At 40.8% G+C, this 144,179-nt stretch overlaps 2 protein-coding genes across 3 annotated transcripts; one reads left to right on the top strand and one right to left on the bottom strand.

Moving 5' to 3' along the window:
* Positions 1-50,033: 50,033 nt before the first annotated feature.
* LOC126162727 (pre-mRNA-splicing regulator WTAP) lies at positions 50,034-97,353 on the bottom strand. Of its 2 annotated transcripts, XM_049919387.1 has the most exons (6): positions 97,154-97,353; positions 96,824-97,017; positions 81,539-81,663; positions 62,617-62,795; positions 60,380-60,534; positions 50,034-51,206 (listed from the first exon to the last, which is right to left on the bottom strand). In XM_049919387.1, exons 2-6 carry the CDS (start codon positions 97,005-97,007, stop codon positions 50,224-50,226), a joined length of 1,626 nt encoding a protein of 541 aa, XP_049775344.1. In that variant the 5' UTR covers positions 97,008-97,017; positions 97,154-97,353; the 3' UTR covers positions 50,034-50,223. The 2 variants fall into 2 exon arrangements, with proteins under 2 accessions (XP_049775344.1, XP_049775345.1); XM_049919388.1 differs by lacking the exons at positions 96,824-97,017; positions 97,154-97,353 and adding an exon at positions 83,022-87,075.
* A 226-nt stretch (positions 97,354-97,579) lies between these two features.
* Positions 97,580-143,313, top strand: LOC126162728 (superoxide dismutase [Mn], mitochondrial). The gene is made up of 5 exons (XM_049919389.1): positions 97,580-97,764; positions 129,376-129,566; positions 129,646-129,759; positions 142,396-142,575; positions 142,891-143,313. Exons 1-5 carry the CDS (start codon positions 97,727-97,729, stop codon positions 143,037-143,039), a joined length of 672 nt encoding a protein of 223 aa, XP_049775346.1. The 5' UTR covers positions 97,580-97,726; the 3' UTR covers positions 143,040-143,313.
* Positions 143,314-144,179: the final 866 nt, after the last annotated feature.

The raw sequence follows: 144,179 nt of genomic DNA, 5'->3' as shown, positions 1-144,179 counted from the left end.
ATAAGGGTACTTTGAGCAGGGGGCAAGACAATGATATCAATACAAGATGAATAAATTTTTATTCTTATAATGTGTAAAACAGCACATTAATTATTTAACATGTGTGTGTGTGTGTTTTACTCAATAGTATTTATTGCGAGGATAATTGTTTTGGTTGATCCACATTGCATGCTTCAGCAATGTTTTGGCTTAATGGAGGCAGCATTTGTTGAAGGCCTTGTTTCTTCACTATATTCTGCAAGAAGTTCATCAGGCAAATAATTAGGGAGTTTTTGCGGGATGGCCTTCAGGTGCTACAGCCTCAGCAGGGGCAGTTTCTGAATGGTCTGTGATAAGAGCAAAGTCTGTGGTTTTCCCACAGAAAAATCGTGCTCATTAAACAAAAGGGGATCATAAGCTTCAATCCTATGTTCTTTGAACCCTTGACCTCATTACTTGGTGGAGCTGCTTTGAAATAAGCACTGCCCAGTAGATGGCAAAGTCATCAGCTTGCCCCAGTCAGCTATAATAAAAGTTTTTGATATTTGGAGTACGATTAACAAGAATAAGACATGATTAAATTGTGATTGGGACATACATACTCTCTGTTTAGTCATCTGTAGTAAATATAACCAAATAGGTTACCATTTAAGCTTATGTTAAATGTCTAGTGATTATAACTCATTATGAAAAGTATACAGCAGTTGTTTCACATCAGACTAAAGTGGCGGTAGTGGCCTCAACTTGCAAGTTTTTAGTTCCTCTCTGAATGAAGCATTAGTAGTAACTATACGATGGCACTACCTAGAAGTATGAACTTTCCGAGTAAGTACATGTACTGTCTTTTCACATCTGATGATTGTGCATAAAAACAAGTCATGTGTTAATCAACATACCGTTCAAGATAGAAATAAATTTTAGTGGTATTAACACTTGCCTCACCCCAGTGAGGATCCATACCATTTTAGATTTCATAACATTTTAGCAGTGATTTTACTATCAATCAGAGAGTAGCTGTAGAACTAGATGACAGTCTATGTGTAGTAATGGTGAAAATGAAAGTTTTGTGAGATAAACTTTTGGACATAGGACTGAGTACTGGCCTGTCTGACCAGTTAGCCTCTTAGTTTTCAATAAATAACGCACAAACAATAACTCCTTTGCTGGAATGACAACGACTTTATTCGTTCATAGATCAAGTTATACAGAATGTCATTCAGATGCAGCATACGCCTAAACAAACTTGAGAGATGATGAATAACACTCTTGTTGACTCGTTGCTAAAGGCTACGCACAATCACAGAACTCATCATAGAATATGAACATATAAATTGGTATAAACTCAGAGTATGCAGCATGGAGTTTATAGACAAAATACAGTCCTACTGACAGCTGGTGCAGAACTAATTTGACAGCGCAAAATTGAACACTCATGCCCCAACACACGAACGAAATACCCACGCAGTACACTGTACAGAACTGCTGCCCATGCTTGCTACAAGCTTGAGCATTATCAGATATTGAGTAGGACAGATCATGATCTTGGTGGTATCACTAAACAGGTGACAGAAGTCTACAGTTGATCCAAACATGACAAAAGTTTATTGAAAGACACGGTTAGTTCCATTGTAACTTGAAAACATAGAAAATAAAGTGATATTACAAATTTAAGACAGATTATATACAGCTTATAAAAAACTTCGTTACAAATTACCTTAGCAAGAATAACAACATTTCATTGGAACATCTGTGTTAGTTACCTGTTCATACACGCACAAAATTCTACACATTCTTATCACTGAAAATCAGATACAAAGGGACTACCTTTCACAGATTCTCAGGAAGTAATGAGGAGTGTGATGTGGATCTGACAACATATTTGAAAAGTTTGTTATAAGCTGATTTCAGAAAAAGGTTTGACTCTACTATATATTCTTCAGCTTGTTGTGTTCAATGTAAGTTCTCTGTTTGCACAATGTTTTATTTTGACTTTACTGTGCATCAGCTGAATGAGTAGATGAATGACTTCTGCACACTGACTTTAAGGAGTAGACATGTGACTTCTGCACATTGGCTTTACTTGACTCCAGTTGTAAATAGATTCACATATTATACAGGATAAGCTCAACTGACATTCAGTTGAATAAAACATCTTATGTAACACAGTTAACAACATGACATATTCTTATAGTAAGTGTTTAATACAAAAGGATTTTTGAAGATGTGGTCATATACTGCAAATTAATTTCAGTGTGGTTTTACTTGCAGTTAAATGAAATTTTTCTAAGCTCATTAAAAAGAATCGAAATGTGCTGTCATTAGGAAATTATTGAATAGTGTGCAATTAGAGACTTGTGGGAATGCCATGAGAGACGAACCTTTCTGACCATCAACTGCATCTTCACTAAGAAGGTTTTTGGAAGATGGATTTAGTTCACTCTGTGTCTGTCAAGAAATGTGACATGTTTTGTATAAACACTGTATCAAAACTAAAGTGTGTTATGACCAGCATTGTGTAGCTATTGTCACCCTTATCTTAGAGTGTCATGAATGATGCATGACAACTGCATATGGATAATTTTTGGACTCCTACATCAACAAAGCAGCCATTTTGCAACTGCTGTACATCACAGTTCTGATGGTAGGACAGTGATTTCAGTATGTAAACGTACAGAGTTTTACAGCTGACTCCACAGCAATGCATATTCATCAAAAAAATAAACATGACCTTCATCAGTGCAGTGCTACAGGAATGGACAATGATACTGAATAATGGATTCCTACAGACAATTTACGAGGCGATTTCATTCTGGACTCTACTCCACACACAGGCCCTACAAATACTGAGCATCAGCTGATGCAATGGCCACATTTATGAATGTTCACCACTGTTTATGTTTCCGGCACACGATGTTCATTCCTTTTCATCCCATTTGTGCTGCACCATATGGCCCAGCCTGCCAACAATTTTCAGATGTGCTCACTGCACCTCCAACTGTGCCAAGCACTCATCCATTTTGAGTCTCCCTATTTTGTCTTGCTCATCGATATGACCATTCACCGATAACACCACCACACTTTGTAGGGTTCAACCAGATCCACCCACTATCTGGTTTGCAACTGTCAAGAGCATGCTCATTACATATGGTAGATCAAGTGACAGTGCTAAATTCATTTTGTTACTAAGCCACATCATTGACATCATTATTTCACCCACATCTGATAATAAATATCTTGCTATGACTCCACTATTCTCCAATGCCTCTCCCAGATGTTAGAGTAACAGTTGCAACAAGTTATGTATGATGAACAACTGGGGGATGGGACACATTTGCAGCTTTGGCACTGGTTACATATATTACTGGATGTCAGTCTGATGACAGACCACATGCTCTGTACCCTGTCAGTTGCCGAAGTCCAGTCTCAAGTTTAACTTGCAATGATTTTGTATGAACATGAATCATCAGATTGTAAGCTAAAATTGGCAGACAGAATCTTTACAATTTTACGGCATCAATACTGTATACATACTGTAGACAAAAATGCCTCCAAACATAGCTCACAACAGCCTTGCTCTGCCCGATGCATTGCTACAGCTGAGTCAGATCAAGTTCACCTGACTGCCGCCAAACATGATGTCATCTCTGCTGCATGGGACAATGACCTTCACACAACCACAAGAAACATCTCAACTTGCTGCCACACCCTGCATGCTGACACACCACTACAGGGTCAGTTTTACTGGTTCCATTCACAGTTTGACAACACTGCACAGAGCTGCTGACAGCTATACTAGTATCCAAAAGTGACATCCACAATAGATGCACAGGGCTGCAAATGCCATTCAAGTTTCCTTACTTTACATTGCATCAGTGAAATGCCTTCCACATCGCTGTCACCAAATGGTAGCAGACTCTGCATCTTTAACCACATCAGTCAACAATATTTCTCATCAACAAGGGTTCTGATTTGAGTAACTAGCCTTCTGCATTGAGTGCTGTTTGCACCAAACAGCTTTGAGCAGTGAATATCTCTTCTATCACCATCCATGGGGACAAATATCACAACCTATATCTCAGTCTTGCGGAACTCTTTACATGGAACCTCCTGAATTAAGATGTCAGTGATCAAGTGTTCAGCACCAACTTCTTTCATCATTTTACCAGACCTCACCTGTGGTACTCATCGTGACAGCAGCTGCCCCATTACTGGCATCATCAGTTGTGCCTCCCCACTGCCATGCCATGCTTCTGCCACCTCCCTACCAGACAACGTGACGATCAATTACTTTCAATCGAGAATGTTGGCATTACCAGAGACAATCTCATAGCCGACACCACGTGATCGACTGTGGCGCCCTCTGTACTGCCTATATAATCAGCGCTTCGTTGAGTTCTCTTCGCAGTTCGCCGCTTTACCTCCGAGGATGTCTCCCGCAGTCAGAGACGAAACGTCAGGAGAGAGTTTTTTACTTCAACCACGGCCTATCAGCGGAAGTGTTAAGTGAAAACAATCAGTGTCATGGCCTGACTGCCACACATCAGTAATACCTACAAGAATGTATCGCATTACTCATCGAACTGTACCAGCTTCAACTGCATTATCTCAACATGAGACTCAATTCATTACATCTACCATACAAAAGCTACGCTATACCTCGTGCAATCCACCAGGTGTGAGAGGAACTCAGAACAAAGGGAAATTACCTAAATGGGTCTCAGATGTGACATTACCTCACATCTGTTCCAGAGGACTCATCCATACCATCTCCAGTCGATCTCAGCACAATAATAGCGTCCCCTGCAGCAGTATCCATGTCCACACAGCCTCCACACCTGCCCAAGATCGGTAAAGCACTTCTTGTGCTCCTGCTGCTCACTGAAATTTCGACTGTTCCTTCGTGCAACCCTTGGGGTTATTTATGCAATGTGCTGTTTGCAGCAGAACATTTCACAAAATTACCATCACCCCAGGCCCCCCAATCCACTGCAGGCCATGCAGATTATCACTGGAGAAGCTCCATGCCACCAAAGTTGCAGTCAATGAACTTTTACAGGCTAGGATCATGATACCTCCCAACAATTTGTAGGCTTCACATGCAAGTCATGACATTGACAGACCCATATCCACATGCTGAACTCACGATTGCTTGCGGTGTGAGTGACTTTGTTAGTGGAGTAACAAGAAGTGGCAGACAAAAAGCAACTGCTCCAACAGTTTAGAGCTGATGTGGTAAGCAAACCTCTTGTCATCTACACCGACCATCGACATTTGCCAGACGTGAAGGATACATGCCCTCGATGATCTCGCCATCTTGATTATACAGCACAGTTCGCAACCAAAGTTAAACATCCGCAAGGTGCAGAAAACATTGTTGTGGACTATCTGCCATGCATGTACACCCTCTGTGCACAGATCAGTTGTGGCAAATTTGAAGAGGCAGAGCTAAAAGATCAACAATTCATGGATTTACTCCATAATACCATGACCACATTTCAGCTGGAGTGATGCCAAGCTCTGAGCACAGATAAACACCTCTCATGTGATGTTTCACAAAATACCATTTGCCCATTTGTACCCAAGTCACTGTGGGAGTCTATCTTTGAACAACTTTCACTTAACTTGTGCACACTGGCATCCAGCTGACAACATGACTCATCATGGATCACTTTGTGTGGCTTAATATAAGAAAGCATTCCAGAGAATGAATATATATATGTGTGTGTGTGTGTGTGTGTGTGTGTGTGTGTGTGTGTGTGTGGAGGGGGGGGGAGGGAGGAGAGGGTTATCAACAAAGCAAAGTCGGATAGCATGCACAGCAGCCACTTTCTCGGTTTGAGATACTGAAAGAATGATACACCTCAACTTGGTGGGGACACTACCTGACTCTGAATGCTACTGATACATAATCTTGGTCATTGACTACATCACGTGGTGAGTGGAGATCATACCCCTTAGAGACATCACAGCAGAATTGATGGCCAGGGCTTTCATCAATACTTGGATCTCCTGTTTCAGTTGCCCAACCTCCATAACACCAATCAATGTCGGCTGTTTGAATTAGCATTGTTCAATGAACTTTATAAACTCTGCAGAATTTGTCAGTACTGCACCACCACAAACAAAACATAAAATAATAGTCTCATCAAATGCAAGGACTGAACTTTGAAAACTGCCTTCCTGTGTCACAAGGGTGAGTGGACCATGGCCCTCCTGTGGGTACTGTCGGGCATTCGTTCTGCACACTAGGACAATCTTGGTATCTTCCTTGTAGAGGTCTTGTATTGTGAAGGACTCACTCTACTGGCAGACTTCATGCTCCAGGCATCGTCGATATTAGCTACAGTCATTACAGTCATGTCTACCCACACTGCACGTATCAGACAGCACGTAGGATACGGTACCTTTGGATGCCCCCTCCACAGCCACATAGCATCTGAAAACCTTCATCCACAAGGTGCTGGCTGACTGTGATTTTGTCAAGCTCTGCAATGATACCAATTGGCTGGCACTCCAGCCATTGTGTACAGGGCCTCAAAACATTCTCAAACATGGGGGCCACACACTTGACATCTTGTTTCATGGCAAGCCTATTACAGTCATGATCAATCGGCTCAGCCAGTATGGACCTTATGTGACAATACTTTGAACGACAATGCACCACGTGCTTCAACCCGTGCAGTCACACCTGGACACAGCTGGATGCCATGGCTGCCAATACCTTCACATCTGATGCCTTGATGTCCAACACTTTCTGCCAGATGATCTACACATCAATCTAGTTGATAACTTCCTGCTGGTTGTGGGGTGTCATGCCAAATGACAAACTAAGAATAGATTCATTACCCATCAATTCTCACCACTTACAACCTACCTAATGATGTGGACCCATCTGCCATCAAGTCACACTTACCACCCAAAGAGTTCCCTACTATAACAGCCTATAGGAAACCATGTGAGATCACCTCTACTCAGATGAATCCTGATGCCTCCACTTCATTGAGGGCTCATATCAGCCCCAGTCTAACACTCGATGTCTATGGTAATTACCTTTACGGCCACTCTTCTCACTCCTCACCCTGCCTCCTGGACTACCACCTCTCTCACATGACATGGGGAAGGAATCCTCACGACTGATCACAGCACCTTCCCCTCAGGTGCTCTGCACTAACAGGAATGGGGGGGGGGGGGAGGGGGGGGTCTGTGGGGATGCCATGAGAGAGGAACATCTCTGACGATTGACTGTGTTCTCACTAAGGAGATCTCTGGAAGTTGGACTTACTTTGTTCTTTGGATGCTATACAGCATGAAGTGCTTTTTATGTGTGCCTAATCAAAACAAAAGTATATTATAACCATTATTAGTGGTCACCCTTATCTTATCCTGAGATGAGATTATATGGACTAGAGGCTTAAACCTAACTTTAGCCTCAATGAACATCTTTGCATTGAACTGCAATGTTGGTCGTCTGTAAGACCAATTTCCCTGTCATGTTGGTAACAACATTATACCATGATTCAGTACGAACAGAACCAAAGCATGCCATGTCATTAAACCATATAGTAGAGCTGCCTATCATCAGGAACTGACCACATGCACCTTTACTGTATGGCTTAGTGATGATTCCATCCTCTTAAGGAAAATATTCTAAAAATAAAATAATACCAGTTTGGATCTCCAGGTGAGGGTTTCTCAGGAGGATGTTAGCAGGAAAGACAAATCTTATGGAAACGAAATGCATGCATGAAAGGAACAGCTTACAAAATCTTTACTTGACTGATTCCTGAGTACTCTTCATCTGTCTGCAGACACTTATCATGTTTGATTAACGGAAGCAAGAGAGAGAAGATTCAATTAACAGCACTGCACCTTTTTCTTTACGTAACCATTTAGTTGCTGTGAGAACATTATGGAGATGCTCAACAAATTACAGAAGTAGACATTACAAGAGAGGTATTGTGCATTACCAAGAGGTTTGCTGTGGAAAATCTGAGAGCATATACTGCAACAATAGTTGTCCAAAATACTTCTTTCTCTCACACACATCTCACAAAAGGGTCAAAATGAAAAAAGTCTGAGAAATTAGAGTTCATACAGTGATTTACTGATAGTCACTCCTCAGATGTAACATTTGTGAGTGGAACAAGGAAGGGGGAAAAGATAATGGTACCAAAACCGTCATACCATCCTGGAAGGCACCTTGCAGAGTGTAGGTGCAACAATGGCTTCTATCCAGCTGGGTATTGAGAACAACTGAGCTCGGATGATGATCTGGGTACATCATTCCATGTTGCTTCAGCTCTGTACTAGAAGTCAATAGTGGTACTGACTGGTGACTGGTGGCTTGCCAGTCTCTTGGCAACCCATGAACAGACATTTCCAGTGCATAGGAAGCCCAGGATTGCAGAAGTTTTCTTAAAACACGATTTCGGCATCGTTAGCTTGCTAAGTTTTTGTTTCTGGATCTTAGTCTAATATTCTACATGCTGCCTCCTGATCTGGCTATGTAGTTTAGATTTTACCATCACTTTAGTGAAAACTAAGATAGCTTCAGGTCCAACAAATGGAGTTGTTGCCCTGCCCTGGACAGCCTACTAGGTTCTTCATTACTGCTAATTCCTGTATGACAAGGGAACCACAGCAAGCTTACCCTTTGCTTCCTCTAGCCTCACAGTGGATTCATGGCACCCTGTGACTTTCTTTCATCTTGTTGTAGGGGCAGATACAGATTTCAGAGTACTTTGGCTGCCTGAATCAATGTAGATCCTTGTTGCACCTACATGCACACAATGAGTGTGAATATATCCACCTGGAATACCACAGTCAGCTATCCTACAGAGATTGTGCTCTCTATTGTAGGCTGTATCCAATATACCCTGTCCCCACCACCTTCATCTGTTTTTGATCTGCCAGTAAATGAGGCTACATCTTCTGAACAGTATTGTGCTACTTTCTTCCACTGCTCCCTTCTTGTCAGGCAGTAGTAGCCAACCGAGACACGCAGCAACAGGGAAGTAACCACTTTTGTGAATTTATGACTTCCTAACCGGGAGCGAATTTTATTATATCATCTGTGTGCTTTCATAGTTTAGTTTCTTGAGCTTCTGCGTGTAAATTTAATATCTAATAACCACACTTCCCGCATTTTCGTTTGCATCAGAAAGTAAACCGGTTTTGTGATGTATTACAAGTACCAAATTAGGGGCGAATTATTTAGTTTCACCTGAGTGCTTCGGTAGTTAGGTTTTTGAATATTTGCGTATTATTAGACACACTTCCTGCATTTTCATCAGGGTCTACAGTAGAGTTGCGCAGCACATGCTGATAGTCCGTTTATCTGCATAGTTTAGTTTTCCACGGTCTTTAGTATGGACAGGGACTGCGATTGTCGTGTGCAGATGCCAGCCGTGTTGATGACACTTCACTCTCAGTTTCAGGCTGTGATAGCTTTGGTTACACAGCTGGAGGCTGCAGCGGATGGGCACCACTGTTGTGGGCCAGCCGTGGAGATCCAACAGATGTCCAGCACGTCCTCCGATCGGTCCTCACTGGTGGCCAGCCAGTTACTGCTGACCCTTCACCTGTGGTCAACTGGGAGGTCACCCCGGGGTGAAGCAGGCAATGAAAGACTTGCCAGGTGGCCACATGAAAGGCCTCCCCGGACTGTCTGACACACAGGTTCCAGGTGCTGTCTGTGGCTTACACTGTCACTGAGCCAGATGCTGTCGCGTGTCCTGTTTCAGAGGAAACCACCCAGCCTGCAAGATCCAGGCAATCACAGAGGTTGGGATTATTGGTAGCTGGGAGCTCCAAAGTTAGGCGCATTATGGGGCCCCTTAGGGACTTAGCTGACAAGAAGGGAAAGAAAACCAATGTGCACTCCGTGTGCATACCAGGTGGAGTCATTCCAGATGTGGAAGGGGTCCTCCCGGATGCCATGAAGAGTGCAGGGTGCAGCTAACTGCAGGTGGTTGCTCACAAGAGATTCTCTCTGATTTCGGGCGGCTAACAGAAGTGGTAACGGCTGCCAGTCTTGCTTGCAAGATGAAAGCAGAGCTGACCATTTGCAGCATAGTTGACAGGACCGATTCCGTACCTCTGGTACAGAGCCGAGTGGAGGGTATGAATCAGAGGCTCAGACGGTTCTGCAACCGTGTAGGCTGTAGATTCCTCGACTTGCGCCAAAGGGTGGTTGGGTTTCGGGTTCTGCTGAATAGGTCAGGTGTCCACAATATGCAGGAGGCGGCTACATGGGTTGCAAGGGCTGTGTGGCGTGGACTGGGTGATTTTTTTAGGTTAGAGGGTCTCAGGAAAGAGCTTCAGTCACAAAGAGTGCAGGCTGAACACAGGAACAACGTAGATACAGGAACCATTGGTATAACAGTTGTAAATTGTCGTAGCTGTGTTGGGAAAGTACCAGAGCTCCAAGCGCTAATAGAAAGCACTGATGCTCATATCGTTATAGACACTGAAAGCTGGCTAAAGCCAGATATAAGCTCAGCCGAAATTTTTGCGGAGAACCTAATGGTGTTCCGAAAGGATAGGCTAAGCACGGTTGGCGGTGGCGTGTTTGTTGCTGTTAGAAGTAGTTTAACTTTTTGCGAAATTGAAGTAGATACTTCCTGTGAGATAGTAGGGTCAGAGGTCATTGTTGGCAACTGGAATAAAATAATAATTGGATCCTTTTACCGACCTCCCAATTCAGATGATACAGTTTCTGAAAGGTTCAAAGAAAACTTGAGTTTAATTTCAAACATGTACCCGACTCATACGATTATAGTTGGTGGTGACTTTAATTTAGCCTCGATATGTTGGTTAAAACACATGTTTAATTCTGGAGGTACGCATAAAACATCATCCGAAATTGTGCTAAACGCATTCTCTGAAAATTATTTCGAGCAGTTAGTTCATGAGCCCACGCGAATAGTAAACGGCTGTGAAAACACACTTGACCTCTTAGCAACAAATAATCCTGAGTTAATAACGAGTATCAAAACCGATTCAGGGATTAGTGAACACAGGGCTGTCGTAGCAATCCCCAAATCGTCGAAAAATAAGCGAAAAATATACCTATTCAAAAAAGCAGATAAAAATTCACTTGACGCCTTCCTGAGAGACAACCTCCACTCATTCCAAATTAATAATATAAGTGTAGACCAGATGTGGCTTGAATTAAAAGAAATAGTATTGGCAGCAATTAAGAGATTTATACCACATAAATTAACAAACGACGGGGCTGATCCTCCTTGGCATACAAAACGGGTTAGAACACTGTTGCAGAAACAACAAAACAAACATGTCACATTTAAACAGACGTAAAATCCCTCAAGATTGGCGATATTTTACAGAAGCTCGAAATTTAGCGCGGACTTCAGTGCGAGATGCTTATAGCAGTTTCCACAACGAAACTGTCTCGAAACCTGGCAGAAAATCCAAAGAGATTCTGGTCGTATGTGAGGTAAGATAGCGACAAGAAACAATCAATGCCTTCTCTGCGCGACAGCAATGGAGATAGTATCGAAGACAGTTCTGCCAAAGCAGAGTTACTAAACACAGCCTTCCGAAATGCCTTCACAAAAGAAGATGAAGTAAATATTCCTTAATTCGAATCGAGAACAGCTGCCAACATGAGTAACGTAGAAGTAAATATTCTCGGAGTAGTGAAGCAACTTTAATCACTTAACAAAAGCAAATCTTCTGGTCCAGACTGTATACTAATTACGAATGCTGATGCATTTAGCTCCATACTTAACAATCATATACAACCATTCGCTCGACGAAAGATTCGTACCCAAAGACTGGAAAGTTCCACAGGTCACACTAATATTCAAGAACGGTAGTAATCCACTAAATTACAGGCCGATGTAGTTAACGTCGATATGCAACAGAATTTAGGAACATATATTGTGTTCAAACATTATGAATTAAGCCTACCTCGAAGAAAACTGTATATTGACATCCAGTCAACATGGGTTTAGAAAACATCGTTCGTGTGAAACACAACTAGCTCTTTATTTACATGAAGTGTTGACTGCTATTGGCAGGGGATTTCAGATCGATTCCGTATTTCTGGATTTCCGAAAGTCTTTTGACACTATACCACGCAAGTGGCTGGTAGTGAAATTGCGTGTTTATGGAATATCGTCTCAGTTATGTGACTGGACCGGCCGGTGTGGCCGTGCGGTTCTAGGCGCTTCAGTTTGGAACCGCAGGTTCGAATCCTGCCTCGGGCATGGATGTGTGTGATGTCCTTAGGATCGTTAGGTTTAAGTAGTTCTAAGTTCTAGGGGCTGATGACCACAGATGTTAAGTCCCATAGTGCTCAGAGCCATTTGAACCATATGTAACTGGAATTGTGATTTCCTGTCAGAGAGGTCACAGTTCGTAGTAATCGACAGCTAGTCATCGAGTAAAACAGAAGTGATTTCTGGCGTTCCCCAAGGTAGTGTCACAGGACCTTTGCTGTTCCTTATCTGTATAAACGATTTGGGAGACAATCTGAGCAGTCATCTTAGGTTGTTTGCAGATGACGCTGTCGTTTATCGACTAATAAAGTCATCAGAAGATCAAAACAAATTGCAAAACGATTTAGAAAAGATATCTGAATGATGCGAAAATTGGCAGTTGACCCTAAATAACGAAAAGTGTGAGGTCATCCACATGCGTGCTAAAAGGAATGCATTAAACTCCAGTTACACCATAAATCAGTCTAATACAAAAGCCGTAAATTCAACTAAATATCTAGGTAATACAATTACGATCAACTTAGATTGGAAGGGACTCATAGAAAATGTTGTGGGAAAGGGTAACCAAAGACTGCGTTTTATTGGCACGACACATAGAAAATGTAACAGATCTACTAAGGAGACTGCCTACACTATGCTTGTCCGTCCTGTTTTAAAATACTGCTGCGTGGTGTGGGATCCTTACTAGATACGACTGATGGAGTACATTGAAAAAGTTCAAAGAAGGGCAGCACATTTTGTATTATCGCGAAATATGGGAGAGAGTGTCACAGAAATGATACAGGATTTGGGCTGGACATCATTAAAAGAAATGTGTTTTTTGTTGCGATGGAATCTTTTCACGAAATTCCAATCGCCAACTTTCTCCTCCAAATGCAAAAATATTTTGTTGACACCGACCTACATAGGCAGAAACGATCGCCAAGATAAAATAAGGGAAATCAGAGCTAATATGGAAAGATATAGGTGTTCGTTCTTTCCGCACACTATACGAGACTGGAATAATGAAGTATTGTAAAGGTGGTTGGATGAACCCTCTGTCAGGCACTTAAATGTGATTTGCAGAGTATCCATGTAGATGTAGATGCTGAAGGGTTTATTGAAGGAGCTGGGAGATAGTGTATAGTGTCAGAATTTCCCCAACCATTCCTATATTTACCACATTAATTATGTTAGTGTGGGATTCTGGAGGTCCTAAAGCTTTCTAGTTTTAATCAGTATGCCCTTGTCTCCACTGTAACCCAACAATGTAATGGGGGCGTGTCCAATATGGTCTCTATTCTAGCAGCGACTGGACTGCTAATTCTGCTTCTTATGGCTTAGCAGTCCAGTCTCTGCACTTTCGCATACAAATTAGCAGCCACTTCCTGTTCTACTTTATTCCAACTTACTGTCACCTTTTAAGTTATAACAGGTCTTATTAAAGATTCAATAATAATAATTTTGTGTTACTAAATGGCCTGATGTAACTTAGCACAGTAACTGGGAGAGAAAAAAAAAAAAAACACTTATAGCTTTAAGTAACCGTAAAATTACCAAAGTATTACAAGCACAAAAACTTTTAGTCACTTACTAAAATCACATCCTGCAGTGGAGATACAAAAACAATCGTGCCAAGGGCGTCGTCAGTAGTTAAAATATCACCTCCATTTGTACAGCATAATTATGAATAGAAGGTCGATTCGAACACGGCATATCATCAGTACCGGTACTTAGCCTGTGGACTAGCGTGAGGGAAGGAGGGTATGGAAGCCCTAGGGCACACAGTTTCACAGAAAGAGGGCACTTGTGGTAGGCGCGAGACACTCGCACACATTAAAACCCAGGGATACGTACTCATGCGCAACAATTTTAAAAATTGTGCTAACTCAAACCCTCTGTCTTAATAAATAAAACATATCAGAACCATTTAAGACACCTACATACAGTAGAAAATTGAAACCAATTTGCCTGTGTCCTAGTGTCAAGCATATGAAGCTCGCTCTAAGGAACACATCTACCGAGAGAGGGCACTAGTGTTACGCGCGAGAATCTAGTAGGATACCTACTACACTAGCGAAAATGAACAAAACGTGTAATAAATCGAAACCATCTGCCGTCGTGAATAAAAAAACATAAGGGCATCATTTAAACCACACATACACATCGAAAACCGCGAACAGCAAACATCAAAGATACGTAAAATCCCAACAAGATAGGAAAGAAGCATCTCACCAGTATCAACAGACAAGAAAACTAAATTCTAGTCAGCCAGACTATATTACGTTGGAGCAAGGAGGGGTTTGAAACTATCCAAAAAAATTTTGTTTCTAAACTGCACCTGTTCGTTAAGAATAAAACCATCTTTTTGGGACAGATTCTTGAAAATCTCTAATTCCTCGAACAGGTCCAGTCTGAAACCCTGACTCACTTCGTGTAGCAATTCGACGTCATCCAGTTTACGTGGTATTTGCTGTAAGAGCAATAGATGTTCAGCAAACGTGGAATTCTACACGTTCTCCTCATTTTTACCTAGCATGTATTCTTTATATCTTACTTTAATGGGTCTACCTGTCTGTCCAATGAAATAGTTGGGGCAGTCGTTACAAGTAATTTTGTAAACTCCGGATTTAGTGCCAAGTTCTTCCCGTGCCCCAATAGTATGAATCACTCTTTGTTTCAAGCTATTATTTACGGAAAAGGCAACTCTGTAACCGTATTGCTTCTATAGAAGTCTCCTTATCTTGTATGATACGTTCCCCAAAAATGGAATAGAAATAAAGTTATTACCCCCACTCTTTTTCGCCCTTTTGTCTCCTAAGTTTGAACATTTTACAACTGTTTTTTTCCTAACAATTTGGTCAATTAACTTAGGGTCATATCCATTGTTGTAGCTATAGATTTTACGAAAGATATTTCTTTTTCTAAACAATCCTGTTCTAAGGTGTGCTCACAGCACGATGAACTGCAGAATGAAAGAAGGCAATTTTGTGAGCTTTGTGGACGACAGGAATCTGCTGGGTAATATTATCAGAAAAAGTATTTTTACGAAAAATGTCAAAGCTAATAGTGTTGTCAGATAACTTAAGCTTTAAATCAAGAAAATTGAGTTCTCTCTCATCGTTTAAGCTCTCTTTTGTGAAATTCATTTTCTCGTGGAAACTGTTAAAAACATGAAACATTAGTTACAGATCTTGGTCACTCCCTTGAAATATTATGTCATCAACATAACGAGCATATAAAGAAATCATATTACCCAACACAGGATTATTTTTGAAAAAAAATTCTTCTAACGCATTCCCAAAGATGTCGGCTAAGATACCAACTAACGGGCAACCCATGGCTAAGCTGAATGGTTGTTCCTACATTTTGCCATTAAACTGAAAGTAATTATAATCGAATTTCCAAGCATTAGGAAGGACTCCTGCTGAACTGACTAAGCAGTATGCATAGTAATCAAGTTAGTCTATCTCCTGCTTGTTGCAATAGAGACATAAAGATTCCATCAGCATCAGGTGACTTGAATGGTTGAAACGTTCCCACTGCCAACTTGATTTTTCTTTGAAATCAGCACGTTCTTTGACAGGTTCCCAGTTCTGTCTTTGGTTACCTTTAAAGTAGGGGCTGACTCTTGATCTGTTTTATCTGCCAGAATGGACTGAGTGAAGCAAGTCTTGAGGAGCACATCCAGCACTCACACCATTGTCCTTCCCTAGTGTCAAGACTTCCTGGTCCTGCATCATTACTTTCTCAAACAGAGTCCTTGGAGCAACATCCTTAAGTAGTTTAGACCACTCTGATTAATACTCGTATCTTCATGGTCTTTAAGATTTTCTCTGTTGTCTTGACCACCAGCTTTGCTTCTGTCCACAGAGATATCTTAGGTACCATCTACTTCAGCCAATCTATTATTCCAGTTCCCCTCACAGACAAAGATTGCAGCACCTTTGTCCAGACCGACCTTCCTGAATGTGGGGCCTGGAAGTGGATCTTCCCCAGTCTTTTCAAAGCGAGTCATCTGAATTAGCTCGTCCTGCTGTGAGGTGACGTTGACAATTGGATATCCTTGTTGGATTACCACCATCCTAACAACTGATATGGCAGTATTATAGGACTGTTTCCCTGTTTCCTGCCTTGGCTTTATCTGAACCCAGTTATTCTGAGAAGTGGGAGTAACAACTCCTGCTTCATTCTCTTACTCCCTGTTTTGGAAGCGGGAGTGGTCAATTTCGTACAGTCTTTTTTTGGAGGTTGTAAGTTCAAGATCTTTTAATTGCCTTCATTTGTTCTTTGGAAGTCATTCTTTGCCTTACTTTTCTCTCTAATCTCTTAGAAGTTTCCTCCTCTGTGCCCAAGACAAGACTTTGATCGTAATCTAGTCCACCTTCTCAGTGAAATTTTGCTCATTTTGAACTGGTCTGTCACATGACGCAGCTGTGGAAATAGTTTCCACTGATTCAACACCTGATATTTGGTTTTATGTGGTTTCATCAGGTCCCTCCGTTTTTACACTGGTTTCTATATTCTCCAATTTTGTCCCACAATAATTGTGAAAATATTAGGTCGACAGCAGCATAGTCCTACACAGATGTAAGGCTAACTGCTCAGAGAGGGCGCCCAGTATCTCTGAGGCTCTGTTCATGACACATCTTCCCACGTGTCATGAGCCCCTCATCACAGTTTGCATCACACCTTGGGTTGTGCACCTAGGGTGTTGGGGAAAGGACTGTGGAAAAGAAGACATGGGGCATTGTGGGACACAGTTTGTCAGGTTCATCCACTGAGATTTGTCCAGCTTAAGAGACCCTGCCAATAGATATACCACCACTGGCATAGTCCTCTGTTTGACACAAACGCCCAAACTTCTCCACTTGTGCAGTCAGTGCTAGGATAAGACAGTGTCCCCTGGAGAGGGTCCATTTGGATACTTGTCATGCTACAAACAAGCCTTTCTCGTGATTCAAAGTATGTGACATGGTATGATTGTGTGTGGTCAAGTGAACAGCATATCTTGTTTTCTCTGACACTTGTCACTTGGTGCTAGTGAGGTCCTACAAGGCACTTAGTACGGCCTTCCTGTAGCCATCATTTTTGCAGTCATGACAGTCTGGAATCCTAGCCAATGCGAGCAGCAATAATGCAGAACGACAAACTGCACTCTTGATAGATCTTGGATCTGCCACCAACTAATTTGGGCATTTGCTGGTATATGTTTCTCCTCCTCACACAAATCATGGCACCATAGTCTGAGAAACAACTAACATTCAAAAGTGTTTTCTGAATGAGAAGCCCACAGTGTTCTTTTTCCTTACATACAGAATGTAGATGTCGTTACTCTTACATACTTGGCATGGTTGCACTGAAATGCTAATGCCTATCCAACCACGTAGTGTGTATCATACCACTCTGAAGGTTATTGTATGCTGCCTTCGTGGCATTAATACCAGTAGTGTACATAATAAATCAGAGTCATAAAAACTAAAATACATATGACAACAGTACAAAATATAGAAATAATTTTGTTATGGATCCTGTATCCCTATGGGGACAGGGTTTGGTTGGAGAGGGGTGGGAGGTAAAAGGGAGAAAAAGTGAATGCACAGCATTTAAATGGCAGTTCAGTATTATTTAATTATATTTGGCATGCTGAAGACATAATTTTTATTTGGTACAAGCTGTCAGCATATGTACAGACACAGACAATTTCACAGATTTTTGCACTAATGTTGCCACGTAATCATGACTTACGTGGCTTGGTAATTGAGAATAGGTCTTTCGCACAAATATGTCAGCTGAAATACTGGGGCAATTTTGCAACCTCATCATCGAGACATGGAAACTCTAAGCAACATAGACATCTTGGGCAGTTATAACATAAAAGGATTTGTCATTAAAATGGGAAATACCTTGCAGACCAATCAGATACATCTGCACACGCAGATGCTAAAGGGATTGAAAACAGCTCAAAAATACATGTAACACTGCCAATGTCCTCAAGATGTCTAGGGAACTATGCTTGTAATTTGTTCAAGCTCACAATGAATTCTTCAAACCTCACGTTTCTTTCAACCCCATTTTATGATGTTATTTTCTTTTTAAATGCATCCCCATCAAATCAGGAAGAATTTGTTTCTCGCCCTGCAATGTCTAACAGTGGACAGTGTGTAGTCAAGTCCACTTAAAATGTGAGGTCTGCAATCCATTCTTGATGTTCTAATTTCATTCCTACACTGTTTGTTGTTCATAAATTCAATAATAGTGAATTACAGATCAAAAAATCATTCCAGCCATGCCCCTTGAATTAACCAACACACTTTGCAGTAACATACACTCCTGGAAATTGAAATAAGAACACCGTGAATTCATTGTCCCAGGAAGGGGAAACTTTATTGACACATTCCTGGGGTCAGATACATCACATGATCACACTGACAGAACCACAGGCACATAGACACAGGCAACAGAGCATGCACAATGTCGGCACTAGTACAGTGTATATCCACCTTTCGCAGCAATGCAGGCTGCTATTCTCCCATGGAGACGATCGTAGAGATGCTGGATGTAGTCCTGTGGAATGGCTTGCCATGCCATTTCCACCTGGCGCCTCAGTTGGACCAGCGTTCGTGCTGGACGTGCAGACCGCGTGAGACGACACTTCATCCAGTCCCAAACATGCTCAATGGGGGACAGATCCGGAGATCTTGCTGGCCAGGGTAGTTGACTTACACCTTCTAGAGCACGTTGGGTGGCACGGGATACATGCGGACGTGCATTGTCCTGTTGGAACAGCAAGTTCCCTTGCCGGTCTAGGAATGGTAGAACGATGGGTTCGATGACGGTTGGATGTACCGTGCACTATTCAGTGTCCCCTCGACGATCACCAGTGGTGTACGGCCAGTGTAGGAGATCGCTCCCCACACCATGATGCCGGGTGTTGGCCCTGTGTGCCTCGGTCGTATGCAGTCCTGATTGTGGCGCTCACCTGCACGGCGCCAAACACGCATACGACCATCATTGGCACCAAGGCAGAAGCGACTCTCATCGCTGAAGACGACACGTCTCCATTCGTCCCTCCATTCACGCCTGTCGCGACACCACTGGAGGCGGGCTGCACGATGTTGGGGCGGGAGCGGAAGACGGCCTAACGGTGTGCGGGACCGTAGCCCAGCTTCATGGAGACGGTTGCGAATGGTCCTCGCCGATACCCCAGGAGCAACAGTGTCCCTAATTTGCTGGGAAGTGGCGGTGCGGTCCCCTACGGCACTGCGTAGGATCCTACGGTCTTGGCGTGCATCCGTGCGTCGCTGCGGTCCGGTCCCAGGTCGACGGGCACGTGCACCTTCCGCCGACCACTGGCGACAACATCGATGTACTGTGGAGACCTCACGCCCCACGTGTTGAGCAATTCGGCGGTACGTCCACCCGGCCTCCCGCATGCCCACTATACGCCCTCGCTCAAAGTCCGTCAACTGCACATACGGTTCACGTCCACGCTGTCGCGGCATGCTACCAGTGTTAAAGACTGCGATGGAGCTCCGTATGCCACGGCAAACTGGCTGACACTGACGGCGGCGGTGCACAAATGCTGCGCAGCTAGCGCCATTCGACGGCCAACACCGCGGTTCCTGGTGTGTCCGCTGTGCCGTGCATGTGATCATTGCTTGTACAGCCCTCTTGCAGTGTCCGGAGCAAGTATGGTGGGTCTGACACACCGGTGTCAATGTGTTCTTTTTTCCATTTCCAGGAGTGTATAAAAGTCTCCATACCCATCATTCAGTTCCATTGAAAACTGTTGCAACTGACAGTGGAATAATGCATGCAACTTCAGAAATGTTGTTACTCATACCACCAATTTCTTTACATGCTGCTTGTCTACAAATTTAGCACTTATTGATGCACAGAACAATGAATCCCATCTGTTGATCATTGTAACTTTTTGCTCTTTCATTTATCAATTAAATCTTTCAATTCTTTCAGTGCAGTATTGTAATATCATTTCATTGCAAATTTGCAGCACCCATAGCTTATACAATTTCATATATGCTGTCATTCCCATTCATTTGAAAGGCTTGTGAAAAATAGATCACTAGACTGCCTTTATTTGTGTAAACAGCCACTGGTGCTATAAACGTACTTCATACGAGAAAAAAAGAAAATAAATAAATAGGTAAGGGGAAACAGTGTTGACGCCATAATTCTATTGAACTGAAGAGAGTAGTGCTAACGAAAAAATCCCACACCACAATACTAAATTGCTGTTCGCACAATGTTAATGTTGTTTTAAAGTTGCACCACTGTTTTTCTTTTGGTTTGTGTTAACTACCGCTTTTTGGATGCCTTCCCCCCACTCCCCTCTTTCTTCTTTTTAAACCCCGTGTGCATTATTATCACCAATATTAAGGTTCCTTTCATGCATCAAACAAAATACACTACAAGAGTGGAATGTACCACCATCACTCTGCTTGTCATATCCTCCAAAAATTGATTGCAATGAATTTCACATGAGCATCTGCAACTGCTTGGAGTACGATTGAATATTGTGCCAAATGTTTCTGGACATTTTAGACAAATATGTTTCTATCAACAGCATTGACTGCATTTCAGAACTTCCATACATTATAGAAATCATTTGTAGTCTTTAGAAATTCCTAATCTAGCCTTTAGAAATTCCTAATCAGGAGGTAGTCTCTTATGGAGTGATTGGAGCAGTGACTGTAAATTCTAATTTGAATGTCGAAGCCATGTCTCAATTTCTCCAGTTGTTAGGAGTCTGTAAGAATGTACTATTAATTTTAAATGATAATATTGAGTAGTGGTAATAATATAAGTTTGTCATCATAACCTTCAATATTAATAATTAATTTTGTTAGAGTAAATATCTACAAATATGGCAAAAATTTTGTAGAAATTAAAAGACAGAGGTACAAGTGTCAGAGAACAACAGATAAGAGAGAGAGCATCATGTATTTACAAGAATGGTGGCAGCTCTATTAAGCTCAAAGCGGCCATCTTTCAACAGCCTTAACTTTTTGACAGTCAGTCCACACAACAAGGGAATGAAGACAACACAATTACATGGAACTTGCTGAGGCAATACTAGTTTGTATACAATATTTTTTGGAAGATTTAATCTTTTTCAGCAAATCCTTTTTCCCCCCTTTTATATAGTTATAAAGCTGCATGCAAGTCAGGCTGTAGTTAAATTGGCACTGTAAGATTGATTCCACAGTCATTGGCATCAGTCGAATTCTTTCATCAGTCTACTGGGCTGACATTAGAGAAAATACTCTTCCCACAATGGCATTTGGTGTGGGAATAGAAAACAAATACTCACAGTTTTAGTAGCTGGCATTTGAATCCAGGATTTTCAGCTTCCTTAAGAAAGTAAATCCACCTTTCTTCCACAGAGCGTTTAGACTTCCATTCTTCTGAGTCATGCTTTGTCTCTAGAAAGCTGTTCAGATACAAATACTCCCAAGTACAATAGTTGCTTGAAATCTTCACACCATTGTTAGTCAGGTAGATAATAGTGTTTTCAGTCATCTTCCAATCTGGAGTTTCAAATAGCATTATCCAAACAAATATTTAATACTTATTAAAAGAAACAGCCTATTTCTCTAAGTAATCAAATCCTATGGTATGGATATCAATTCTCTCTTCCTCAGATTTCAAAATTAAATCAATTATTTCTTGGTTAGATTGCTCATTCTTTAATTTGTTCATATTCATTTTGATTGCATGCCAATAAAATTGGGAGTCTCCCTCTCATTCAGATACCTTTGAGTGTCAATTAATACAGCTCTTATTTCAGGTACTGAGACTTTATTCTTCTCCACCATTTTTGATATTTTTTTTCCAAACACAGCCAAGTTTGACTGTAGAAACATGAAGTAACAATATTAGGAAAATGATAGTTGCTACTCAGCATATAGCGGAAATGCTGAGTCACAGATGGCACAACAAAAAAGCTGTTGGACTTTTTGTTGTCTGTAATATTGTTACATTCCATCCTGGTTTTTCCGTTGTTTGAAACATGAAGTAAATTTCACTGATTGCACTACTGAAAAAATCTGAAATTATTTAAGGTGGACTTTCTTCAACAACAAAAATTTGTTTTAATGGAATTCAAAACTTAAGAATTCTCTCAACTGCAAGCATTAATGACAACCATTTTGTTTTCGAGTGAGATAGGAGACTCTGATGATTTACATCAATGTATAAGCAGAACTCTTTCATATTCCCTGTCCTTACTGTATGTATTGAAAAATAATTAAATTTTTCAAGACGATTGTTACTATGTTGACAGGTAAGATGCCAACAGTATAGCTGATATACTATTGTGGAGAATATAGGCAGCGCATCTAGTTCCTTCTATATTTTTTCCTAGTTCTTTTTAATTTGGTGAAACACATTCAGCTGGCTGCGTCGATGAAGTCCTCTGATGTTGGTATTGGTACTGGTATTGTCTCCACAAAAAGCGTTTAATTTATCTAATGGAATTTGAAGTTTTCTTAAAGTGTCTATACAAAACTTTGCAGTTGTCTCTGATGTTTCATTATTCAGTGAATCAAACTTCAACAGTCTCTGTTTCATTGTCGGTTTCAGTAAAGTATTGAACAAGTAAAGGAAACATTTTTTCAGCCTTACGGTTTGATGCAGCGGTGCCTATGTCATAAAATAAAACTCCTTGCAATTGTTTTATGCATTCAGGCATGGATCATGGTGCCAGAATATTTTTAACAGTTGCTGTAGCTTTTATCCTGGCTGTAAACTGCTTTACAGTGACTTTGGAGTCAGGATACATTGTGGTATTCAGTTTTACACTACAGTCAAGACAACTGAAGGACTGACGATGCTTAAAGACTTTATAAGCCATTGTTAGTTCTGCATCAGCAATGAGCAATTCTCCCTTGGTATCTTTTTTAATAATGAATGTAGAAATAGGCTTTGATGTCAATGGTACCATGAAATGTGATGCCTCACATCTGCCTTAGCTCCGTGAGTTACTGAGATGAAACAGCCACAAATCTCATAAAATGCTTCCTGATCCATATGTCCCTTCTTGACAAAAGACCACTCTTTTGTGTAATCATCACTTTGCCATCCATAGGCATTTTTGTAAGCTGTAATAAGTTTATTAGATGGTAAACAGTTGACAATACCACTTTGGTCATTGAAGTACACATCACTATATACTTTATGCCCTGTGTACCCACAGTAAACACTTCAAACATTACTAATTTGAATTCACTGTTCGTATTACATTTAGAAAGAATCGTCTTATCAGATCGCTATTCAAAGAGTAACTACCCGATTCTTCAGTGTGGCACTACTTAAATAGTTCCACCCCCATACCACTGGAGAAGTCTAGTATTTTCTCAAATGAGGGGCTAGATCAAGTCGGTGCTTACATCATCAGTACAGGATACACAACATGCAATGCCATCTGTGAGATGCAACATAAACTTGTTGACATAAATAAAAATAGTTGAGACTGGATTTACAGGTTGCACTAACAGATGGCATTACTTCGACACTGGATCCAGGCTTGTAACAGTATTTTGCAAAATTGGGACGAAATTGGGTCTTACTGGAATATTGGGAAAAGAGGGCCATAACAATGATGGTCCCAATATATCAGAATGGATGGCAACCCTAGGAGCACTACTATGGATGATGTGGGTGGGATTTTAGTGAGGATATATCTCACCTCAGAGCACATGAAAGATAGGCAAAGTCCTCGTGAAGGATGTGGTTGAGCTTTTCAAGACCAAGGTGATACTGAGTGATTAGAAGAGCGCTTCTGGTGGCTGGTTAACACGATTACTGATGTCAGAGGAGGAGATGACATGGAAGATGTATTCATGGATGAGCTGGGTCGGACATTGTCTGTCAACAAACAAATTTCCTCCAGCAGCAGAAACAGCAACAGGCAAGCATTTATTGCTATTATTTGACTGAATTACCGCTGTACCAGTCTGTAGGCAATCTCTTACTATGAGTATTAGTTTTGTTTGACTTCATAATTAGTAGCTCAAGTAGCTTAGTGTTCTGCATTACATCAAAATTGAAATGTTGTGCATATTTGATTAAAAGTGTATTAAACATATCGAATCCTTGTCAAGGGTTATTTAACAGGGGAACTGTTTATTTGAAAGCAGGATCGTGGATTATGATAATATCGCAGTGTAAATATTTTAAAATGGAGTGTGACCAGGAACCACATATACAATCAATTTCAGAGGTTTCTAGTGAAGGTGAACCATCTGTGTCAACACCACAGATAAGGGGGATGGGCCCACTCACTGAAATTCTTAAGCACTTGAAACTGTTAGCTAACAGACAGTCACAGATGCTGAAGGCTCAAACTGAGATGTCGAACATGGTATCAAATATAGAATTGAGACAGTTGCATCTGTCAACTACAGTATCAAATATTGAGTCAAACAAACCCAAATCATCCCTAAAAGTTGAGAATGTGGTTACAGAACAAGACTTAGAAGCAGTGACTGCTCAGGTTTTGGATATAGCTAAAAAGCAGGAAGGATTTTAGAATGAGCTTGCGTAACTGCACCTTATTCAAGAAAATTTTTCTAGCGAAATTTCAAAGGTTACTCAAGAATTTCAAGACCTTAGGACCAGGCAGGATAATCAAATAAGTACGAGGGCCGTTCAGAAAGTAACCTCCGGTTGATTTAAAAAAATACACCAAGTTAAATAAAAATATTTTAATATATACATCTTACAACTACACCTTTGCACTATTTTTCTACATAGTCTCCATAGTGATTGAGGCACTTATCGTATCTCTTCACAAGCTTTGAAATTCCTTCTGCATAAAAATCACCCGCTTGTGCCTGGAGCCAGCCTGTGACCGCATCTTTGAGCTCTTCGTCGTCATCAAACCGCTGTGACCCGAGCCATTTCTTCAAATGCATGAAGAGGTGATAATCACTTGGCACCAGGTCTGGGCTGTAAGGTGGATGGTTGATAACGTCCCAATTGAAGGACTCAAGAAGGGCCGTTGTTCTGCGAGCAGAGTGAGGACGGGCGTTATCGTGCAAAAAAACGATACCGGAAGTCAGCATACCACGGCGTTTGTTCTGTATAGCCCATCGTAACTTTTTTATTGTTTCACAGTACACGTCTTGATTAATGGTCGTACCACATTCCGTGAATTCAACCAACAACACCCCTTTGGCATCCCAAAACACCGTTGCCATCAGTTTTCTGGCAGAAAAATCTTGCGAGGCTTTTCTTGGTTTGGTAGGCGAATTTGAATGTGCCCACATCTTTGATTGTTCTTTTGTCTCAGGGTTCACGTACTTAATCCAGGTTTCGTCACCAGTCACGATTCTGTTTAACAATGGTTCTCCTTCGTCCTCATAATGGGACAGAAAGTCTAATGCAGAGGCCATTCTTTGAGTTTTGTGGTGGTCGGTAAGAATTTTGGGCACCCATCGTGCACAGAACTTACGGTAACCCAATCTTGCTGTCACTATCTCGTACAAGAGAGTCTTAGAAATCTGTGGAAAACCAGTAGACAACTCCGACATTGAGAAACGTCGATTTTCACGAACTTTTGCATCAACTGTCTGAACGAGTTCGTCAGTCACCAATGATGGTCTACCACTCCTCTCTTCATCATGAATGTTTTCTCGTCCACTTTTAAATAAACGTACCCATTCACGGACAACTCCTTCACTCATAACTCTTGGTCAGTACACGGCACAAAGCTCACGATGAATAGCTGCTGCAGAATATCCTTTGGCTGTAAAAAACCTTATGACAGCACGCACTTCACATTTGGCAGGGTTTTCTATTGCAGCACACATTTCAAACTGCCACAAAAACTAAACTAGCGCAGGTACGACGTTCACTCGACCACGGCTTGATGCCGACTGACCTGTTGAGTGCGTGAACGCACAGATGGCGTCGCTACTCCCCCCACAACCCGCACTGTGACTGATCGGAGGTTACTTTCTGAACCGCCCTCGTAATATTATTGGTAACATTTCTTCGGGAGCCACATTGCTCAGTAGGTTGAAAATGTATTGCAAGACGTAGATGAGATCTGAAGGGTGAATGAAGGCTGATAAAGAATGCTTGCTCAGCTATCCCAGCTGATGAATTACTGCAGACCTCAGGCACTGACTGTGACCACAATAACGCACAAGCATATGAAACATTTGACAAACAAAATCCTGAGTTAGCACAGGGTGTTCTCTCTCCAACAAGCTTACAACAGTTTCTGCCATTCTCATCAGATAAAAGAGCAATAATCCCCCATTGTTTTTATAAGAGGTTTCAGATGAGTACTGCCAAGAGTGTGGACCAGGCATCAAAAATTTAATTATGTTGCAGGCTACTTCCAAGGCAATGCCTCTGTGTGTGCCACCGACATGATGGATACATGCAAAATGTACACAGTAATCAAGTGCACATTTCTTGCAAATTATTGGTAATGAAGTGTATAGGAGAGATTAAAAAAGGTGGTGTTTAATCCTGAGACATTCTCATACCAAAATGGTAACTTCAGGAAGTATTTTGAAAGTTATATGAACAGAGCACAATTTTGGGAAGAACCAATTATGCACAAAGATCTATTAATGATATTGAAAGCCAGATTAACATAGGAAGTCAGGGAGAAGCTTATACATATGAATGAAGAAAGTGTAGAAGACTTTATGTCCACGCTTAATTTCATAGACTTAATCTAAGAAGATTTTAAGTCTAAAGATGCACAAAATAATGGAAATTCACCAGGTCCAAGCAGTTTGGATGAATGAGCATGTAACAAGAATCAAGTGCACAATTCATATGGAAATTAACAGCATCACTCATATAATAATAACGGTTACAACGAGAATAGACCAAATGGTTATAAAAATAATAAACAGAATAGCAATGGATTAAGCCTCCAACCAAATCAAGAGAGAAACATTCAATTGGAGGGAAGGTTTAACCCATTGTATGATAACAATGCAAACCAGAATTAACAACATTGGAAACGATCCAATAATTCAGAGCCACAACCCCAGAATAGTGACAAGAACTGAGGTAACAGACGAACATGCTCCACAGCAGGGGCCTAATCTCATTAAACTAATGCCGACCGTTAGGTGCTCTGGAGGAACAGTCAGTGGTAATATGAGGAGCTTGAACAAAAGGACAATTTCTTCCAGTACAATAATGGGTAAAGATTGTTGACATCTACATCTGCATAGTTACTCTGCAAATCATACTTAAGTGCCTGGCAGAGGGTTCATTGAACCACCTCCACAATTATCCTCTACTATTCCAATCTCAAACAGCACATGGGAAAAATGAACACCTATATCTTTCTGTGTGAGCTCTGATTTCCATAATTCTTTTAAGATCATCATTTCTCCCTATGTATTGTATCATATTGTACTGTACTGTACTGTATGGTAACTGGGGACCTAGAAACGATGGAGAGGCCCCGTCCTCGCCGCAGTGGTCCACAACCCCACGACAACTACTGCACTCCATTTCGCCCCTCCACCGCCCCACATTGAACCACTCTTTCAGGGTTATTGGGTGGTTTGGTCCCCAGTGGACCCCCCCCCCCTCCCCCCAGGGAACGTCTCACACCAGATGAGTGTAACCCCTATGTTTGTATGGCAGAGTAATGGAGTACGCATACATGGAGAACTGGTTTGCGCAGCTGTCGCCGGCTTAATGTAGCTGAGGCGGAATAAGGGGAACCAGCCAGCATTCGCTGAGGCAGATGGAAAACCGCCTAAAAACCATCCACAGTGTGGCCGGCTCACCGGACCATGATGCAAGTCCACCGGGCAGATTTGTGTCGAGGACCAGGCGCTCCTTCCCAGTCCGGAAAGCCGTGCGTTAGACTGAACAGCTAACTGGAGAGGCTCTCTCTATGTAGGTTGGTGTCAACAAAATATTTTTGCATTCAGAGGAGAAAGTTATTGATTGAAATTTCATGAGAAGATTCCACTGCAACGATAAACATCTTTGGTTTAATGATGTCCATCCCAAATCCTATATCATGTCAGTGACACTCTCCCCCCTATTTCATAATAATACAAAATGTGCTGCTCCTCTTTGAACTTTGCTCTATTTACTCTGTTATTCATAGCTGGTAAGGATCCCATACTGTGTGGCAGTACTCCAAAAGAGGAAGAGAAGCACAGTGTAGGCCATCTCTTTAGTAGATCTGTTATATTTCTAAATGTTCTGCCAATAAAATGCAATCTTTGGTTCATGTCCCCACAAAATACTCTATATCTTCTTCCCATTTTAAGTTGTTAATAATTGTAATTCCTAGGTATTTAGTTGAATTTATGGCCTTTATATTTCACTGATTTATCAAGTAATCAAAATTTAATGGAATCCTTGTAGCACTCACATGGATGACCTCACACTTTCCATTATTTAGGACCAATTGCCAATTTTTGCACCATACAGATATCTTTTATAAATCATTTTGCAATTTGTTTTGATCTTCTGATGACTTTACAAGATGATAAGCGAGAGCATCTTCTGCAAACAACCTAAGACAGCTGCTCAAATTGTCTCCTAAACTGACATTGGGGAACGCCACAAATTGCTTCTATTTTACTTTATTACTTTCTTTTAATTACTATGAACTGTGACTCTCTGACAGGAAATTATGAATCCAGTCACAATATTCCAAAAGCATGCAATTTGACTACAAGCCACTTGTGGGGTACAATGTCAAAAGCCTTCTGGAAATCTAGAAATACAGAACCAATTTGAAATCCCTTTCCAATATCACTCAACTCTTTGTGTGAGTAGAGAGATAGTTATGGTTCGCAAGAAAATGTTTTCTAAATCCGTGTTGACTGTGTGTCAATAGCCTGTTCTCTTCAAGGTGATTCAGAATGATCGAACACAATATATATCCCAAAATTCTGCTGCATATCAATGTTAATGATATGGGCCTGTAATTAAGTGGATTACTCCTACTGCCTTTCTTGAATATTGGTGTGATCTGTGCAACTTTCTAGTCTTTGTGTACGGATCTTTCATCAAGGGAGTGGTTGTATGAGCACTGCCCAGAAAGTAATGCACCACATTTTTTTCTTCAACACTTCTTTATTGAATATAATGAGAATTAACCACATGAAAGAACAGTGTTTTATCTAGATACCCTGTTTCTCCATGTAAACTCCATCCTGTTCTATGGCTTTCCTCCAGTGCAAAACAAGGGCATGTATGCCCTGTCGGAAACAATTCTTGTCCTGGTGGTGGAGAGCAAGTGCTTCACTGTGTGAATCACCTCATCATCATTCTCAAAATGTCTTCGAGTCATAATTCATCTGTCCTCGTGAATGACATCATCAGTTCACTGCAGTATGTCGGGTGTGACAGCTGTAGATGGTCTCCCCGACCACTGAAATCGTGGAGCTCCACTGAACCGCCTTCTGATGACCTCACCCTCCATGCCCAGCAAATAACTTCTGTCAACAGCACATGCTCCTTAGACTTTGCACAAGCATTTGTGAATATTCCTCAGAGTTTCTCTCTCTGCAGTGAGAAATTCGATGATGGTATGTTGCTTGTAACATACATCACCTACAGACACCATTTTGAAACTGTACTGCAGTTATGCTATCTGTCAGAAGTAATGGAAACTTGGCGTGCTCACTCAGGAGACTTCAAATAATACATACATAACATTTCACATTCGTAGCATTGTTTTCGGCTGTGAAAAAAATGAGCTACTGCATCAGCACACTATGAAAGGAACTTCACTGGTAATACAGTCTGGACTGGAAGACTTGCTTTTGTTAAATGATTTAGGTTGCTTCACTACTCCGAGGATGCAACAAGGTACATACAATGGCACTAATTTCTGTGGTTAAGGCTATGGTAGAAGAAATTGCCATCACTCTGATGGTTGATACCGTAGTGTCAGTAAATGTGAGGCCAGAAAGTTTCTTTAGTAAACTATTGGAAATGAAGACTTTGCCAACACTTTCAGTTAGCAACTGCCAGGTAGCTGGTGCAGTGGGCAGTTGCTCCCAGGTAGTAAAATTACAGATGATGTTGACTGTCAGATGGGGAAATGTAGCTTTTAATTGTACATTCCTAATAATAAGCAACCTCATCGTCAGTTATATATTGGAACTGAACGAGATTCATGGGAGGGACTGCAAATTAGACTTCTCAGTGGAAAAACTAAATAAGTAGATGACATACAAATAGACCTCTTATGCACGGAAGGAAAATGTGAGTGATACTGCCAAGGGGCATCGATCCTGTAAATTGTGTAAAACAGTACCAACTAAATCCAAAGGAAAAGGAACCAGCAGCTGACAGAATCCGAAGGAAAAGGAACCAGTGGATAGGTACTATGCCATACATGGAAGCAGAAACAAGCTGTGGACAATGAGACAAACGGAATGATACAGTGAGGCATAACTGAGCCTCTGAACAGCCCATACTGCAGTCCGCTCCTTGTGGTACCAAAACCTGATGGGAAGGTTCAACTAGTCCATGATGTTTATCAGTACTATAATAGTTCCATTTAGGATGTAATGAGAAAACCCTGATGAACTCACCCGTACATATCTAGCATAGATATATACATTTCCTACTGGCAAGTGAACCTGGGACAGTATTCACAAAAATACACCACCTTCTTATCTGCCAGATGCACTTATCAATTTAAAGTTATGCCTTTTGGACTTAAGGTGAGTTCAGGCATTTTTATTTCAGCACTAGAATATGTTCTTGGCCCAACACTATGAAGTTCTTTGACACTGTTTTTTTAATTGCCCCATCAACATGAGTAGAACATCTGTCACTCACAAGCAGGGTGCTAGATATATTTTAAGAAACTGGAGTCATGCTACTCTGCAGAAATCTCATTTTGGGCTTGAAAGGATTAAATTTCTTGGACATACGATTGACTCAAAAGGTTTCTTTACTTGATGCAGAAAATATACGAGTAATCAAGAATTTTCCCTTGCTTAGGGCCAAGAAGCAACTAAAAGGATTCTTAGAACTTGAGTCATTTTTCTGCAGATTTGTGCTGAATCAGTCTCTCAGCTCAGAAATGCTGTTGAGTTTACTTCTTAAAAATGTAGCATGGCTGTGGAAAAAACAAATGTGAGTTGGATTTCAATGATATTAAGAGATACTTTATCATCCAGACACATTTCTTGAATCTGGACTCTTAACAAATGCATCATCAATCAGACTGGGCCATGAATTTTTCAGACAAGGGTAATCAATGGTACTCCCACATTCAATCTGACTGCATTTGCCAGTAGGACCTTAACGCCATGCGAAAGATCATACACCAGGACTGAGTCATAGGCACTGGCTGGAGTATGGGATTTCCATAAATTTAGTTTACTATTTATACGGATTCCAGACTGTTGCATACTGTTACCATCAAGCATTAATGTTTCTGCAGACATGTAAACTCCTGCACAAATGACTAGCTCAACAGGCACTGTCACTTCAGGAGCATAATTTTAAAATCAAATACTTCACCAGCCAGGAGAATGTTATTGCTGATGCTCCATCTAGTTTGCCAGAGGGTTTTAATTAAGAAACAAGATCAGAAGATTGAACAGAGAAGTTCCCTATTTTGCTGATGCAAAGTCAGACCAATAGAAAATACTGTCTTGTGTTATTCAGAAATATGTCTGCACTACAATAGCAAAACTGGTCGACAGTAACTAGAACCTGGACCAGAACTGAGATCCTAAACTTCACCATTAGTAAGAATGTTCTGTTCCATAGAAAAGCAGAGAATTGGTGTGTCTGCATTCCAGCAGATTATGAACAAAAACTCAGCCAATGCACATATTTTTCATAGGGACATTTGCGATATTTAATACTACCGATAAGAGCCTGCTGGTTTTTCCCCAGCAATAGGAGAAAAGTGCAAAATGAAATCACGACTTGTCAGACATGTCAAAAGAACAAACCAACCAATCATGGTTGCAAAGGACCATGACATTCTGTCATTTTGGTCAAGCCTTTATTGCTTGTGTCAATGCTTATGGCCCTGTACTGAGAGCACGAGGCAGCTGCAAATATATTATTCCATTTTTTAATGTATTCACCAAGTATGTAAAACTATATCCATTGAAATCTGCAACTTGTTCACCTATTCTGAAGAATCTATTTAACGACTTTGTTCTGTGCATTGGGAAACCACAAGCAGTGTTATCTAGCAATGCAATCAAATTTACATCCTTCTTGTGGAGGAATGCATTACCACATTATAGGATTTGTTGAATCCTTATGTCCTGATACCATCCCAAAAGTAATCCTGTCTGGAGAATCTACTGGGAACTCAACAGATTTATGAGGACTTACTGCCAAGCAAAACAAATGAAATGGATTGATTATCTAGCAAAGTTTGAGGAGAACATCAATAATCTGCTGCATACTACAACACACTTTATGCCTGTGGAACTAATGTATAAGGCAAAAGAACAAAACAAGTGGATAAATAAGATCCCAAAAGTTCCTATCAAGGAGAGTGCCTGGGAAGAGAGAGTACGAACTGTACTTGTAAACCCCACAGAAAGAACTGCCACAGAAAACAATTGTAGGTAATAAAAGACTGAGAGTACAAACCTTTAATCGTGGAGTAACTGCATCCCAGATCCTCAGTGCTGTCTAAAAATAGTAACTGGCAGCTTCTGTGGGTAGGGCCTTGACAAAGGATAGGGTCCCTGTCTTCATTCCCTCACAACCTCAACACCTTCTCTCCCAGCCCTTCACCATGCCCTCCTCAACCCAGCATGACAATATCCAGGACTTTGATCATGTCCTCTATGATGCCTCCATCCACACTAAAACTATCAATAGTACCTGCAGTTTGACAGCTGTCATCTGCTCCACACCAAAAAATACTTCCTACACATCCTGGCCACCCAGGGACTGTATATCTGCAGTGACAAATTCCTTGCTCAGTATGCTGAGGGTCTCACCAAGGCCTTCGCAGACAGACACTATCCCCCAGACCTTGTCTGCAAACAGAACTTCAGTGCCTTGCCTCTTCACACCTCCAATCCTTCTACCACCCCATAGAAAAGCAACAAAGGAGTGCTCCCTTTGTCAGCCAGCACCACCCCAGACTGAAACAACTGAGCCACATACTTCATGAGGACTTTTACTACTTATCAATAAACCCTGAAAAGAAGAACACCCTACCCAAGATCCTTCCCACCCCTCTAAAGTGGTGTTTCATTGTCTGTCCAACCTTCACAGAATCCCTGCCCATCCCTTTACCACTTCCAATCCCAGCCCCTAGCCATAGGCATTTACCCCTGTGAAAGACCCAGGTTCAATATCTGCCCAATCCACCCATCCAGCATTTCCTATAACAGCCTTGTCACAGGCTTACCCTACGCCACCTGCTAAAACGATATGGAAGACAGGTTGTTTTCTGATGATGCTGTGGTGTATGGGAAGGTGCTTGAAGTTGAGTAACTGTACGAGGATACAAAATGAATAGACAAAATTTATAGTTGGTATGACGAACGGCAACTAACTCTAAAACTAGAAAAATGTAATTTAATTTGGATGAGTAGAAAAAACAAACCTATAATATACAGACACGGCATTAATAGTGTAGTAGTGTCTTGCTTGACAAAGCCACATCATGAAAATTCCTGGGTGTAAAGTTGCAAAGTGATATGAAGTGGAATAAGCATGACAGGCTTTTGGTAGGGGAGGCGAATTGTCGACTTCAGTTTATTGGGAGAATTTTAGGAAAGTGTGTTTCATCTGTAATGGAGGTTGCATATAGGATGTTAGTGCCACCTATTCTTGAGTACTGCCCGACTGATTGGGACCAGCACCAAGGCAGATTAAAAGAAGACATCAAAGCATTTCAGAGGTGGGCTGCTACATTTGTTACCAGTAGGTTTGAAGAACATGCAAGGGTTATGGAGATGCTTTGGGAGCTAAAATGGGAATCCATGGAGGAAAGGTGATGTTCTTTTGAAGGAACACTATTGGGAAAATTTAGAGAAGGGCATTTGAAGCTGACTGTGGAGTGACCCAACTGTTGCCAACACACATTTTGCGTAAAGACAACAAAGTTAAGTTACAAGAAATTAGGGGTGATTCGGAGCCATATGGACAGTCATCTTTCCCTTGCTCTACCTGTGATAGGACAGGAAGGGAAACGACTAGTAATGGTACAGGGTACTTTCCACTATGCATATTATGGTGATTTGTCATGTATGTATGTAGACATAGATGCACATGTTCTAATGTTCCTTTCACTGATTAATCTTATGTTTTATTGATTACCTATTGATAATATGTTCATAAATGTCCAAGATTGTCATTAGGTGTTATTGAGCAATTTTATGAATACCATCTTAAGTAACTTTCATATTACATAGTGTTAAGTTTTATTTCTTTTTCTTAGTGATGATGTTCACAGGAGAACTTGTAACGGAACATATTAAAGGCTTTACTGTACCGAAGTATGCGATACCCTCCAAATTCAACCAGTTTAACAAGTATTTATGATTATAGAAAAGTTATTGTGTATGTTAACAATGATTGCATAACATGCCTGCATAAACAGTCAACCCATTAAATTATACTGAATAACTGACCCACACAAAATTTATATCACTTGATCGCTGATATAGCAAATGTCATCATGTAAAAACACTAAGTTCATCTTAAATAATTAATATGAAGTACGAAAAATAGTGGACAACTTAGGTATTTTGGATCTCCTTAAATAAAAATCACCCAGTGAAACCTATTTGTTCACTAGGAGCGGTTTCACTTAGTATTCACGAAATCAATCCTGTTTTAGATGAAAACCAATGTAATTCTTAATAATTCATGTTAATTACTTATTTATGCAAATTAGAGAAGTCAATTGACAAACTTCTAAAAAAACGGCCTTTTTGTAACAAAGAATTATTCTGTCAAGTCAACAAATCTGTCTGTCATTTTAATAACATGTTAAATTATGTCACTCGATGCAAATTAATAACTTTTCTGCACAAATTATGATAACAGATGTACATGTGACTTGTAAACTATATCTCTTTTTAGTAGTTCTTTGATAATGTTATAAATACAAGCAGCAAGAACGGTCGGGAGGCAGTCGGAATGTCACTTTGGTAAAGTGTGTTTGTGTGTTATTGTTTGAGGTGGATAAACAATGCAAAGAACATGTAACGGAAATACTACTTTGTGTTGTGTCTGTCATGGTCTTTGGTGGACAGTGGAATTAAGATGGCCACCAGAGTAATAAATATTTGAAGTTTACATATTTGTTGGTTTCGCTCGTTCTTTATCATCAAAAGCACATAAAAAAACACGGGACCTCATGTTTTTAACCCTAGACAACCAGATTTACAGCCAGCATCAGCATTGAGACACAGCAGCGATCCAGCAAGTAGCAGCAATTACCACAACACAATGCATTTTAATGGTGCCAACCTAACATCAAGTGCTAATAAGCTCCGTAAATGGGAGTGAAATAGTGCGATTATAGCAATTAGCAATACCTACGACCAGGCGACCATTACAAAAGTGGGGGCTCAGCCGGGATCTTTAAGTGCATTGATGATAATAGTGCAGCGATAAATTTCGTAAGTGCTTAGCATTCCAAAAAAGGTTATTTGTGCAGTGTGGCAACAGTGAAAATATGTCAAAAATAAATAAATAAATAAAGTGTGTTTGTGCGACTACCAAAAACCATCATCACACCGCTCGGAAGATTAACGTCTGGATTATGTCAATGGAATTCATCAATCAAGACTTCAGCTTCGATAAAACCGTATATAAGTGAAGAAAGCCAGCAAGAACACCGATCACGACATCATAGCATATAAAGCAAGGTATTTTGTTGTTGTCATTTAAAATAATTAATAGAAGTGCTGGCAGGTCGACAGACACACAGACGAACACAAACATACACACAAAATTCAAGCTTTCGCAACAAACTGTTGCCTCATCAGGAAAGAGGGAAGGAGAGGGAAAGACGAAAGGATGTGGGTTTTAAGGGAGAGGGTAAGGAGTCATTCCAGTCCCGGGAGCGGAAAGACTTACCTTAGGGGGAAAAAAGGATGGGTACACACTCGCACACGCACACATATCCATCCACACATATACAGACACAAGCAGACATATTTAAAGACAAAGAGTTTGGGCAGAGATGTCAGTCGAGGCAGAAGTGCAGAGGCAAAGATGTTGTTGAATGACAGGTGAGGTATGAGTGGCGGCAACTTTAAATTAGCGGAGATTGAGGCCTGGTGGATAACGGGAAGAGAGGATATATTGAAGAGCAAGTTCCCATCTCCGGAGTTCGGATAGGTTGGTATTAGTAGGAAGTATCCAGATGACCCGGACGGTGTAACACTGCGCCAAGATGTGCTGGTCGTGCACTGTCTTTCCGCCGTCCACCTAACCTTCGTAACCTCTTAGTTCATCCCTATGAAATCCCCAAACCACCTTCCCTACCCTCTGGCTCCTACCCTTGTAACCGCCCCCGGTGTAAAACCTGTCCCATGCACCCTCCCACCACCACCTACTCCAGTCCTGTAACCCGGAAGGTGTACACAATCAAAGGCAGAGCCACGTGTGAAAGCACCCACGTGATCTACCAACTGACCTGCCTACACTGTGATGCATTCTATGTGGGAATGACCAGCAACAAACTGTCCATTCGCATGAATGGACACAGGCAGACAGTGTTTGTTGGTAATGAGGATCACCCTGTGGCTAAACATGCCTTGGTGCACGACCAGCACATCTTGGCGCAGTGTTACACCGTCCGGGTCATCTGGATACTTCCTACTAATACCAACCTATCCGAACTCCGGAGATGGGAACTTGCTCTTCAATATATCCTCTCTTCCCGTTATCCACCAGGCCTCAATCTCCGCTAATTTAAAGTTGCCGCCACTCATACCTCACCTGTCATTCAACAACATCTTTGCCTCTGCACTTCTGCCTCGACTGACATCTCTGCCCAAACTCTTTGTCTTTAAATATGTCTGCTTGTGTCTGTATATGTGTGGATGGATATGTGTGCGTGTGCGAGTGTGTACCCATCCTTTTTTCCCCCTAAGGTAAGTCTTTCCGCTCCCGGGACTGGAATGACTCCTTACCCTCTCCCTTAAAACCCACATCCTTTCGTCTTTCCCTCTCCTTCCCTCTTTCCTGATGAGGCAACAGTTTGTTGCGAAAGCTTGAATTTTGTGTGTATGTTTGTGTTCGTCTGTGTGTCTGTCGACCTGCCAGCACTTTCATTTGGTAAGTCACATCATCTTTGTTTTTAGATATATTTTTCCTTCGTGGAATGTTTCCTTCTATTATAACCATAAAATAATTAATAGTTAACATGTCTCTACCTGAGAGTGATGAGATCGTAGGAAATGTAAAAATTGAACCAGGGGATGGTGAACAATTAAACTTAACAGAGTGGCTAGCAGGGTTTGCAACTCAAATAAGCTCGCAACTTAAACAATCAAGTGAACAAGTACGTTTGGATGTTAAACAATCAAGTGAACAGGTAAGCTTGAAACTCACAGATAGACTGGATAAGTTAAGTTTGGATTTTGATCTATTAAGTACTCATCTCAATGAGAAGTGTGAGGAAATTAAAACTACCCTCAGTAAGGACACTAGAGAACAGTTGATACACTTCAGAAAAGAATTTCAAGTTAAAGTTGAAAGTTTAAATGAAAACATACAAGCTAACACTGACAGCATTGCTGTCATCTACAACAGAGTAGATACTGAAGTTGAAAGATTAGATCAGAGAATAGACAAAACTTCAGAAAACCTTAAACAAGAATACAACCTGTATACCACTAATGTAGATACAAAAGTAGAAAATATACACACTAAATGTACACAATTGGAGGACGCATTGATGTCCAAACAAACGATTTACAATCAAAATACAATGTATGGGCACATCCAAGTGAAATGCTTTCCTGGTGAAAATCTGCACCCTATTGACTTTATTCGCCAATGTAAGGATATGTTTGTTGTAGGAATGTCAGATAACATAAAAATTAAGTTAGTAAAACGGTTTCTAGAAGGGGAGGCCCTATCCTGGGCAAATGAGAATAATGATTCTTGGAATACTTTTGAAGAGTTTGAAGCTAAGTTTATTTGCAAATTTTGGTCACAATCTATACAAGCCAGATTAAAGTCAGAATTTCTAAATGGACCAGTGTATAGAGGGAAAGTAGGGGGAATGCAAAAATTTTGCAGAGATCAATTGAAAAAACTTGCTCACTTGAATAACTCTTTTGATATTATGACACAAATTGATGTTTTAAAAAGAAGGTTACCAGAGAGACTGCAGTGGGAATTGGTCCATGGACCAGACGATTCAATGGAAGAGTTCCTGAAATTTGTAGATAGATTAGATAGGGCCTTGGAAAGAGAAAATAACCAAAGTTTTGGCTCTGGCAACAACCAGTATGGGGGGTGGAACAGGAATGTAAATAGAGATTATTATGGGAGGAGAGACTTTGAAAATTCTGGAAATAATGCTCCAAATAGGGGAGATAGGATATATGAAAATGATTTCAGAAACAATACACAGGAGGGAGGATGGAGGAGAGATAACAGGAATGATAGAAATAGGTATTGGGGAAGAGAACAAGATAGAAGGGGGTTTGTTGAAACTAGTGAACAAAACGACAACTACAAACGGACAGACCGAGGGAACCAGCCGGGAAACGGTGGACAGTCCCACTAGATGTCCGTAGTTTTGGGGCTAGACAATATTATGACAGGACAACACATAACCGGAACTGGAAAAGGAGAGGATACAATGTAAAGAGTAAGTACCATGAAAACACTGATGTTGTTAGAATGAATAAATTAGAATTTAATAAAAGGTTTTGGGATACTATGAGTAAAAGTGATACAGTTAATGAAAACAGTGTTCAAGCACAGGTAGTTAGTGAAATTGCAGAAGTTGAAGGTATTGCAGAGTTCCATAGTTGGGCTGAAAAAGATACTGGTGTTAATAACAAATCAGACACACCACAAATAGAATCTATTTTGGGGGGTTTATTTGATAAGAAGGGGGATGATGAAGTGTTTAATGGAGCCAAAGACTCAATTGCTGAAATTCAGATACATAGGGGGGAAACTGAAGATGGGGTTGTTGTGGAGGAGGAGGAGGAAGAAGTAATAGAGGGACATTTACATAATGATCCTAAATCAAGTGATGTTATTGATGAGAGTGTGGAGGGAGAAATAAAAGTATTTGTAGAATTGAAAAGTGATGATGAGGTAAAGGTAAGTGATGTGACAAACATGGGTAATAATGAGGTTAATGTAAGTGAAATGCAGACTAGGGAATGTGTATCTGAGGACAAGCTATTGCCTATTGGGAACTATGAAACACTAATCTATGAGAATGGTAATAATAATAATAATAATATTAAAGAAAATATAAAGGGATGGAATGTAAATGTGTGTTTTCAAGAGAAAAGGGAAAAGTTTTTAGAAGTTTTGTGGAACAACTATGGAAACTGTATAAACAAAGATGCCTTTTGGAAAGAATTAGCAAAGGTAAGTGCAACCTTGTATCCTACATGGTGGACAAGAATCCGTAGTGGACTTTATAAAAAATGGGGTGAAAACAGTAGTTTGTTAAGTGGCAACACAATGTTAAAAGGAACAGATGAAAACAAAGGTTTATGTTTAAATGTCAATGCTTTGCAAACAGAGAGGGGTGTGTCTAAGTGTAGGAAAGAGACATTAGACTTAGGAACTAAAGAAATTGAAAATGATCTATTGTTTGAAAATACTGAAATAGACAAAGATGTTGAGCTAGGGTTGTCCAAATGTTAAAGTAAACATTGACATTTGTCCGTTTGAAATAAAAGAAAGCCCACATCCTAATGCGTATAGACTTATCTTTCCCAGATCAAGAAGGTTATTTGGATTAAGAAACATCACTGAATTGAAACCATATAAACATGATTAAGCAAATTTCCCTGTTTGAATACAGTTACTTACCCATTTTCCATGAAGCATGTTATCAGCAAAGATTTTACTGGGTGTGTCAAATAGCAACTACCACTCATCCTACAGACCCTGGAAAAGTTCCAGATCTCTGAGAGAATGTTTTTATACTTTTATTGTCACTATTGAATATTAAATTTTGAGACATCTTCTTTACTTGCAACGGGCAAGAAGGTGACAAACATTTATTACTTTCCTTTTGTATTATTGAATATGGGACATACTTGCACCAAATAAAAGACAATGTAAAAATCGTTGTGCAAGACCCATCATTTTGTTACTATTGTGTTCTTAGGCATAAGATTTGTGTACAATTTTCTACAGCTAATCAGATGTTCACCAAGTTTGATGTTTGTGTTATGTTGTGACCAATTTAAGTGTCCAATTTTAGTATTAATATGTTCTTGTACTGTCTTGACTATGTGTCGCAATGGGAGACAATATTTAAAAAACTCTTCCTTTTTTTTCAAATGCATACTATATTCATACATGTGACTTCTCTAATGTTTGTGTTTATATATCATGTCCATACTTATAATTATGTTCTTTGTTTTCATTTTTTTTTATGTTGCTCAAAAAGAGCAGACAGTTGCAATATTTTCCTATGGACATATGACCTGTCCATCTATGTAATATATTTATGTTCCTTCGATTATCTTGATTAATCTGTGACTCAATGAGAACTGACTTTGAAATAATTTACATATATTTTTTATATATCTTAAAATCGCATGTGATATATTTGTGTCTGTTTTTGATCATTTTCCATGTGGCTCACTGGGAGCAAAGATTAACATTTTTTTTTACTTTCATATATTACTAAATATTTTTATTATGCTGTCATACTGAGAGCCATAACACAAAGTGCATTTGAAACAACACAACTAAAATATTTGCAGGAAAAAGTCATTTTGAAACAGTGTAACGGTCATTGCATACATACACATTATGCATAGTAAAACAAAAAAAAATTATTAAAGTAGTACTTTCCCAAATTTTAACCATTTGACACATTTGTCCTAGTCGGCTAATATCATTAACATTCTGTAAATGATATTACCCGAGGGGGGTATTGTAACGGAACATATTAAAGGCTTTACTGTACCGAAGTATGAGATACCCTCCAAATTCAACCAGTTTAACGAGTATTTATGATTATAGAAAAGTTATTGTGTATGTTAACAATGATTGCATAACATGTCTGCATAAACAGTCAACCCATTAAATTATACTGAATAACTGACCCACACAAAATTTATATCACTTGATCGCTGATATAGCAAATGTCATCATGTAAAAACACTAAGTTCATCTTAAATAATTAATATGAAGTACGAAAAATAGTGGACAACTTAGGTATTTTGGATCTCCTTAAATAAAAATCACCCAGTGAAACCTATTTGTTCACTAGGAGCGGTTTCACTTAGTATTCACGAAATCAATCCTGTTTTAGACGAAAACCAATGTAATTCTTAATTCATGTTAATTACTTATTTATGCAAATTAGAGAAGTCAATTGACAAACTTCTAAAAAACAGCCTTTTTGTAACAAAGAATTATTCTGTCAAGTCAACAAATCTGTCTGTCATTTTAATAACATGTTAAATTATGTCACTCGATGCAAATTAATAACTTTTCTGCACAAATTATGATAACAGATGTACATGTGACTTGTAAACTATATCTCTTTTTAGTAGTTCTTTGACAATGTTATAAATACAAGCAGCAAGAACGGTCGGGAGGCAGTCGGAATGTCACTTTGGTAAAGTGTGTTTGTGTGTTATTGTTTGAGGTGGATAAACAATGCAAAGAACATGTAACGGAAATACTACTTTGTGTTGTGTCATGGTCTTTGGTGGACAGTGGAATTAAGATGGCCACCAGAGTAATAAATATTTGAAGTTTACATATTTGTTGGTTTCGCTCGTTCTTTATCATCAAAAGCACATAAAAAACACGGGACCTCATGTTTTTAACCCTAGACAACCAGATTTACAGCCAGCATCAGCATCGAGACACAGCAGCGATCCAGCAAGTAGCAGCGATTACCACAACACAATGCATTTTAATGGCGCCAACCTAACATCAAGTGCTAACAAGCTCCGTAAATGGGAGTGAAATAGTGCGATTATAGCAATTAGCAATATCTACGACCAGGCGACCATTACAAACTTCTGCGAAATTTGGAAGGTAGGAGACAAGGTAATGGCAGAAATAAAGCTATGAGGGCCGGTCGTAGCCTGGGTAGCTAAGTCAGTAGAGCATTTGCCAGCGAAAGGCAAAAGACCCCAAGTTTGAGTCTCAGTCTAGCTTGCATATAGTTTTAATCTGCCTGGAATTTCATATCAGCACACATCCATCTGCAGAGTGAAAATTTCATTCTGAAAAGATGTTCAACTTTATTAAGCAGAGAAAGAGATTCACTTGAGCATTTAAGTTAAGTTTTCTTAAGAATATCAAAGTATTAAAGAAATTCAACAATATGATAAAGATCTGATGCTATTGCAAAGGCAAGACATTTCATCTCCCTTCTCGAGAGGTGTAAAAGAGTATGTACATGCCTGTAGGATGGTAAAAACTAGTGCAGGTGGCATTTACAGGTAGTTGAAGAGTAGTAGTAGGTACCTTGTGCTGCAGATTTATTCACTGAAGGAGCCCTGCGCTCTATGTTTTGAAGTACAAACACCATTATCCTAATTATTTCGTGTTGATAAACTGAATTTTTCTAATTTGGAAGGTGTGATCTTTTATTTAATTATTATGTAAGACGTGAAATGTGACTAATAAATAGTAAGAATGATTGAGTAAATAACAGCACCCAAAGCACTTCAAGCCTCTGAACAATAAAACTGAAACTGATTAAAGGTTGTTACACAAAAATCTGAAGGAGTCCAGTACCTGTGGATGATCTACAGCTGTAACAACTATAAAATGTTTTGTTGCTGATAAGTTAAAAAGGGAATGTCATACAACTTAACTGTTGTGTGACAAATATTTTGTGTGTGATTGGAATCATTCTGAGTACAATCAGTGACTATGGGACAGTTCATCTCCATTTCACTGATTCATGTCTAATGTCTCTGATGGTTGATAAGAGTAAAGGGCATATCTTCAGATGAAACAGTAGGAATCCTGAGGTAAATTACAACTTCCGAATTAGAGTTCAGACTGGAAACAAAGAATTTCTCAATGTGGACTAATTCCTTCTTTCTCTCAGGAACCTAACCATTAATTATTGCTGATAAATGTTTTTGACTGATCCACATAAGTGCACCTTGTCCCCCCTTGAATATCTAATTGCTTTCTTTACGCACCACATGGTTATATAGCTGTGAAGGGAATCTCTATAATACTCCATCCGAAAGTGGAGATCAAGAAATTTGCATCTGGTATTGTCGCAGAATTGTCTGAGCCTCTGGTTTACACCTTCCACTCTACTCCAAAACAGAGGGCAATGATTTACCCTAAGTATGATGCTATAAATAGTGATCTTAGCCAGCACCCTGTGTGCGATACTAGTTGCCCTCACTAAATCAGACATCTGGCTAGAGGAACCAAGTACTACCTCTGACTACACATGGCAGGAGTAATTTGTCATTACATATCCCACTATTTGCAGCTGGTTGCACCCATTGTGCTCAACAGCCGCCAGTAAAGCCTCCTCCACCTCTGACAAATGCACACACAACATAATGAGTGCGCCCTGGCATTCTTTCCTACCCTACATTGTATTTCCCTAAAAGGCTCCATTACCTGCCAAATGTTGGAGCTCCCAGTGACTAGCATATCCAGCCTCTGCACCTTCCAGACTGGGCAGGAAAATCGGCTGGCCCAACATGACAGGCATCCTGTGCTGGCTCAGAAGTGTTTTCGACAGTGAGTAGCACCTCATACATGTCGCTAAAGTGGAAGGAGCCAGCTCTGCAGCCTGCTCCCTGTTTTGTCTTCCACCTAATGAAGCATAAACCCATCACGGTCTGCCACCTACTCTTGAGTGAAGACAGACCATTCAGATGTTGTGTATCAGAAGTTGCAGCGACAACAAGGTCACCAGGGATTCCAATGGCACCAAAGGTGTTGCAGATCTCATCACTGGCATCCTGATGTCACTGCAGATTTTAGTGGCACCCAGAAGCCTGTTGACTGGGGCGATCACAGCTTGCAGCAGTTTACACACATCAGCCCATTCCCCTTGAGTTTGCTCATAATAAGCACAGTTCACACCCAAATCGTACTGTGTAAAAGAATTAATACGGAAAAAAAAAAAAAAAAAAAAAAAAAAAAAAAAAAAAAAAAAAAAAAAAAAAAAAGGCAGCAGTCAGGAGTAACTGAGAAAGTACAAACAGATCTCCTACAAACGAGAAAATTACTAGACTTGCTACCGAGATTGGAATACACATAAACAGGACCACAAGATATCACTGATAAAGGAGCAATTTCAATTTTGCACAAATGATGCTTTATAAATCTGTGTTGATCTGTCTATGTACGGTTTTTTCCCACAAGGAAATGTAATATACTTGAACTCGGAATATGCTTAGGAATTCTGCAGCAAACTGATATTAAGGAAACTAGTTCGTAATTTTGCAGGTCCATTCTTTTACATTTGTTAATCTCACACTAGAGTTGTTTGTGAACATATTTCAAATAAATTAAAATTTTCACAAAGACTGAAATTTGAACCTGGCAGATGCACTAACCACAGTCCACCCTGCCAATGCATTTAACATAGCTGCATGGATTACCCTCCCTAATACAAACTGTAATTCACACCTCAGCCCATCGTCATGTTCCCCATCTTAATTCATATCAGTATTGCAGAGACTCTCCAACACTGGAATAGCACCTTAGCACTGAATGAAATGGGGAGAATCCCACCGGTACCTTAGATAAAGTTAAGACTTATTAAGTCTCTGGAACATCCAACGGCAATAGATACTTTGTTAAATCTCACTAAGGAACAAGAGTGGCAGGACGTTTATAGTGCCGATAATATAGATGTCAAATATAATAATTTCCTTAACACATTTTTCATGCTCTTTTACAGTTGATTTCCATTTGAACATTCTAAACATGGTAGTAGCAGTAAAAGGCAGCCTGTGTGGCTGACGATTGGGATGAGGATATCATGAAAACAACGTGGGAATTACATCAACATGTTAGAAGTAGTCACAATCAGCTATAGTATCCCATTACAAATAGTATTGTAGGGTGCTTAAGAATGTTATTAGGAAGGCAAAGAGTACATAGTACACAATTAGAACAGCTAATTCACAGGATAAAATTACAGCCATGTGGTCAGTTGTGAAGGAAGTGTGGTCAGCAGCACAAGGTCAATAATAGTCAGTTCATAGGAAGAATATTTCTGTTAGTATTTAACATCATTTTCTGAGCATTGCTGGTGAATTAAATACAATATTAGTTTTTACAGGGAATCATATTACTCCCTTGGAAATTCAAACAATGGAAAATCCAGGATGGAATGTAACAATATTGTGAGAAGGAAAGTTGCTACTAATCACATAGAGGAGACGCTCAGTCGCAGATAGGCACAATAAAAAGACTCTCACAATTATAGCTTTTAGCCATTAAGGGCTTCATCAACAAGAGACAGACATACGCATGTGCGTGAGCGCGCACGCGCCTGCACCCACACCAACACGAAGGATATGTGGTTTCAGTTGCCTGGACTGCAGTCGTCTGTGTGTGTGTGTGTGTGTGTGTGTGTGTGTGTGTGTGTGAGAGAGAGAGAGAGAGAGAGAGAGAGAGAGAGAGAGAGAGAGAGCGTTCAAGCGGTCGTGCGTGAGCGTATGTCTGTCTATTGTTGACAAAGGCCTTAATGGCCGAAAGCTATAATTGTGAGTGTCTTTTTGTTATCCCTATCTGCAACTCAGCATCACTTGGCAATTGCCTTTCCGAGATTGATGTCCGAAATACTCCTCTGTGGTACCGACAATGGGGAGATTGAGTCAATAATCAAATCACTGAAGTCTAAGGACTCTCATGGATGTGATTGGAGTGCCTAGCAGGATATTAAAGTACTGTGCTGCACATGTTAGCACTGTACTTAGCCATATTTGTAATTTCTCCTTTAAGAATCATCAGTTTCCTGAACGATTAAAGTACTCAGTAGTAAACCCACTTAAGTTTTTGAATGCTAGTCATCTTTTTTTAATTAACTGAGGTGTGTGTGTGTATCAAAAAATATTGCTCCAGAAGTTGGACCATTATGGAATATGGGGAGTAACTTACAATTGGTTCACCTCTTACTTTAACAACAGACATCAAAAGAGCATTATTCAGTGTTGCGGGGTCAGAGTGAGGCACGGTCAAATGGGGGTTGCCGAGGGATCAGGGCTGGGGCCATTCCTGTTGAGAATATTTCTGTTCGCTGATGACACAAGCTTGGTAGTAAGGGATGTCTGCAACATCGGCTCTGTTTCAAAAAGTGCGGTTCATGACTTAAGTTCATGGCTTGTAGAAAATAAATTAATGCTTAATCACAGTAAGACTCAGTTTTTACAGTTTCTAATACATAATTCAACATAACCCGACATTGTAATCTCAGCAAATGGGCAGATGATTAGCGAAACTAAACAGTTCAAATTTCTAGGTGTTCAGGTAGACAGTAAACTGTCATGGAAAGCCCACATTCAGGATCTTGTTCAAAGACTTAATGCTGCCATTTTTACTATTCAAACAGGATCTGAAGTAAGCGATAGTTTGACACGAAAAGTAATCTACTTTGCTTATTTTCCATTCGCTTTTGTAGTATGGTATTATATTTTGTGGCAACTTCCCATTCTCAAAGGATATATTTGGCTCACAAATGGGAAATAAGTGGTTTAAGCTCGCAAACCTCTTGTCGAAACCTGTTCACTAGTCTGGGTATTCTATTCTGAGATTGGCCTTCAATATATACGTATTCTGTCGTTTTTTGTTAACAATAACAGCTCATTCCCAAGAATTAGCACCTTTCACTCAGTTAAACTAAGCATAAATCCAATCTGCATTTGGGTTGCACTTCCTTGACTCTTGTGCAGAAAGGTGTGAAGTATACTGCTGCATCCATTTTTGATAAGCTACCACAAGAATTCAAAAATTTAGCAGTAATCCACATGCTTTCAAATTGAAACTGAAGAGTTTCCTCATGGGTCGCTCCTTCTATTCTGTCGACGAGTTCCTTGAAAAATTAAGCTGATTCCTATGTTACATTGTTGACTGTCTTTTTTGGGGGTTAATAAACATTTCATTTTATCAGTTTTTGCTTTTATGTTGTAATTTCATGTACTGACATGTACCATGACCTTGGAGATTTGCTCCTCAATTTGGTCCTATGGAACTAGATGTGTAAAATAAAATAAAACATATAATTCATCATTAAATTACATTAATACTTGTTCCATACATCATGAACATATCTTAAAATTCATCTATTGAGTAGGAGGAGTTGTCATTCAGAAATTCTTTTAATTTGTTTTTAAATGTTGGTTGGCTATCTGTCAGACTTTTAATGCTATTTGGCAAATGACTAAAGATTTTTGTGGCAGCAAAATTCACCCCTTCCGTGCCAAAGTTAGATTTAACCCACTATAGTGAAGATCATCCTTTCTTCCAGTGTTGTAGCAATGCACTTTGCTGTTATTTTTGAACTGGGCTGGCTTATCAGTAACAAATTTCAAACTTGTATTGTGAAGGTACTGTGAATATCCAGAGTTCCTTAAATAAATTTCTTATAGGTGATCTTGGGTGGGCTCCAGCTATTATTCTGATTACATGCTTTTGTGCAATGAATACTTTTTCTCTTAGTGATGAATTACTCAAAATTTGATGCCATATAAAAGCAGTGAATGAAAGCAGGCACAGTAGGGTAATTTACTGATACATTTATCACCAAAATTTGCAATAACCTTAATAGCATAAGTAGCTGAACCTAACCTTTTCTTGCACTTCAATTTCTCATCAGTGCACACACTCAGATATTTTGAATATTCTACCTTAGCAACAGCTGTTCAGTTTATATTTATCAATGGTGTCATGCCATTTACTGTATATACTGTGTTTTCTCAAAATTTAGTGAGAGTCCATTTGTAGAGAACCACTTAATAATTTTCTGGAAGACATTATTTACAATTTCCTTGACTAATTCTTGCTTGTTGGGCATGAATACTACACTTGTATCATCAGCAAAAAGAACTAGCTTTGCACCTTCATCATATAGAGTGGTAAGCCATTAATATATATTAAGATCAAAAAGGGCCCCAAGACTGAACCCAGTGGGACATCATTTTTGGTACCTCCCCAATTAGAGACTCTGCTGCTTTTTGCAGGTTGCCTGTACTGTTAATTTCAAACTTCTGCATCCTTCCAGTTAAATATGAATTAAACCATTTTTGCACTGTCCCACTCATACCATAATACTTCAGCTTATCTGATTAATTTCAGACAGATGACACTCATCCATTATGGACCACGCAATACAGTCAACTACATCTGCAAACAGATCATGTTAAAGCTCAACTGAATAATTATTTCAAGCTATTATACAGATCAATTTTCACTAGCATCTTCAATTAAAATGCATATATTGCAGTTTAGTTTCAAACTTTGAGGTAGAGCACAGTCACGAACATATAAGTCAGAACAGTTTTGTGTGTGCGCATGGGGAAAAAAGTTTTGCATCACCCTAGTTCCCAGAACTCCTGAAGATAGATGTTGACTGTAGATATTGTATCACAGACAGTCCGACTGTTCGGAGGTGTCATTAAATCTGCCCAAAGATGTAAACAACCATGCAACAGCAGTGTATTAGACAGAGGGGGTCCGACAGCTGATCAGTTCCTGTCATTCAACCAGGAAGGAGGTACGCGGCTCGTGTTGTCCGTAGTTCAACTATGCTTAGATGGTCAATACTGCGTTTTGATCACATCTGCATTGTTACTTTGGGCCAGGAAGGGCTCTCAACAACTTCTCTTCATTGAATTTTATTCCACAAATGTCCAGTGTGAGAGATCGTATCGAGAAAAAAGGCTGTTCATGAGAAGAGATCCCACCAGGAATACACAAATGATTTTCACAGTATGCGCTCACAGCATTGAGATCACTTTTAGTGTAATTTCATACAAGGAGAGGTTACGATTGGACGATTTTTCCTGGAGAAGGGGAAAGGGGTGGGGAATGTGGATACATAGGGCCCTGAAGTGTAATATGATGCTTTTTAGGGGATATTTACATTTGCTCTAGGGTGATGTCACAGATTTCCTCTAGTAAATTGCCCCATGACTGTATTTCCATCCTGTATTCACATCTTATGTGACAGAACTCTACAGTCATGCTCTCACTGAAAGACGATTTTGGTCTGTACCAGAATTTCCAATGTTTGTAAATCCACTGTACTTGTGAGAAGGGTGTACGGAGATATTTGAGCTGCTTTTCACTTGGTGCATACATGTGCACTGTAGAATAAGTAATGCAATTTCTCTTAGGAGGAGATTACTGAGAAGGGATGCAACAATACAGTGAAAATTCAAATAACATATTAAAACACTATTTATAAAGCCCTGTGCAAGAAATGAAAAGATTGCCTGCATAATATCTTTGAATGATAAAATAATTGTTGAAGACATTGTGTGACCAAATACGGTGGGCAGAAAATGTAACTAGACACAAATTAATGGTGTTCTACCAACAGAAAGATTCTAAAATATGATTAAATTCACTATATGTGTGTGAAAGTTTGTGACATTATGACCTTCATATGTTACAGTTTTAACACTGAAGGTAAAACTGGCTGTTCAATATTCATAAAACATTTTATTTTACATCTGCATGTAACTTTACACATATTGTATACAAAATTATAGCTGACAACTTTCTACCACAATAAATCTGGATGTTCAAAACATATTATAAAATTTGTGAGACTGCACTTAAATAAACTGGGAATAAAACATATCACGTTATGCTGATAAATACTACACATGTGATTATGCAAAATAATTATGCATTACTTCCCACTAGTCCTACTACCTGAAACACCACTCTCTCCATTTGTCAGGCCTGCATCATCCTCCTCCTCATTATAATGAAGGGAAATTTCTGAATCACGACGTACTTTTTTTATCAATGGTACATTGTCACTATCATTACTGCTGTCATCATTTGAACATGTTCTTTTCCTGGATGATGGGGAGTCTCTGCCATCCCTCGACTGCTCTTTTATGACATCACTACGATCTGCAGTCCTATCTGCACTAATGGGCACACTCCTGTCTCTCTCATTCACACTGTTACCCACTTTGTTGGTTTCAGCTCCAGCATCAGAACTCTGGGGATCCAAATCATCATCAGCGATGTCTTCAGATTCAATCTTAAGTATTAATTCACTTGAGTCACTAGAAGAATCATCTTGCTCAACGATAACTTTTTGCCAGTTCCTCTCACTATTCTGAGACGTCCTAGGGGGCATGCTGGAATGTACGTTCGTTGAATCGTTCGATTCCTCATACTGACTATGAGGTCTACGCTGAGGGGACAGACGGGTATCTTCTGGGGACCTAGCATCACAAGACACACTGTCTTCCTCAGGAGGTGGCTGCTGTGGTGGGTGAGACCCATCTCGGCCTGCCGGACGGTCTGCTGCATTTTCAGTACCTGGTGACTGGGATGAGGATGTGTCCCTGGTTAGTGGCCTATCTGACCCTTGAGTCCGCTCATCCCAACCTCTAGAGTCATCCTCCCCTTTCTCCCTTATCCCATTATGACACAAAGGCAAAGGCGTCCGTGGCCTCGATTCCCTTCCCACCTCACTTGTCCGTAAACCAGTATTATGCTCTGTTGTTGTCACTCCACCAGATTTCAAAGCAGAATTCTCTTGCTGTAGGGCAGCATTTGATTCCTTTGCTTTACGCAGTTCCTGTTGTAAGAAATATATTGTACCCTGCATTCCTTCCACGTCTTCATCCAAATCTTGAAGAAATTCATCTAGTTCTGGAAAAATGCAAAAAAGAGAATATTAGGAACAAAAAAATTGGGAAGAATGTGGAAGTGGGTAAATTGTATGGAGAAAAAATAAACAATAAAACAACTGGCGTGAACACTAATTAAGCCGTATGTTTGGTGATACAGTAGCAATTAAGCTAGTTTGAAACACTAAAATGAACACAACTGAAGGGATAGCCCTACATATCTCACAAATCCACAATGTTTCTGTTGCAGATAAAACATTCATCTGACTCAGTTCAGCTAATATACTCCACACATCATAGTGCTCTTTCAAAAGAATCAGCGCACTTACAAAAGTGAACTGTGAAAAACTAGTCATTATACACACACTTTTTCCTATGTACTGTTCTTTGCCAAAAATCATTATCTCACTATTAAGAAAACCATTCCTAATATTACATAATACTTCCACACACAATCACATTATCAAGGTAAAAATATTAATTAGTCACTATGGCCATTTATATAAAGAAATAATAATATACAATAAACCATCCAAGACAGTTGAAAGATAACTGAAACAGATTACATTTATCAAAGAAACTAAAACACACAGTTTAATAATGGTTACAAGATCTAATACAGTATGTATCCGAGAGTAAGATGACCCTGGATCTAACACGACCCTCAAATGCATCTACACTAAGCTTATGCCTTTATTCACTGCTAAATTTTGATAATACAAAGAGAAATAAAATAATAAGAAATGGTTTACATTATCTTCACTGCCTTTTTTTGTTTGCTGGCATCTGTCGTATCATTATTTTTAATCATAATTGACGTCACCCCAACACGACAACTGTTAAACATATATCTCCATTGTCACAAATATTTGGCCATTTCTTCCAAATATGTTGCTATTTCTGAGGTTATGGTTATGGTTGGACCTGAGGAAACAACACGTTTTTTCTGAACACACAGCAGATTCGCTTCTATACTAATTTGAGAATGTTACTCTGTCCCTTGTTCCCAAAAATACCATCTGCCGTCTCATTAGCTGCGTATAACCAGTAGCTGACATACCCCCCCATTGTTCTCATCATACCTAATGGCGAGTACTTCATAAAATACACAAGCGCGCCACTGCACCCAATCTAGACTTTTAGCATCTCCTGTAGAAATGTATGCTATTGTTGACTATTTGTCGAATTTTACAGTCAATTTTATTCCAAGTATAAAGGGATTCAGACAAACTAAAGTTTAAATGTGGCAGATGTTCGTAAAAAGCCATAGTGAACAAAATAGATTCCCATGGTTGGCAGCATGACGAAATTTGCTGCCCGTTCATCACTCCACTCCCCCTGCTCATTACAGTTCTCAGCCAAGCTGGTGTGACTGTTCCCCTTCAAACCATTCCATAGTACAATGCTTGAGCAATGGTGAAACGTGCAGGTCGTACACAAAAATAGCAAGTAGTACATAAACAAAAGGTCACAATCATGATTCAGTCCAATTTAACTTCGGTCAGCCTGGGATCTAGTGACATCTGTTGGTACTACCTCCACAACATGACTTTCCACTGTAATTTATTCTTCCGATAACTGTAGTCAGTTCAATGCGATTTATTTCATTTGTTGGCAATCAATTCTGGATTAATTTTCTTTCTTGTTTCATCTGAATGTCACCATCTTGTTCTAAAGATGGTTAAAAGCTGGTGACATTTTTCCCGTTTCTACTATGTGAACAACAGCAGAATTTGTCACTTGCAACCCACATGCAAAATCATTACAATTTCTCATACCCAAATAAAATACTGACTTGGGTTCAGAATCAAGTAATGGTTTTTGGAGAACAAGATTTTCCCCTTTGAATGTTACCTTTACTTAAAATCCAGCATAAATGTATGTATATGGTATCCACACATGTACGAGGACCTTTATTGTAAACCTGCTCAAAGTGGCTAGTTCATAGTTTCATGTGTATCCTTGGCCCTACCACTGCAAGTCAAGTGTCACGCGATTGTCTGAGCGAGGTCGATACTGTATCAAAGGCTTCTGCATATCGAAAAATCTCAAGCCTATCGAACAAAAACATTGTTTGCTAAGCTCTACCCTTGAGAATTCTTCAAAATAAATTTGTATGAAACCTCAGTAGCCAAAACTTCAGTTGTAAATATAAGATGCCCCTATATTAACCTATTACACAATTAAAAAAACTGATCTCAGCAGCAATAATTTAATTTGAAAATGTAAGACGACCCCATATTTTTTGAATGTCAAATTTGGGGAAAAACCTCATCTTATAATCAGGCAAAAACTATATACCAAAAAAAGAATCAATTTTTGAAAATATAATGTAACTGTACTGACAAAAAAAAAAGAACACTTGCATATAAAGTTTAAGGAATTTTGTGTGTGTGTGTGTGTGTGTGTGTGTGTGTGTGTGTGTGTGTGTGTGTGTGCGTGTGCGCACTCGTCTGCTGCCACTTTGTGAGTAAATTCTTTATCTATTCAGTTACATTATATTTTAATAATGGTTAGCAGGACTATTTCAGTAATTTGAAGTACAGGCTAATTTAAAAACAATTGCAATCAAAAATGGATAACAAAATACATCTTTTGTTCTGAGTCACATTTGTACATCTTAACCCTATCTTTGTCCAGGATGATATCAACATTTTTATCTCACGATGTACAAAATCTTCACTATGAAGGGATGCAGACTCAGTTTTAACAGGCAAATGAGAAGATGTATTAGATTTGCACGTGAACACATTGTGGTGTCACTGACACCAAGAATACATTATTTGATAAATGCATTTTCATTTAGCGTCATACATGTCGCTACTAAATGCTGATGAATATACAGGGTGAAGAAAAATTCGTGCACTTCTTAGCACAATTTCTCACATCCTACCAATACAAAAATGTCTTCCTCAAATTTTGTCCTGCATATATTTCGAGCAGTAAATGGATGTTAAAGATTGGCACTCTGGCAACACTGTAATCACAGGTACAGTAGCTACCACTGTCAGGATATAGCAGCAGTGCTGTGCAATTGGTTTTGTGGCTAGTGTTTTGGATTAGCATACAGGAGGTCAAGGGTTCGATTCTGAGTTGAGGCGTATTTGTTTTGATTTGGTAAATGTAGTCTGCATGGTACGGTATCTGGCATCTTAATCATCGTACAGTGATTACAGCATGTCTTTTACAAAATATTTGCAGTTGCATACTATTAACACAGAAATGGAAATACAATTGTTTTCACTGGCAGCTTTTAAAGAAACCTTTAGTACGTTGTAGACACAAATTGTTTCACACCCGAGCATCTACTAGATTCCAAACTTGTTGTGTGTGTACCCCCCCCCCCCCCCCCCCCCCAATGGTCCCATTGATTAATACCAACTATTAGTCTTGCCATGTTCAGACCCATTACATTTCATTGGAGCCTTATGTCACCAAGAGGGCTAGCAATGTGCTTTGCACATAATTTTGATGGGACCATTTGGGGGAAGGTACAAAGGAAACAGGTTTGGAATCTAGTAGATGCAGTGGTGCGAAACAATTCGCGTCCATGACATGCAAAAGGCATCTTTAAAAGCTGATAAATGAAAACAACTGTATTTTCATTTCTGTGTATGTAGTATGTAACTGTGAATGTTTTGTAGAAGACCCACTGGTCATCACTGTATGACGACTGAGGCACCAAATACTGTACCACGCAGACTATTTTTAGCAAATAAAAACAAATACGAATTGACCCCAAACTGAACCTTCGACCTCCTCCACACTAACCCACTGCACAGCACTGCTCCGTATGCTGACAAAAGTAGTTATTCTACATGCAATTACAGTGTTGCCAAATTTCCAGCCGTTAATGTCCATTTACTGGCCAAAATATGCACATGATGAAATTTGGTGAGAGACATTTTTGTTTTGTCAGTATGTGAAGAATTGCACTGCGAAGTCCAAGTGTGTGCATTTTTCTTCACTCTATATACCAACATATTCATTGATATTTTTATGATCTTGACTCATGGTCAAGAACTCCTCCGCATCTTGCAACAGCTAAACTAACTTCTCTCACTCCAAATTCACCTGGAGCTTACTGAAACCCGAAGCCACCTTCCTCGATATTGACTTCCAGCTTACTGAAACTCGCACCATGCCAATAAGCAACAACACTTGCACTTTTGACAGCAACCATCCTTCCACATTACATGCTCCCTGCCTTATAGCCTAGACATCCATGGTGAATTACTCTGCTCCACTACTGAATATTTGAACAACTACATTAATCATCTCAACCAGGCTTTCCTTTCACACAACAAGTGCACAAACCACCTCCTGCCCTAAAACTTGTAAAGTGTCTTAGAAGCAGCCACCTTGTCACTCAGTACCATCAAGACATCATCAATAATCTACTTCGACAAGTCTATGATTTTCTCAAATCAAGCTCTGACATTAGATTGTCTCTCCTTGATATATTTCCCACATCACCCACTGTCGCCTTCTGTCACCCCATCTGACATTCCCAGATCTTTATTCCTACCCCAGGAACTAAAATGTGGGACAAGACAATCAACTTTTTCACAAAGTTCAAGAGAAATGAATCACCAGTCAACTACAAGAGACAAAGATGTGAAAATAGGATAAAAAAATGAAAGACAGCTGATGATAACTTTACAAGAAAATTACCACATAATCAAAACAAAGATAGAAAAGAAACAACTACTAAAAGATCAAGCGAATATGACGAAGTACTCAATGCAAACACCAACACAATACATAACTGATAAACATCCTACTAAATGATCACAAAAATAACATTTCTCTCTTAAGCATATAATTAAAAAGAAATGTGCATATCTCTCTCTCTCTCTCTCTCTCTCTCTCTCTCTCTCTCTCTCTCTCTCTCTCACACACACACACACACACACACACACACACCAGAATCAGGAAAGTTGGCACCACTTACAAAAGCAAATGACACTATAGACCTAAAAAAATCTATTGAAATGTTACAAAAACCATGGTGACTACACAAAAAAGTGGAGGCTTTCAATCAGTTTCCTACATGAAGAGAAATTGCATAGTTTTTAAATAATGAATTATGACATTTTTACTGTAGGTACTTCTCTAGTTTATTATAAAGAAAGTGCCATGAACTGGTTTTAAATGTATATCCAATATGTTACAACAACAACAACAACAACAACAACAAAATCACATAGTACTTCAGGACACACAATGAAAATGCCTTGTGTGTGTGTGTGTGTGTGGTAGGGGGGGGGGGGGGGGAACTGGGTGGATAAATAAAACAAAAAAAGTAATGAGCACCATGCAAATGGAGTTTTTCTTGTAAACTACTGTAATTTATACACAGCTGCTGTGAATAAAGAGCACCACAAGACACTCAGAATATGAAATACTGTCTGGAACATATCACTAACTTTGCTCCTCAGGATTACAAACTGGTGTTACCACCCATCATTGCTTCTGTATTAACTTTTAAGCATTTCACTCTGGTTTTAAAATTAGTACTATTTATAATGCCAATACTAATAAAGGGAAGAAAGTAAGGAAGATTAGGGTTTAACATCCCACTGATGATGAGGTCATCAGAGACAAAGCACAGGCTGAGGCTGTGGAAGGATGACAAAGCAAATCATTTGCTTCTTTCTCAAATGAAAACATTTTCGTATCTGCCTTGAATAATTTATGAAAATGACAGAAAAACTTAATGGATGACTGGATTGGGATTTAAGCTGCTGTGCTTCTAAATGTTATTCCATTGTCTTACCACAGTGCCACACATTTCAGTTGCATAGAGGAGTACCAGTACCACCTAGTAGCTTGGAACACCAGTATCTGGATGATCAACAATACTAGCATAACAAAAGGAATTTGTGACCTACAACACTAGAAGTTAGAAATGGGGAAAAAAATTAAATAAGGGCCCTTGCCTGGCTGTGTCGAAGTGAAGGCTATTTCTGTTTAACAACTGTTAAACATGCAACTGTAACATGCAAAACACACCACTGTATTACCAACGGACACAAACTACATCACAATTAAATGACAAAAAGTTGCAAATGAGTTGCTAATTTTATTGGATAGTGTAAATTGTTCTAAGAACTGACAAAATTTTGGAAGAACTTCAGAATACTTTCAAGTGCACTACATTAGCGATAAATAAGAGTAACGAAACAAAGACATGCTAATTAGAATCCAATAGGGAAAACCAAGTGCAAGAGGCCTGCTGTCTGATGAAATGCTGTGCAGCTAGACTGTATATCACAGAGCAAACACACACACACACACACACACACACACACACACACACACACACACACACACACACACTGGAAAACATGAAACTGGAAAACATTGGTATCATACATTTCTTGGACGTACCTAATGACAGACACTACACATGCCTGTAATTCAAGCGAGCAATTTAAACCACAGTGTCTGTAAAATTAGCATTCTGAATTTTTGGAGAAATGAAATTAAGACTATTTTAGCCAAGGTAATGTTGAAATGTGAAACTAGTCACATCACAATCATCCCAAAGGAAGCAGTATGTGAATTGTTGAAATCAATACTACTTCAGACAAAGAATGAATAATCTGATAAGCCAATATGATAAATTAAAGAAAACTTGGCCTTTCTAAGAAACATCTGGCAAAAAAGTCATACTCTCACCAAACACAGAGAAAAAACTATCATCATGCCTATTTTAAGAAACTATTTTTTTAACCAAATAAACAAATAATTTTTTCCTAATGAGCTTCGAATACACAATGTACCATTCAATGATCAGAAAAGTCTCATTATGTCTGAATATTGCATCCAGCCTTAATGTAACATAAAACTTGAGTTTATCAGAAAACCTACATCCTGATGCAGAAAACAGCCTCGGAGAGGTAGGTAGGTAGGTAAGTAAACTCATGCTCATAAATTAAGGATAATGTTGATACATGGTGAAACAACACTCTGGTTGGCATTTGCAGGTTTAAATCACCTCGGGATATGACCATGTGGTGCATTTGACCTGACGTCATCGCATGGTGGTAGTGGCAGCAGTCCACATACGCAGAGGTGTCTAGGTGAACGTCAGAGTACGGTGCAGTGAGTAAGTGTGCAGGCATTTTCAGACGTGCTAATGGTGACTGTGTGTTGAAAATGGCTCAAAGAACACACATTGACGACGTTAAGAAGGGTAGAAAACTGGGGCGACTGGAGGCTGGTCAAATACAGCAGATTGTAGCACGGGCCGTCCGTTTGCCACAAAGTGTGATTCCAGCAGACAGGAAACGTGTCCAGGCGCTACAGTACGGGACATCTACAGTGTACAACACCACAAGAAGACCGATATCTCACTATCAGTCCCCTCAGACAGCCACGGAGTACTGCAGGTAGCCTTGCTTGGGACCTTACCGCCGTCACTGGAACAGTTGTCTCCAAACACACAGTAAAATGGACGAGTTCAGGTATAGTCTGAACAGTGATTCTTGCCGGGTTTTCATCTGACATGAGCCAGGAACCATATACCAATACCTTAAAGTTCTTAGATTTTTCTCATTTGTCTTAATGAGAGATAAAATAACATAGTGTATGTATATTGTTTAGAAGAGCAGGTATATTGTTATCATTACATGAAACTGTCCGCAGTTGAAAAATAATAATATTCCTATGCATCTTTAAATGTGTAGCGGTAAAGGAAAGGTATGTAAAGGTAAAGGTATCAGTTGCCGCTCCTCCAGCAAAATCTCTCTCAACTGATACCTTCACATTTACATACCTTTACCTTTACCTTTACCTTTACCGCTACACATTTAAAGTTGCATAGGAATATTATTATTTATCAACTGCTGACAGTTTCAGGTAATAACAATATACCTGCTCTTCTAAACAATATACATACACTACGTTATTTTCTCTTTCATTAAGACAAATGAGAAAAATCTAAGGCTTGATCATAAACTATGATCTGATACAGAGCTCATGGTGTTTGTTGTCAACATATGCTGTGACAATCACTTTCACAATTACAGACACATTCTTCTTGTGTCTTCATTTTGATCTCATGGTTTTGTCAGTAAACCATTTACACTTGGAAATGGAAGATCAAGATCACATCAACAATGACTATTAGGTATAGAACAGCAGCTTGGTTTAAAGAGAAATGGAACAGGAATCAATGTGGTCTTGCAAATTAACCATACCAGCACGTGCCTGCTAAATTTAAGAAACAATGGAAAACCTAAATCTGGATAGATGCATGGAATTTGTACGCCAGTCTAGCATCTTTAAAAAATAAGACATCTCAATTAGTACATAGTGTATTGCAACAATAAACATTTTTTTATTCAAAATCAAGAGGAACTTACCCACAGATAATGCAGAAGAGAGGTTTTAACTAGCTATGTGGGTGCATATGGAGGACAGATGTATTTCCAAGGATATGTTTGCTGCTAGTAAATACTTAGGGGAAGAGTGCTGTTCTCAGTTATACTGGGTGATCAAAAAGTCAGCATAAATTTGAAAATTGAATAACTCATGGAATAATGCAGATAGAGAGGTAAAAATTGACACACATGCTTGGAATGACATGGAGTTTTATTAGAACCAAAAAAATACAAACGTTCAAAAAACGTCTGACAGATGGCGCTTCATCTGATCAGAATAGCAATAATTAAGCATAACAAAGTAAGACAAAGCAAAGATGATGATCTTTACAGGAAATGCTCAATATGTCCACCATCATTTCTCAACAATAGCTGTAGTCGAGGAATAATGTTGTGAACAGCACTGTAAAGCATGTCCGGAGTTATGGTGAGTGGCGTCGGATGTTGTCTTTCAGCATCCCTAGAGATGCTCTTTTCCTCTGTGTGTGTGTGTGTGTGTGTGTGTGTGTGTGTGTGTGTTCGCACACGCACACATTGTGGAATGAGTGTATTGTGTGTTTTAAACTTCTCTGTTCGCAAGAAGTATATGGGTGTCAAACAACACTTTAACAGGGTGTAATAATGAATTTTCATATCAAATGTAAGTAATGTCTAAATGAGTGGCTTTTCTTTATTGAAAGAACTTATACTAATTACACATACCACCACCACCACCACCACCACCACCACCACCACCACAAACTATATTAATGTTATAAGAAACATTCTACTGTCAATTTCATTTCAGGAAATTATAAATACTTACCAGACTGGGATTTTTTCACTTCTTCACTAAAGCTTTTTTGCAGTGCTAAATCTCCCTCAAGTTTTGCAAGTCTGCCACTAGAAATCATACGTCCCAGTTCTTCATTCTCTTGATAAAGAAGCCTGCATTTGGCCATTAACCTTTTACCAGTATTGCTAGAACCAATAATATAAATAATTAACTAAAAAAGAATCTGGTTTAAAAGTATGGTATACATTGTTATAGACTAAATTTTAAAACTTTCCCTTATGCACTCTGGTCATTAGTACATGTTCGATCACACATACAGATAGTTCACAAACAAGACATGAGATATAGGTATTAACCAATGTCATATACGAGTCCAAGACAGTTGTAATAAGTTTCAAAGGAAAGCGGATGGATTTGCTGGACTGGACGGTCCAAAATGGTGACTAGAACCCCCATCAAACAGCTTCAAAACAAATTAAAGCACAAACGGGTTGTCACATCAATTTCACTGAGAATCTAGCAACTATTTACAAAGTTTCAGGGTGAATGGAAATAAATTCCTCCACAACTTCCCTTGAAATTTGAACCATCTAACACCAGCAAAAGAAGAACCTGCCTGGAATACACAGGGCAAAGTGAAATGAATGAATGTAAAATGTTCTGCAGACTGTGTATGTTGAGATCTATTCATTATCTTAAGTATCTCCTGTTGTCAATAATTCTATGGGGACTCTAACATGTAGTGAATTAAATACATTTTATGACTACAGGAATCTACACGGAAGTGCCATAAAACTGGTACAGGCAAGAAATTTCAAATACAGAGAGATGTGAACAGGCAGAATACGGTGATGTAGTTGGCAACACCTATGTAGGACAACAAGTGTCTGGCACAGTTGTTAGACCGGTTACTGCTTCTACAATGGCAAGTTATCAGGATTTAAGTGAGTCTGAACTTGGTGTTACAGTTGGCACATGAGCTATGGGAGATAGCATCTTCGAAGTAGTCATGAAGGGGAATTTATGCAGTATAACCATTTCACAAGTGCACCGTGAATATCGGGAATCTGGTGAAACATCAAATCTCCGACATCGCAGCGGCTGGAAAAAGATCTTGCAAGAATGGGACCAATGATGACTAAAGAGAATTGTTTAACGTGACAGAAGTGCAACCCTTCCACAAATTGCAATGCTGAGACACCAACAAGTGTCAGCATGCAAACCATTCAACGAAACATCATCGATATGGGCTTTTGGAACCGAAGGGCCATTCGGTACCCTGATGACTACACAACACAAAGCTTTACGCTTCACCGGGGCCTGTCAACACTAACATTGGACTGTTGATGACTGAAAACATGTTGCCTGGTCAGATGAGTCATTTCAAATCGAATCGAGGGATGGACGTGTATGGGTATGGAGACAACCGCATGAATCCAGGGACCCTTCATGTCAGCAGGGTACTGTTCAAGCTGGTGCAGGCTCTGTAATTATCTGGGGCATGTGCAGTTGGAGTGATATGGCACCTCTGATATGTCTAGATATGACTGGCAGGTGACACACACGTAAGCATCCTGTATGATCATATGCACCCATTCATGTCAATTGTGCATTCTGATGGACTAGGGCAATTTCAGCAGGACAATGCTACACCCCACACTTCCAGAACTGCTACAGAGTGGCTCCTGGAACACTCTTCTGAGTTTAAACTTTTCCACTAGGCACCAAACTCCCCAGACGTGAACATTATTGAGCACATTTGGGATGCCTTGCAATGTGCTGTTTAGAAGAGATCTCCACCTCTCGTAATCTTATGGATTGATGGACAGCCCTGCAGGACTCATGGTATCAATTCCCTCTAGCACTACTTCAGACATTAGTCTAGTACATGCCACATCATGCACTTCCGCGTGCCCACAGGGGTCCTACACAATATTAGGCAGGTGTACCAGTTTCTTTGGCTCTTTAGTGTAAATTACATGTCGGATGATTATGGAGCAAGAAGTCAATGTATTTTAAATTATTTGAGCTCAGTGATTTTCTGTCATTTACTTATCAAGCTGAGAGACGTTTATAAATGATGATGGCAACTATCTTTAATATTCTGAAAAAATTTCTACAATTTCATTTTGTTCAAGATATTGGATATTTTATTAATATTTATATGTATCAGAAAATGTAATTATATTGAACATATCTGGAAAGTAATACAGTACAAAGGTCTAATAAAGAGCTTTTGTATAAAGTATGTCTGTAACAAAGCTGACCTGTCTGGTGTGAACTTCCAAGCACTGAGCTCATTCTGTGTCTCTTCCAAGCGTGCCCTTGTGGACAGCAGTTCCTGGCGCAGCCGCTGAAGTAGCAGATTCACTGAAGGATCAAGAAGTGCAGTGCGCAGAGCTGTTGCTCCTGGAGCTTGGGCAGCTTTCAGCTCCGCAATCTGATTCTGGAAGAAGAAGATGATGATGATTATTATTATTATTTAAACTGATTGTATAATTATCATGCACTTGTAAAAATGAGAATGCTCATTGATTTTTATAGTTTTTTCTTGCTAAGCATGAATACACTAAACAATTTCTGAGACATACTCAAAGTTTTTACTAATTAAAAAGCAAAGCAGACAGGTCTTCAAGAACCTTACAGCTGCTTATGCGATTTTCTTGAACATATTGTTTTAAGCAAAATCAAGTTGACTGGCTTGTACTTATTATAGATGATACTTCAATATCATTAAAAAATATTTAGACATTTTAAATCAGCTGTCTGAAATAAAAAAAGGTATACAGTGTTATATCATCAGAATGGAACCTCAGTTCCATTCCTTAGTGGCAATAAGATTAGCTACAATTTCTAAGTTTTGTCAAAATCCTAAAGAAATCAATTATTTCACAAGTTATGATTACAACCATTAATAAAATAAAAATTTGTGACTTTGTTTACAATCTCTACAGCTTAAATTTATGGTTTACTTCAGTATGAGGAATTCTACAGATTCTTTACATATATAAGTATCAACTAATGAGCCATTTGTGTGCACATCCACTCCAGTTACATAGCTAGCAGAAATTTACACAATGTCAAATGTTGACAACTTTACTTAATCTGTTATACTTGATTAATTAGGTCTCGTGTTGTAGCAACAAGATGCTCTCCTGGCTGCAAATTCAATCGTAAAATCACAGTGTTACACGTGAGTACGGCAATATGGACAATTGCATGGCATCAGAATAGAGGAGGGTAGTTGTTTTGATATGCAGCCTGAGCGGCTGGACCCTGCAGATACAGTCAACATAGGAATTGGGAGAATGTATCTTAAGATATGATTGATTCAGTACCATGGGAAACTGACTGAGTATTAACTTCTGGTTGAACCCGAACAGAAGTCTACACAAAAGAGTCAGTGATCCTTGTTAAGACAAATGGGATTCTAACTAGTGTAGCAGGACAAAACTGCCTATCTCAGCATCATTTTTTGGGAGTTTGTTACCAAACTACCAGGTATTGTGGAACAGTGGACTCTGAGTACTTTTTTTTGGGGGGGGGGGGGGGGGGAGGAGGAGAGGGGAGTAATACGAAGTCTGACTTTATCCAAGGACCAATAAATGGTTTGAGGTTAGGTGATTGCAATCTTGTGATCAAATTATTGAAACCCACTACTGGACATGGGCTGCAACGTAAGCAGGTAAACTACAGGTGGTATGGACCCCATCACGGATGTGCGCCATTTCAGAATAAAGTACTACTACGGATTCATAAGGTAATTGGGACAAAATTGGTAGTGACACCATCTGGATGCCCAATACAGAGATGACTTGAAGAAATTACAGAGATAGTATTTTGAGGTCTTTGAGAAGAGACCAGGTTTCTGCAATAATTTTTTGTGGCTAAAATCATGTTGTACGTATGTTTGTGTATGTATTCATACTGCTTTTATTTAGTTACGTTTAGACTGTGTTTCCAAGTGTTTTTTTTTTCCATATTCACTATTGTGATATTTATTTCTGTGCAAGTTTCACCTCATACATTACATTAGTTTTTAACACAATATTACAGAAATTGTACTAGAACCTGCAGCCACAGAAGTTGTTACCTGAATGTTAACACACTACCTCTCATCCTGTCCCAATTTCTAGATAGTGTTTCCCACATACTCCTTTCCTATACAATTTTGCTGCGAATGCCCTCATTCTTAACTTCATTTTCAGCATTGGCCTAGAGGACCACATGTCAAACACTTAAGTCTCTTCTTTTACAGTTTTGCCACAGTCCTTGTTTCACTTCCATACAATGCTGTAATCCAGACACACATTCTCTGAGATTTCTTTCTCAAATTAAGGACTATGTTTGATATTAGTAAACATGCTCTGGTGAAAAAGCTTCCTCTGGCTGTGCTAGTCTAGTCCTTATGTCCTTGCTTCATCTGTAATTCATTACTCTGCTTCTAAAGTAGAAGAATTCCTCCAATTCATTACTATGTTATCTCCAATTTGTAGGTTAAGTTTATCGCTACTCTTATTTTCTCATTGCTTCTACAAAATACATGTTGAGGAACAGGGGAGAAGGACTGCATCCTTGCATTACGAACTTTAATCTCTCTTGGTGGCCTGTTCCTACTGTTGTTTGGCTGGTTGGGGGTATAAAGGGACCAAACTACTGGGCCATCAGTCCCGTTTTCCTGATGCAAGCAAGGCTCAAGGTACAAATACACCCAAAAAACATTTGAGAAAATAAAAGGGGGAAAAGGAATGGGGAACCACAACTAAAAAGAAAATGAATGGAACGAACAAAAAATGGGGAAAACATACACCACAAGGAAAAGTAGAAGAAGGTATTAAAAACATAGATCAAGAAGGTATTAAAAACATAGATCAAATGGTCTGGGCTGGCTGATCACAATAATAGAGAATGAGACAGCCACTCTGAATCACATTAAAATGCCCACCCCAAAAAGACAAGGCGAGATGAACATATGAAGGGAAAAGGAGATTACCAAGACAAACAAATGCAAAGGAAGTGTGACAGAGTTAAAATGGAGGAAGGGTGGTAGCTTCTGAGAGAAGGCTAAATGCCCACCCTTCGATGGTACGATAAATACCCCCGGAACAATTGACTGGAATGGGGGAAAGAAATACAGTACAAGAAGAATGGGTAGCTCTGAGGGATGAAGTGGTGAAGGCAGCAGAGGATCAAGTAGGTAAAAAGACGCGGGCTAATATAAATCCTTGGGTAACAGAAGAAATATTGAATTTAATTGATGAAAGGAGAAAATATAAAAATGCAGTAAATGAAGCAGGCAAAAAGGAATACAAACGTCTCAAAAATGAAATCGACAGGAAGTGCAAAATGGCTAAGCAGGGATGGCTAGAGGACAAATGTAAGGATGTAGAGGCTTGTCTCACTAGGGGTAAGATAGATACTGCCTACAGGAAAATTAAAGAGACCTTTGGAGAGAAGAGAACCACTTGTATGAATATCAAGAGCTCAGATGGCAACCCAGTTCTAAGCAAAGAAGGGAAAGCAGAAAGGTGGAAGGAGTATATAGAGGGTTTATACAAGGGCGATGTACTTGAGGACAATATTATGGAAATGGAAGAGGATGTAGATGAAGATGAAATGGGAGATAAGATACTGCGTGAAGAGTTTGACAGAGCACTGAAAGACCTGAGTCAAAACAAGGCCCCGGGAGTAGACAACATTCCATTAGAACTACTGATGGCCTCGGGAGAGCCAGTCATGACAAAACTCTACCATCTGGTGAGCACGATGTATGAGACAGGCGAAATACCCTCAGACTTTAAGAAGAATATAATAATTCCAATCCCAAAGAAAGCAGGTGTTGACAGATGTGAAAGTTACCGAACTATCAGTTTAATAAGTCACAGCTGCAAAATACTAACGCGAATTCTTTACAAACGAATGGAAAAACTGGTAGAAGCCGACCTCGGGGAAGATCAGTTTGGATTCCGTAGAAATGTTTGAACACGTGAGGCAATACTGACCTTAAGACTTATCTTGGAAGAAAGATTAAGAAAAGGCAAACCTACATTTCTAGCATTTGTGGACTTAGAGAAAGCTTTTGACAATGTTGACTGGAATACTCTCTTTCAAATTCTGAAGGTGGCAGGGGTAAAATACAGGGAGCGAAAGGCTATTTACAATTTGTACAGAAACCAGATGGCAGTTATAAGAGTCGAGGGGCATGAAAGGGAAGCAGTGGTTGGGAAAGGAGTGAGACAGGGCTGTAGCCTCTCCCCGATGTTATTCAATCTGTATATTGAGCAAGCAGTAAAGGAAACAAAAGAAAAATTCGGAGTAGGTATTAAAATTCATGGAGAAGAAGTAAAAACTTTGAGGTTCGCCGATGACATTGTAATTCTGTCAGAGACAGCAAAGGACTTGGAAGAGCAGTTGAACGGAATGGACAGTGTCTTGAAAGGAGGATATAAGATGAACATCAACAAAAGCAAAACGAGGATAATGGAATGTAGTCAAATTAAGTCGGGTGATGCTGAGGGAATTAGATTAGGAAATGAGACACTTAAAGTAGTAAAGGAGTTTTGCTATTTAGGGAGTAAAATAACCGATGATGGTCGAAGTAGAGAGGATATAAAATGTAGACTGGCAATGGCAAGGAAAGCGTTTCTGAAGAAGAGAAATTTGTTAACATCGAGTATAGATTTAGGTGTCAGGAAGTCATTTCTGAAAGTATTTGTATGGAGTGTAGCCATGTATGGAAGTGAGACATGGACGGTAAATAGTTTGGACAAGAAGAGAATAGAAGCTTTCGAAATGTGGTGCTACAGAAGAATGCTGAAGATAAGGTGGGTAGATCACGTAACTAATGAGGAGGTATTGAATAGGATTGGGGAGAAGAGAAGTTTGTGGCACAACTTGACTAGAAGAAGGGACCGGTTGGTAGGACATGTTCTGAGGCATCGAGGGATCACAAATTTAGCATTGGAGGGCAGCGTGGAGGGTAAAAATCGTAGAGGGAGACCAAGAGATGAATACACTAAGCAGATTCAGAAGGATGTAGGTTGCAGTAGGTACTGGGAGATGAAGAAGCTTGCACAGGATAGAGTAGCATGGAGAGCTGCATCAAACCAGTCTCAGGACTGAAGACCACAACAACAACAACATGAATAAAACGTAAAGCTAAAGCTGCTGTTGAGGCATTGTTGCCCAACACTGAAGGTAGGGTGCTGGAAAGGTTAAAAGTCTGCCGCATAGCGGCTAAGAGTGGGCAGTCCAGCACAATGTGGACAACAGTCATATGTGAGCCACAGTGGCACCGAGGTGGGTCCTCACGATGAAGGAGGTACCAATGTATTAGGCACCTATGGCCAATGCGGAGCCGGCAGAGAACCGCATAGTCCCTGCGAGAGGCCTGTATGGAGGGCTTCCATACATTCGTTGTCCCCTTAATGGCACACAATTTGTTGTGTGTACTAAGATTATACCTTTCTATCTCCCAAAGCTGAAAAACCTTGCAGTGTAATGATTGCAGGTCAGTTAGGGGATGACGATCTCCAGAAATGGTTTCCGTGTAGCCTGTTTGGCCAGCCTGTTGGCGAGTTCATTTCCTGGTATTCCGTCGTGGCCTGTGGTCCACAAAAACACCACGGAACAACTGGACTGTTCCAGGGCATAGGTGGACTCCTGGATGGTCGCTACCAAAGGATGGTGGGGGTAGCACTAGTCGATAGCTTGTAGACTGCTCAAGGGGCCAGTACAGAGAAGAAACAGCTCGCCAGGGCACGAACGGACGCGCTCAACAGCACGAGAAATGGCCACCAGCTCTGCAGTGAAATGACTGCAGCTATCTGGCAAGAAGTGCTGTTCAATATGTTTCTATGAACATATGCGAAGTCAATGTGACCATCAGCCATCGAGCTGTCGGTGCAAACCACTTCATGGTCCAGGTACATGTCAAGAATCGAGAGGAAGTGACAGAGGAGAGCTGCTGGGGTTAACCGAGTCCTTAGGACCATTTGGAAGGTCCAGGCAAAGCTTTGGGCTTGGTGTACATGATGGAGGTGTACATGAATGGACCTCTAGTATAGGTGGGAAAACCAAGGACTCCATTTCAGATACAAGAGATTGGACAACAACCACAATCGTAAGCCCTCACCTGGGCCTCCAATGCAGGAGATGAACTGCCATGGGTGGCAAAAAGGAGGCAGTAAAATGGATGCTTAGGATAACTACAAATGTGTGCAACGTAACTGGCGAGCAGTTGTGCACACCTAACCTTCAATGGAGGGACTCTGGCCTCCACCACGACGTTGGTCACGGGACTCATCCTAAAAGCTCCCATTGCCAGTGGTGCACTGGGTCGAGTAAATGCAAAGCTGAGGGCGCCACCGACCCATAAACCAGACTCCCATAGTCAAGACAGGATTGAACAAGGGCTCTGTAGAGCTGCAGCAGCATAGAGCAATCTGCACCCCAGTTGGTGTTGCTCAAGCAGTGCAGGGCATTGAGGTGCTGCCAGCACTTCCGCTTCAGCTGACGAAGAGGAGGAAGCCATGTCAATTGGGCATTGAAAATCGGTCCTAAGGATCCATATGTCTCCATTACAGTGAGTGGATCCTCATTAAGGTAAAGTCCTGGTTTAAGATGAACGGTCCGATGCCGACAGAAGTGCATGATACACGACTTCGGGGCTGAAAACTGGAAGCCGTGGGTAGAGCCCAAGACTGCACTTTGTGGATGGCTCCCCAGAGGGCCGCTCAGCAACATCAGTACTGGTGGAGCAGTACGGAATGCAGAAGTCATCTGCATACAGGGAAGGCAAGACAGAATGCCCGACAGCTGCTGTTAGACCATTAATGGCCACTAAAAATAGAGATACACTCAATACAGAGCCCAGCGGGACCCCATTCTCCAGGATATGGTGGGAACTATGAGAGGCACCAACTTGGACACAGAAAGTACAGAGCGATAGGAAATTTTGGATAAAAATCTGAAGTAAACCCCGGAGACCCCAATCATAAAATGTGGCAAGGATATGATATCACCAGGTTGCGTCGTCAGCTTTTCGTAAATCAAAAAAGACAGCAACCAGGTGTTGGCATCTGGAAAAGGCTGTTTGGATGGCAGACTCGAGGGAAACTAGATTATGAGTGGTAGAGCGACCCTGGCAGAAACCACCCTGGCATAGAGCCAACAGGCCACATGACTCCAAGACCCAACATAACCGCCGACTTACAGTATGTCCTAACAGCTTACAAAGAACGTTGGTGAGGCTGATGGGTCGATAGCTATCCACATCAAGTGGGTATTTGCCAGTTTTGACCACTGGAATGATGGTGCTCTCTCACCATTGCGATGGAAAGATTCCATCACACCAGATCTGGTTGAAGATGACGAGGACATTTCACTTTTAGTCGGAAGAGAGATGTTTGATTATCTGACTGTGGATCCGATCTGGCCCAGGGGTTGTGTTGGGGCAATGTGCAAGGACGCTGAGGAGCTCTCACTCTGTAAATGGAGCTTTATAAGGTTCACTGTGACATTCAGTGAACAAGAGGGCTTTCATTTCCATCCATCGTTTGAGGGTGCAAAATGCTGGGGGATAATTCTCCGATGTGGAGGCTCAAGCATAGTGCTCAGCAAAGTGCTCGGCAACTGCATGTGCATCAGTAGATAACACACCATTGATGTTAATGCCAGTGACACCTGTCGGGATCTGGTACCCACAAACATGTATGATCTCTGTCCAGACATGGGAAGGTGACATATGGCACCCAATGGTCGAGACGTACCTCTCCCAACATTCCTGTTTCTGTCTTTTTATAAGCTGACGAACGTGGGCACAGAGCTGTTTAAAAGCTATTAGGTGCTCTAGGAAGAGTGATGCTTATGTGCTTTTACCGCTTATGACACTCTTTAATGGCCTCAGTGATTCCCAGCGACCAACCAAGGTACTCACTTTCGTCGCGGGCACCCTAAAGAACAAGGGATCCTGTTTTCCACTGCAGAAACGATCGTCCTAGTGACCCGCTCAACTACCACACTGATGGTACAGTGTGGGGGAGATTCAACATTCAACAGTGACAGCAGAGGTGAAAGCATCTCAGTCTGCCTTGCTTAAAGCTCATCTTGGTAGATGACAGAGGGAATGGCCCTTGAGGAGTGACAGGAAGATGGGAAAGTGGTCACTACCACACAAGTCATCGTGGGCTCTCCAGTGGACAGATAGGAGAAATCCTGGGCTGTAGAGGGATAAATAAATGGCCGACTAAGTGCCAGAGCTACACTGAAATAGGTGGAGGCCCCAGCATTTAAGAGGCAGAGGTCAAGTTGAGACAGGAAAGTTTCGACATCTCTACCTCTGCCAGTAAGCAAGGTGCCACCCCACCAGGGGTTATGGGCATTAAAATTTCCCAAGGTAGGAAAGGTTCAGGGAGTTGATGAACCAGTGCAGCCAATGCGTTCAGGGATACTGCACCATCTGGAGGAAGTTATACATTGCAGACACTTATTTCCTGCGTTGCCCTTATCGTGACAGCCACAGCTTCAAGAGGGGTTTGAAGAGGCACAGGTTCACTGCATACGGAGTTCAGGACATAGGCACAAACTCCACCTGACACTATTATAGTCGCTACGGTTCTTGTAATATCTCCTACAGCTGTGGAGGGCAGTGTTCCGCATTGTCGGGAACCAGGTTTCCTGGAGGGCAATGCAGAAAGAAGGTGTAAAGTTTAACAGTTGCCGTGGGTCAGCCAGTTGGTGGAAAAAACCGCAGCAATTCCACTAGAGGATGACGTTATCATGAGGCTGGAAAGGCATGAAGCATGCAAGGCAGCAGGTTATGCCTCAGGGTCACCTGCTGCCACCGACTGAGTATTTGTATCCATTTCTACTGTGGACGAGGCATCAGTGAGATCCAGGTCCTAAGGGGATGCTAAGATCTCCACCTCATCCTTAGGTGCAGAACTGGTAGGGAGTGGTAGTGTTGGGGCCACTGAAGGGTCCTTTTTCTTAGCAGACTTCTTTGTTTGTTTGCCCTCTCACTTTAGGGGATTGCTTAAGGCGTAGTGCCGTATACTGATCCTGCCTTGGAGGCGGTTAAGTGGGAGATGTGTCTCAGAGCTGGATAGTGACAGATGGTGACGCGAGACTGGACGCGCATGTAGTTTATGTATCAGCCGATAGAGGACGGTATTGGATAGGGTATGCATAAACAAAACTTCAGCATCTTAGATAATTACATCGGTAAAAAGTGCAGTTGTTAGGTTTACTATTTTGCAATTGGTTATTGATGAAAAGCACGGACTGACACGTGAGAATGTTGTTTTGATATTGGCTGCTGAATAAACTGACCAATGGTAAAGCAATATTCTTCACGCACCTTTCTCTGCTGGTAGAGAAGACTTAAGAGTATTCTAGAGAGGAGTTGGAGCCTAGCCATGAAACAGTTCGGATGTGTGTAGTAGTAGTAGAAGTTCCGATGGAAATGATAAGTTGCCGGATCTAGCAGTGTTTCATGCATTAAAAGTGTTGTAAAGTGAGAGCATAATTATTCCAATGGGTTGTAGAAATTTCGGAATTTTTAAGTGAATTTTGTGAGGAGAAAAAACATAAATTCCGTGTGGCGTATTGAGCAGGTCGGTGGCTAAAAACTGTGACTGCATTATGTACCAACAGACTTAATATTTGTCGAGCATTCTCAATCACAAACAATCCGTATTTTTGTAGCTATTACGTTTTCAGGATATGCAACATCATAAATTTGCTAACGTGAGTGAAAGGGATTGTGAGTGACTGTGTTAAGACTAGCAAGGGCTTGGCAGTGATACTTGTTCACCTAAGTTTCAGAATATATTAATTAAGGACAAAATTTCCAACCTTTCATTTCGTGTGAAAACTTTCTACCAAAACAATAGACTAGTGACTTTAATTGCAGCCTGGTTCATGTCGAAGTACAGTAGGTTTTGCTCGGCTTCCCTACTGATGATCTGCTGAGACAGTGTTCACAGGTAGGTGCAGGTTCATCATAAAGGGACAGAGGCAACCGCGCTGTCGCACGTGGTGCATCGGCTGGGAAACACTAAAGCCGTAGTATTTTTAATCTGCAGTCGAGAGAAAGATTTTGATGGACCGAACAGTGAATGTTAGCGAAAGAATTTAGTGAACCGGTACTAGCAGAAGTTTGAGCGGAATCCGTTTTGAGTTGCTGGAGCTGCAAGAAAGAAGATGATCCGCAACGGCTGCAGTAGCGACGGGAGCTCAGTGGAGCAGCAGATGGCATCTTAGCGGTGGCGGCGAGCAGTACAACGGGGCAGCGCGGCCAGGAAACTGTTACGGCAGCCGCAGGGGATCGTACATCATACTCACAGATTCAACACGCCGAGGCTGCAGCATTCGACAAAAGATCAGTCAACTTTGTTACATCTGTTGTGTGTGTGTGTGTGTGTGTGTGTGTGTGTGTGTGTGTGTGTGTGTGTGTGTGTGTGTGTGTGTGCGTGCTGAAAGACTTGAGAAACACGACAAGTGATAAAGATTTTGTGAATACGGTGAACAGGGTGTATACGTGGACGAGGATAAAAATTCTTGGATTTCCTGGTTAAAAATACACTTTCTCCTGGATGAAAATACACTTTTCTGTGTTAAGTAACAGTATACTTTTCCTCCAAACTGTAAAACTTATTAATCCTTTCAATGGTTGTGGTTTTATACACCCGCATAGAATTTCCCAGTACTTTAGAAAACGAAACTCAGGGGAAAAAACACGTTTTGGAAAGATGTCTGATGTGCAGCAACATGTACATTGCATATTTTCGTATTACGAAAGTATAAATACGAATTCCATCAAACACCGCATGTTACTTTCCGAAGGATTGAAATCGAGATAGTGATGCACTTTTGTAAGCCAGTCGTAGCTCATGTCAAGCCATCTCGCCAGCCGATGACAGCGGATATTCGGAGCGTAGGACACGTGATGTAGTCAGCCAATAGCGACATCACTGTTAATCAGTGCGAACACACAAATAGGAAAACGTAATGGTTTAAATTAATATACATAGCGTTGCTACAAGAAAAAAAAAGCTTTCACGTATAATGTTGGATTAATAAGCTGCAAGAGAAGCTAAGCTTTAACACATAAAGTTGATCTTTTTTGCGCGTGTTACACTTTAAGATTCATCACACAAATACGCCAGTAAAATTTTTAACAACAACATAAAGGTCCGATCTTCTGGGCTCAAAAATATTCTAAATGGTCGTCCTCAAAGATTTGATTTTTGAATGAGAGTCAGAAATTTACTTTACTTGAAAATAACGCTTTTCAAACAATAATTCGGAAAATATTCCCGCGACCTGTTAGAAATAGATTCGTTTCAGCAGTTGCACCAGATGGCAGGCGTCGCCGCACTTGTGCAACTACGATGACGCAGAAAACCCGTACGTTCGTGTGTAATCTTACATTATGTCATAAAAGAAACAAGTTATTAGCGAATACTCCAAGAGTATGGGAATTTTGTGAACCATATTAAAAGGTAATTTGGCTTAAAGTGCCCATTCCTATGTCCATATTCAGATGTAAATTTTCTTGGGAGTACCAGTACTGTATTATCTCATGTTTGGTTCTTTATTATGGCATAATGCCATACGTGCTAGAAGATGAAAACGTGAACTTGAAATGCAGCGAACAGTTGAAACTAGCCAATAGTGTGGAGTTAAACACTTCGTTTCAAATAAATTGACCGCCTCAGCAGAAAAGATTAATAAAAGTCAAATTTCTTTAACAAACCGAGAAAAAAAAAACACAACAACTTCTTTGTTCTGCAAGGCGATTAATGGTTGACTGTCAGAAAGGTGGAAACATATTTTAGCCTTCCGTAATTATGTGAATGAATTTTAATTCACCTGATAGCTGCCGGCCACAGAAATCTGTTTTGTTTTCATTTGACGTGAGAGCAATAAACGAAGAGGAAACAACAAAATCAATAAACGTAAACACGGGTTACGTGGAGACTACCCCCTCCCCACTACAACTCAGACTGCTGTGTGCATCACGTCCGGATCTACGATATTTCCGAACCGGGACAATATTAGATAGTGGCGCTCCCCCTCCCTCGAGCGTTTGAGGCAGGGCGCGGAAAATTTAAAAAAATCTTCATTTTGTAGCGCACATCTTTCTGAAGAGTCTGATACATGAAACATATATGTTTGAGGGAACTTAAGACATGTCATTTGGTCTTAAGTGTGCCGAAGTGCAGTGCCACGCCTCTTCCCACAGCATTCTTCCATCACACGTCTCTGTATTTCGCTCTGTGGAATTCAAACGTGTAATATTTTGTAATGGAAGCCATCAAACTATATTCAGGCCAGTGCAAATTAAAATGTCCTGTGGTGCCTCTCCTGCCCCAGTCGGCCGGTTTGACATCTACATCTACTTCCATACTCCGCAAGCGACCTGACGGTGTGTGGCAGAGGGTACTTTGAGTATATCGGTTCTCCCTTCTATTCCAGTCTCATATTGTTCGTGGAAAGAAAGATTGTCGGTATGCCTCTGTGTGGGCTCTAATCTCTCTGATTTTATTCTCATTGACTCATCACGAGATATATGTAGAAGGGAGCAATATACTGCTTGACTCCTCGGTGAAGGTATGTTCTCGAAACTTCAACAAAAGCCTGTACCGAGCTACTGAGTGTCTCTCTTGCAGAGTCTTCCACTGGAATATATCTATCATCTCCGTAACGTTTTCGCGATTACTAAATGATCCTGTACTGAAGTGCTCTGCTCTCCGTTGGATCTTCTCTATCTCTTCTATCAACCCTATCTGGTACGGATCCCACACTGGTGAGCAGTATTCAAGCAGTGGGCGAACAAATGTACTGTAACCTACTTCCTTTGTTTTCGGACTGCATTTCCTTAGGATTCTTCCAATGAATCTCAGTCTGGCATCTGCTTTACCGACAATTAATTTTATATGGTCATTCCATTTGAAATCACTCCCAATGTCTACTCCCAGATAATTTATGGAATTAACTGCTTCCACTTGCTGACCTGCTATATTGTAGCTAAATATGGCTCTGAGCACTATGGGATTTAACAGCTGAGGTCATCAGTCCCCTAGACTTAGAACTACTTAAACCTAACTAACCTAAGGACATCACACACATCCATGCCCGAGGCAGGACAGGGTGTATACGGGGACAAGGAAAAAAAATTCCCGGATTATTCCCGGATTTCTCCCGGATATCCCGTTGTAAAAAATATCGAAAATACACTTTTTTTGTGCTAAGTGACAGTAGGTTTTCCGTAGATTTTCCCTCGGAACTGTAAAATTTATCAATCCTTTGAATGGTTAACGTTTTACATAATCGCGTAGAACTTCCCGAAAAATAAAAGAAAAGACGGAGCAGAGAAGTTTTGGAGAAACTTTTAATAAAAAAAAAAAGGAGAGAAGTTTTGGAAAGACCTTTGATTTGCAGCAACATATACGCTGCATATTTTTGTATTATGAAAGTATAAATTCGAATTGCACTAAACACAGCGCGTTAGTTTCCGGAACGATGCAACCGAGGTTGCTATGTCCTTTTGTAAGTGAGTCATATCTCAAGCCGCGAGATCTCGCCAGCCGATGATAGCAGCTATTCATAGCATAGGACACGTGTTATAGTCAGCCAATAGCAAGATTACTGGTTACATAGCGCGAACACACAAGAGGAAAAGTTAACGGTTTAAATTAATGTACACGGTACCGTATATCTACAAGAAAAGCTAAGCTTTCACATATAATATTGGTCTCTAAGATTTACACGCTACAATAGAAGTTAAACTTTCACATGTAATATTGATCTTTTTTTGCGTGTGTTATACTTCAAGATACATCACACAACTGTGCCAGTAAATTTAAAATTATGACATAAATGCCTCGGCTCGAAATTCTTGTAAGTGGCTGGTCCTCAAACTGTTCAGTTTCGAACGCTCTGTGATTTAGATGTCCATTCCACTTTCTCACATGTAACATAATTCATCGTGCGTGAAAAGAAATTTCCTTTGAAAGTAACGCTTTTGTAACCACCGTTCGCAATACTGTTAGAAATAGGTTCGATTTACCAGTTGCCAGAGAGCTCCAGAAAACGCATTATTGTGCGTGTGCAACTGCAGTGGTGTAGGAAGCCCGCATGTTCGTGTGTATAAAGCACTAAGAGATTACATCGCACCATGAAAGAAACAGGGCATCAGAGGATACTCCAACGAGCATCGAAATTTTGTAAACCATACTAAAATGCATAATTTGGCTTGAAGTGCAAATTGGCTTTTTCCAGATTCACAATGAAGTAGGTCCCATCTGATATTAAGTTTTCAGTGTGGGTTTTGGAATGTAAATTTTCTTGGAGTACCAGTACTCTACGATCTCATGTTTGGTTCTTTATTATGGCGTAATGCCATACATGGCAGAAGATGATAACGTGCACTTGAAATTCAGCGAACAGTTGGAACTAGCCAGTACTGTAGAATGAAACACTTCGTTTCAAATAAAATGATTGCCTCAGCGGAATTTCTTTAGAAAACTTGCAAAAATAACTTCATTCTTCTGCAAGGCGATTAATGCTTGACTGCCACTAACTTGGAAAGAAAATAAAATCAGAAATTGAAATTAATAATATATTTTTGCCGTCCGTAATTATGTGAATGTATTTTAATTCACTTGATAGCTCCCGGCCACAGAAATCCGTTTTGTTTTCATTTGACTGTGGAGCTGTACACGAAGAGAAGCATCGAAATTACTTAACGTAAACACGGGTCACGTAGGACTAACCCCCTCCCCACTACAACTCTGTGCAAGCGCGAATCTGGCAGCTAGGGCGCGCGAGAAAAATTTTTCTCGTTTGCATCTGGCTGCTTGCTGCTACTACCGATACAACTAACAGCCAAACTTCAAGTAGCGGGAAGCGGTAGAAGGTACTGCTTATACGCGAGTCAAATGCGCATGCGCAACAGACCGCTGGCAACTGGTCAAACGAACCTAATGTGAACAGTTGTTACGTCATGCTCATAGCAAGCAGTTTATTGTTACGAAGAATTGCAGTCTACGCCCTACGGCCTTTGACATATTTTTGCTATCTGCGAACGCTTGTGCGTGCATGGTGTTTATTGTCCTAAATTGCACATTTCCTTTGCCACTAAAGTTTTATTTTTTTCCCTCTCGTTTATATTTTATTGCTGCAGTTCTCCAGTAGCCAGGATACAATAACATTCTTTGCTAGAGAATCAATACTGCAGTCAAAATCACAAAAATTTAACAGAAAGCTAAAACAATGAAAAATTCCCGGAATTCCGAAAAATTCCCGGGTTTTTCCCGGTTTTCTCCCGGATGAAAAAATTCCCGGGTTTTTCCCGGTTGTCCCGGGTCGTATACACCCTGCAGGATTTGAACCTGCGACCGTAGCGGTCGCGCGGTTCCAGACTAAGGCGCCTAGAATCGCTCGGCCACACTGGCTAGCCTGTCGCTAAATAATAAAGGATCTTTCTTTCTATGTATTCGCAGCACATTCACTTGTCTACATTGAGATTCAATTGTCATTCCCTGCACCATGCGTCAATTCGTTGCAGATCCTCCTGTCCTCTTAAAATAATAAACTCACAATTAATACTGGATGGGATTATTTGTAACTGGAAGAACAAGAATTCTTTAGAAAATTTGCACTCTTTATTGCCTATTAGCTAATAACTTGCTGTTTTGTGTGACATAAAATTAAATATAGGATACATAAAACCAGTAAAGACAGGAGACAAGCAAGGCAGTACACATTTCTTCAATTCTTAAGTCCTAGCATTTCTCTCTCTCTAATCTTGCTACAACTTTACATGGCGTGCTTTCCTTTCTTGGAAAGAATCTATTACCTCATCAAAGCTCGTCAACGTTTTGCTACAGGAAAAAACAAAATATCGTTGTTTAATACTAGAAAAGCTGTTAATACAAATAGTACCCACGACTGGTGTGGCTTCTTGAACTGATTACGTGTATTTTGTCACTGTCTGCTAGATAAAATGAAATAGGCCTGCCTAACATTCCAGCAATTGTTACACACACCAAATAAACGAGACTGTTTTGGCACAAATGGTCATTTTTATAACACGGCAGAATATAATTCACGAAGTACCAATATTAAATGCCTATTAGGCCTACTACAAGCAAAAAGTTTTATGTTAGGAAATTGTTTCACATTTCATTCATACTCTGTAGCTTCTGAAGCATGAGATCGAAAAGCAGTAGTACGGAATTTTTATATAAATTTGGAATTGTCATATTCTTCCGTAACTTGGGGGAGTCCCCGTTTCTTCTCCTTCCTCGTTCTAACAAACAATCTTGTCATCACTAATTCTGTAACTATTCCTGCCTGTGTCAAAATTTATTCTCTGGTTAACTTTACAAACCTTGCCACAACCACCGGTTTAGTTATCCCGCATTTATTTTCCAGTTAGGCGTTATTACGTGTTCGTACAACGCGTTTTCCACGCTCCCTCCAGAATAGAACTTTAGCGGCTCCTAGCCGGAGACACTATAACTGGCCCTTAGTAGTGTAGCGGTCTGGCCAAAAATTTTCTGTCAAAATTTTATTTTCTTGGATCACTGAGAACACAATATGTAATCTTTGTTGCCTGTGATTCCTGTTAGTAGTTTATTTCCACTCTGGTTGTCTGAATCTATGGAATTCTCTAGTAATTATAACAACGCTGATCATTTGCAAATCCACTCAACCACATAAACAGCGATTGTCATTCACCCTTACGTTTGAACGAAATTGCATTGCAATGTCAAAGAAGTCGACAGCGTGTATTGCACGTAGACCCATCCCCTTTTGTTTGCAGGAAAGTTTATTTCTAGATGTGATGGGGATTCCCCTGGCACAGACATCACATACACTATGCACGCATTCAAAAATCAACTTACGATTCATTCATGAATAAACATAGAATTTGATCAAAAATGTTCAAAAACCAACAGAGATGCGTTCAAAATCATTGGGTAATCGATAGACCAACGTGCGCTGGATGCTAGGTGCTTTGTGAAACAAGGTCTTTTTACTCAATAATATGAATTTGCCCCCCCCCCCCCCACACCAAAACTTCCGCCTGGGGTAAATACCCCGGTTTGCCCCTGGCCCCTGGCCCCTAGTTCCGTGCCTGTTGGGCAAACGTGAATCTGGCAGCTTAGGCGCACCAGTAAAATTTTTTCGGATAGCATCTGGCTGCTTGCTGCTATTGCTTCCTGCTAACTGCCACACTTCTGTAGCCTGAAGCGGGAGAAGGTACTACTCATACACGACTCGACTGCACATGCTCATAAGCTCGCTCGCAACCGATCAAACGAATCTAATGTAAACAGTTGTGACGTCACGTTCGTCGGAGGCAATCTGTTGTTATGAAACATTGCATAGTCTTCCTAAAGCCTTTGACACATTTTGCTGTTGGCAGACGCTTGTATGAGCACTGTGTTTTGTTCTTGTATATGGTGCATTTCCTTTGCAAGTTAAGTTTTACCTTTTTTTCTCTCGTTTGTGTTTTATTGCTGCAGTATTATTCTGCAGTAGCGAGAGACAGTAATATTCTTTGTTAGAGTATTCGTTCTTACCAGTTAAAGTTAAAAAAATATAACTTAAAACTAAGACAATGAAAAATTCCCGGAATTCTAGAAAATTCCCGGGTTTTTCCCGGTTTTGTCCCGGATGAAAAAATTCCTGGGTTTTTCCTACATCTCCCGGTTGTCCCGGGTCGTATACACCCTGGTGAAGGAGGAAGAACTTACTTTCAGTGTGAGTGCTTCACACACTAGCACACCTGAACAGAGGGAAGGAGTAGATGTTAAAATAAAAGGGGAACTTTTTGATGACATTTCTATGTTATTTACGGACAGTGGAATTGAGTCTGCTTCAAGTATGTCTGTTAATGTAACTAGTGGGGATAATGCTAATCCTAAAAGTGACATTAAGCATGAACTCGGTAACAATCAGTTGTGTGATGATTGTGTTGGTAATGTTACTGAATCAAATGTGTCAAATGTGGATACCAAATTTGGTATAGTTCCAGTGGAACAGTGATGCCAAAAATGGAACTTGGAAGTATGCAGGAAATGTTTGCAGCTTTAATGGGCTCTATACAAGGAAAAACTAATTTGGCTGAAAAAATTAATAGTAAACTTGAAAAACTTGACAGTGGTTTTACTGAAAAAATTAGTAAACTTGACAGTGGTTTTAATGAAAAAATTAGTAAACTTAATGGTGGATTTAAAGAAAAACTTGAAAAGCAGACTGCTGTTTTAAAAGAAATGTGGGAAAATGTATTGAAGTCATTAGAAAATAAAGTAGATGACAAAATTTCTCGAGTTGAGAATAACTGCAAAAGTTCTGTCAGCATTGTAAAAGGTGAATTAACAGATGCTTTGAAAAGAGTTGCTGTTAGAAACAAACAGAGAGTAGATGAAATTAAAGAATGTATCCAAAAGGTAGTACAGGTTAAAATAGCAGCTGTAGAACTTGTATGTGAAATTGTTCACAAAGTGTTAGCCAGTAAAATCAGTTCTGAATCTGCCAAATGTATGAACGAAGTAAAAACTGTGTCTGAACGAGTGGATGAGTCTGATAAAAATGTTCTTCAGCTAACTAACCAAGTAGAAGATGTGGAAAGTAGGTTGGATGAGCATGATAGTAGACTATGCCAAGTTGAAAATAACCTCAAACATGGAATTAACAGTAGTGGGTGTAGTTTTGTGGTAGAATCATCTGAAATTTCATATGTCACTAACAGACAGGGAAGGAAGTCAGCCATGTCCTTTTCAAAGGCACCATCCTGGCATTTGCCTGAAGCAATTTAGTGAAACCAGGGAAAACCTAAATCAGGATGGCTGGACGTGGGTTTAAACCGCCATTCTCATGAATGCGAGTCCAGTCTACTATCCACTGCATCACCTTGATTGGTCCACAACTGGGATTGCAGCCAGTTGTCACTGAAAGATACTTATGACTTTGATGTACCATACTTCCTCTACATAAATTATGAAGATACATACTTCTTAAATAGGATGACTCGGCAGTTAACAAAGTTGCAAAATATAGTACTAGAACAATGTACAGAATATAATTTACCAATAGCTGCCAGTTGTATTTAACACATAGTTTGGAAGAAACCATCAGTATAGTACAACCTGTTATTTTCAAATAACTTACAGCATATTCCTGCATTTCCTGTTCCTTGGTGGCAAGTCGCCGCACCAAAACTTTCTCCCTGTGTGAGGATTCAATATGTTGCTGTCTTATACGATCCTCCGATTCTCGCAGATTATTCAATTCAGCTGAAACCAAAAATTGGAAATTCTTATTCAGTCATGAGAAATACATCACACTACATTATAGCTTGTCTTACAATAACTGAACATTTTTTTATTTTCTCTCTTCCTCTCCAACCACAAAACAGATTCTGACAACAACTTTACTGAGCATTATCCAATGAATGTTTTTCTGTCTTTGTGCTTTTGCTGCTAAATCTTTCCTTTTAAATATTGTAAAATACACTTTGTAGTGAACAGAAAATAACAATGCTATTACTCTTTGCAACGTAAAGGCACATTCAGTACAGTATTAAATAAATACAGTATTAAATAAATTTCATAACTTTAAAGATGAAATGCATTTCATGGTTCCTACATTCCTTGTCATTTATTCATGGATTTAGCACTTGTTTCCTACTTTGTAATATCTTCATACCTTCCTACATCCTACACACCTAAATGAGGAACCCATATTTTTCAACTCTTATTCCTATAATTAACAAGAGAACCAGACTTTCTAAAATATTGGGAATAATAGTTCATGTGGTTATGTCTCACTGCTAAATGCACTGCCAGTTTAAAATTGAATCTAAGGCATCTTTAAAATCTGGATGTTAATTTCAACTTATAATTTATCTGAAACAGACACAAACAGAACATTTCTGACTTAACTGTATGATTCTGCTGGATACAAAATATGAAACCACAAAAGTAGCTGAAGTAAAGGATTACAAAAGTAGCTTCTAGCTGAACACAATATGTTTACAAGGGTATTTCAATCAGAAGGACGAAGTGCATATGTGTGAAGTGCAGGTCACAAAACTCCTCAAGACACTGGCTACTAACACCAGACTGCATGAGAATAGATAGAATGAAGACATGAAGATATTGATAAATTTACAAATAAAAACTTACAATGACATTTATTAGAAACTGTTCTAATTTTTTCCTTAAAGGATTTGACTTACATATATAGTGTCATAGTAACAACTAAGATATATTATTCATATTTTTTAATATAGAGCTAGGTTCTTTTGCCAATAAATAATTTAGGAATGACATATAGAACCACTAACATAATGGCAGTAAAGCTAGGCATAAACTTTAAAACTTTTTTGTTTTATATCACCAAGCACAGATAAAGGAACTAGTACAACATGGATATTTTTAATCAGATAGTCAACGCTGTTTCCTGCCCTACATGAACTTGGGATAAATATGCTGAAATTACAATAAAAATAGTTTTTATAGCCTTTACAAAAAAAAAAAAAAAAAAAAAAATTCTCCTATAACACTCAAAATGTTCTGCAGCTCCACTGAAATGCTCAATAACCTATTGCACTACTTGAATAGCCAATCTTTACATTAGAATTGCAACTTACTTCATTTATGTGTATGGTAATGTTTCACTTCCCAGCCACACAACTGCCTTCGTGGAACTGCATGCACCATGTGTGCACCAATACACATAAATGTACAATAAGACTGAAGTATGACGGCTTCCAGCTCACAGTGGATGAAATTTTCTAAGCAGGCACAGCAATCTCGAAGCCTTCATGATGTTTCAGCTTTGCACATGCACCCATATCTTGCACTGTACACCATCTATGTAGGTATCACTTAAATGCCACTTGAAAACCATATTCAATACACTTTCACCTCTGAATTTTACCCCCAACAGTAGAACAAACAAGCACCACACTTTTGTCACAACACAAACCAATGCAGCATAACAGCAAGAGACAATGTATTCTTCCATTTCTTGTATTTCATACACATAAATGTTTTGCAAAACACAATAGATCAATGTAATGTAAAGTTTAAAAGTATATACATATTAAACAAATGTTCAGATATATTAAATGAGTAAATATGCTTCAGCCTTTGCCTTTCTTCACTACTTATTGTATTAAATGTTCTTTGTCTGACACGCAATGAACATGTCAAAAATGGAAAGTTTGTGAATAATTTTGCAAATAATACATTGAAATCCATTTCCCTGTTCTCTTCAGCACAAAATGCAATTGTCACTCTATATATCTTGATTATAATGATCATACATGCAACAAAAGGTGGAAAGTAAAGCGAATACTTATTTAGTTATCAACAGTACAATGTATTGTTTGCAAAGTGCTGCAATCAACCGACTGATTAACCATAATTTTAAAAAAGCACGGGTTCTCAGGAGAGCAAAAGTTGCTACTTCCAGGGAGAAAATGTGTATGAAATCCAGGAATCATAAAAATAATTAACTTTTCCTCTATTCATATATAGATCAACACAAAACTCTATTAAAAAATTAAGGAAATCTTATTTCTGATGCATGTACTCAGAAACATTTTATCAGATCACCTGAGGATAGCAGTGTCAGAATCTCAGTGGTTCCTTTTCATACACTGCACACAGTTTGTTCAGAAGAAATATTGAAATGGAAAAAACATGATTCTAGGAATTTGAGAAATATGCAAATACTTCTTTACCATTGTAATTTCCTATTAAGAATAGGTATGCAAAAGAAATCTCATACTCGAAGATGAGGTACAACAAGGATACTGTGATTTGGCCTATGTAAACTCCTCGAGTGCCATTTTTCCTTGTTTTCAAGTCATACATTGCTGACAATAGGAAGACTGAATTAAAGGAGCACTTTCCCCAAATGAGTATCAGCCCTGGTTGGGAACACAGGTTACAAAACAAAAATTTCCACAAATGCTGAACATGGAAACTGAAAACTATTGTAAATATACTGACGATGTGCTGCAAGCAGTTGAGTTACAATTGTCAAAATATCAGAGGAGTTGCATTGTTTCATGACCACCTGGTACCCATACACAAATTTTTAGTCACTTGTGACTTTTCTCTTCTAGTTCCAAAATTTCACAAATCCATTATTTATAATTTCATTCAACATTAATAAGTACCAATTTCAATACTATGAAAGAAGCAAAAGGATGCTGCAGTTTCAATTATGTGCATTATTAAACATTAGTGCAAGTGAAGCTGTCTTGCTTTCTTTCAAATATACCAACTAACACAATTAGAACTTGGACCGCTATAAAACAGCGTAAGGGGGGAAATGCCAGCTTGAAACTTTCAATTGGGGTGTGAACATGCACACCTTTTGTCGACATCACTCTTTTGGAGACTTTAAAAATTTAATTACAAAGTAATCTATGTTCTTGAAAAATAACATGGTGCACTAACAGCATTGTTTCCCCAGAGGAAGCACATGTCTATTAAGTTTTAACTATATATGTCAGAACATGTAAAGAGGAACCTGTGTCATTGTCAAAGGATGGTTTGAAGTCTACAATCTTTTAACACATTATATCATCAAACAGAATGTAGCATTGCACTATCACCAAAATAAAAAATAATAATGTTGTTATTAACTATAATAGGCAGACAATCTTCATAATGCATAGTTAGTAAGCTCTAAGTAGACATAATACCTTTTTCAATCAATTTGGTACAAGTGATGACAAAGGAAAATGAAACTGAGGAACTTTTTAAATATGTAGGGTTACTGGTCTACAAGTGAACTAACTGATAATGCTGGTAATGTTATGTGCTTGCTTCAATATTTTGTTTTGAGAGAAGTTGGAGATACTGAGAAGGAAAGGTACAGAAAATATCTGTGGTCTTCCAGCAATGATTAATGTGGATATACTGAAACACCTAAGCCAGTTGCAGGCTTCACTTTACACACACATTATCTCGACTCATTTATCTGCCTTAGACAACGAGCAATTTAACTGATGTCAACAACAACTGCCTTACAGAAATGACTAGGAGTAGGAGATTAGTGTTTAATGTCCTGTCAACAATGAGGTCATTGGAGATGGAACAAAAGCTCGGATTAGGGAAGGCTGGGGAAGGAAATAGGCAATGCTCTCTATCAAAGCAGCTATCTTGGCAGTTGCCTGAAGTGATTTAGGGAAATCACACAAAACCTAAATCAGGATGGCCAGACGCAGGTTTGAATAGCCATCCTCCCGCATCGAGTCCAGTGTGCTAACCACTGTGCCACCCCATTCAACAGAAATGACTAGAAAACATCAAAATACTTTGTGCTAGAACTGTATTGTTAAACCCAGAATTTTGTCAATTGTGAATTATATCAAGGAAAAAAGTCTGGTAAGTGAGTGGTACGGGATAGTTGGAAAACAGCTGATAAGACTGGTATTAGAACTGTTTCTGTAAAATATAATTTTATGATAAGGTTTGTTTATGCTTTGAGATTTTATGATTTATGATATTCATGAGCATTTAAATGGTAATCTGAAGACAAGAAATGCATTTACATACATTATTAACATTAATTTGACCACCCTCAGACTGTTACATCGCTGCAATTCACAACAGAATGGATACACCCAACTTATGAACTGCTTCCAGAATTCCACACCGATTTGTTAAACTGTGCACAATTTACCTGCATCAAATCATGTTGCAAAATGTATGAACCAAACTTATTCCCAAAAACTGACCACACATGTTTAGTGATGTGTTAATCACATACACTATTTAAATTCATAGTGCAAACGTAAGCCCCACAGAAAGCCATAAAACTGGGGCTCATAAAAGCAAACAGCCACCATCACAAAAATATTATCAACAGCATGTAATGCACTGTATATGCTTCTCTGGACATCTGTCATATACAAAGGTAGTCTACTAATAGAAACAAAGTGATAGATGAACAACTGAACCAGCCTCCTGCCATCCAAACATTAACAATTCACATTGCTCAACACCATGCCTCATTCTAAAGCAGGACTGAAGGTGATCAAAGTTTGGCAATTGCTATCTGTACACAAGAACTGGGTGGTTATAAATAAAGAGCAGCTACTCATGAAGGTCCAGTGTGGACTGTAATTATCATATGGCAGCGAAACTTTGTAGATATGCTAATGTGTTAATGTGGAATCGATTTATGCTGTAAAAAAAATTAGTTACAATTTTGCCACCAGGTGCAAATTTGGCACTGTACAGCATCTCGTCAACACCACTGGTGGTCATATTGAACAAACTGTATAGGTGGTGGTTAAAACAAAAATTAGCATTATACCTTTCTACTTGTTTGACCTTTTCTGCCCATCCCATTACTAAACCATTACATATGAAAATATTTCTATACGTCTTTCTTGCATTCACAATGCCAGACTTGCACCTAGTGGCCAAAATTAGAACTAACTTTTTTCCAGCATAAATCTGTTCCCCATTAACGATTTATACCAAGTTTCACTGCCATACGATAATTGCAGCCTACACTGGACCTCTATGAGTAGCTGCACTTAGTCTGTGTACCTACCTACTACAACTAATCAAGCTAAAAAGATGTATCCTCAGAGTCTGATATTTGGTCAACCACAAAGACAGAAAAATAATACAGAACCTGTTGTGCAGCAGATAACTTCACAGCAATATCACAGTGCAACCCTACAACACGAACAATCAGTTTTACTATATCAAAAAACTTGGGGGACTTTCCCTGGACAAATATTTCTGTAATGTAGATAACCATTTGCAGTGGAATCAAAAATTTTGTCTTTAGTTCTGGTGCCATATATATGAAGAGCTATGTGTGTGATGAAAGCTGTATAAAAGCTTGCTACAACAGATGATACGGAACCTTCAAAGGTTTTCAATATTTTAACCATCCAAGCACATACAATTTTGTCAATGTGGATAAGCATTCAGAAACTGATGGCAAAGAAGCTCATGAGGTATAAGTTACAGAATCACTACTAATTAGATCATGGATGGTCTGCAGACCCACAGAAATGTGTCTTTAATGACATTCTTTTGGTATGGCAACAAAAAAAGTTTACTTGTGATAGACCAGCGAACATGACACACTACATCAATCCCAAAGGCTTCACCTAAAATTGAACATTTGTTCTATTAATACCATTAACTACCCAAAAATCTAAAAATTATACCATGGTTACATTCCACAAACCCAAACAGTTAGTAAGAAGCACTACCTATAAATAATTAAAGTTAAAAATGGAACTGACAACAGTTTTTGACACCACGTAGCCAGCGAAGCCTCTGCATCAACAGAAGCCTTTGATACTGCTTTGTCAACACTCATTCAAGTCACCATTCAACCTAACATATACCTTGGGCTATGCTACGGAACAGTATGTCACCACAACAAAGATTTCGTATTAGCATACACTGGCTTCGGCAACTCAAAACAAAATGAGCTTACACTTCAACTTGAGAAAATCTTAAAATTCTTTTAATCCAATGCACACGTTGAACTATAATACAGATCAATCCATTACAACAATCCACATTCCAAAAATAATGTAGAAGCAAAATTGTTGTCAGAGTTCTGTTTTCTTTCTGTTTGTGCTTGTGTGACATTGCACGATACATTATTACACCCCAGTAATAAAAGACACAGGGTACCCTCAGGTGCAACTGACACCATTCATCAATGTAACATACAATAAATAAATTTAACAAGATGATTTGCTTATTATACGTGATCCAGAAGTTTACAGACAAATATGTTTCCATTTACTACTATTCTTACTCTTTGTGCTGCCTGTTCCAAAGTAAAAATCTTTGTGCAATGCTATACCACAGGATGGGCAGGGGGGGAGGGGGGGGGGAAGGTCATGTTCAGGCAGAATGCAGACTACTAGTATAAAAACATGTGGCCTTAGTAAGAATTTATTGAAATGGGATTTATGATTTGTTAGCTGAGAATGAGGATATTTTCAGAGTATATCAGGGTACTTCACAAAAATATAATGAACACATACCATTTGAAAAATTATTTCCTGTAAGCAAGCTACACAATGATAGGGAGGTAAACAAAGAATCCGTACAATTAAAAAAAAAAAAAAACCTTTCTCAGTTATTAATATCTATTACTGCAGATATTGGCACACACACACCCACCCATAACACTGCCATGCTAACAAATCCCCATTGGTGGTGATAGGTTATGCAATACAACTCCATATGGTGTACTCATTAGGAGCTCAAGTCCTATGTAAATCATCTACATCTACACCTTGGAAGCAAAAGATAGTGGGACCAAATACTGCTTGGACCATGAAATATTCCAATCTGCCTTCAACCTAGTCCTCACCTTTCAATGACGTGAAGATTTACCAAGAACATGACATGGTTCTGAACTATCAGTCCCTTATCCCAGTACGAGTATGGAGTAGAGTAGGAAGCACACGAATTACCAAAGTGGCACCCAATTGAAAGGCTTGCACCGGATTGTTTAACCACACTGAATCATCATCATCATCATCATCATCATCATCATCATCATCATCATCATCATCATCTACACTCTACAAGTTACCTTTCTGTGTGTACAAAAGATTCTTCTGGCACCACTATCAACCATGAATAAAGAAGAATGACTGGTGATAAGTTTTTGTACAATTTCTAATTTCTCTGATTCTTACACCATGAATACTTGGCGAGCTGTGGGAAGGTGTAATATGTTGCCTGGCTTCTGGGAATTTTAACAGTAAATCTGTCTGTGAGAAAAGAAAATTATCTCGAGCACTGCCTGCCATTAGGGTTTAGAGAATACCATCCATGATGCTATCAAGCTTACTACACAAATCAGTGACGAAATGTGTCACTCTTCTTTGGATCTTCGCTACTAACTCTGCCTAGTAAAAGGGTCCAAAATTGATAAGCAAAACTGAGAAATAAGTCAAACAAGGTTACTATAAACCACACCTGTCAAGGGTTAATAACATTACATTAAGATTCTTTAAACAAACCTCAGTCAGGCAATGGCTTTTCCTATAACTGGTTTCATGTGGTCATTCCACTTTGGATCACTCAGGGCAGTTACTCTCAGATATTTTACTATTGCTACTGTTTCCAGTGATTTATCACCAATAATGTAACAAAATAATAATCCACATTTCTGTGTGTTTATGTGCAATATGTAATAATTACACTGATCAGCCACAACATTATGACCACTGACCTACTATCGATATAAACCCATGCAGGTGATAGCAGCATCACCTGGTGATGAACCACTGTTAGTCAGACACACACCTGGTGCATGTAGTATCAGTGCTTCTGTGTGTAGAATGGGGAAGATGTGCGATCTGACTGAGGGCAGATTGTGAGGGCCTGGAGGTTTGGCACAAGCATTTCTGGAACTGTAGGATTTGTTGGATGTTCAAGGAGTGCTGTGGTTAATGTCTTTAACACATGACAAAACCGAGGCAAAAGCATGTCCAGACATCATGGTGTTGGGCAGCCCCCCATCATGACAGCTGTCGCACGTCATAGGCTGGGCAGAATGGTAAAATACGACAGGCAGTGAACTGTGGTGGAACTAACATCAGACTATAATGTTGGGTGGAGTACAAGTGTGTCTGAACACACAGTGCACCGAACACTCCTAATGATGGGACTCCATAGCTGACAACCCACACTTGTGCCAATGTTAACACATATTGACAACTATGCTGAAATGGGCACATGACCATTGCCACTGGATGTTGGCACAGTGGCAAAGTGCTGCATGACCTGATGAATCACGATACCTTCTTCATCGTGCTAACGGGAGGGGTCGAATCCATTGTCTTCCAGAGGAACAGATCCTCGACACCTGTACTGAGGGATGAAGACAAGCCAATGCCAGCTCCATTATGCTCTGGAGAACATCACGTGTGGGTCCAGTGGAGTTTGTGTTGGGTAACACGAAAGCTGAAGAGTATTGCACACTGGTTGCAGACCACGTACAACCCTTCATGACAATAGTGTTTCCTGACAGCAGTGGCATTTTTCAACAACATAATGCACAATGTTACAAGGCCAAGCGTGTGATGGAATGGTTGGAGAAAAATAGTGGCGAGTTCCAATTGATGTGCTGGCCCCCTAAATTGCCAGATCTGAATGCGATTGAACACATCTGGGATGGGATTAAATGTGGCGTCTGAGCTCATTGCCACCCCCCTCCCCCCTGCACAATTTATGGGAATTTGGCAACTTGTGTGTGCAGGCATGCTGCCAAATCCCTCCAGTGGCCTACCAAGGTCTCATTGCTTCCATACCATGATGTGTTACCACTGTTGTAAATGCCAAAGGTGGACATACCGGCTATTTGGTAGATGGTCATAATGTTCTGCCTGATCAGTGTATTCATGTTGAGAGCCAACTTTCTGTCCCTCTGCCAAGCTTTGATCTTCCGCAGGATTTTCATTACCTAAGTGCAATTTCCTGGCATTTCAGTTTTCTCATTACCTAAGTGCAATTTCCTGGCATTTCAGTTTTCTCACTAACAACAACAACAACAACAACAACATTATGCACTTCAGTGTGTATGTGTGTGTGTGTGTGTGTGTGTGTGTGTGTGTGTGTGTGTGTGTGTAGGGCATTTATTGTTTCTCGTAGTAGGGTAGGTGTGGTGAGGGTACTTAGTTCCTACAGGGGCTAAGTATGTTCATTATGATGGCATAAGGCAAACATTAGATAAAGAGGCAACAGTGACAGTTTCTGGAACACACAAATTCTACTAGGAGTAGTCACAAGAAGAAATAGTGGCAAAGTGTACTGCACACAGCAGCACTTCCAGTTATCAGGGTAGGCAACAGCTGTACCTTGTGATATGTGAGAAAGATTAGTGATCCTGCAGAGTATTCTCTGTCTCTCTCTGCACAGAACACATCACATAGTTGTCTTCTTACATGTACACCTCTATGACAATGTGAAAAGCAGGACAAATCAGTTGCACTGCCTTAGACACTAATTCCCCACCATGAAGGAAAAAGTCAAGTAGGTGAAGCGTTTGCTCTGGTCTAAGGAGAAATCAATCAAAACAGCTGTAGGAAGCATCCTTACATTGGCCTGAAGTTGGTTAGGCAAGCTGAATATCAACACTGAAGTGCCATAGAAACTGGAATAGACATATGTATTCAAATACAAAGATATGTAAAATGGCAGAATATGATGCTGCAACTGGCAACACCTATATAAGACAGCAAGTGTCAGGTGCAGTAGTTAAATTGGTTACTGCTGCCACAATGCCAGGTTACCAAGATATAAGTGAGTTTCAACATGGTGTTGTAGTTGCCACACGAGCAATGGGACACAGCAAATTACTGAGATAGCGATGAAGCAGGCATCTTCCCATACGACCATTTCACGCTTGTACTGTGAATATCAGGAATCCAGTAAAACATCAAATCTCCAACATCACTGCGGCTGGAAAAAGATCCTGCATGAACGCGACCAACGAAGACTGAAGAGAATTGTTCAACGTGACAGAAGTGCAACCCTTCCCCAAATTGCTACAGATTTCAATCCTGGGCCACCAACCACTCAATGAAACATCATTCATATGGGCTTTTGGAGCCGAAGGCTCACTCATGTACCCTTGATGACTGCACAACACAAAGCTTTATGTCTTGCCTGGGCCCGTCAACACCGGCACTGGACTATTGATGACTGGAAAAATGTTGCCTTGGTCAGACGAATCTCATTTCAAATTGTATCAAGTGGATAGATGTGTACGGATATGGAAACCACCTCATGAATCCATGGACCCTGCGTATCAGCAAGGGACTGTTCAAACTGATGGAGGCTCTGTAATGGTGGGGGTGTGTGCAGTTGGAGTGATATGGGACTCCTAGTGTGTTTAGATATGACCCTTGACAGGTGACAAGCACGTAAGCATCCTGTCTGGTCACTTGCATGCATTCTTGTCCTTTGTGCATTCCAACAGACTTGGGCAAATCCAGCAGGACAATGCAACATTCCACACTTCAAGAATTGCTAAGTGTGGTTCCATGAACACTCTAGTGAGTTTAAACACTTCTGCTGGCCACCAAACTCCCCAGACATGAACATTACTGATCATAACTGGGATGCCTGGCAACATGCTGTTCAGAAGAGATCTCCGCCCCCTCGTATTCTTATGGATTCATGGTGTCAACTCTCCCCAGCAATACTTCAGACATTAGTCGAATCCATGCTATGTTGTGTTGTGACACTTCTGTGTGCTCGCAGAGGCCAGACACGATATTAGGCAGTTGTGTCAGTTTTTTTGGCTCTTCAGCATAAATTGTCCTAGTAAATAGACAGGAAACCTAACCCAATTCTTCCTAAAAATGAAGCAAGGTTAAATCTACATTGACATCTACATCATCTGCATCTACCTATACTCTGAAAGCCACCACACAGCGTGTGGTGGAGGGTAACCTACACGATTTCTAGTCATTTCCTTTCCTGTTCCACTAGCAAATGGAGACAGGGAAAAATGATGTCTACATGCCTCTGTATGACCCCAATTTCTCGTATCACCTTCGTGGTCCTTATGTGCATTGTATGTTGGCAGCAGTAGAATTATTTGGCAGTCAGCTTCAAATGCTGGTTTTCTTATTTTTTTTTCCAGTAGTGTTTTTCGAAAAGAATATCGCCTTCTCTTGATAGATCCCCATTTGGGTTTCTGAAGCATATCCATAACACTTACGTGTTGTTTGAACCTACCAATAACAAATCTAGGAGCCCGTTCTGAATTGCTTTGATGTCTTCTTTCAATCAGACCTGGTACAGATCCCAAACACTCAAGCAGTACTAAAGAATAGGTCACACCAGTATCCTATATGCAGTCTCCTTTATGGTTGACCCACTCTTGCCTAAAATTCTCCCAATAACCTGAAACCAACCATTCACCTTCCCTACCACTGTTCTCATACGCTCGTTCCATTTCACATCACTTTGCAAGTTTACAATCAGATTCTTTAACAACTTGTCTGTGTCAAGCATGATACTAGTAATACTATATCCGAACATTATAGGTTTGTCCTTCCTACTCCCGCATTAATGTACATTTTTTCCACATTTAGGTCTAGTTGCCATTCATCACAGCAACTAGAAATGTTCTCTAAGTTGTCTTGTATGCTCCTACAGTCACTCAACGTCAAAAGCTTATAGTACACCACAGCATCAGCAGCAAAAAACTGCAGATTGCTGCCCACTCTGCTTGCAAATCATTTATGTATATTGAGTACAGTGATCCTATCACACTCCACTGGGGCACTCCAGAAGATAAATGGTTCAAATGGCTCTGAGCACTATGGGACTTAACATCGGTGGTCATCAGTCCCCTAGAACTTAGAACTACTTAAACCTAACTAACCTAAGGACATCACACACATCCATGCCTGAGGCAGGATTTGAACCTGCGACCGTAGCGGTCATGCGGTTCCAGACTGAAGCGCCCAGAACTGCACGGCCACACCGGCCGGTCTCTCCGGAAGATACCCTTGTCTCTGATGAACACTGGCCTCAAGGACAACATACTGGGTTCAATTGCTGAAGAAGCCACTCACGGATCTGCGAACTCATTCTGTATGCTTGCACCTTTGTTAACAGCCTGTAATGGTGCACTGGGTCAAATGCTTTCTGGAACTGATGGTTTTACCACAACTCACAACCAAACTGTCACCTTCCAACCTAACCTAGACCTTGGGCTACAGATCAATCTGTCAATACAACCCGGTTCTTTTTGCCTTCTTCACACTCATTGGCTTTGCCAACAAACAATGAAACGGCGAGTACATGCACCAAAATGTAAAGTCACAGAAGCTATTAAAATTACTTCACTGGTCAGAGTTAACTTGTACCAAATATTTCTCTTCATCTCCAACAGTGTTTGCAATCACTGCCCCAGGCTTAGACACATTTCTCCTCAGCTAAAAAAATCTTACAATTTGTGGATCAAGATGACAATTCACATATGTACAAACAGGATTATATGAAGCCTCTGACAATGCTTCACAAATTCTCACCCAAACTGTCACCTTTCAATCGAACTTAGACCTTGGGTACACTGCAGATAATCATATCACTGCAACTAAGATCCTGTCCACAAACTCACAACCTATTTGTCATCTTTGAATGTAATCTATACTTCAGGCTATTCTGTAGATGAGTCTCTTACAGCTTACATTCTAAAAAAAATAGACTCAAAACAATATTGTCAGTTTTCTGTTCTCCTTCTGTCAGCACACATATGACATCACATGCCCACAACAAGTGTCATGGGATAAAGATGACATCTGGTATCAGTAGCTTTAGTTGATCCAATAAACATATTGTTTACTATTAGCAGCTACATCAACCATTATTAAATGGAGTCAGATCCAAGGTCTTGAAAGTAAGTGAATTGGATCTGAAGGATTTGAGAAGGTCTGTACACACAATTACATATCTACCCTAGGGTACAATGCAATGCATTTCGCTCTACCAAGAAGAGATCTGCCTTTGATTTGAAACTGCGGCTTTTACCTTAGGACAAATTAATGAAGCCCACAAGCATCTTGCAACTAACTCTGTCATCCCTGTACATACTCTCTCAAATTATTGTTTGTTGATAGTGCCTCAATGAAAAGGGAACCATATGACAAATTCAGTTACAATTAAGAACGCTAATGTTTTGCATTACAATAACATGTCTTACAAAACTGTACAATAATGAATACAGTAAACTACATTTTCTGTTTTCAATCAGTTTTAAGTAGAATGGAAATGCGAGAGTGATGATCAACAGATTTAAAAGGTTCCTTTCTTATGGTACAGGAATTTGGTACAGTACTTAAAAGATGTTCACTGTAATGCGATACCTATGGTACAATCTGCAAACTAAATATGAGAGCAATCACAGCAGAGAAATGGTACAACCTCACTACTCTCAGTTACACACAGGATTTTGTAAATCAGCCAAGGTCCTCTGTACTTGTTCTTTTCCAGTAGTGTTCATCTTGTGATGAGGGAACATCTACAGACAAGTGTTCGACACATAGTGGAACACTGAGTGATACTTAATTTGGGGTATGCCAGGAGGCATGCTTGGACAGTCTAATGGTCAACAACTGTTCACAAATTTCAGGAAACCAAAATTCAATTTGGGGCCGTGACACAAATCTTAAATTGTGATTTTAACCGGTTACAAAATTCACCTAAACAAAGGAGTTTCTCACTGAACTAGTTCAGTTTTGTTATAGTAGATTAAGCTAAAAAATTACACCTGCTTGCATGACTTTTTCTATATCCCTGAGATCACTCTCCATGGGATCCATGGAAAATAACTAATGTAAAGTAATTTACAAATTATAGGAACTGCTATCACCACTCTTTTTAAAATTAAGTTGTGAAATTAATTACAGTGATGGCTGTCAACATATTATTCCACCAGCATTACAGTTTAAAACATCTATTGGTGATGGGTATACTTCGAATTTATGTATTTGTCATGATCAATTAATATCAAAAGAACATGTCACTGGTTTTAACTACTAGGCCTATGTTCCTTAGGCAAATAACTGTGTTATTTTCAACAATGAACAGAAAGTTTATTTAACACCAAATCAGAATAGATGGAAACCTTTCTAATAATTTAGGATAACTTACATGCACTAGTTCATGATGAATGACAATGTACGAAGCTGTACCCTCCGTGTAAAGTTAATACTGTAATTTAATTATTTTCAAAATATCCCAGTTCTCACATATCTGAGCCTAAAACTAATTTGGTACCAGTACTGCCATCATCCTAATTGTTTCTAAACAGCTGTTACTGTATCAGAAACATAATTGTCTATACAACTTTAAGACAAGCAGGAAAAATACAGTTTCTTTAGCTGAATATGTCAAATTAATGTGGTAGGAAAATGTCACTCAAAATACACATACAGTGGATGACAGTTCAGCTGTCAAACTGTTCCTTGTTTTGTTTCCAAAATTCTGAGTTCCACATTAAACTTCAATGGATCAGTGACCATGAAAGTTCATCATATAATACTAATTAAGTGAACACACCACTGTGAACCCATTACAATCAATATATTTCTACATTGATCACTGTCATATGCAGTCCAACTGAAATCCAATAAATACAGCTACAAAGAAATATAACTTTACACTGACAGCTCAAATTGTGAAGGAAACTTTACATCCTGCACAGGATGACGAACTTTTCTTTTAAAGCAATTACCTTCACAATAAATGCCAACTCTTACATTCAAAATATTTAGCAGTAACACATAGGGTGAATAAGGCAGTCCATCTGCCACATGATTAATAACGTCAGTTCACTCAAATCACAACAAAAGCTAATTCCCGACAAACTTCAAGTAAAAAAAAAAAATTCAGTTTCAGACTATGCATCTACCTTCCTGGTTTGCTACTTGAGATTCAAGTACATCGACGTACGAGTCCAGTTCTCTCCAATTTCTTACGAGTTCTTCCCGTGTTATTGATTCCAACTGCTGATCACTTAATTTTATTCTTCGACTGTGGCGCCCATGAACTCCAGACGCTGGAGAGGTTAGAATAACGCCTCCTTCGTCTGCCATTATGGATAACCTGCGTGAAATGGCGAAATTAGTTCATGAGCACTAAATAATTTGTTGGGTAGAAAAGCATTCTTTATTACGTTCATGATATATTTGCCGTGGCATTAGCAAATAATGAAATATAGGGTCTGTATTTGAACACCCACACTCTCAACACAGCAGAATCACTTTTACGCTGCTAAACTGCAGATTTTATCCATCACTGGTGCATCACGTCAGCTCTTCGATAACTTTATTCGTAGTTATAATATACACGATACACACAATCAAACACACCAATCATTAAACTATATCCATTTTCTTCCCTCTTTTCCAGTCCAAAGTAAAAAACACACTACATTTGGATAGTCAGAGATCAAACAATATTGAAAACATAGGCAAAGATAAAAAACGGAAGAAATCTTGAGGAATATTTGAGCTGAGTCATTCATATGTTCTTTCCAGTACATTAGCTCAGCCAATATTAACTTATAATACGTAATCATAAATATTTTGGGAAATCTGCTGTAGTCGATAGTAAATCCTTGGCTGTCCCTAGTGTATATCTTTACCGTTGCACTCTTTCGTAATCGGTCAAGCGACTGTCGAACCTAAGTCTGAGTGCGGAGGGATAGAGTGGGGGAAGGTGTAAGATCGAAGGTGGTAGGTTTTTATTGTTGGGATTGAAGGAAGATTTGCTTTTGTACTACAGTGATACTGATTTCGCTTGAATATTAGAAATGTTGGCATGTCGGCGGTCTGCCTTAACATTCCTAAGGTAAGACGTACGGGAAACTGCAGAATTGCGTAATACAGCGGTCAAAATTTTTCTGTGGGTGCCAGTGTTTGATGTGTCGAAAATATAATCACTATTAAATCAATAGTTCCACAACACTTGGAATGATGAGTCCCTGATTTTTTTTTTTAAATCTGTTGCAACATTGCTGTTAAATGCATCGTCGTAGGGAAATATCCATGCAGAACGTAGGCCTATATATCGGTACGTTACATCTGCTGATTGCTTTCGTGCCGGTGGCAATGCAGAGCAGCTCCGTATTTCACTCAGTAGAGAAATGGCAATCTGTGCGTCATGTCAAACATTTTGTTTCTGCGAGACAGAATTTCATTAAACCTGAACGCCTACAATGATTACTGAAAATTGTAATAAGTCCGAGATTCTTAGTTCACGGTTGGCCAAAGGGCGAGATCCCAACTTGAGCAAGAAAACTATTGATTAATGACCTATATTTAATTTGATGTGTAATGTTTCATAGTTTGCTGGAGCCTCTGGAAGCTATTTGATTCCTTGCACTAAAAGCTTCTGTATTACCTAATATAACCATTTGATAGTCTGGGACAAAGAATTTATCATTTCTGACTTAAGATAAGAGCAGCTTGTGCTTCTCTCAAGGTTCAGCCAAGAACTGAGAACGTGGCCATTTGGACAATTACATGGAATTATGTGTTAGATGGGCTGTATTGCAATAAATATTCAGGGGAGGTATGAGAAATCTTAGGTGATCACTCTACTACAGTGCGTGTAAAACAAATTGAAGCATCAAATTGTAATGGTCCCATCTTCTGGCAACACGCAAACACTGCCTGTCTTTTTGCACATGATTGGTAAATACCCCCAACAGAAGCTAGCAGAGCCTGTTAGTTGCACTGTTTGTTTGGTTAGTATATCATATTTTTGTACTTGGAGAAAAGTGTTGTTAAAACACACAAACTGGTTAGGTAAATTCAAGGCGAAGGCTCAAAATATATTTTTTGATGTTTATCAGTTCAGCCTCCACCCCTTTCCAACCCTTCTTCCGGAAGAAAAACGTATCTGGGACCAATTATGACTTACGGAGTTCACAGTTATATTATTTTGAACATTGTGAAACTCTGGACTGAATATGGCTGAGGAAGATTAGATATTTAATAGCAGAATAATTTGGTTCGTCAACCTCTGGTCAGACCCTACTTTAACACTCTTAACAGCCACATTGCCTGTGTGAAATCTCTCTCTCTCTCTCTCTCTCTCTCTCTCTCTCTCTCTCTCTCTCTCTCTCTCTCTCTTTTACGGAAATGTCATTATGGGTCTCTGTCAATGAAACTTAGAAGTGGTAATCTCCTCTGTGTAGTCATTTAACTCCTAGGTGCTCTGCATGAAGCCCAAAACATTTGTCAACATTGAATCAGTGTGTTGAAGATTATATCATGCACTCTGTATCAATCTCCTTGGTGCCAGCTGGAGCTTCCTCTCTCCCTCCCCTTCCCCTCTTTCCCCTCTCTTTAAATACAGCACAGAAATTTGCCATACACAGTGTCTGAAGGGAAGGTTTAGATACCGTAAAGCGGAATGCTTCATATTTCCTGTACCGTATGGTGAACTAAAGTGTTAAAAACAATGCAGCAACCAAGCATTACTAATTCTTTTGCTACACCATTGAAATGTGTATATCTGAAGCAAACACTCATTGGGGGCAGTTCAGGTAAATGTACATGCATGCACTCTATAATGGTTCCTATGTCTTCAACAACTCCCAGACAAATAAATGCAATACTGAGGCAATCACGAAGCATATAACACAAAAATGTCCCATTGAAAAGAGGCATTTCATATAAGGAGAAAACCTGCAAGAAAATACTGATATAGGTGTTAAGTGGCTGGATAAAGAAAAATATTGGCTAAGATCAATCTGTCACCACAGTCAGGTTTTTTGCTTTCACATTAGTTCACTTCACCAATTAATAAGCAAACTGTGAACATGTGTACCAAAATGTGATTTCACAGCAACCATTAACATTGTCACTGATCAACTCCAGTGACTCATATCGAATATTTCTCTTGACCTGTGTGGCTGTAGTGTATCTTTTGGATACTATCACACTTTGCTATGGTGTAGACAAAGTTTCAGAAATAGGTATTTGTGAGTAAGAGCTGAGAAGTCGTCTTACCACTCCCAGCAGTAGACATTGCATCCAACCACGGCAAAGACAAAGGACAAAAGGAAGATTTTGGATGCGGTTTATCAGAGTGACAATTTTTGCTGGGGTTATGTTACAAGCATCCAATCTAAGTTTTGTACTAAGGTTGATGTTTTATCCCCTTCCCAACCAATACTAATTCTTCAGGACACAATAGATGTATAATTTTGATTCATTCTGCAGTCATTTGTATATAAACCAGCTGTAAACTCTCATACAGAGTGGTTAAATATCCAGTTGAGTGAAACACACATCTACTAAGATATGGTTACCTGACATTGTCAGCAGGAGAGCAATCTTTTATTAAGAAAAATATAATCTTCTTGTTAAAATAGATATCTCACCCAGATCACATAATTACATGCAAGGACTACTGGTTTCAGCAAACTTTGCCATCTTCAGTTCGTCACCAGACATCAAACATTGTGCCACTACATAGTGCACCATCATCTAGTCATGAACATTGGAACAGAAGCATCAGTGTAGTGTCATATGTCAAGTAATACAAATGTAAATGTGTTGAACACAAAGTACATCTGGTACACTTCAGCAAGTGATACAAAAGTTACTAATAAAATACATTTGGTACAGAAGATATTACTTGCTCTGTCCAAATCATCAGCTGTTAGCACGGAGGGAGCAAGTAACCTCTTGTGTGTCCCAAATGTATTTTGTTAGTGACTTTTGTGTTTACCACAGTTATGTTTTATACCGGTACATGACACTACACTGGTGCGTCTGTTCCGGCAAGTTTAGTGCCTATATGTTCATGACTAGATGAGTGCACTACATAGTGGCACAATGTTTGATGCATGTTGATGAACTGAAGATAGCAATTAAAATTTACTGAAACTAGAAGTCCATACATGTAGTTGCTGTGATCCGGGCAACTAAAACTTCTCTACTTAGATGGCGTGCACATACACCTCATATTGGCGTTGAAGTAGTCTCTAGCCTAACTGCAAGAAAAGCTGAAGGCAATTTTGTAGGTGCTGGGTTATGACCCGTACTCAAAACAATAATTTTACATTAATACTTTTGTTGTTTTATAATAGGAAGAAGTACTGTAATTTTAACGTGCTAACACATACTTTATCAAAGAAATTCATGAGACAATTGTGCGAGTTGAAAAGTTATATTATTTTCACTTCCAGTTTCAACAATTCAATATGCAACCTTCAAGTCCCATATGCACTTCTCAAAAATGATCAACATTGACATATGTTTCTAGATATGAATTCTCAAGTGCTTCTTTCAAAGACTTGACTGCAGATGGCATATTAAATTGCCAAAACTGGTAGCGAAAATAAAATAAAATAACTTCAAAATGGCTGTTTGGCTAATTTCTTCGTTAAACCATTGACCGGCTGCTATCCCATGTTTACAATGGATCAACAGAGACTATTTGCAGAGAGATTGAACCAGATCTCACTCTTGACTGTGCAACCACTTCCATAATTGTGTCATAAGGATTTTTCCTCCTGATGAATGTACTGTATTTGATACTGAATTCTGTTGGATGATGACCCATTTCTGAATATAGGAGATGAGGTAGCTGATAGTGGCAAAAGAGGCTTGTAAGAAGCAGACTTGGGCTTATGTACTGTCCATCAGCATTTAGTTACCTTGCTGTGTACTGTTATTTGTCAATCGGATAATATATTTCCTTGAGAGGGATAATAAGTAATGAGTAACATTCATTCAGCCATCAAGAAGACGGAGTCCTTCTGATGGAGCTTCGTGTTTATTTATCACTGATGTTTGTCTTTCTTATCAGGATAGAGTGTTTGAGTATGTATGATGCACACCTCTCTCTCTCTCTCTCTCTCTCTCTCTCTCTCTCTCTTTTTTTTAAAAAAAAGGAAAAAAAGGTCAGAAAGCTCAGTAAATCAACTATATGTAATTATGAAAATTTAATTTATGTACAATATGTTACTTAATTAGTCTTACACAAATTAAAAAAGAGCTATCATGTTAAGTTTTCTTGCAATATAAGAAACACAGTTAAAGAACACTTATGCTCCCAGGGAAAAAAAAAAAAAAAAACCTGAACTCCATGTAAACTGGTAAAGTACAGTTAACACAACTTTTTGGAAGTGTGTGCAAATTTATATAGATCTTTACTAATTTCGTTGGTCTTTTCTCTCCAAAATTATTTGGGGGATTCCAGTGTCATGGATGGGATAGTTATGTTTTTCAGCAGTCAACAGCGTAAATAACAAAAAGTAAAAACAGAAATAAAGTAAAGATTGATTGATCGATCGATCGATCATACGAATCGTTGTCTTACCTTGCCTTTAAAACTTTGTCACAGGTGAGGCAGCGAATAGACACAGCATTGGATGCCCATCAACACTTTACAAAAACTCTGCAAATTATGTCCTCATTTTCTTTATAAAACATTGAATTCACACTATTAAAATAATTCTCAATGTTATGAAATATCAATAAATGTAGTATTATTAATATTTACTTACAAAAATTGCAATTGAAGACCATCTCATGGGGGGGGGGGGGGGCAAGGAATTGTCAGGGGTGGAACTTGTGAGGTAGAATCTGTTCTTACTAATTAAAATTATATTAATTTGTAGATTAATCAGAAGATGTATTTAGGTGTCACTTCCTATTTAAGTAGTCTTGTAGGAAACTTTTGCTATCTGTAAACATGATAAGTTTCAGTACAGTATTACTATAAAGTCCAGAGTGCTTACATATTTTAATTAAAAAAAACTTTGCCGATTACTACTCTTCCACTTTGCAAATTGTATAAATTTCCTGAAAATTCATAATATAAGGAACTCCACAGATGTTTGATGCATAGATTTGGGAAAACAGCAAGAAGTTGCTCAAACCTGATGTGGGACACATCCACCTCGTCAACTTTAAACACCTTCACTGAGTCCCCTAGATACCTCATACATACAATCTGTATTTCTAACAATGGAAAATCCAGGATGGGATGTGACAGTATTATGAAAAGGATTGTTGATTATCAGCATATAACTGAGATGCTGAGTCATCTGGCTGCTGAGGCCATACTGTGAGTAGCAGTGTATTATGGTAGAAGCAACTGGTTGGTGGGAGTTAGGCAGGAGGGTGGGGAGGGGGAGGGAAATGGGTGCATTGGTGGAATAGACGGCTGTGTAATGCTGGAATGGGAACAGGGAAAGGGTTAGACGGGTAAGGACGATGACTAACAAAAGTTGAGGCCAGGAGGATTATGGGAACTTAGGATATACTGCAGGGAGACTTCTCACCTGCACACTTCAGAAAAGCGGGTGTTAGTGAGAAGGATACAGGTGACATAGGCTGTGAAGCAGTCATTGAAATGAGGAATGTTGTGTTCTGTGGCACGCTCAGCAACGGAGTGCTCCAGCTTTTTCTTGGCCACAGTTTGTTGGTGACCATTGATGGAGACAGACAGCTTGTTGGTTGTCATTGCCCAAGTCGAATACTTCTTTGCAGTTTAGCTTGTAGATCACATGACTAGTTTCACAGGGATGGGGTAGATGATGTTTGTGACCGGACTGGAGTAGGTGGTGCTGGGAGGGTGTATGGGACAGGTCTTGTATCTAGGTCTACTATTGGGATATGAGCTATAAGACAAGCAGTTGGGAGCAAGGGTTGTGTAGGGATGGATGAGGATATTGTGTAGGTTCAGCGGGTTGCGGAAACCCACCGTAGGAAGGGGTGGGAAGGATCTTGGGTAGGATATTCCTCATTTCAGGCCACAATGAATCAAACCCTGGTGTTGAATGTTATTCAGCTGTTCCAGTATTGAGTCATGAGGGGAATGCTCCTCTGTGACCTGATGGTGGGACTTTGAGAGTTGGTCGGTGACTGGTGAGATAAGGCATGGGAGATTTGTTTTTGAACAAGGTTGCGGTGGGGGGGGGGGGGGGAGTAATTACGGTTTGTGAAAGCTTCAGAGTGAGTCCCTTGGTACATTTCGAGAGGGACCACACATCCTACAGATGCGACGGCCACAGGTGGCTAGGCTGAATGGAAGGGACTTCTTGGTATGGAATAGTGGAGGCGTTGCTGGTGGTTGTGGTTGGTAAGTTTGATATAGATGGAGATACTGATGTGGCCATCTTTGAGGTGGAAGTCAATATCAAAGGTGGCTTGCTGGGTTGAATAGCATTACGTGAAGCAAATGGGGAAGAAAGTGTTGAGGTTCAAGAGGAATGTGGATAAGGTGTCCCCACCCTTGATCCACATCATAGAGATGTCATCAGTGAATCTGAACTAGGTGAAGGGTTTGGGATTCTGGGTGTTTAGGAAGGGTTCCTCGAGATTGCCCACAAATAGATTGGCATAGGATGGTGCCATGTGAGTGCATGTAGCCATACCCTCGATTGGTTCATAGGTGATGGCTTCAAAGAAGAAGCAGTTGTGGGTGAGGATGTAGTGGGTTATGACAATTAGGAAGGAGATTGTAGGTTTGGAATCCATCGGACTTTGGGAAAGGTAATGTTAAATAGTGGTAAGACTAGGGACATTGGGGATGTTAATGTAGAGGAGGTGCTATCACTAGTGATGAGCAGGGCACCATATGGTAAGGAAAAGGAACTGTGGAGAGTCTGTGGAGAAAATGGTGGTTATCATTTATATAGGAGAGTAGGTTGCAGGAAATATGCTGAAGGTGTTGGTCTACAAGAGCAGAGATTCTTTCAATGGGGACACAGTAACCGGACACAATGGGGCATTCTGGGTGGTTGTGTTTATGGACTTTAGGAAGTATGTAGGAGGTAGGAGGGTGGGGAGTGGTAGGGGTTAGGAGAGAGATGGACTCTGGGGAGAGGTTCTGGGATGGGCCTAAGGTATTGAGGATAGATGAGATCATACTGGATTTCTGGAATTGGGACACTGAGGTAGGGTTTGTAAGTGCATGTAGATGAGCACTGATGGCATTGTTGCTGTCCTTCAGCTGGAAACATATATCCAGCAGCTGGTCTGTGTGGTAGCATAAAGTTCACTACTGTTTCGTTTAACTCATAACTGGTGAACTGGTGTCTTTAATCTGTGCAATCCACCAGTCGCAGTCATACACCCCCCCCCCCCCCCCCCCACACACACACACACACACACCACAAACATCCCCCTTCTCAGGTTGTGAATCTGAATATTATCCTGATGTTTCTGAGGTGTTGGCCAAACGAACAAAATTTCTTCTCTTTTGCTCTTTAAAGTGCGTGCAGTATGAGTTCGCCCATCTGAATTCCTTTCACAAGAGTAGTTTGTTTGGACCATTCTTCTTTTTTCTGCTCATGGAATTCTTTGATTTCCTCTTTGGACAAAAGAATGAGGGCAGTGGATGTGTAAGATTTCACGACTCGCATAAAATTCTCAGCATTCTGAATCGCAGCTGTATTTGGCCTGGAAAGATTGTTTTGTAGCATGATGCTTCAATAGGCCGCCTACACCATCACAAGGCCCCATCCTATGACCAGTAGCACTGTATACCCAGTCAGTTGGCTCAACCGACTTACTCAATTCAGACAGCTGGTAACGATTTTTAAAATGGTTAGGAACACCATCAGATATAATGATCTTCTCTGCCCCTGTTTGCAGTTGAAGAATTGTGCATTACTAGCAAAGCATGTGCTGAGTCATGTCCTGTCTCATCACTTATACCTGCAACACTTGTGGCCTTGGTTTGATACTATGTCACTCCTGTAAAAATTGACACCGGGTCATTACTCCAATGATACCCTTGTACATCTTGTGGGAGAATTACAGGCTAGTTCTCAGCAAAATCACAGTGAAGCTCTAAACATAATTCTTGAGCCTGTACATACCCTTTCACTTCTGTAATGTGTCATTGTTGCAATTTCTTCAGATGCCGGTGTGTTACTGACCACTTACCAAGTTCATCAATGAAACTGTCAAAGCCAACAGTTTTCTTAATTAGTTTATTTTCCTCCCATGTCACACAGATAATTTCTGCAGTTATCCGCCACTTCTTCCCTTTCATGGGCAGTCACCACATTTTTGAAACAAACGAGTCTCACCCTTTATGTCACAGACTACTAGTGACTTCACACTCCCATCGAAGGTGTCATTTGTTACATGCTCCAGTAAGTTCTTCCGACTTTACCACACAAAGTTCAAAATTCGCGCTGTACACATATGAACAGACATCTCTAGGTGGGTGTGGAACTACCCACTTAGGTCTTAGTGCATAAAATTTTGATCTTCCAACATGTGAAGTTGTATAGTTGCTCTTATAAATTGCAAAAGTTTCTTTAATACTGCAAGTCATGTACTTCTTCACTTTCACAACTTTTTGACCTTCAACTGTTACCGTTATAGTGTCTTTTTTGTTGGCACTCTGGCAAGAACAGTCCCATTTACCTTCCAGATAAAATTACTGCTGCTTCTACTGGATGACCGTAATAGGGATCTGGTCTTCCAAATACTCCTTTTACAGGCCTCACATTTCTTGATTTGTCTACCATGTACTGTGATACTGATGGAATGTGGTTCAAAATTGTTTTCTTTGAAAATGTATGTGGATTAATAGTTAAAACTTGCACCTTTTCACTATAGGATGCACAATATTCAACAGTGGAATTGATATTTGTGAAAAATACCTAGCAAGAGGTGTAAGATTGCTTTGGTTCATTTTCTTCTGATAATGGAATTTCTACTTTGAAGAGTGTGGTCAGTTTTGCTGTAGTGTATTCATCCATAGCTTTAGTAATTTCTCTGATTTTTCTTGAGCCATAAAGCTTATGACTTGATTTCACTGACCACGGTTTCTTGTTGTTGTTGTTATGGTCTTCAGTCCTGAGACTGGTTTGATGCAGCTCTCCATGCTACTCTATCCTGTGCAAGCTTCTTCATCTCCCAGTACCTACTGCAACCTACATCCTTCTGAATCTGCTTAGTGTATTCATCTCTTGGTCTCCCCCTACGATTTTTACCCTCCACGCTGCCCTCCAATACTAAATTGGTGATCCCTTGATGCCTCAGAACATGTCCTACCAACCAATCCCTTCTTCTGGTCAAGTTGTGCCACAAACTTATCTTCTCCCCAATCCTATTCAATACTTCCTCATTAGTTATGTGATCTACCCATCTAATCTTCAGCACTCTTCTGTAGCACCACATTTCGAAAGCTTCTATTCTCTTCTTGTCCAAACTATTTATCGTCCTTGTTTCACTTCCATACATGGCTACACTCCATACAAATACTTTCAGAAATGACTTCCTGACACTTAAATCTATACTCGATGTTAACAAATTTCTCTTCATCAGAAACGCTTTCCTTGCCATTGCCAGTCTACATTTTATATCCTCTCTACTTCGACCATCATCAGTTATTTTGCTCCCCAAATAGCAAAACTCCTTTACTACTTTAAGTGTCTCATTTCCTAATCTAATACCTTCAACATCACCCGACTTAATTCGACTACATTCCATTATCCTCGTTTTGCTTTTGTTGATGTTCATCTTATATCCCCCCTTCAAGACACCATCCATTCCACTGCTCTTCCAAGTCCATTGCTCTCTCTGACAGAATTACAATGTCATCGGCGAACCTCAACGTTTTTATTTCTTCTCCATGGATTTTAATACCTACTCCGAATTTTTCTTTTGTTTCCTTTACTGCTTGCTCAATATACAGATTGAATAACATCGGGGAGAGGCTACAACCCTGTCTTACTCCCTTCCCAACCACTGCTTCCCTTTCATGTCCCTCGACTCTTATAACTGCCATCTGGTTTCTGTACAAATTGTAAATAGCCTTTCGCTCCCTGTATTTTACCCCTGCCACCTTTAGAATTTGAAAGAGAGTATTCCAGTCAACATTGTCAAAAGCTTTCTCTAAGTCTACAAATGCTAGAAACGTAGGTTTGCCTTTCCTTAATCTTTCTTCTAAGATAAGTCGTAAGGTCAGTATTGCCTCACGTGTTCCAACATTTCTACGGAATCCAAACTGATCTTCCCCGAGGTCGGCTTCTACCAGTTTTTCCATTCGTCTGTAAAGAATTCGTGTTAGTATTTTGCAGCTGTGGCTTATTAAACTGATTGTTCGGTAATTTTCACATCTGTCAACACCTGCTTTCTTTGGGATTGGAATTATTATATTCTTCTTGAAGTCTGAGGGTATTTCGCCTGTTTCATACATCTTGCTCACCAGATGGTAGAGTTTTGTCAGGACTAGCTCTCCCAAGGCCGTCAGTAGTTCCAATGGAATGTTGTCTACTCCGGGGGCCTTGTTTCGACTCAGGTCTTTCAGTGCTCTGTCAAACTCTTCACGCAGTATCGTATCTCCCATTTCGTCTTCATCTACATCCTCTTCCATTTCCATAATATTGTCCTCAAGTTCATCGCCCTTGTATAGACCCTCTATATACTCCTTCCACCTTTCTGCTTTCCCTTCTTTGCGTAGAACTGGGTTTCCATCTGAGCTCTTGATGTTCATACAAGTGTTTCTCTTATCTCCAAAGGTCTCTTTAATTTGCCTGAGGGCAGTATCTATCTTACCCCTAGTGAGATAAGCCTCTACATCCTTACATTTGTCCTCTAGCCATCCCTGCTTAGCCATTTTGCACTTCCTGTCGATCTCATTTTTGAGACGTTTGTATTCCTTTTTGCCTGCTTCACTTACTGCATTTTTATATTTTCTCCTTTCATCAATTAAATTCAATATTTCTTCTGTTACCCAAGGATTTCTACTAGCCCTCGTCTTTTTACCTACTTGATCCTCTGCTGCCTTCACTACTTCATCCCTCAAAGCTACCCATTCTTCTTCTACTGTATTTCTTTCCCCCATTCCTGTCAATTGTTCCCTTATGCTCTCCCTGAAACTCTGTACAACCTCTGGTTCTTTCAGTTTATCCAGGTCCCATCTCCTTAAATTCCCACCTTTTTGCAGTTTCTTCAGTTTTAATCTACAGGTCATAACCAATAGATTGTGGTCAGAGTCCACATCTGCCCCTGGAAATGTCTTACAATTTAAAACCTGGTTCCTAAATCTCTGTCTTACCATTATATAATCTATCTGATACCTTTTAGTATCTCCAGGGTTCTTCCATGTATACAACCTTCTATCATGATTCTTAAACCAAGTGTTAGCTATGATTAAGTTGTGCTCTGTGCAAAATTCTACCAGGCGGCTCCCTCTTTCATTTCTTAGCCCCAATCCATATTCACCTACTACGTTTCCTTCTCTCCCTTTTCCTACACTCGAATTCCAGTCACCCATGAGTATTAAATTTTCGTCTCCCTTCACTATCTGAATAATTTCTTTTATTTCATCATACATTTCTTCAATTTCTTTGTCATCTGCAGAGCTAGTTGGCATATAAACTTCTACTACTGTAGTAGGTGTGGGCTTCGTATCTATCTTGGCCACAATAATGCGTTCACTATGCTGTTTGTAGTAGCTTACCCGCTCTCCTATTTTCCTATTCATTATTAAACCTACTCCTGCATTACCCCTATTTGACTTTGTGTTTATAACCCTGTAGTCACCTGACCAGAAGTCTTGTTCCTCCTGCCACCGAACTTCACTAATTCCCACTATATCTAACTTTAACCTATCCATTTCCCTTTTTAAATTTTCTAACTTACCTGCCCAATGAAGGGATCTGACATTCCACGCTCCGATCCGTAGAACGCCAGTTTTCTTTCTCCTGATAACGACATCCTCTTGAGTAGTCCCCGCCCGGAGATCCAAATGGGGGACTATTTTACCTCCGGAATATTTTACCCAAGAGGACGCCATCATCATTTAATCATACAGTAAAGCTGCATGCCCTCGGGAAAAATTACGGCGGTAGTTTCCCCTTGCTTTCAGCCGTTTGCAGTACCAGCACAGCAAGGCCGTTTTGGTTATTATTACAAGGCCAGATCAGTTAATCATCCAGACTGTTGCCCTTGCAACTACTGAAAAGGCTGCTGCCCCTTTTCAGGAACCACGCGTTTGCCTGGCCTCTCAACAGATACCCCTCCGTTGTGGTTGTACCTACGGTATGGCTATCTGTATCGCTGAGGCACACAAGCCTCCCCACCAACGGCAAGGTCCATGGTTCATGGGGGGGGGGGGGGGGGGCACGGTTTCTTAACAGGACTAAAACGTGCCTCTGTAGTTGAATGATTCAGGATATTTAATTCATCCTATATTGATGCAAAATCTGCACCATGGGAGGCTTCACCTTGTTCAGATACTATCATTGTTGTTATTTTGTCAAAACATTTAGAACAAAAATAGTGGTCATTGGAAACATCTTCACTTTGGAACAAAGTCTTCAAATGAGAAAACTTGTTCCCAACCTGAACAATGTCTGTTTGTTTGTCTTATATATCACTCTTTTACGGATATGCAAATAGTCAGCACACTTCACTCTCCTGTGGCCCCAGTCAGAAGACATTTCAAACAGTCCTTTTCACAAAACACACTGCAACTGTGTCAGCTGGCAAATTCCTCAGAACTCGCTGGATGGTCTCAGATTTCTTAGAAGCCTCTACAGTAAACAAATTAGTACTGAACAACTACAATACAGAAACCTGCAAAAAACAACCATGAAAAATAAACTGACAAGAAACTACACAAGTGTAAGAAATAACTGCAACAATGAAAGTGAAAAGAAATAACTGCAACAAAGGCAATAGAAATAAACATTGTAACAAAGAAATTAGTAATGAACAACTTCATTGAAGACATATATTACCCTTGAAAGTTAAAAAAAAGAGATTTTTAAAATAAAACCTGTCAAACTTAAAAGTGAAAGCTCTCCTTTATGGGGAATATAGTACTACATGGTACTAATTAACAGAAAAAAATCTAACTTTTCTGGATTGTCATTTCTGAAAACAAAAGTTTTCTGTAAATTATAAAAAAATTCAAAAGGTGACAGTAAAAGAAGTTTGACAGATATGTCCAAACTGAGGATACCATTGTAATCATAAAGCAATTATCTTTCAAATAAAAAGACAACTCTGACAAAATATCGAGAATTGTTACAAAGCTAAAACATTTTAGAAAAATTTCTGAAATTCACATCTCAAAAATGGTGTTCTGAGTGTCACCTTTGGAGGTCGGTATCTCGGGACAGGAATAGTTTTGGAGAAAACAAAAAAATACTTGTTTCTCACTTACTCCTGGATTTTAACATATGCTAAATTCAGTAACATCTGAGACTATGAAGGTAACCCCACCCCCTGCCTAGAGTGATACGGATTATGCCAGTACTGTTCTTGCTACATCTCCCTTCATGAAGGACATGGCCAAGCAGCCATGCGACCTCAGATTCTGCATCGTGATTGTAAAATCACCCAACGTCATGGCAGCATCCTCGTCTCCTCCTCCAGCTGTGAAACTTGCCACCAAACTTTCACGTCATGGGGTGAAGTCACCAGCTACACAACTGGCCGGCCAGAAAGGACAGAAGAAATACTTCCATGAAGACTTCCTACATCACTCCAGCCAACCAACAACTGAGCCTTCTGCCAACCGGAAAGGCTTTAAGAAGTCAAACAAAGGCAAATGGTCTTCTCCTTCACTGACTTGGATATCCTGTTTGATGGTGTCACCATGTGATACCCTCGCCCAGCTGACCTCCATGTCGCCGGTGCGCACCACCAACCACCATTTTACTGCTCTGAACCCCAGAGACTGACAGAAGGAGAATGCAGACATCTCTGTAGATCTCATGGAGCTGGATCCTCCAGCCACTGCCCCCTGTACCAATCGTAGGCTGGCACTCGGCAGCCACCGAGGTGACACCCCTTCATTTTTTCCTACTCCCTTTTTTCGTCATGACTCTCCTCCAATGAAACGTTCAGGCCTTTGATCCAACAAAGAGGTCTTACAGCTGCCCTTGGAATCACAGCGTCCACTTATTCTCTGCGTCCAGGGAGCAAAATTGTGCCCTCACAACCCATTTGAGCTCTCACATTTCTTCCTGGCTGTTTTGACCTCCCCCCCCCCCCCCTCGCCCTCCCCCTTCAATGGATAGTATTCCGTCCCATGGGGGAGTCATGCTGCTCATCCAGGCTGATGTTCATAGTCAACCCATCTCCCTGACTACCCAGCTTCAAACTGTTGCAGTCTGCATTTTCTTTCCTCACTTGACCTTTTCCCTTCATATCGTTCACAACCTTTCGTCATTTGGAGTCAATGGGGCAAACTTCCTCCAGCTTATTGGCAACTCCCTTGTCACATTCTGCTGCTGAGGGACTTTAATGCGTTCACCTAAACTTCATCCCCTTAACACGGCAGCACATACGTTCCTTTCAGACTCCATGCACACCTATTCCTGTTTTGATCTCTCATTCTGCACTGCCCAGCTTGCCCATTGTTTCAAGTGGTCTGTTCTCTCAGACACATACTTGAGTGACGATTTCCCATGTGGTGTCCATTTTCTGACTCCTATCCCACCTACGTGCACCCCCAAGTGACAGCTTACTAAGGCCAACAGGGAGCTTTACCCCTCCCTGGGGACCAACAGACATTTCCCCAGTTGTGATGATCAGGTAGAATAACTTACAAATGTTATCCTTAGCACCACAAAACATATGTATAAGAACCAAGAAGGATAACAAGGATGGAATACCAAGAACAAAATGCTCACATTAAAAACAGAGTAAAACTGGATACAGTCTGTCTCACCCACTGTTCGTTCTCTACACTGAAGAAGAAATGGTAGAAATACAAAAAAGGTCCAGGATTGAGATTAAAATTCAGGTGGAAAGGATATCAATGTCAAGACTTGCTGATGAAATTGCTAAAGTGAGGAAGAGATACAGGATCTGTTGAATGGAATGAATAGTCACAGAGCATCCACTGTGGACTGTGTGTGTTATGAAGAAAGATGAAATAATGAGGAAAAGCAGAAACAAGATTAGTGAGAAACTTACTATCGAAATTGGGGACCAAGAAGTTTGCAAAGTGAAGGAATTTTGATAGCTTGGAAGCAAAATAACATAACAGGCAAAACAAGGAGACACAAGAAATGGACTAGCCACGCAAAGAAGGCATTACTGGACAAAAGACGCCTAGTAGAATCAAACAACAGCCTTCATTTGAGGAAGAAATTTCTGAGGATGTTTGCTTGGAATGCAGCATTATGTGGAAATGAATCATGGACTACAGGAAAATAAAGAAGTTCTGCATTTGGGATGTGGTGGATGCTATAGAAAGATGCTGAAAATTAGGTGGAATGATAAATGAGGTTTTCCACAAAATCAGCAGTGAGAGAAACATGAGTAAAACATTGAAGAACATGGTGCAGAATGACAGGGGCAAACTTCCATGGTTCTAGTGGTAGCTGTAAAGGGTAAAGATTGTAGGAGAATACAGCCAACAAATAACAGAGTACACTGCATCCAAGTCTTACTCTGAGATGAAGAGGATGGCACAGGAGAGGAATTCATAACAAGCCACAACAAATAATTCAGAAAACTGAAAATTGGAAGTCTCATGCAACTGTAATAAACACTAGACAACAGCAATTCAATCATAAAAAATATATTCACAATAATTTAAACACCAATATGACAACCCCCCAACTCCACTGAAACAAGGAACAAATATAAAAGTTAAAAAAGAATCCATTAATCTCATATGATAGTTCTAACCCAAGAATGCCAATTTATCGCTCAAACAGTTCACACACAGGGAAGACAAGGTACAATACAATTAGCAATATACAACTAACTAATGGCCTATACAGCCAACAGTTCCAACAGGAGGTGCACCTGGCAGATTGCACACGCAACTGCTATTATGTTAGCAGGTCAGGTGGCCTCTAGAGGCTGAATCAAGCATAAACTTCATGTGCGAAGTAAAAAGTGGTGCACACACGAGACTGGTAGTTACAGCACTTTGCTTTAAAAAATACGATTGGTAATGTTACCTTCAATCAAACAATATAGTTAAACTAAACTCCATCCTACCAACCAACCATACATACAAATAAACCTGTAACATGCCAATGTGAAGATATATCTGGTATCATCAACATCAATTAACCATAAAGCTGAAATGAACTAATCAGTTCCCACAAAACATGTATCAAAACATTTATTATAAAAACAAAATATCTAGGCTAGTGAGGAAGATGGAGAAAGGGGGTGGGGCAGCTCCAGTCAATATACAAACCAAATAACAAAAAATAAATACGACTAAATAACACCACTTTCCCTCAGACAAGCAAGCAAAAACACATTAAGTCGTGCAAACAACATTGTAACCTGACAGTCAAATTTATTTAGAAAACAGTTTACTCTTGAATCAGAGCTGAGAAAAACATGGGTATTTTTTAAAAACCCAAACCAGTGTATAAAATTGGGTTTTTATGGGTTGTACTGTTTTTTTTTGACAAACAGTTAAGTTCAAATTCTTGTGATAAAGTTATTAAAAACACTAACCCATTCTTACAACTACCTTATTAGTGCCTCATTTCTTTCCCTACCGGCACTGCATCTACTGAGAAATGCTTCTCCACCTACAGACATGTTTGGCCAAAATCAATAAATGGCTGATTCCATGTGAAACTGAGCCTCAGACTTGTTTTAATTCTCTTGATTTTAGCTCGGGAATGAGAAAACCCAATAAATACATCTAGTGACCAGTAAAGCAGTGTTTAATGTGCAAATAACCACATATGAGTGTTGAAAGTAAGTATATCCCATCTGGAACACTTTTTTGTATTATTACTGAAATCTAAACCATTTAACACTTGGTATTTTTAAGTTACATTGCTTGGTGTAACAAGCAAATTAATGATTTAACCAATAATGATTTCTTATTTATTCAGAAAATGGGAAAAACAATTTCAACACAAAACAGAGAGAACTTTGAGAAAAGTTCAGAAAGATGCCAGCAAAGACAGCTTATCCATAAAAATAAAGAAAGAGACCATAATCGAAAAAGATGGGAAAACATGAAGACTAAGGAATCTTCTCTCGAAAAGTTTTAATCGAACATTGTAAGAATGAAACTGAAATGAAAAGGAAGTACAGGCTTAAGTTAAAATCCACAGTGAGTGAAGATGAGTTGGTGATCTGAGCTTCTCAGGTATGCTCATATGTCTTCAGCCCCCGCCATGTAGTTTCTCGGGTACAGAAGGTGCTTCCTTTCAGCCACTCAAAAAAATCAGCTTGTATGGGAAAGCCTGCCTAGAAGGTAGCTAGTGGATTTTCTTAGGAGACAAGAAAACACCTTGTAAACTTACAGGTATTAATCTGCTCAGAATACAAAACTCTTTCACAAGTGATTTTGTTACCTTGTATGGAGGATATGAAGTCTATTATAAATGCCCAGCAGCTGGCAAAATAGTTTGCAGAAACATTACATGAATGTGACAGTAAAGGAAGATTTTCTTTTTTTAAGTACAAATATCCACGTATTGAAATCAAGTTTTTCAAATTACACCTGGAGTGTACTCTCTCATCTATACAAATTCTGAGATGAGGGATGAACAACTATAATTTGAAGACTTGTAGACAAATTATCTAGGACATGTTACAGATCAGAATCCCATGTCTACAAGATCATGCCAAGAACTTTTTGTTGGCATTTCAAAATGCAAGATATCAACCAAATACAACTGTGCAACTGCACAGAGAACTTTCCTTGGAGAAAACAGAAATACATATAATGTGACAATACAATGAAAAGAGTAACCGCCACTCAGCATATAGCAAACATATTGAGTTGCAGGAAGGTACAACAATAAGACTGTCAGAAAGTAAGCTTTTGACCAACAAAGCCTTCATAAGAAATAGGCACCACACACATACACTATGTGATCAAAAGTATCTGGACACCTGGCTGAAAATTACTTACAAGTTCGTGGCGGCGCCCTCCATCGGTAATGCTGGAATTCAATACAGTGTTGGCCCACCCTTAGGCTTGATGACAGTTTCCACTAATGCAGGCATATGTTCAATCAGGTGCTGGAAGGTTTCTTGGGGAACGGCAGCCAATTCTTCATGGAGTGCTGCACTGAGGAGAGGTATTGATGTCAGTCGGTGAGGCCTGGTACGAAGTCGGCGTTCCAAAACATCCCAAAGTTGTTCTATAGGATTCGGGTCAGGACTGTGTGCAGGCCAGTCTATTACAGGCATGTTATTATCAAGTAACCACTCCACTACAGGCCGTGCATCTCAATCAGGTGCCTAATCATGTTGAAAGAGGCAATCGCCATCCCCGAACAGCTCTTCAACAGTGGGAAATTAGAAAGCACTTAAAACATCAGTGTAGGCCTCTGCTGTGATAGTGCCATGCAAAACAACAACGGGTGCAACCCCCCTCCATGACAAACACGCCCACAAGATAACACCACCGCCTCCGAATTTTACTAGTGGCACTACACACACTGGCAGATGACGTTTACCGGGCGTTCTCCATACTCACACCCTGCCATCGGATCGCCAGATTGTGTACCGTGATTTGTCACGCCACACAACGTTCTTCCACAGTTCAATCGCCCAATGTTTACACTCCCTACACCAAGCGAGGTGTCATTTGGCATTTACCAGCATGATGTGTGGCTTATGAACAGCCACTCGACCATGAAATCCAAGTTTTCTCACCTCCCACCCAACTGTCATAGTACTTGCAGTGGATCCTGATGCAGTTTGGAATTCCTGTGAGATTGACTGGACAGATGTCTGCCTATTACACATTACAACCCTCTTCAACTGTCCGCGGTCTCTGTCAGTCAACAGACGAGGTCGACCTATACGCTTTTGTACTGTATGTGTCCCTTCACGTTTCCACTTTACTATCACATCGGAAACTAAACCTAGGGATGTTTAGGGGTGTGTAAATCTCACCTACACGCATATGACACAAGTGACACCCAATCACCTGACCTCATTCGAAGTCCACGAGTTCCGCGAAGTGCCCCATTCTGCTCTCTCACGATGTCTAATGACTATTGAGGTCGCTGATAAGGTGGCTGTAGGTGGCAGCACAATGCACCTAATAGGAAAAACGTATGTTTTGGGGGTGTCCAGATACTATTGATCTCACAGTGTATGATCACACAAATGCAACTCACACACACATGACCATAGTGTCTGGCTGCTGAGGTCAGACTGCAGGCAGGAGTACATGACGGGAGGAGCAATTGGGTGGTGGGGTAAGGAGGAGGTTGTGGCAAAGAGGGGGAGGGACAGCAGGGCAAGGGTGGGGGTTAGTAAAGTGCTGCTCATGGGAGCACCCAGGGACAAGGTGGATAAAGGGTAGGGCAGTTAGGCAATTTGGGTGGGAGGGGGGTGGGGTTATTAAATGGGTGGCAGAGAGGGGGGGGGGGGGGAGAGTAACAGAAAAGGAGAGAAGTGAAAGGTTAATGGGTGTGTTGGTGGAACAGAGGGCTGTGTTGTGTTGGAATGGTAACAGGGAAGGGGTAAAATGGAGGAAATGAGGGTTACAGGAACATAGGATATATTGCAGTGAGAATTCCCACCTGCACAGTTCAGAAAAGCTGGTGGATGGGAAGGATCCAGATGCCTCAGGCTGTGAAGCAGTCACTGAAATGAAGACATCGAGATGGGCAGCGTGCTCAGCAACAGGGTGCTCCAGCTGTTTCTTGGCCACAGTTTGTCGGTAGCCATTGATGCGGACAGACAGTTTGTTGATTGTCATGCCCATGTAGAACACAGCAGAATGGTTGCAGCTTAGCTTGAAGATCACATGACTGGTTTCACAGGTAGCCCTGTCTTTGATGGGATAGGTGATCCTTCTAACTGGACTGAAGTAGGTGGTTGTGGGATGATGTATGGGACAGGTTTTGCCTCTAGGTCTTCTACACGGGCATGAGTCATGAGGCAAGCAGTTGGGAGCAGAGGTTGCGTAGGGATGGACGAGGATATTGTGTAGGTTCAGTGGGCAGTAGAATACCACTGTAGGAGGTGTGGGAAGGATTGTGGGTCGGATATTCCTCATTTCAGGGCGCAATGAGAGATAGTCAAACCCTGGTGTTGAATGTTATTCAGCTGTTCCAGTCCTGGGTGGTATTGAGTCATGAGAGGAATGCTCCTCTGTGGCCTGATGGTGGGACTTTGAGAGTTGATCGGTGACTGGAGAGATAAGGCATGGGATTTGTTTTTGAATAAGGTTGGTGGGGGGGGGGGGGGATGGGGGGTAATTACGGGTTGTGAAAGCCTCAGTGAGACACATGGTATATCTCGAGAGGGACCATTCGTCACTAAAGTTGCAACAGCCACTGGTAGCCAGGCTATATGGACGAGACTTCTTGGTATGTAATGGGTGGCAGCTATCAAAGTGGATGTATTGATGGTAGGTAGTAGGTTTGATATCGATGGAGATACTGATGCGGCCATCTTTGAGGTTGAGTGGGGCCAGGTGTAGCAAATGGGGGAGAATGTGTTGAGGTTCTGAAGGAATGTGGATAGGTTGTCTTCAACCTCAATTCAAATCACGAGCATGTCATCAACGAATCTGAAACAGGAGAGATGTTTGGGACTTTTTTTTTTTTTTGTGGTTTTAGGGCGCCCAACTTCAATGGTCATTAGCTCCCAGACTACGTTAGGAATGCACCACGAGGCACAAGTTTAAAACAGCAAATAAAAGGGAAAACATGATAAAAGACAGATTGACAGGCATAGGATTAAAAAAAATGTCCTTAGACATGTTTGTCAAGGTGATAAAACGAAGAACGCGAGCAGCAGCTCCTGGGTCATCCGCTAAAATGGCATCTAGAGTACATGGCAGGCCAAGATCAAGACGCAGTGTATTAAAATCCGGACAGGATGTTAAAATGTGGTGGACCATCAGCAATTGCCCACATGGGCAGAACGGCGCCGGCGCAGCCGTCAGCAGATGGCGATGGCTGAACCGGTGGTGTCCAATTCGTAACCGGGCCAAAACGACCTCGTCCCGCCGAGAAGGGCGTGAGGAGGACGTCCAAGCCGCGGGAAGAGGTTTCAAGGCCCGAAGCTTGTTGTCCGTAAGTGCAGCCTAATCGGCATGCCACAGTGATAAAATGCGCCGACAAATGACCCTGCTACAATCTGATGAAGGGACACAACAGGAAGCTGTCCGAGGCTGGAGGACCGCAGCCTTGGCTGCGGCATCTGCAGCTTCATTCCCAGGGATACCGACAGGGCTAGGAATCGACATAAAGCTAACCGGTGAACCGTTGTCCACCAGCTGCTGAAGAGAGCGTTGGATCCGGTGCACGAAAGAGTGAACCGGATACAGATCACTGAGGCTCTGGATGGCGCTCAGGGAATCGGAGCAGATGACATAAGCAGAATGTCGGTGGCAGCAGATGTAAAGAACAGCCTGGTAGAGGGCAAAGAGCTCAGCTGTGAAGACCGAACAATGGTCATGGAGCCGGTATTTGAAACTTTGTGCCCCGACAATAAAAGAACACCCGACCCCGTCATTGATCTTAGAGCCATCTGTATAAATGAAGGTAATATTAATGAACTTTGAACGAAGTTCGACAAAACGGGAGTGGTATACCGAACCGGGGGTAACCTCCATTGGGAGCGAGCTGAGGCCAAGTTGAACGCGAACCTGAGCCTGGAGCCAAGGTGGCGTGTGGCTCTCGCCCACTCGAAAGGTTGCAAGGAGTGAAAAATCAAGGTGTTGAAGGAGGCGACGAAAGCAAACTCCAGGGGGTAGCAGGGCAGAGACATACAACCCGTATTGACGGTCGAGAGAGTCGTCAAAAAAGGAACGATAAGACGGGTGGTCGGGCATTGACAGTAGCCGACAGGCATACCGACAAAGCAGTATATCGCGCTGGTAGGTGAGTGGCAATTCACCAGCTTCAGCATGAAGACTCTCGACGGGACTAGTATAAAACGCTCCGATCGCAAGACATAAACCCTGATGTTGTATGGAGTTGAGGCGGCATAAGATGGACGGCCGTGCAGAGGAGTATACGAAGCTTCCATAATCCAGCTTGGAGCGGACAATCGACCGATATAGGTGAAGTAGGACAGTTCGATCCGCTCCCCACGACATACCACTGAGAACACGGAGAACATTTAGAGAACGGGTACAACGGGCAGCCAAATATGACACATGTGGAGACCAGCAAAGTTTCATGTCAAATGTAAGACCTAAAAATTTTGTTGTCTCCATGAATGGGAGAGCAACGGGACCGAGTCGTAAGGACGGTGGGAGAAACTCTTTGTAGCGCCAGAAGTTAATACAGACTGTCTTCTCGGCAGAAAAACGGAAGCCATTGGCGACGCTTCAGGAGCAAAGACGGTCAAGAGAACGCTGAAGACAGCGCTCCAGGAAACATGTACGCTGTGCGCTGCAATAGATGGTAAAATCGTCCACGAAAAGGGAGCCTGATACATCAGCTGGGAGGCAATCCATTATTGGATTGATCGCTATGGCGAAGAGAGCGACGCTCAAAACTGAGCCCTGTGGCACCCCATTCTCCTGGCGAAAGGTGTCCGACAGGACAGAACCCACATGTACCCTGAACTGTCGATCCATTAAAAAGGAACGAATAAAAAGAGGGAGGTGACCGCGAAGGCCCCATGTATGCATGGTGTGGAGAATGCCCGCCCTCCAACAGGTGTCGTAAGCCTTCTCCAAATCAAAGAACACAGCCGCGGTCGGGCACTTCCGCAAGAAGTTATTCATAATGAAGGTCGACAAGGTAACCAGATGGTCAACAGCAGAACAGTGCCTACGAAATCCACATTGTACATTAGTAAGTAGGTGTCAAGATTCGAGCAGCCAAACCAAACGAGAGTTAACCATTCGCTCCATCACCTTACAGACACAGCTGGTAAGCGAGATGGGTCGATAACTGGAAGGCAAGTGCTTGTCCTTCCCCGGCTTAGGAATCGGTACAACAGTAGACTTGCGCCAGCATGCGGGAACATGTCCCTCAATCCAGATGCGATTATAAGTACGAAGAAGGAAACCTTTACCCGCAGGAGAAAGGTTCTTCAGCATCTGAATATGAATAGAATCAGGCCCTGGAGCGGAGGACCGTGACTGGGCAAGTGCATTTTCGAGTTCCCGCATGGTGAATGGGGCATTATAACTTTCACGATTCGAGGAGTGGAAGTTAGGTGGCCTAGCCTCCTCTGCCTGTTTTGGGGGGAGGAAGGCAGGGTGGTAATGAGCGGAGCTCGAAACCTCTGTGAAAAAGTGGCCGAAGGCATTGGAGACATCCTCAGGGGTCACAAGGACGTCATTCGCGACCGTCAAGCCAGAAACTGGTGAATGGACCTTAGTGCCAGATAGCCGGCGCAGGCTACCCCAGACAACAGAAGAAGGAGTAAAACTGTTGAAGGTGCTTGTGAAAGCAGCCCTGCTGGCTTTCTTGCTTTCTTTAATAATACGACGACACTGCGCACGTAATCGTTTATAATTGATATAATTCGCCACCATAGGGTGGCGTTTAAAGGTGCGTAAAGCACGTCGACGAGCACATAAAGCGTCTCTACATGCTGCGGTCCACCAGGGGACTGTTACGCGACGTGGAGAAGAAGTAGGGTGAGGGATGGAATATTCAGCAGCAGTGAGAATGACTTCCATGAGGTGTGCAACCTGACTATCGCAGCTTGTGAAGGTTTGATCCTGAACGGTCGCCCTGTAAGAGAAGAGCCCCCAGTCTGCTTTGGAGATGTTCCAACTAGTTGAGCACGGAGAGGGGGTATGATGCAGGAGATGGATAACACACGGGAAGTGGTTGCTCGAATATGTATCAGAAAGTGCATACCACTCAAACCGGCGTGCAAGTTGGGTAGTACATATAGAGAGGTCTAAATGGGAATAGGTGTGAGATGTGTCCGAAAGAAAAGTAGGGGGGCGCCAGTATTGAGGCAGACAAGATTGAGCTGGTTGAAAAGGTCTGCTAACAAGGAGCCCTTCGGGCAGGATGCTGGAGAGCCCCAAAGGGGATGGTGGGCATTGAAGTCTCCAGCTAACAAAAATGGTGCAGGGAGCTGAGCAATAATTTGCATCATGTCTGCCCTGGTAACGGCAGACAACGATGGAGTGTAAACCGTACAAATCGAAAATGTAAAAGTGGGGAGAGTAATTCAGACGGCAACTGCCTGCAGGCTGGTGTGCAATGTGATGGGATCGTAGTAAATATCATCCCGGACCAGCAACATAACCCCGCCATGAGACGGAATACCTGCCACAGGGGGTAGGTCAAAACGCACAGAGGTGTAGTGTGCCAAGGCAATTTGATCGCATGGGCGTAGCTTCGTTTCCTGGAGGGCTACGACGAGCGGACGGTGCAAGCGGAGCAGCAACTTCAAGTCCTCTCGGTTGGAGCGAATGCTGCGAATATTCCAGTGAATAAGTGCCACCGTGAGAAAAAAAGAAAGATGAAAGAAGGGGTCACCTCGAAGGCCGCTGAGGGCCTGGCTTCGAGCGAGCACTGCCGCCGCTGTCAGTAGGCGGACAGTCATCGTCCATTGGTTCTGTAGGTTCATCGACCATCTTGTTAAGATGGCCGGGAGGGGGAGCTTCCTCCGCCGGTGAACGGCCAGATGTTCGGCTACCAGCAGTGCGGCCAGGCGAAACGGATGATGGCCTGGGGCGGCAACCGCTGGGTGGCGCTAGAGAAGAAATGCACCGTGGCGGAGAAGGAGAACTGTGCTTCCTATGAGCCTTCTTGGAAGGACGTTTAGTGGAAGTACTGGTCGACGGCTGGGAGTTCGAGGTACGGAGGAAGTCTGCACGGGACGGTTCCTTCTTGAAGGCCCATGCATCTGACTTCTGGGTCTTCGTCTTGGCAGAAGCTGATGAAGGTGCTTGTGTCTGAGGGGTGACGGGAGGAAGAGGAGACGTCGACCGCGCGATCTTAGCACTGGCCGAACGGACGACCGTGGTGCTGAAGGTCAGATCGCATGTCTGCGTCGCCACCTCCATGGTAGTCCGAGGAGAGGCGAGGACAGTACTGTATTTCCCCGCTAGGAGCAGCGTGGGCTTCCTACTAGCAAATAGCTTGTGAGCAGCTGAGGTTGACACTTTCTCTTTGACCCGAATTTCTTGGATACAGCGTTCTTCCTTGTAGATGGGACAGTCGCGGGAGGACGCTGCATGGTCACCCTGACAGTTCACACAACGAGGAGACGGAGGTGGACAGTCACCCTCATGGGCATCCCTGCCACAAGTGACACATTTAGCTGCATTGGAACAAGACTGGCGAGTGTGATTAAAACGCTGACACTGGTAGCAGCGCGTAGGTGTCGGGACATAGGGGCGAACAGAAATAACCTCGTAGCCCGCTTTGATGCGTGACAGCAGCTGAACACCATCAAAGGTCAAGAAAAGTGTCCGGGTCGGTACAAGGTCATTGTTGACCTTTTTCATGACCCTATGGACAGCCGTCACGCCCTGCTCAGCGAGGAAAGACTGAACCTCCTCGTCAGTCAATCCGTCGAGTGATCTAGTATATACCACACCACGAGATGAATTCAAAGTGCGGTGAGCCTCCATCTGGACAGGGGACGTGTACAGAAGTGTGGCCCGAAGCAGTTTTTGTGCCTGAAAGGTGCTCTCAGTTTCTAGTAACAAGGTACCGTTACACAACCTGGTACAAGACTTGACAGATCTGGCTATGGCATCTACGCCCTTCTGGATAACGAAAGGGTTGACAGAGGAAAAATCCTTTCCGTCCTCAGATCGAGAAACTACGAGGAACTGTGGGGCAGGTGGTAGTACTTTTGTCAATGGTGGCTGGTCAAGTTTCTGTTTGTGGGCAGAAGTCGAGAGAGAAGAAGAAGAAGAAGAAGAGAAATCCATTGCGGAGGAATCCCCCATGATTGCCAGCGTCTCCGATGGCGCGCTCCTTCCTTGTGGGGACCCTCTCAGAGGGCACTTCTGCCTTAGGTGAATGTTTACACCTCAGGTCACACCTCCCGAGAAACAGACGGAGGGACCAATCGGCATGGTCAGAAGGTATCAGCTCAGGCAATCACCCCTCCCTGGGCTTGGCCTTTACCAGGAAGTACGTGTGTGCCTTACTTGTCTACCCAGGGCGGGGAATTACACGTTACCCCGTCACCGGCTATGCGTGCGAACGCATGGGTCGGCCTTCAGGCGCGCACAGGGAGGAAGGAAGAAGAGGAAAAAGAAGAGAGAGAGGGAGAGAGAGGACAGACTGTCTCAAACACCGAGGTGGAGACCAGAGAAGGCAAGGAGAAGAAGGCAGGGGAAAGAGTAAGGAAGACAGTGAGATGGAGAAGAACAAAGAAAGGAACCAACCAAAGGAAGGAAGAAACGAGAAGAAGTGAAAAACCAAAATGACCGCAAATATAGGTCGTGGAGCCGTCTGTCTCCGGACGCAGGCGCTAACTACCCTATTGAGGGGGAGGGACCCCGCCAAGGCACTGACACAATTAAAAATTTCAGCCGGAATGATAAAGACATTCCTATAACTCTGAAACGTAGAAACACTGGGCAGAGTCTCTGACTCATCCTTTTACTCACCTCTTACGACAGGTAGGAATACCTCGGGCCTATTCTAACCCCCGGACCCGCAGGGGGGGGGGTTTGGGATTCTGGGCGTCTAGGAAGGATTCCTCTATATGACCCATTAATAGGTTGCCATAGGATGCTGCCATGCAGCTGTAACCCAGATTTGTTTGTAGGTGATGCCTTAAAAGGAAAAGTAAGTGTGGGTGAAGATACAGAGTCATGGCGACTAGGAAGGTGGTTGAAGGTTTGGAATATTTCGGGCACTGGGAAATGTAGTGTTATACAGTGGTAAGGCCATGGTATTAGAGATGTTAACGTAAATGGAGGTGGTGTCAATAGTGATAAGCATAGCACCATATGGTAAAGAAAAAGGAACTGAGGAGTGTCTGTGGAGGAAATGGTTGGTATCTTTTATATAGGAGGGTAGGTTGTGAGGAAACAGGCTGAAGGAGTTGGCCTATGAGAGCAGATATTGTGGCACAGTAACTAGTCGTGATGGGATATCCCAAGTGGTTGGGTTTATGGAATTTAGGAAGCATGCAGAAGGTAAGAGTTGTGTTTGAGTGTGCAAGTGTGTGTGTTTTGTTTTTTGTTTTAGGATGCAAATACAACTTGTGAAATACGCGCCCATGTCACAACCATAAACACAAAGACAAAAAGGGAGTTAAAAATGAGTATGCATTACACCCAATCGATGGAAGGAAAGACAAGTAAAAACAGATAATAGGAGAAAGGTCCATAAAATACGCCAAGAGAAACAAGTGTCCTGAACTAAAGATTAAATGTCCTTCGCCATATTGCTACGATGGATAAAATGCAAAATGCTGTCCACAGCCCGAACATCGCGCATTAATACATCCGATAACTTAGACAGCAAACATAAATGAGTTTATAAGTGGTTCAAAAACGGGCATTGCATCAGGAAATGGCAAACTGCCAAAGGTATTACCAGTCTTTCCCTATAGCTTACTCCAGTTTTTCTGAGAATTTTGCATATCTTGCGCTATTTTAGGTTGTCAATTCCTTTTTCTAGTTCTAGAAATCGTATGAAAATTTCTTTGAGGTCTCTCAAGTCTTGCTTCCATTATCAAGCACAATGACAGAACTGCCACTCTGGTGGTCCCTCTATTTTTTTTATATATATATATATATATATATATATATATATATATATATATATATATATATATATAAAATAGAGGGAAACATTCCACGCGGGAAAAATATATTTAAAAAGAAAGATGATGAGACTTACCAAACAAAAGCGCTGGCAGGTCGATAGACACACAAACAAACACAAACATACACACAAAATCTAGCTTTCGCAACCAACGGTTGCCTCGTCAGGAAAGAGGGAAGGAGAAGGAAAGACAAAAGGATATGGGTTTTAAGGGAGAGGGTAAGGAGTCATTCCAATCCCGGGAGCGGAAAGACTTACCTTAGGGGGAAAAAAGGACAGGTATACACTCGCACACACACACACATCCATCCACACATACAAGACACAAGCAGACATTTGTAAAGGCAAAGAGTTTGAGCAGAGATGTCAGTCGGGACGGAAGTACAGAGGCAAAGATGATGTTGAAAGACAGGTGAGGTATGAGCGGCGGCAGATTGAAATTAGGAATTAGCGGAGATTGAGGCCTGGCGGATAGCGAGAAGAGAGGATATGCTGAAGGGCAAGTTCCCATCTCCGGAGTTCTGACAGGTTGGTGTTAGTGGGAAGTATCCAGATAACCCGGACGGTGTAACACTGTGCCAAGATGTGCTGGCCGTGCACCAAGGCATGTTTAGCCACAGGGTGATCCTCATTACCAACAAACACTGTCTGCCTGTGTCCATTCATGCGAATGGACAGTTTGTTGCTGGTCATTCCCACATAGAACGCTTCACAGTGTAGGCAGGTCAGTTGGTAAATCACGTGGGTGCTTTCACACGTGGCTCTGCCTTTGATCGTGTACACCTTCCGGGTTACAGGACTGGAATAGGTGGTGGTGGGAGGGTGCATGGGACAGGTTTTACACCGGGGACGGTTACAGGGGTAGGAGCCAGAGGGTAGGGAAGGTGGTTTGGGTATTTCATAGGGATGAACTAAGAGGTTACGAAGGTTGGGTGGCCGGCGGAAAGACACTCTTGGTGGAGTGGGGAGGATTTCATGAAGGATGGATCTCATTTCAGGGCAGGATTTGAGGAAGTCGTATCCCTGCTGGAGAGCCACATTCAGAATCTGATCCAGTCCCGGAAAGTATCCTGTCACAAGTGGGGCACTTTTGGGGTTCTTCTGTGGAGGGTTCCGGGTTTGAGGAGATGAGGAAGTGGCTCTGGTTATTTGCTTCTGTACCAGGTCGGGAGGGTAGTTACGGGATGCAAAAGCTGTTTTCAGGTTGTTGGTGTAATGGTTCAAGGATTCCGGACTGGAGCAGATTCGTTTGCCACGAAGACCTAGGCTGTAGGGAAGGGACCGTTTGATGTGGAATGGGTGGCAGCTGTCATAATGGAGGTACTGTTGCTTGTTGGTGGGTTTGATGTGGACGGACGTGTGCAACTTCTTCACTTTTGAAGGCCAGACATACCAACAATTAAAGGGAACAGCCATGGGTACCAGGATGGCCCCCTCGTACGCCAACCTATTCATGGGTCGCTTAGAGGAAGCCACCAACAAGCAACAGTACCTCCATTATGACAGCTGCCACCCATTCCACATCAAACGGTCCCTTCCCTACAGCCTAGGTCTTCGTGGCAAACGAATCTGCTCCAGTCCGGAATCCTTGAACCATTACACCAACAACCCGAAAACAGCTTTTGCATCCCGTAACTACCCTCCCGACCTGGTACAGAAGCAAATAACCAGAGCCACTTCCTCATCTCCTCAAACCCGGAACCCTCCACAGAAGAACCCCAAAAGTGCCCCACTTGTGACAGGATACTTTCCGGGACTGGATCAGATTCTGAATGTGGCTCTCCAGCAGGGATACGACTTCCTCAAATCCTGCCCTGAAATGAGATCCATCCTTCGTGAAATCCTCCCCACTCCACCAAGAGTGTCTTTCCGCCGGCCACCCAACCTTCGTAACCTCTTAGTTCATCCCTATGAAATACCCAAACCACCTTCCCTACCCTCTGGCTCCTACCCCTGTAACCGTCCCCGGTGTAAAACCTGTCCCATGCACCCTCCCACCACCACCTATTCCAGTCCTGTAACCCGGAAGGTGTACACGATCAAAGGCAGAGCCACGTGTGAAAGCACCCACGTGATTTACCAACTGACCTGCCTACACTGTGAAGCGTTCTATGTGGGAATGACCAGCAACAAACTGTCCATTCGCATGAATGGACACAGGCAGACAGTGTTTGTTGGTAATGAGGATCACCCTGTGGCTAAACATGCCTTGGTGCATGGCCAGCACATCTTGGCACAGTGTTACACCGTCCGGGTTATCTGGATACTTCCCACTAACACCAACCTGTCAGAACTCCGGAGATGGGAACTTGCCCTTCAGCATATCCTCTCTTCTCGCTATCCGCCAGGCCTCAATCTCCGCTAATTCCTAATTTCAATCTGCCGCCGCTCATACCTCACCTGTCTTTCAACATCATCTTTGCCTCTGTACTTCCGTCCCGACTGACATCTCTGCTCAAACTCTTTGCCTTTACAAATGTCTGCTTGTGTCTTGTATGTGTGGATGGATGTGTGTGTGTGTGCGAGTGTATACCTGTCCTTTTTTCCCCCTAAGGTAAGTCTTTCCGCTCCCGGGATTGGAATGACTCCTTACCCTCTCCCTTAAAACCCAAATCCTTTTGTCTTTCCCTCTCCTTCCCTCTTTCCTGACGAGGCAACCATTGGTTGCGAAAGCTAGATTTTGTGTGTATGTTTGTGTTTGTGTGTGTGTCTATCGACCTGCCAGCGCTTTTGTTTGGTAAGTCTCATCATCTTTCTTTTTAAATATATATTTTTCCCACGTGGAATGTTTCCCTCTATTATATATATATATATATATATATATATATATATATATATATATATATATATATATATATATATATATATATATAATTTTTTTTTCCTGTTGTCTGCAGTCTTTTCACCTTGGCTTCCCTACCTTTCCTGTTTATTTCATTTGTAATTGACAAATATTATTTCATTTATGTCCTGGATGAAGGTGAATATGCGGTACTAGTAGTTGCCTTTGACCAGTGACATAAGAAATGTGCAACAAATGTTGTGAACAATATGGCAGCTGCAACATGGTATAATTACCAATTCCCTCCCCATCTCTCCACCTTTCTCCCCCAAGGTGCTAAGCTTACAGACCAATCTGTCACCACACCAGGTTTTCTGCTTTCACATTCGTTGGCTTTGACAGCTAATAACCGAACTGTGAAAATACACACTAAAAGGTGATGTCACAGTGCCCATTAACATTATGTCACAGGTCAAAGCCACAGACTAGTATCGAATATTCCTCTTGCTCTCCTTTCTTTCCATAATCATTTTTGTATTTCCATCTTTCATCAATTAGTTGAAATTTTTCTTCTATTACCTCTCTTGTGCCTATATATACACCATCTGTCCAGTGATTTCTTGGTTGCCATTTTGGGTTTGCAGGAGTTGCTTGTGTCTGTCATTTTGCTGATGCCATGGGTCAAAGCCAATACCCAATAGCGAATGTTTCGGTATTTCAGTCACTCTAGCCAGGACTTAAATTTACATTGTTAGCTAATAACAGGAATTTTTATTTATAAATGTAATTAATGTGTTCGAGTTTTGCTTAATTTTTGTAATTAACATTTCTTGGCTTAAATATGTTGAGTTTGTTAGAGTAAGCAACAACTGGGAGATTTCAGGATGTTAGCTCATTGTCATCACAGGAGGACAGTAAAGGTAGCAATGCCTTTAGTAGTTGGAAAGTAGTTCCTATTATTACATGTGACAAATGCCTAAAACAAACTTGATGAAGACATTTGTATTTCTGGTGTAACAGAAATGTAACTGGACTCTTTATTTTTCAGATACAATGCAAATGTGATGTCTGCTGAGAAACGTGAAAAGCATTCTTTACCAGATTTGCCATATGATTACAATGCATTGGAGCCAGTCATCAGTGCAGAAATCATGAAACTTCATCATTCCAAACACCATGCAACATACGTAAATAATTTAAATGTTGCAGAAGAGAAACTTCAGGAAGCGAAGGCAAAAAGTTTGTTGACTTACTGCAGAAGTGAAGTAATATTCCAAAATAAATAAATGTAGAATCAAACTTAGTTTGTTGGTTTCAGATGATATTAGTACAATAATAAGCTTAGCCCCAGCACTGAAATTTAATGGTGGTGGCCACATCAATCACACAATATTTTGGCAAAATCTGTCTCCATGTGGTGGCAGTGCAGAAGGTGAGTTCATTACACACCTTATTATAGTATTACCCCTGCTATGAGTACCTGCATCTTGTTTGTGATAGCATTTCTGCCTTGTGACTAACATATGCAGTGTGTTATGTAACTAAATCACACTTCAGTATTTCATGATAAGTGGACAGTATAGAATAAATTTTTCTGCCCGTGCTGTGTGGTAAGTCACTGTACTATGGTGTAATTGGGTTCAATAAATTTTTCTGCCCGTGCTGTGTGGTAAGTCACTGTACTATGGTGTAATTGGGTTCAAATCTGCATCTGTCCATTCAGCCATTGGTTTCTGTAGTTTTCTTAAAGTACTTCAGCATGTGCTGGAATGATTTTTTTTGAAAGGTCATGGTCGATTTCTTTCCAATTCTTGTTTGACTGAGCAAGGGCTGTTATACCTATACTTACCCAATTTCCTTTTTGTTGTTTTTGCCATTGTAGAGGTTCAGAAAATATATATGATGAGAGGATACGCTTGTGGGCTATTGTAATAAATACTTTTAATTTCTTAAGATTATTTGAAGATAAGTGATCTTACTTACTTTCATTCAGTCGTACGAGCATCTTATGGTGTGAGATGACTCTGTGCTGATAGTAAGTGGATCTTTTACAGAAGCCAGAAGCTATCCTGAAGAGATTTCTTGCAGTTACCTGTTAGTCAGTTTTTTTAAGGTTTAAAGTGATATAAAATGTGCCAGAGGAACTTATTAGAAGTAGGTATTAGATTAGAAGTGATGGGGACTTTGGTGTCTCCATTGTGTCTGCCAGAAGAATCACTACTTGTATGTTGGTTATGTTCAGCTTGAAGTGACATGCAGAAGCTACATTTATTGATAAATACAGCTTTTTCTCTTATTAAATTTCAAAATGAAAGAACTGAAGATGTTTTTCATTGAGAACACTTGTATACAGTGCACACTGTCTCCAAGTGGTACCCCACCTGTTGTGGTTTACAAGTGCTGATGAATGAAATAGTGATACCATAGATGAGTGACTGTACAGAGACAGCTGAAGTGTGTTGGGATGATTATACTGAATGGCTGTGGAATTTAGATTGAAATATACATTGTTACAAGATAAAGCAATTGAGAACTAAGGACTGCTTTACTGAAGATTGAGGCTGTGTACAGAAGAATTGCATATTAATGCAATGTAGTTTTAGAATGAATTGGTATGCTGTTAGCTTGTATTAAGTAGTATCATATTAAAACTGGAGGTGAAGATGCAATTTTCCTGAATTATTTTAGCAAGTGATGTCAGTCTTATGGTCTGTGCTAAAATCGGAAACAAGGTATAATATGTTAATTGTGGGATTTCTGAAAAAACTATAAGCTGAAATACATTAACTAAAAGAGTAAAATAGGGTTGTTGTATCATAAACCTGAAAAGTTACATAAAAGTCCTATTTAACTGATGTCATTATTTTGGGGTATGCAAAAATGGTGGCCTCGAATTGGCAATTGGTAGCACTAGCTTGCCTGTTACATGCACAATCTGGGAAACAGTTTACAAAAAGGTAGTAGCTGGCAACTCAGTATTGAGGAAGAGCAGCAGGGCTGGTGACGGTCAGGGTTGTGCTCATCTACTGCTCGTTGGTTGGTGATACTTCAGTTTCATGTAGCCAGTGTGATAATTCGTTGACATTACCAAAGAAAGGTGAGAACAGACGCACTATATTTCTAGCACCATTGTTGTAATGTGAACCGATTTAAGTGATTTAGTTCTGCATGGTGACATCGTCTGTATGTCTTGTGGATTAATTGCAGAGACATGAAAATGTATCAGATGTGGTGAAATGACTCTTAAAAAGCCAGTTTTGTGTGGATGGAATCATCTGAAAGTGCAGCAGAAGCTACCACCTTGAGTAAATGTATCAGTGTTTTTTAATTCAGTCATAGGAGAAGGTACATGGATCAATGTTGTTAATAATAATGACATGTTCGATACATTAATAAACATTGATCCACCTACCTTCTTCCATGATTTGATTAAAAAACATTGATCCACTTACTCAGTGTGCTCACGCATATCAATTGCATAGCAACACAGAGCAGAGAAATGTTTCACTGCTTTTTTGAATGTATCATGAGTTGCAAAGCTGTCTTTGGTTTGCTGATACTGTCACAGCTTAAATATCTGTGATGCAAACATGGAGCAATGAAATTTATAATTCTTGTTTCCAGCAATATTTCACTCTTTCTTCCAAATGTATTACTTCAAAGCATGCCTGCTACTTGCTGTTCTCTCATTGGCTGCATAACACAAACAACTGACACATCTTCTTTTGTTTCCATCATACATAACGGGCAAGTGCAAACTATCAAATGTGTTCGGAGTGGAGTAGCACTTACAGCCATCTAACAAGGCATAAGAACACTGTTTGTAAAAAGCTCTTAACTGACAGAGAGCAGAGACAGTTGTCACAACTTGTCAATAACAATGGTTTCAAACATGACTGGAGATGGACATTTGGAGGTTGATACCTTGTAACAGGCTCTTCCTCACAATGGCACATCTTCAGTTGGCTAAACAACACACAAATTCAGCAGCAGCTGAATTGAGGCATGTAGTGTGGCATTTGAGTTACAGTTTTGTCACTTTCGAAATCATGCAAGATATCAAGAGCACCAGCAGCCCAAAGATTTGTTTGACCTGCAGAGAGTGGAGGCTGTAGTTCAGACTTATTGACCCACACTTTACTTTGAATGTGAACCAGGATGTTTCTCAACATTTTGGTGACCAAGTACTGGCCTTCCTTCTACATCTTCATGTTTAGTATGCTGTTAACACTCCCATCTTCCAAGAGGACAACAGCCTTGTTCACGGGCTTCTGCTGTTACATTCTCAGTTTGACAAACACTCAGGCATCCCATTGCACAATGTCCGGCACATCAAATAACTTGATCTGAATCCAACAGAAAATGTGTAACTGCGAGTACAATCTTGCAATTGTCATCCTCACAATTAAGTTCATATCATTCATTGTGAGCTGAAGCTACAAGAAATATGTCTAAGATGTCTATCCAAATGTTTAAAAGCTGGAATTCCATGTATGTGCATGGAAAGATCTGTTGCACTGATATGAGATGAGGTGGATTATTAGCATTTTTTAGTATATAGTTGAAAGAGGTAAAAGTCAAATACAGAGAGAGGTTCAGAGCTCAGCATGTTTCCAAAATGTAAACTGCTAATACAAAGATTTTGAGGCAGCCAGAATGACTCTACTGGGAATGCAAAGAACCTGTCTGAAGAGCATCACATAGCCAGATAAGAACCATGACTATTGAGGCGTTTATATTTATCTAGAAGAATGTCTATGGGACCAATATTCATTGTTTTCTGATTATCAGTATTTTTTAATCAAGATTATCACTTTTCTGGAGCAAGCATTAGTTATTGCAATCAACTGAGATCTGCTTTGCGTAAAATAATGTCCTTTGTAATAGCCTCAGAATATAACTGTTAGTTACCTGCAGTGTTTAAAGTTTCATTGTACTATTTAGGTTTTCAAGCTTTTGTGGCCATTGTCAAAAACAGTGAAGTCTTCTCAGTTGTTATACTGTTTTCTTCTTCTAAAAATAGTAAAAATAATATACATACTTATTGGGATGGCCATAACTTCCCTTCAGGAGGTGCAACTCAAAACACACATAAATGGATATTAACTAACTTTCCTAGCTTTTTGAGACAAGAGTTCCTTCTTCGTGGAGGAAAGAGGAACTAATTGTGTTGTGGTAGATTCACACAATGCCTCGTTTTTTCATGTGGTAGTGCAGACACTATTGATACTGGGTTTGTCTAAGCAAGATACTGATATATGTAATGCAATTATAAGGCTGGCGATAATGTTTTATTACATAGAAACTGATTAGTCATGATCAATTTGCACTACTAAACTTGTGTTTATGAACTAAACATATGTGGTCTGCCACTTTGTGTTTTCAAGGTGCAACGACTGTGCCATTAAATTTTGGATATGTGGTTTCACATCTGTATTTGTGGCAGTGGTGCCCAAGTTGCACAACTGAAGTATCAAGTTTGCATTGTGATCTCTGCCACTTAATTATTAGCTGTGTGGTTAATAGTTTTCGTTTCCTTTTTCTTTTTATCAGTTTGTAACATTTGTGATCGGTAATAAAGAATTCTGTACGTTCTGGAACTGTGCTGTAATTTATGTTCAGCAGACAGCATAAATAGTGAGCAGCCAAATTATGAATGAGATAATGAGCAAAGATGGCTAGCACCTCTACATTGTTGCTGAGGAAATTAGCAGGCTACAGAATGTAGTAAAAGCTGTGGAACTTGTCATTCAGATAAATACAAGCATGAAACCTATATAGGACAACAAAGACAGTGTGAATTCAATGAGACACATGTATTGCAACACGGCGGATACTTTTGACAGAGTGCAGGATGATGATAACCAAGATTAGTATCTGCAGGCTCAGGTAATACGTATAACTTCATGACCAGCTGTAATGGTGACTGCTATAGCAGAGACAAAGTTACAGTGTGAATTCATCAGTTTCAGCATTTATCCCCTGCAGCACTTGCAACTGTGGCTGCTATCACTCACACCTTCTCAATGACACACATAGTTTGTGGTGATGGAAAACATATTCTGATAACAGAAGTTGACCAGTGACCACAAGCAGTTCCCCTTGGTGAAAAGCAACTTAAACAACTTAAACCAGCAAACCTCAACATTAACATTGTATTGCATCCACTGGCACACTGGCAGGGACCTTACAGCAAGCTGAAAGAACAATTAATCTCCTGCTGCACAAAATCTATTGAGCTCAGAGTCTGGCAGGTGCTATATCAGGAAAAGCAAGATGAAAGAACACAGTTGGTGCTCTGGCGACACCTGCTTAACTTAACAGCTATGCCATTTCAGACAGTTACTTGTTACATGTTTGGCTGTAACTACTTCTGGCTCCAAAGCAGATTGCATCGGCAGTATATGAAGAGAGATCATCCAGAAAATTACTGCAGGCTGCAAATAGAGCTTGTTGCTCTCTCTCAAGTCAACTTCAGTTACATTGTCTGATGTGTCAAATGGAATCAACTGCAGTCAAACTCAACTGAAACTAAGACACTGGACTGTGTTCAATATCACTACTATTCTCATGAAATGTTTCAAATAAGATCAGGGTCTTAAGAACCACAGTGGAGGCACTGATAAGGCATTTATTCATGCATCAGCAATGACAATTCTCAAATTACAGAAATAGAGATCAGTTCCAACAAGCAATGTTGACCCCACGCCCCCAGATGGCTCACTTCTAATTGGCAGGTCTGTGCTTGGCTACCTTGAGGCCCCAGCCTTTGCAGCATCTTTTCCCTTCCATGCTGCATGTCTATCTACTTGCTGTTCTTTTTCCCCTTCCTGGGGAACATGTCTGGGATGTTTTTGGAAATGTATCCTGTCGGCATTTGAGGTTCCTCTTTTCATTCTTCCTCCCAGTGCACTCCTGAAGGCCGGCCCATGTGTCTGACGCTTAAGAGGTGACTGCATAACGCGTACTTCTCGCATGTTCCCCCTGGCACAGGCCAGGTCTAGAGAGGGGTGACTTCCTGAGTTCCTACCTTCCCAAATTGCTGATTGGTCCCTCTGTCAGGTGTTCGGGCGGTGTGACCTGAGGTGTGAACAATCACGTAAGGTGGGTGAACCCCCTTCTGAAGGGGGCCCCCAGTTGGAAGGAGTATGTCATCGGAGACACTGGCAATCGTGGGGAATTTTCTCACAATGAGCCAATCATCTTCACAGTTAGTGACTACAAAATGTAAACGAAATAGGGCTATTGATTCAAAGACCCTCTGACCTGCACCACGGGTCCTTGTGGATTCATGTACTTAAGACGGTCAGCCTTTTGCTGTGGTAAAACCGTTTATTATTCAATTGCTGGCCCTGTAAAAGCCTGCTCTTATTTACGCAATGGCACTTTTCCTTTGGAGACCACTTCTGATTCTCAAGCACAGCAACTGCTTGCAGCTTCACATCTCCTGGCTGTCCTGTTTGTGTCAAGGCCCATTGAATGCTCAATTCTTCCCATGATGTTACACTAGACTTCTTGATGCTCTGACCATGGCAGAAATCCAAACATACTTCTCTGATCAGGATGTCATTGCAGTACATCGGGTGATGAAAAAAGTAGATGCCTCCTTAGTGCCCACACTCACTCTCTCTCTCACACACATTTGGTAGGGTGGTTCTTCCATCAAATTTCAAAGCAGGTTATGAAGATATCGCAGTCAGACAGTATATTCTGAACCCGATGTGCTGCTACCAGTGTCACCCTTACAACTGCACTCTAGATTCTTTTCAACAACCAGCCAAATGTGTAACATGTGGTGGGATGAGGGATGCCCATGTGGGCGATTGTTCATCTCCTTTTCCCCGCTGCACCAACTGCAATGGTGACTTTGCTGCCTCCTCCCACAATTGTCCCATGTATCTTGATCAGCTGGCTGTCCGGGAGATCCGAGTGAAGGAAAAAGTGCCTTACCTGGTCGCTCACAAGTTGTTGGCTAGTTTGAAACCAAATTCTACCATCTGGCACCTACATTACTGTTCTTACTACATCTCACTCCAAGGAGGACATGGCCACGCAGACATGTGACCTCAAATTCTCAAATTTAGCATTGCAGTTGAGAAACCTCCCTGCATCATGGCAGCATCCATCCCCGTCTCCTCCTCCAGCTGTGCATCTCGCCACCAATTTTTTGCCTCATGGAGCAAAGTCACCAGCTACACAACTGGCAGGGCAGAAAGGACAGAAGGAATACTCGCGTGAATACTTCGTACATTCCTCCAGCCAAACGACATCTGAGTCTTCCTCTGCCAGTCAGAAAGGCTCTAAGAAGTCAAACAGAGGCTGATGGTCTTCTCCTTCACTGACTCGAAGATAATCTTCAACAGTGTCGTCACTAGATATCCTCACCTGGCCGACCTCCGTGTCGCCGGTGCGCACCACCAACCATTTTTCTGCCCTGGGCTCCACAGGCCAACCGAAGAATGCTGGACACTTGTGTAGACCTCACGGAGCAAGATCCTCCTGCCTCTGTGCCCTGTAGCAGTGAGTCTTCGAAGGCTGGTACTCGGCAGCCACCGAGGTGATACCCCTTCATTTTTTCCTCATCATGACTCTCCTCCAATAGAATGTTTGCTGTCTTTGATCCAAAAAAATGGTTCAAATGGCTTTGAGCACTATGGGACTTAACATCTATGGTCATCAGTCCCCTAGAACTTAGAACTACTTAAACCTAACTAACCTAAGGACATCACACAACACCCAGTCATCACGAGGCAGAGAAAATCCCTGACCCCGCCGGGAATCGAACCCGGGAACCCGGGCGTGGGAAGCGAGAACGCTACCGCACGACCCACTTTGATCCAACAAAGAGAATTTATGTCTGCTCTTACAATTGCAGCATCTACCTCTTGCCTTCAGGAAACAAAATTGCATCCTCAGGACTGCTTTGAGCTCTTGCATTTCTTCCCAGTCCGTTTTACCTTCTCCCCGAGGATGCCAATCCATCTCATGGGGGAGTCATGCTGCTCAAATCGGATGACGTTCATAGTCGACCCATATCCCTGATTTATCTGCTTTCAAGCTGTTGCAGTATGCCATTTCCTTCCTCACTTCACCTTTTTCCTTTGTACCATTTACATCCTTCCATCATTCGATGTCACTAGGTTTCCTCAGAAACTGTCAGAGAGGTGTCCTCTTGACTAACCTTCTCAATCAACTTAACCTCCTCTGCCTTACATAGGAGCACCCACGTTCCTTTCAGACTCCGCGTACACCTATTCCTGTTTGGTTGTATTGGGCCTATCCTTCGCACTGCCCAGCTTGCCCATCGTCTCAAGTGGTCTGTTTTCTGACAGGTACTCTAGCAACCATTTTCCATGTGCTGTCCATTTACTAACCCCTATCCCACCTACGTGCACACCCATGTGGCAGCTTACTAAGGCCGATGGAGGCTTAGTCCTCCCTGGGGACCTTCGATGAACAACATTACCTCAGTTGTGATGACCAGATAGAATATCTTACAAACATTATCCTTTCCACTAGAAAACATTCCATTCTTTGCACTTCCTCTTCCCCACACCGTGTTCTGGTCCGTTGGAGGACTGAGGTGTGCTCTGACGCAATTTGTGCGTGAACACATACTCTCCACATTTTTAACTGTCATCCTATGATGGCAAACTGCATTCATTGCAGACATTTCTTGCATTCTTCACTATAACGAAAAAGCTAGCTGGATTTCAATTGCTAATTCTTTTAACAGTTCCACTCCCTCTTCCGTCATGTGGGCCAACCTCCGACAGCTCTCTGGGACCAAGGTCTGTTTCCCAATTTGTGGCTTGACAGTAGCAGACGTCATTGTGGACCCTACTAATATCTCCAACACCTTGGGCGGCCATTTTGCAGAGATTTTGAGCTCCTCCCACTATCACCCTGCCTTCCTCTATTGGAAACAAGTGGAGGAAGTTCTGGTGATAGCCTTCCCTTCTCAGTGTCACGAGTGCTACAGTGCTGCCTTTACTATGAAGGAGCTCAATCATGTTCTCAATTTATCCCGATCCTCTGCCCCAGAGCCAGATGACGTTCACATTCAGATGTTGCAGCACCTTTCTCTTGTGGACAAGCGCTGTCTGCTTTATATGTACAACGTCATCTGGGCAGAGGGCATATTTCCCAGATGTTGACGTGAAGCCACTGTCATACCCATATGTAAGCCTGGTAAGGACCAACACGTTCCTTCCAGCTACCACCCCATTTCTGTCATCAGCTGTATTTGCAAGAAGATGGAACATATGATTCTTGACCAGCTGGCATGGTGGCTTGAGTATAGCTATTTACTAACCACTGCACAGTGTGGATTTCGAATGCGCTGTTGTGCAGTTTAGCGTCTCATCACTTTGTCCACCCATACCGTGAATGGTTTTCTGCAGAAATCCCATATTGTGGCCATGTTTTTTTGATTTGGAGAAAGCGTACAACACCTGCTGAAGGACTGGTATCCTCCATACCCTCTACACATGAGGCTTCCAGGGCCACCAGCCTAGTTTCCTTCAGGAAATTTTAAAAGATAGAGTTTTTAAGGTACGTGTGGGTTTTGCCTTGTCAGACACCTATATCCAGGAAAACAGTGTGCATAAGTGTTCAGTCCTGAGTGACGTCCTCTTTATCATCTTTAACCCTATAATGGCCTGTCTCCCGCCGGGCATATCTGGCTCCCTTTTTGTTGACAAATTTGTCATCTATTGTAGTTCTCCACGGGCTTGTCTCAGTGAGCGGCATCTTCAGTGGTGTCTCGATTGTCTTTACTCATTGCGTTGAGAATGACTTGTTTTTCCACTAACAAAACTATATGGATTTCTTGCAGTGCAATTGGTTTCTTCCAACATCTTTACATCTTGGGCCTGTTGCTCTTCTGTTCGTTGAAACTTAGAAATTCCTGCTGTTCATGCTTGATAAGAAACTTCCTTGATCCTCCCACGTGTGTTACCTCGCAGACTGCTGTATGCGGTCCTTCAGTGTCCCGTGTGTCCTCAGTGGTAGTACCTGGGGAGCAGACTGAACCACCCTCCTCCGTTTTTACAGTCCGTTGTCCATTTGGAACTACATTATGGGTGTTTCGTTTGTGAATCTGCCCGACCGTCCGTCTGACACCTTCTTAATATTATCCGCCATCGTAGCATCTGTTTGGCCAATGGTGCCTTATACACTAGCGCGACTTTCTCGTCAGCAGATAGGCATGCCATTTGACTGCCATGCATGGCTGCCCATCTTTTGCATCCTTCTTCGATGACTCCTTTGATCACCAGTATGGGGTGCGTCCCCCTTCTCTGTTACTTCCTGGAGTTCGCTTTTGGCTCTTGCTCCCGCTACGTGCAACTTGGTGGGTATGAACTCTTCACCACCTTGGCTTCATCAGTCCATGTTCACCATGGCCTTCATTTGCTTCTGAAGGACACTACTCCAGCCTTGCTCTATCGCCTTCAGTTTCACAACCTTCGTGAAGAACTTTTCGATAGTACCTCTGTGTACACTGATGGTCCTCGGACTGACTGTGGTGTTGGGTGTGACTTCATCATTGGTGCTGATGTTTTTCAGTGTTGGCTTCTGGAACACTGTCCGATATTTAAAGCCAGCATAGCTCTTCATCCTGTATCAGGCCATGCAGTACATCCAGTGACACAGGCTTTTCAATTGTGTCATCTGCTCAGATTTTTAGTGCCCTTGAAAGTCTCTGTGTGCTGTACACCGTCCATCCATTAGGGCAATGGGTCCAAGAATGCTGTCACTTGCTAGGTCTTGATGGAGCCACTGTCATGTTTATTTGGGTTCCTGCTCGCTTGGTCTGACGGGAAACAAGGCTGCTGACACTGCTGCCAAGGCTGCAGTCTTCGTATCTCAGCCCATTAGTTCTTACATTCCCTCCAATGATCTCTGTGTTGCCGTCTGTCAGCAGGTCGCATCACTTTGGCATCACCACTGGTCCTTCCTTCATGGTAACAAGTTCCGGATTATTAAGCATCTCCCAACGGCTTGGGCAACCTCCTCTTGACCCTCTTGCTGCGAGGAGATAATTTTAACTAGGTTGCATATTGGACACTGTCTTTTTAGCCATCACCACTTTTTAAGTGGTGCTCCCCCATCAATTTGTGCACATTGCGCTCAACTTTTGACAGTCCGCCATTTCCTCATGAAATGCCCTTTTTTTAATTGCTTATGTTCTCGTTTGTGTTTGTTGACTGAGTTATCAGCCATTTTAGCAAACAATGCGCAGGATGTGGACCACACTTTACTTTTTATCCATCTTAGCAGCATCATGAAGGCCATTTAATTTTTAGTTCTAGACCTCCGTTTCTCTATGGCATATTTTATAGACCTTTCTCAACATCTCTGTTTTTGGCTGTCTTCTCTTCTGTCAATGGGATTGATGTGTATTTGTTTTTAACTCCTCTCTTTGTCTTCATGTTCTGCAGTTTTGATATGGACATTTATGACCCTAGTCGTTTTTGCACCTTAAACATAACAACAACAAACAATGTTGAAATACGAAACATGAGACCTGCGGGAAGACTTGCGTGAAGTGTGCTGGTATCATAAGCGTTTTGGCCAAGATGCCACTAAATGCACATCAGCATGTGCGTACCTAAAGGACAAAGGTGTCTGCAGCAACAGTGCCGTGTCTACATGCCAGTGACAACACCCACCCCTGCATACATATTCTACCATGTTGAAAAGTGTATGCATCAGACAAACATAGCAGTAAGGGGTTCTCTGTAGACACTGGCTCCAACATCGGCAGACTCCCTGTCAGTCATGCATCTCAGAACAAATAATATGTTCAACCATGGTTGAGTGCAGTTAATAATTCATTAATCAGCACCTCTGGATAAAAGGCGTGCGCTATCGCTGTGGTTTCTCCAGTCAGTTCATGTGATCTTTTGTTACCGCTAATATTTCGGAACCTATATTAGGCACAGACTTCTGAACACATTTTGTGCTAGCATTTGACATAAGAATCATGCCTGAAAGGCACAAAGGTGGTTCATGGAGACTAGGCGGGGAGTACTGGGCATCAAAAGAAAGAACAATCCTGGACAGGTACCTCGTACCCAACAAAGACTTCAAGTGTGCACTGGGCGGTGCAGAAGTTTTTTGAATTCTTGACTGTAAAACATCATATAATCAGTACCAGCAACTGATAGTGACATTCTGAAAATGGTGGTGATTACACCATTCAGTTTATTCAGATTTTTATTTATGAAGTATAGTGGAGGGGGGGAGTATAGCACTTCAAACTCTAGCGTACTTTTTGTTGTCAGTGGATGTCATCATGATCACGCAAACTCAACAAAACACCAATTAATACAAGTGCATCTTACAAATAGGGTGATAACAGTTGGCTGTTGTCAGGCAAATAACTCACTAAATCCCTTTTAAGTATGAAACATTATGTGCTTAGACTCACAGGTCTCATGTTCAAAAAAATACACACACACACCAAGAGCATGTGTTTGTTGTACTTTTGATAGTTTCAAGTACATTTGAAAAATAAAACAGCATTTGAATGAATGAGAGATACAGCTTTTATCACAGTTCCTTTTTCCTAGCTGAATAAACGATATGGAGGCTAGGGTGCCTGTTACCTGTTTGTGTGTTTCTGTCGGCCATATTGGATATTGGCTCCTGAAAGCAAGTAATGGTCAATTCATCAGACTCTGTGAATTTAACTATTTTGTAAATACCATTCTTCTTGGAGTCAATGCTTGAATCCTCATGCTGAGTATTCTTCAGGAATTATTTGGCTGACTCATTCATTTGTGTGTGAAAGCTGCTTTATTTTTGTAGAGAAAATATGTAAACCTTATCTCGATTGTTTTTCCAGTAGGTAGATATATTTTTCTCTGTGTGTTGTGAGATAGCTGCATGTGGTATAACATTCTGACTGCTGTCTTCATCGTATCACATTTTCTTTCCACCATCTCGGTTTTTCAGCTCATATGACAGGTATGGGTATGTACTGAGGCATGCAACAAGTGTCATAATTATTCTAATATTGTAATAGTAAATAACTGTAACATTTTGTCTTTCATGCTTAAAGGTGAGCTGTTAGAAGCAATAAAAAGAGACTTTGGATCACTGGAAAACATGAAGGCAAAGTTATCTGCTGCTGCTGTTGGAGTACAGGGTTCGGGTTGGGGTTGGCTGGGCTACAATAAAGAAACACAGAGATTGCAGCTGGCTGCATGTGCCAACCAAGACCCTCTACAAGCTACTACTGGTAGGTCTTGGCTAATAAATTTTGTTAAAGTAGAATGTGGTAATTTATTCTGAGTTAGTGGTGTTCAACTTATTTCAGAGGTATTAGGAGATAGCCTTAACAAAGTTTCAGAAGTTTCACATTCTCAGTGTGTTTTTAAGTGGCATTTGTTAACTTGTGAAAATATTAATTTTTGTATATACTGCTGTAGATTGTAATGAGCAGATGAACTAGTTGAGTAATTAATAGTGAAAATATCATTCAGTGCAGTGGGAAAGCACTTTTGAAATATTGTTTGTACATGGTTCTAATTGCTGTTTACTGATTTCTTCTCAGGTCTGATACCTCTGTTTGGTATTGATGTTTGGGAACATGCATATTATTTGCAATACAAGAATGTTAGAGCAGATTATGTAAAGGCTATTTTTGATGTAGTCAACTGGAAGGATGTATCTGAAAGGTACGCAAAGGCGAAGTGTAGCTAAGACTGTCTATTGGCATGTAAGAATTGCCATAGTATTATTCTGTATGTTTCTCATCATCAACTGAACTGATGTTGCTAAATGCATTTTGTTATTTTTGTCTTACCTATATACACAGTCATCAATAAAATGTGAACACATTTGATTTTTGTATTGAGTTAGTAGTGTATGTTGGTAACGTTATGTAAGATGATACACACATGCCTAAGGCTCTGTACAGTGTAAAATAAAATTTACATTTAAACAAAAATAAATTTTCATGGGATATTTAAAAATTTGTTGTTCAATGTGTTTCTTTTTTATCATTACTTTCCTTACGTGGTATCGTACCAATTCATCCAAAGGTGTATTGTAAGTCTCACTAAGAAAGATTTATATTCAGTCTGCTGAAAGTCCTCTCTCAATTGAAGCAATCCTTTAAATCAACCTTCCAGCTTCCATTCCGCATATGTAAGGAGAAGGGCACCTACAGGCAGAGGTGAGAAAACAGGTTCTGAGCAGGCAGCCAGACAGTAGCCTATAGGATTTTAGATCTAGGCTGAGTGCCTGCAGATGACTGGGCCGACTGCACATGTATGGGCAGTCAACACTTTGCACAGTACAACACTGGCTTTGGAGTTAACCAACACTGAATAAATTAATACAATTATAAAGTGACATGTTTAACAGAAAAATTCAACCTAAGTAAAAATTAGCATTTTATTGTATTTGTGAAACATGACATTTCTTTTTACTTGCAAGTTACAATTCACAAAATATTTCGCATCACACCTTTCTGCAGTTATATACTTTATCGAAAATGTTGTTGGGGAAATTCTTCTTTGTGAATGTCGTCATACCATTGTAACAAATTCATGTAGCCATGATACCTGTGTTTGAGCACAGTGCAATTTTGTAAACCAATCATTTCTAATTGCATTTCCAAAGCCACAGCATTTGGTGCATTTCAGTGCATCTTGTAGGCTACGCAGGTCCTAAAACGTGCCTTTCAGGATTGACAAAACTGCACATTGTTTTGCGTTGTTTTTTTGACAAACGACAAACCATGCCTGGAGGTAAGGAAATGCATTCAACAAAATTGAAGTTCTCTATAACAAGCTCCTTTTCAAATAGATGATTTTTTCCATGAATGTATTAATTTTT

The sequence above is a fragment of the Schistocerca cancellata genome, chromosome 2 (genome assembly GCF_023864275.1).
Source record: "Schistocerca cancellata isolate TAMUIC-IGC-003103 chromosome 2, iqSchCanc2.1, whole genome shotgun sequence".
NCBI lineage: Eukaryota > Metazoa > Arthropoda > Insecta > Orthoptera > Acrididae > Schistocerca > Schistocerca cancellata.
Note: the sequence above shows the minus strand (reverse complement) of the source record. Positions and strands in the feature narration are given on the sequence as shown.

What these genes read in the sequence shown, in the direction of transcription:
- LOC126162727 (XM_049919387.1), bottom strand. Translation starts at nt 97,007, where the DNA reads ATGGCAGACGAAGGAGGCGTTATTCTAACCTCTCCAGCGTCTGGAGTT. An exon ending in TCAAGTAGCAAACCAGGAAG is followed by an intron (nt 81,664 to 96,823) that starts GTAGATGCATAG and finishes TTTTGGTTTCAG; the next exon opens with CTGAATTGAATAATCTGCGA. An exon ending in TGGAAGTTCACACCAGACAG is followed by an intron (nt 60,535 to 62,616) that starts GTCAGCTTTGTT and finishes TATTGGTTCTAG; the next exon opens with CAATACTGGTAAAAGGTTAA.
- LOC126162728 (XM_049919389.1), top strand. Translation starts at nt 97,727, where the DNA reads ATGTTGGCATGTCGGCGGTCTGCCTTAACATTCCTAAG. An exon ending in ATGTGGTGGCAGTGCAGAAG is followed by an intron (nt 129,760 to 142,395) that starts GTGAGTTCATTA and finishes TCATGCTTAAAG; the next exon opens with GTGAGCTGTTAGAAGCAATA. An exon ending in CCCTCTACAAGCTACTACTG is followed by an intron (nt 142,576 to 142,890) that starts GTAGGTCTTGGC and finishes ATTTCTTCTCAG; the next exon opens with GTCTGATACCTCTGTTTGGT.